The sequence below is a fragment of the Hyperoodon ampullatus genome, assembly GCF_949752795.1.
Source record: "Hyperoodon ampullatus genome assembly, chromosome: 19".
In the NCBI taxonomy this organism is placed as follows: domain Eukaryota; kingdom Metazoa; phylum Chordata; class Mammalia; order Artiodactyla; family Ziphiidae; genus Hyperoodon; species Hyperoodon ampullatus.
In genome coordinates, this window is record NC_136932.1 from 8354546 (window position 1) to 8498724 (window position 144179).

A 144179-nucleotide genomic window follows, 5' to 3' on the forward strand; every position below is an offset into this window, starting at 1 on the left:
TATAGAGTTCAGTGCAATTTTTTACATTAAAAAATCCTATAAATTAAGAAGGAAACATCAACATGACAGAAGAAAGTACACCCTTCAGACACAGGAGCTCCTCTCTGGGGAAGCACATGGGTGACTCTATGTTCCGCATAGCTTCTATTCATGATAGGATCTTCTTTTCTGGGATATGCAGATGTCTCTTCTGGGATGAGGGACACGAGGACAACAGTGCCAAATGTGTGGCTGTTTGTGTGGGAAGTGGATCGAATGACAGCCTGAGTGGCACCTGGTTCCAGGTCAGACTCCCTTTCCACTTCACCCGGGTTAAATAAGGTCACCAAGGTCAAAGACACTGATAAGGCAGGACCAGATGGAAAACCCGCCAGCCAGAGAGGAAGAAAATGTTTTAAAATTTATAGACAAGTGCAGAGGATAGAAAAGAGAGAGGAGGGGAGTATCTAAACTCAACAGTTTGGAAATGTTGCCAAAGAGGGGTGGGTAGCACTTACTGGTGTTCCCAAGCTTAGAAACACAGGAGAGGGAGGGACAAACAGAAAGGGGAAAAGGGAAAAAAATCCCTGATAGTAAACCCAAAGCAAACCTCAAATCTAAAACCACCCCTGCAAGCCAAAACTCAATTCTTTGGCTGTCAGACACTGCCCATTCCAGCTTCTACTTGCTGGTATTAATGGCTCAACACCCCAAGGGAAGATTTATGGGTCACCTTCCCTGGCCCTACCTGGGCTCCTATCCCCCAACTCATGTTCCATGGCTGGGGGGGTGCTGCAGGTCCTGACCTGAGAAGATGGGGTGAAGTAGTGGGTGAAGGTGGAGGGCAGTGGCAGCTGCTGCAGCAGGCCGGGGGGCAAGCAGGGTAGGGTAGAGGGCAGCATGTGGAACAGGGTGGAAGGTAAAGGGCCCAGGATGGATGGCTGAGGCGGGAATGATATGGATGGGATGGCTAGCTAGAAAGGTGGCAGGATGGCCAGGGATGATTGAGTGAGTGAGGTGGGACAAGGAAATGGGAGTCAGGTGGGGCTGGGGAATATGATGTACTTGGGCAAGTGGCTGGGGATGAGGGTGGGGGTGAATGCCAATGGCAGCAGCAGCTGCTGCGGCATGATGTTGTAGGATGGCATGCTGAACAGTTGTGATGGAGGTGGCAGAGGCTGTGGCCGGCTGCTGAATGTGGATGGGCTGCAAGGCTGGAGTGGCTGGGGCTAGGGCAGCTGAGGCGGGAAAGGCCTTTACTTGCTTGGCCAGAAGCTGCTGCTGGATGTGTTGCTGTGCGGCCTGCTGGAGCTTGCTGTACTTCTCCATCTCCTCGGGAGTGAAGGTGATGGGCTGGCTTTCCAGTGGGGCTAGGGAAGCATCCTCAACCCCATCAGCTGACTCAATACTAGGCTCCCCACTGGGAGGTGCATAACTGGGGAAGTGCTCAAGGTCTGACGCTATAGGCAGCAAGCTGGATTCCACAGGGCCTGGCTGACTGCCACTATCCAGGGACTCGAGGGTGTCCCCATCACTGGGGTCAGGGAGGTAGTTATGGGAGATGGATGGGTCCCCAGGATAGCAGTCAGAGTGCACTGGGGTGCCTAACGGAGCCACAGGGTGATCAGCAGTAGCTTCTTCAGACTTTGGCTCTTCTGGGGGTGGGTCTGATAAGGGGCCAGCTGTTTCCTCTGAGGAGAACTGATGTCCAAATGGGGCATCACTATTCCCTGGAGGCCCTTCTTCTGTCTCTGACTGCTCTTGCTCTTCCCCCCTTTCTAAGCCAGACTCTTCACATTTCTTGGTGTTGGGCTTTCGGGTAGCTGGGAGCTTCCCTATCAGTGGAAGGACAGGCTTATTGCCAAGAGAAGGGGGGAGCTTGGGCCCAAAATAACCTTGTGGAGGGTCCTTGAGCTTGAGCCCGGCTTTATTAGGGGTGGCCAGCACCTCCTCACTCACACTGGGTTTCCTCTCCACTTTTCTTGACTGGATCTTCTCCAGTAGCAGTTTGGCAGTGACAGAGTTCTTGTCTTCAGGGCTGCAGTCACCTTCTGACCCTCTTCCTGGGCCAGTGTTGCTGTTCTGGGAGGGTGGGCCTATCCCTTTACCATCATCTCCTCTGCCATCTTCTTTCTTCTTCTCCCCGGAACCTTCTCCCCGGCCTGATCGGAAATAGTGGGGAGACTGGGAGCGGTAGATTTTAGAGCGAATGAAGTCTCGACGACCAGAACGCCTCTCCTCAGGGCTCTCGTGACCCCACGATCCCTTCCTGGAGCCTGATCTCTGAGAAGGGCTCCGGGTGCTGCAGCTGCGGTCCCGGCTATAGCTCCGACTCCGCTGCCAGCTGTGGGCTGTGGTGCTGCGGCTTCTCCGTTTGCTCCGGCTGCGACTACAACTGCTGCTGCGGCTGCGGCCCCTGGATCTTGAGCGCTCCCTAGTATGACTCCGAGATCGGCTTCGGGACTGGCTGCAACTGAGGCTATAGTCGTCATCAGAAGATGAATATTTGTGCCGCTTGGACCGGTGCTTGGAACTGGTATAGTCTGAGTCATCAGAGTCGTGGGAGCGCTTGGAGTGCCTTCGTGATCGGTCACTATAATCACTATAGCTGTCATCAGAGTAACTGTGTTGTCTACTATAGCAGCTCTGGTCTGAAGAAGCATCTGAGCTACTTGAGTAAGAACGCCGGGAGGAACGGCGAGAGGAATGGTGCCGGCCAGACCGTGAGCGGCTACGGGAATGCTCACTGCCCGACTCTTCTTCCTCGTCTTCCTCCTCCTCCTCCTCACTGTACTGGGATGGAGACTTCTGGTGCAGCCGGCGTGATGAAGCATCATCACTATCCTCATCTCCACTACTGGGTCGACTTCGATGGCTAGATCGGCTGCTCCGTTTGCTGCTGGCTCTCTGCTGGCAGGATGAAGCTGGAGGTTCACCTCTGTGTTTCCTCCCACCATGATCTTGGGAGCTGCCGCTGCCTCCACCTTCATCCTTCCTGCCACTGCTCCCTTCTTCAGCTGGAATGGATCTCCGCTGGGAATCATCTTGGGCTCGCCGCCGTCTTCTTGGTGGTGCAGGGCTACCACTACCAGGGGGTTCTGGTTTGGGCCCCCGTTCAGAATCTGCTGGGGCTGATGACTTATTCTTCTTTCGTTTTCGCTTCTTGCGCTTCTTAGACTTCTCCCCAGACTCTGCCTTAGAGCTTTTCTCTTCTGGGTCAGGCTTGTGTTTCCGTTTGTGTTTGCTGGATTTTTTATGTTTCTTCTTCTTTTTGTGTCGGTGGGACTTCCCAGATCGTTCTTTCTTGCTAGGAAGGCTTCTCCCTGTGTCTTCTGTCTCTGACCCATGGCTACCCCCAGGCTCCTGCTTATTCAGGCCGCTACAGGCAGACCCTGAAGCAGGTGCATCTATTCTGCCTCCTGAAGAATGTTCTACATTCTCTCCCTCCTCTTTGCTTTTATTTGGCTCACTAGGATCAAGGCTTTGGAGATGGTCCTTTGAGGAGCCTCCTATATCCTTTGGTTTTTCTGTCCCTTTAGTTCTGGCATCTTTGTTCCTTGAAAGCTTGAAGTCAAAGTACAAAGGATTACAACTGTAAGAAATGGAGGGTTCTGCCTTCGTGAAAATTAATAGTTCTGATGGCCACTGGAGGGCAGTGCTTTCATCTTTGCTTAAAACTGGAAAGAAGGGACCAGTAGGATGTTTGGGTCCCTCCTGGCTTTCTTTCCCTGCTGGAGTGGCCTGAGAGATTTCTTTAGGAGGATTAGACTCACACATTTGGATCTCTGAATCCTTCTGACTCTGACTCTCTAAACTATGCTCACTTACATCCCCTCCTGAGGCCTTCTTTGTCTCAGCTTTGCTTTCAGGCTCTGAGGGCTCAGCCACACTGCTTTCCATCTGCTGTTCAGAGACTTCACCAACTGTCTTTTCTGCTCCTTGGCTTGCTGCCACCTTGATGCAGCCTTTAGGCTTGGGAGAACTACTTTTTTTGCTGTCTAGGGCATTCTTTGGGTGTGTACTATTATCACCTTCCATTTGTTCACTGGCTCTCATAAAGAGTAGGAAAGGAAAATTAGGTTTTACTTTGCAGTGTGCTGGGGGGATGTAGTGGTAATACTCTGGCTCTGTAGCCCCAGCTCCTTCTTCTCGCTTCATTCTTTTTAACTTAGATAATGTTGAGGCAAGGGACCCTCCATCCTGAGGGTCTTCATCCTCTTTTTTACCATCGAGATTACTGCTACCATCGGAGTCTCCCACCTTCTGCAGTCCTTGGTCTGTACCCTTCTCATCAGCTTTTGTTCCATCTTCAGAGGTCCCTTCCTCTGCATGGTCCTTGAAAACTGATGCTATTGATTCGAGTTTGACAGGAGCCTTCTTGGCAAAGGAAAATGACACTCCCAATTTTTGCAATGGGGTCCCCAGATTATTCTTAATGCCAAAGCTGACGCCTTGAGAGGCTAGCCCAGGAGACTGTGCCAGTCCAGTGGTATTAGTGATTTGTACTGCAGTGAAAGGGCCTCCTTTATCTGTGGAGAATTCAGATCCCAGGCCACAAGTGGCAGTGGCACTTGTGCCACTGTTTGTCGCTGATTCTTCTTTATCATCATCTCCACCTTCTTCATCTACAGCCACTGTGGTTGGTCTGAACATGGGACCACTTCCAGGTGCACTACACAATGGTTTAGAAAAATGAAAAACAAAAAAAAGAGGTTTAGGGAACATTTCATACTTCTTCTTTTTTTTTTTTTTTGGCCTCCCCACGCAGCATGTAGGATCTTAGTTCCCCAACCAGGGATCAAATCTGCACCCACTGCAGAGGAAGCATGGAGTCTTAACCACTGGACCACCAGGGAAGTCCCTCATACTTCTTATATGATACTAATCCCTATGCTTCACCATTCATCACAGGCAGATCTTAAAGACACTGAGTGGTGGTCATTCCCCAGCCCTGTGCTAACAAAAGGAACTTCCTCAGTGAGGTTAGACAAAGTCTCACACTACTAATCTACCAAGTGACATTCGCAAGGATAGCCAGTTACTGCTGTTTCTTCCTTAGCTGTCTAAAATATAAAAACTGAGGTTTACCTCTCAATTCGAATACACTATCATTACCGTCTGGTACAGCCCACCTGTCCTGTATCCATTCTCAATTCTTATTGTATCATCCTACCCATCAGTATGCTATCAAACATATGGCTGAACAACTATTCACAAAGGGTGCACAGTTCACCCTTGAATACAGGTTTGCAGGTTTGAACTGCGAGGGTCCATTTATGTACAGATTTTTTTTCAATAAATACATATCACACAATCTGCGGTTGGTTGAATCCATGGATGTGGAAGTACGGAGGGTTGACTACAAAGTTATACACAGATTTTTGACTGTGTGGATGTGTGAATGTGTGTGGGGGCTGGGGGTCACTGGCACCCCTAACCTCCACGTTGTTCAAGGATCAACTGTATTTCATACAGCTAAAAAACAAAAAAAAAAAAAACAAAACAAAAAAAACCCCTCAATTTCTTCTGTGCTTTCAAATTTCAATTTTTAAAAACGTGCCTAGGGCTTCCCTGGTGGTGCAGTGGTTGAGAGTCCGCCTGCCGATGCAGGGGACACGGGTTCGTGCGCCGGTCTGGGAAGATCCCACATGCCGCAGAGCGGCTAGGCCCGTGAGCCATGGGTGCTGAGCCTGTGCGTCCGGAGCCTGTGCTCCACAACAGGAGAGGCCACAACAGTGAGAGGCCCGTGTACCGCAAACAAACAAACAAACAACAACAACAAAAATGTGCCTATTCCCTGAGTTGAACACAGTCAGAAACCTCCACTGTGCTACACTATGATGGTTTGTGGTTAGGTTAGTATGTCTGTTATAGAAACTAAGAGCCTATGCCTATCTCCTGGCACCATGCCCAAGCATTAGCTTTGGTTTTGTGACACTTTCTGGGCATTCCATACAATGATCATAATTCTACCAAGGACCTTCTCAGCTTTGAAAACAGGAGCACGAAGGAACCTCAAAGCCAGTGTTTTAAACTCCTGTCACGTCTGAAATTTTTACAGTGTGTGGATTATACAGGTATCTCTCAAGCCAAACTGAAGAACTGAAGAGAATTATTTGGATGAAGTCTTTTTAATCTAAACCCTAGCTACTAGCTGCCCTAAACTCAGGGACCAAATATATTTGGATAATATGGTATCCCCTTTGCTATCTGAACTCTTGTTATTGCAGGATGGAACCCACAAGATATGGGTAGCAAGAGATACTCTCAGTGTCACAAAACCTATCCCCTGGCAAAGAAACCCTCAAATTGAATTTAAAAAAATTTATTTTGACCTTTTGCTTAGTCTTTGCCACGCTACTTCAATAACACTATGGGGTCATGCATTACTCCTAGGACAATGAAAGACCTGATGATGGGTCAAAACCTTCTTTTATTCTCCCAAGAGATTACTTGGTCATCTTTTAACTGTTTATTTCTAAAACAGAACTAATGCTGCACAGCGCGGCCAAAAATAAATAAATAAATAATAAAACATTCACTACTGAAGAAAAACACGTATTAGAATATGTCCCAGGGCTTCCCTGGTGGCGCAGTGGTTAAGAATCCGCCTGCCAATGCAGGGGACATGGTTCGAGCAGCCCTGGCCCGGGAAGATCCCACATGCTGCGGAACAACTAAGCCCGTGCGCCACAACTACTGAGCCTGCACTCTAGAGCCTGCAAGCCACAACTACTGAGCCCTCGTGCCACAGCTACTGAAGCCCGCGTGCCTAGAGCCCGTGCTCTGCAACAAGAGAAGCCACTGCAGTGAGAAGCCCGCACACCGAACAAAGAGTAGCCCCCACTCGCCGCAACTAGAGAAAGCCCACGCGCAGCAATGAAGACCCAATGCAGCCAAAAATAAAATAAATTTACAATAAACAAATAAAAATAAAATAAAATATGTCCAGAACTAGAAAGTCGTCTGGTATATATATTTTTAATATTTTATTTTTTAAATAAATAAATTTATTTATTTATTTTTGGCTGCATTGGGTCTTCATTGCAGTGCAAGGGCTTTCCTCTGGTTGCGGCGAGGGGGGGCTACTCTTCGTTGTGGTGCGCAGGCTTCTCACTGCGGTGGCTTCTCTTGTTGCGGAGCACAGGCTCTAGGCGGGCGGGCTTCAGTAGTTGTGGTTCATGGGCTCTAGAGCGCAGGCTCAGTAGTTGTGGCATATGGGCTTCAGTAGTTGTGGCACACGGGCTTCGTTGCTCCACGGCTTGTGGGATCCTCCTGGACCAGGGCTCGAACCTGTGTCCCCTGCATTGGCAGGAGGATTCTAAACCACTGTGCCACCAGGGAAGTCTGAGGTAGTATATATATATTTTTAAGGAGGTACCCTTGCTAGAAGTCCAAGAGGAATGTGTTTATTACATAAAGAGCTGCCAAAGAAGGAATCAGAACCAGTTTAATAGGCATTTTAACTCAACATTAGAGCTCATGGGTTAATTCTGTTTTAAAACTTACACTATATGTGTTCTTTCCCTTCCTCCTTCCTCCAAAACACAAGAGAATTAAATAAGTAAAAGGATCCAGAGACAAAAATCCAGAAAGTCTATGATCTTGGAAACTCTGGCCCCAACTTGGCTGTAAAGTTTTAAAAGCCACAATCACAGTTTCTCCTTCCACTGTAACCAGTTCCTCCTTTGTTACTGGCCAGCCATTAAAAACAAACATAGGGACGTAAGTCCTTCGGATTGAGGCACATACCTCATGAATTCTCAGATGCTCAAAGACTGGGTCCCCAAAGTCTAGTCGCTTGGAAATTCAGCCCTAGGTGGGATAAATTCCACCTAAGGCTAAACACCAGCCCCAAATTTATCATCAAGAACCATGAAGGAACATTAAAAACAACACTCAAGAAGGCAGGAATCTGCAGAGAAATAAATGGATAGAATTTCCTAGGTTTTAATGCTTAGTACTAACTCTACTCTATAGTACTTAAAAGGCAGCTACAACACTTGAATCTGTGCCCCAGTAGAATATTGTGATGTATATGCTTTTCTACATAAGAATAATACTGGAGGGGAATTCCCTGGTCTAGTGGTTAAGATTTGGCGCTTTCACTGCCGTGGCCCAGGGTTCAATCCCTGGTCAGGGAACTGACATCCCACAAGCCGTGCAGGGCAGTCAAAAAAAAAAAAAGAAAAGAAAAAAAAAGTTGGAGAATGGGAATAATAATTGTTGCATAATTTACTGATTTACTGACCATCTTCTATGTGCTAGGAACTCTTTTATAAGCACTTTGATATAACAACTTAATGACTTCTCACAACAACTACAAGAAATAAATTGTTATCATTTCATCTTACAGATAAGGAAACTGAGGCAAAGAGCTCAGATAACTAAGGTCACAAAGATCATAGGATACGGCCTCAGGAGTGCATATTCTTAATCAATATGTTATACTCCAAGTATAGATATGCTTTTAGTTTGAAAGAAGGATCTATTAAAAACTGAAGGATTATATGTCAATTATACCTCAATTTTTAAAAAAAGGATTATAATTCTTAAATCTTAAGGGTTATAATTATTGGTAGAATCCTCGGAGAGAAAATGTCCTCACCATTCAGCTTGTTTTCTTTGCTCTGCCAACTCGTGGAGCCGCCGTAGGGCTTTCTCCTGCTTCTTCTCATCTTTGCGGGATCTTGAAGAGACATTTCGAGCAAACTCTCTCTGCTTGAGATCTTTCAATCTCTGGGTAACAAAAGAAAGGAACAGGGAGTGGGTGATTTAGAATAACTTGGGGATCCTGAAAGCAAGGCTTTCAGAATATTTACCCATAATCAATGGTTATAGCGCTAGTGTAGAATACACTGTTATCCTCTCTTACGGTAATTGAAAACACAATGGCTGATTACTTTGGGTAGAGCACTTGGAGTATCTGCATTCATAATTAGGACAGTATACCATTTGCTTTATTGGGCAAAATTAAATAATTTCAGAAGCAACAAGCAACATTAGGAGAAAAGAACACTAGGAGAAAAGAAAAGGGACTATTTAATCACCTGCTCTTCCAGGATGCAAAACTAGACAAATAGAACATGAGTTAAATTGTAATAACACAAGCCAGAGAACAGAAAGGGGTTAAGCTAGTATAGAAAATTACCCAGGTGTAAGATCTTAAAAAGCAATGTACAGCTTACATGGGGAGGTTATCTGAATCATTCAGACTAATAGAAAGCATACTTTTATTTCACCATAAAAAGGTGCTATTCTTTTCATCATGAACCGTTTTCTTGCTAACTAATCAAACCAACCATCTTCCAATGCTTGCATGTTCAGAGCTCACCAGTCTGACCACTTTCATCTGGTCAGTCTGCTGAAATTAGAGAGTAATATGTGTGGCTTTTCATTCCTTCATGGCCCTGAGAGGAACATCCAGGGAATGAGATGGGAGAGTAGAGACAAGTCAAAGTATTACTTAAAATCCTGATAAAAGAATGGGTCTTTTATTCTCAGAAGCTATTATATATAATTTTCCTTAAAACAAAACAAAAACAACAATGTTATGACACACTGATGACAGACTCCAGACATATCTATCTGCAATGAAGACATAACTAAAATTATTTTCAACATACTAGATAATATAAAAGCAAACAAACCAAAACACATATATTAACCTATGCTTTTACAATAGCATTGGGAAAAGGAATCTGACCCAACATAAAGTGGACATTGCTTTGTTTGAAAGGCATGATGATGTTCAACAGACAGAGGAATTTTCTTATCTAATATTTATGAAATGTGTTTTGAATCTTTTTGAATTGGGAGGGGAAAAGGGTAGAAAGACACACACAAAAAAAGATACACAGCTAAAGACACTAGTAGAAAAACTCACTCTTGTGATCTGGGCTCCCAAATTAGAAGGATTTGCTTTCAATACATCAGCTGAAAATGTCACATCACAAAAAGAAAAAAAAGTAAAAAATAAAACAAGAATGGAAGAGAAAAAAAAATAAAGCAAGCATTACTACACAAGCTCTCTTAGTGAATGTGCAAACTATTATACTGAACAATTAGGGATAAAGCCATCAACTCTAAAAGGGTTGGGGAGAAGGGAAGCACCTATACAAAACATGTATGTGTACATACACACAGACTGACACAGTAATAATCCCTTCTAGATAAATGGAACCATCTCCATTCCTTTAGGAAAAATGGTTACAGAACTTTAGGAAAGACCACTGTGGTCTAAAAGCAGTTAGTCTTATTTTCATTTACCTTTATTTTGGGGGCGTTCAAGTAACCAAGAGATGGCAAAATTGCTTTACTGAGGCTGGCTGCTCAGAATTAAGATTTTTATAAAAATCACTTCAAGATGGAGGAGCAACTATTTTAAATAAATATGAACTCCAATTTCCTCCTTCCAAGGAGAATGGGGCAGAGAGGAAGAGCCTATCAGGACTATTGTATGATTATTTTAGGCCACAAACCTAGTTTTTTCCTGCCCCAAACACTTAACAGGCTCTCTAGCCAAGATTTAAATAGAATATGTTCTTCTCATTTCTGCTGTCTTTTCTCTAGCCACCTCATAAGCCTGGAAAATCTCTCCATGCCCAGTCATTCCCTTCCCTCTTATACTTTTAGGAGTTATTCCCCAAACTACAGGACACTGCCTAAAAGAATGAGCATTTTATCAAAGTCTGGAGTCTCCAAGCTAAGTCAATGATTTCCAATCATTCAGCAGCCACCTGGTACAAACTTGAAGTTGAAGGGATAGAACTATTTCCACATCAGCCTGAAGACACCCTATCTCAAATTCCCACCACAATATAATTAAAGGTAGGGAGGCAAGAAAATGGGATGATGTCAATAAAACAAGTTCAAATCGTGGTCCTATATAGGGTGTAGCAAACACTCCTGTATCACCTTTACAAACTTTATAGTTAAGACTGAGGTCTTAAAAATAGAATTGGGAACCCTAGAATTCTAACCCAAACCTTAAAGACAGGGCTTGGCAACTCTCCCAAACCCAAAACGTATATTTGGGGTCTCTCTCAGATAAGGGTGTTCTGATGATAAAAATGGATTCCTAACTCCAAGTCTCTCTTTTCTTCTCAGGGTCAAACTAAATTCCCCTCACAAAGTCTCTACTGATCCCTCACATAAGATAGGATTTTTCTTCTTTGTGAACTGTCTTATTAACACTTTGTTATAGCAGTGATCTAGCAATCATCATATTTAGCCTGACTATACTTATTCCTGTCTTTCAGAAGGGCAGTTTGTGTAAAATTTCAGAGTGAGAAAGACTTGGGTTCAAATCCATTAATTACTGGCCAAGTGGTTTCACCTCTCTGAGCTGCAATTTCCTCATTAGAAAAACAGGGCTATCTAGCAATAGATTTACGAGACTAAGTGTCAAAATAAATATAAGTAAAGCATTTAGTATGTCCAAACTGTTCAATACTGCCCCTTCCCCTTTATTTGGGGCAGGGACTACGGCTTATCTTTATAATCAACCCTTACAGCGCCAAGGCTACAGAACTCATCTGGTAAATGGCTGGTGAATAATTTGGCTTAAACACTGGATCCTTGATTTTTGACAAATCCTCGTTACCACCTGTAGGAAAGTTTGATATGAAATATTTTCATGTATCAATATTTACTAGGGACATATTCAAGCTAAATAATGTTTTTCCTAGTTATTACTCTCATACAGTAAGGAAGTCTTTTTTTTTTTTTTTTTTTGGCCACACTGCGTGGCATTCAGGATCTTAGTTCCCCAACCAGGGACTGAACCCAGGCACTGGCAGTGAAAACATCAAGTCCTAGCCACTGGATCATGAGGGAATTCCCGGAAGTCTCATTCCTTAGAGAACCAAAAAGCCTAAAAATTTAAACCCCTTACTCCTGAACAGAATTGGGCCAATGGCAAAAAAGATACTGACCAGAAACTTCTCAATTTCCCATCTAAAAAGTAATTTTCATAAAGGTACAAGGCCCTCAATTCAGAATCAGATTTTCCAGTTGCCTATTTTATTCCAAAAGGCTACCAAGCTTGGCTCATATGCCACTGAACACCCGTATGAAATTCTGTGTGTGACCTGTACTTTTTACTTTCCACTTAAATTCTGAAGAGGAACTCAGCTTTAGATAGCTTTTTCAAGGCAAGAATAGAGGAGCAACATAACTGACTGTCAGAGAAGAGACAGAGTTCAAGTAAGGAGACCAAAAAGTACAGATGTGTCAGCAATCCAAAAACTACTTTCAAAGGCTGAGCAAATTCCATACTGTACACACAAATTCAAGTTAGACTCCAAACTAGCACACAGTCTAATCTGAATGGATCTAATTAATCATTTAAGGTGACTCCAAAGCTACTATGTCCTTATCTCTGAAAACTATAAAGTATGCTTTCTGAAGAGTTACTAATAAATTTGCTTATTTATTAATATAAATTTAAGCCACATAACACATTTTTAGCTGAAAAATATTTGATTCAAGGGAAAGGAGACCAAACCCCATTCATAATGAAAGGGTTTGAAGATCTTGTTTTCCTGAAAAAACGAATAGCATATTTCCAAAAAAGTATACATTTGTGGCAGAGAACATAATTTCTCACTGATTTGCACTCACATGGTAGCTGGGGTTTCTATTAAATTTCCCAGAAGACCAGTAGAGCGAAGAACTTAACAAATAACCCAGCACTTGAAATACCCATCCACAGGTGGGCTAAAGACCACTTCAAATGTAAATGACATTCTAGTTCTTAAAACCAGCTAAACAGCACTGTGTTGGCAGAAAAATGTCTACTCCAGACACAAAATCCTGCTCCACTATCCATCTGCAAACAAATTAAACCAGAGAAAGGAGAATCTGGTAAATCTTACCAGGTTTTCAGTGCAGGTGATATATTTGTCCACATTATCAATAATGTGGAGTGTCAAGAGCAAGAAGTGGCACTGTGTTTGAGCTGGGAATGAATGAGACAGTTTTCCCTATCAACGAAAGATAACAAGGATCTCAGTCTAATAAAATACATTTTATATCTTTTGATGCTACTCTTCTCTCTTGAATCACAATAAAATTTGATGTTAGAAGCTTATATTTGATTGAGTATACTTTACTAGGAATAAATCTATTATCTTTCTCAAGTATTTTAAATCTATTATTGCAATTTAAAGAATAAAAACATTGTTTCCATGTGAAGGGAATTTCAGGCACCAGAAAATAGGCAGAGGGTATTTTCTATTGCCACTAAAAATCCTATGTTCTAATATTTACTCAATTCTAAAGAGAAACCTAATTCTGTCTCTTCAGGGTCAGATTATCTGTGATTTGTTTTTCTCACCAGATAGCAATCTCACTCTCCCAGAGATTGTTCTCAGTTTTCCTTTACAACTAACCCTGCAATGCACACACCATTGTCTATGGCACAAAAGAGATGTTCAATAAACATTTATCAAACTGGTTTCAGTTTTAAAATCAGTTATTGGGAAAGGGAACACATACATACTTTTATGTATTATTTGTTGGTTACGAACAGACATGGAAAATGGTGATCAAAGAAGCAGTGGTTGCTTGCAACTCAATCTGTTTTTCTGCCTAAACATGATCCAGCCCTTTCTGAACTCAACTATTCCCTTTCCATTATGTCAACAACCCCACATAACCCAAAATCCACAGCCTCTTCTTCCCACTGTTTCCTGCCTCTCTCCAATGACATAACGTTAATGAGGAACTCCTTTCCCCTCCAAAACTGGAGTAGTCATGCTGTAGTTGCTTGGCCAGGTTACCCACTTCAAGTCTCAGTGTTTGATGCCTCTGGATGAGACCAGCCAGAACATCGCCATGTGATGAGGGAGGGAAAAGACCAGTAGAGAACACAGAAAGCCTCAGCGTTAAACTACTCACAGAAAAAAGATTATAGTTGAAAGGTTAAGGAAATCCAAGTTACTGGGCATTGAGGTGTAAATTCTTCTTTTAGCACATGCATATCAGTAAGTGATGAAAATCCGTTTTATTCAGTAACAGAGAAAACCAAATGTTTGGTAACAGAGAAAACTAAACACTAATGATGATTATAGATACTGAAAAAAATCAGAGGGGAAAAAGAGAAGTATACATTCTTTTGGCTAGGTAACAGTAGTTCTAATAGTCATTTATGGCAATACCATTTGTGCCCAATTACTCTGAAACACAATGACTTAATATCATTTGGTTAATATCAAATTAATGTCATAAAATCACTCTTATATTTGCTTTATGTTCAGAAATACAGCAAAAAGCCTTAAAAGTATGTTATATTCTTTAATAGCACCAGGTGTATACTGCTTTAAGGTATTTTTCACACACCCCCCCCCCCCATGTATTCAATATATGAAGTCACCATCATCACTACCAAAATTTAAGTTTGATAATGAAGTTTTTAAAAATAATTTTATTGATATGTAATTCATAGATCATAAAATTCACCCATTTAAAGTATAAAATTTAGTGGGTTTAGCATATTCTCAGAGTTGTGCAACCATCAGCACTATCTGATTTTAGAATATTTCCATTATCCCCCAAGGAAAACGCATCCATTAGCATTCATTCCTCATTGCCCCTTTCTACCCAGTCCCTGGAAACCTGAACTATATTATCCATAGATTTGCTCATTCTAAACTTTTCATATAAATAAAATCATACAACATAAGGGTCTTTTGTGACTGGCTTCTTCCACTTAGCATAATATTTTCAAGATTCGTGCATATTGTATTTATCAGTAAGTCATTCTATTTTATTGCTGAATAACATTCCATTGTATAGCTGTACCACATTTTGTATATCTATCCATCAGTTGATGGATATTTCGGTTGTTTCCACTTTTTGGCTATGATGAATAGTGCTGCTGTGAACAATCTTGACAAGTTTTTGTGTGGACATATTTTCATTTCTCTTAAGTATGTGTTGGTCATGTGGTAGCTCTATATTTAACATTTTGAGGAACTGTCAAACTGTTTTCCAGAGGGGCTGCGCCACTTTACAACCCCACTAGCAGTGTAGGAGAGTTCCAATTTCTCCATATCTTCTCCGGCACTTACTGTGTCTTTTTCATTTTAGCCATCGGAGTAGGTGTGAAATGGTATACCACTGTGGTTTTGTGGATAACAAGTTTTAAGTATATCTACATAATCCTCTAGAGATCATATCTGGAGGCAAAGATTTGCCCTCTAGGTAAATCTGAAGGAGCATAATTCCTAAGAGTTGCTTAGGTCCAAAGCAAATGGAACAGCAGCATCCAATTCAGAGTTCTCTTTTCAGTACTGTCGCTCACAAACTTATCATTATTCCTTAAGTTGCTTTAACTTTTCAGACTACAATAGAACATGCAGCCTCATCCCAGAATCTCTGCCACAGTGCATCACTGTGATGAATGCATGTGTACAGAAGCAGAAAACCAGTTGAAAGCTACAAAACATAAATAAGGTAGAATCATTTTTATTCACTTTGGAATTGTGTGCCAAGATAAAGAACAGAGTTAGAAATACATAGTATGAGAATACAGGGTTTACCAGCAACCTTAGCTCCCAAAGGGTCTGTTTAGGGTGACCTCGGCTCAAAATGCAGACAGCTTCCCTAAACAGATGCAGAGTTTTCCAAGGTTAACTAGGTTGTGATAGCAGGGTGTAAGGAATCTATTCTCAACAAAAGCAGAGGTGGTGAGTTATAAGATTTAACAGGTGAAAAGGCTCGAATCATGCTCAGTTGTTGGAAGACTGGCCAAATGATGTCAATTCTCTTATTAGACAAAACAGTCCCAAAGAAAATGGCATACACAGTGGTACAAAATATCACTGAACCTAAAATTTTCACCTGTCTGATACAGGTTATTAAAATACAACTACAATATGCTTTAATTCTGAGATACATTCCTCTCTTCACACTTGCTTTTGCTTCTCAAAGAATAATCTCTTCAGAAGTGAACTGTGCTATTTAAGTCAACATTTATGAAGCTTTGGGATTCATAAATACTTTATGATTTTCCTAACCTATTTCACATCTTTACAATAATCAATTTATGGTTTTCTAAGTATAAACATTCTATAAGCACCCAAAATATACAGCACCTATGAAATACCTTCACTGGTATCTGATCTTAGTGATTTCACTTCTTAGAAATGTCCTTTTCTTTTTATTTTAGCCCTAGAATTATCTTTTCTCCCCTTGCCTTTTTAATTTTGTTTTTACTTCTGCGCTGCCCCCCCCACAACACCTGCACTGAATATCAAAGTTGCACTGAAAAAGGAATACAGTTACATTTCATCAGATCTGCAGTGGCTTCCCAGAGGTTCAATTGGCTTTGGTGTGCTTACTGTCCTGATGTTACATGTGCCAAGCATACAGAGGATCAAATGCATCGAGAGGCAAAAAAATCTGACCAGTCAATAGTGAAACTTCAAGTGCAAAGTAGTCCAAACTTGAATGAAGTTCATGTGAAGTCCAAAAATGATCATTCCTTCTATCACCAAAGAATTTCTCAGAAAATACTTCAATTCAGAAGTATTAGACAAAGTTTAGACAAAGTTAACTAAACCATGTAGTAGTTATAGATTCTATTCTGTACAATTCAGAATAGAGAAATCACTAATGGGTGCTACAGGCTTGATTTGTTTTAGTTCAGTCATTTATAAAGCTCAGGAAACCACTACTTTTACAGCTAAAACAGACCTTCGTATTTCTTTTTTTTAAAAATGTACTGAAGTACGGGGGTTTTCATACTGAAGCTATCTTAGCAAAAAGAAGAGGCAGGCTGAAAGCATTCTTTCCTCTGATGGAGATACTGATTCTCTGTACAAGTTGAAGGAATTTCTCAAAGCTGCTTTACAGTACCAGATTTTGATATTGGATTGGACTACCACAGATGGTTTTGAAATTGCAAAGAAGTTGTACCCAACACTAAGGAGGAATAAGAAGGCATCTTTTCAATGTGCTACTTCCCTAGTGTCAATGAGAACCTGTGGGAGCCTGTGTGGAAAAGAAGGAAAGGTACAGCCCTGGGTCACAAATTCAAATGTTTAGAGGGATTTGGTAGGTAATGTAATGAGTCTCACAGGCTGATGTAAGAGAAAGATGAGGTGGAAACCATATCTAATTGGAGAATGAGAACATGCCTTTCTAAAGAGAAGGCAACTAATCAGCTTTACCCAACTGTTATGTTGATATGCAGGCCTAATGTTCTCAGATGTTTCAATATTTCAAGATAAGCCAAAGCCTGAATGATATAATATCTCATTTTAAAAAGTTGGGAACCAACTGAAATTAAAGGAGAAAAAAACTGACACCACAAAGACCAGGCAAAATACAGCTGACCCCTGAATAACATGAGTTTGAATTGTGCAGATCCACTGATATGTGGATTTTTTTCAATAGTAAATACTATAGTACTATATGATCTGGGGTTGGTTGAATCCACAGATATGGAACCACAGATAGGGAGGAACCTCAGATATGGAGGACCAACTATAAATCATACACAGATTTTCGACTGAATGGAAGGGTTGGTACCACTAACCCCCATGTGTTCAAGGGTCAATTGTACATCTGTGGGACAATTTGTCATCTCTAGCTTATGTACTGGAGGCTAGTGAGGAGAGCCCCTTAGTGGCACAAATAAAAGAGAGTAAGACTGGAAGAATCCTGAGCGGGTAATAAGGCACCAAGAAAGCAAAAGCAAAACCAAAACACACCAGCATTAAAATAAGGCACCGACTACTGTGCTGCTACAAATTTACCTCTGGGAAAAAGAATATTCTTTGGAGTTTGAAATTTAAACCTTGCAAGGCTAAAGAAATGGTTTCCATTGTTATATCCATTAGCAGGTACGTTTTTTAAAAAGATATGCAAAATAAAGAGGCACGGAGGTAGAGATGGAAAAATGTTTAGTTTCAAAGCCAACTTTAACTTATAACTAAGCCAACAAAGGTAGAAGATGAATACTAATGTTTATTGAGCACTCAGGCATATCAGAACTAATGTATATAAAAATGAATCATACATTGGGTTACCCCTTGAGGAATGGAAGGCTTACCCTTGAAGATTTCAAAATGTATGAAATTATCACTTTTAAAGAGGATTAAACTGCTAAAAAGAGCCAAAATGTCTAATTAGGTTTTTCAACTCTGAAAATCAAGCTGGGTCTTAGTATCTGTGTATTAATGACTCTCTTCACAAAATATCTTAGAAAATTTGAGAAAAACTAGTGAATAGTGAGATGTACATAGCACCAAAGGGCAGGGGGATAAAAAAATCACCACAAATGAGGGTGACCACATAGCTCCTTTTTGAGAGATTACTTGTGCTTAATAAAGATAAGGGCATGTTCAGGATCCTGCCTACACTAGTAAGTTTACCACTAACATAATAGATTATTTCTCTGGAAAATTTTAATGGTGAAAATTTGATGAAAGATGCAAACTAGGGATTACTAATATAGGGTTGAATGTACTTACCTATTATCTCAGATTCATAATAATCCTGTGTGCCTTCCTGGAAGACAAGACAGGGTGTCTTTATGATTTTAGAGCATAAATTTGGAAAATGGTAGGTCCATTTGTATGGTAAGTTCATGTCCATCAAAGAGGAATGAAAAATAGGACCTACCTCCTCCTCTTAGGGATTATTTAGCTGTGTTGTACCAAGGTCAGTTAAAGTCTCCTTAGAAATTCTAAGGGCAGGGAAAAGTAACTATAAAAAATTCAGTACTGTGCATTTTTTTGTTTATATATTTATAGCATTCTATTTCAAGATTCTACCACTTCCATTGAGAACAGTATAAAGAAGGATGAAAAGCCTACATTTTAACCAAATAGAGAACACTACCAAAAAACAAACAAAATAACAAACTTACACCACATCTGTTCTTTGTTTAACACCTAAAATGGGCTTTTGATCAAGGTGAACAAATAAGCTTACATGCATTCATTAATCACACCAACTAAAGACTTTCTTCCCAGACCAGGGATCACAGATATATTCTATATTAATGGACACGGTAGTTCAATATAAGAAATCCTTAATTTTGTATTTTCATTTTGATGATAATCTAAAAAAGAGTAATAATAATAAATATTTGAGATCATTTAGATGAGAACATTAGAAATGTTTACAACATAACTGGGGACTTAAAATGAAATTGGTTTGTACCAAACAAAGGCCAAACAATATCACAATATCATATGTATTTGAAAGTTTTTCAGTAGTCTTAAGAGAAGAGAGTTTCTCAACCTCAGCACTACTATCAACATTTTGAGCCAGGTAATTCTTTGTTGCAAGCAGCTTTCCTGTGAATTGTAGGATGTTTAGCGGCACACTTAGTCTCTACCCACTAGGTGCCAGTATTACCATCTCCCCAGTTGTGATAATCAAAAATGTCTCCAGACATTGCCAAGTGTCCCCTGGGGGACAAAATCTCCCCAGATGGAGAATCACTGCAAAAGAGAAAAGTGATGAGAGAACAGAGGCAACACAAGGTGCACAGGAGAATAAACATGTCAAATTCAAATGAATCAGTTGTAATAATTTCTACTACTCTCAAACTGAGAGCAACATCACTAAAACATTACCATCCATCACGTTAATGCTGTCAATGCGAATTTTATTAGTTCCATATTTTTGCTCAGATTTAATTTGTAAATCTGTTTTGCTCTGATAGAATTTTTTCCCCTTAAAAAGCAAGTCTATACATGATTCAAGTTTGAATCACACTTTTCCTGGTTCATTTTTTTCTAATTGAAAGAAAGGGAAGTTAAGAAACTTCTTTCAACTAAAAATGTAACCTTTCTAATTATTCTTTTTTGGTGCCTGAAGTTTCCTCTGGAGTCTTTTCTTTTCTTTTTCTTTTTTTTTTTTTTTTGCGGTACACGGGCCTCTCACTGTTGTGGCCTCTCCCGTTGTGGAGCACGGGCTCCGGACTCGCAGGCTCAGCAGCCATGGCTCACGGGCCCAGCTGCTCCGTGGCATGTGGGATCTTCCCGGACCGGGGCACAAACCCGTGTCCCCTGCATTGGCAGGCAGACTCTCAACCACTGCACCACCAGGGAAGCCCGAGTCTTTTCATTAAAAAAAAATTTTTATTTTATATTGGAGTATAGTTGATTTATAATGTGTTAGTTTCAGGTGTACAGCAAAGTGATTTAGTTATACATATAAATATATCAATTCTTTTAATTTATCATACACAATTCTTAACTGAAGAAATTCTCAAGAGCCCAAAATGGTAGATATGTATTTAGATGCTAAATATCTTTGTTAATTCCCCAAAACAAACAAAACAAAAACAAAACCCCAAATTTGAACTACACACACACCAAAAAGCTGGAAAAGTTACTGGATAAGCAATATTCACTGTTGCATTTGTCTTTCTTGACATATGATTCTTTGAAGTAGTAAGGTAATTGCTAATATATCTTGTCCATATATATGCTCTCTAGATTTCTCTTCCTCAAATCAAGTAGAGCTGACAATATATTAAAACAATGTCCAAAGTTGTATAAAAAGTTGAAAAGCTGTCTTCAATATAACTCTATCAGTGGAAGAATCTTAAACTGGTTAGGTGTGGTTACATGTGGAAAAAGCGTAAGACCACAACCAGCTTACAAACTATTCCTGTGCCAGTAAGAGAAAACTTAGTCAAAGCTCGCCTTTTTTTTTTTTTTTTTTTTTTTTTGCGGTAAGCGGGCCTCTCACTGTTGTGGCCTCTCCTGTTGTGGAACACAGGCTCTGGACGCACAGGCCCAGCAGCCATGGCTCACGGGCCCAGCCGCTCCGCGGCATGTGGGATCCTCACGGACCGGGGCACGAACCTGTGTCCCCTGCATCGGCAGGCGGACTCTCAACCACCGCGGCACCAAGGAAGCCCCAAAGCTCACCTTTTATGTGCACTAAAATCTTATGGTTGGTTGGAAGATGAAACAAAGGTTAAAAAAATAAAAGTTGGTTCGACAGGTCCAGCTTATGAGAGCATTCCAGTAATGCTCATAAATCTTACAAATTTACAACTACAACCATTGTACCCCCAAAGACTTAGCAAGTTCTGCTAAAGTCACCTAAGATCAAATGGCTCAAAATTCTTTAATAAGTTAGAATTGTTCTATAGATGTAAAGATTCATTTCCTCCTTCTAAAATCCCCCAAAGGAATTATTGCCGCCTTCTTTATGCCAGTACTAGTTAGGAATAAGTTTCTTTTCTAAATCAGTGAAAGAAAGAAAGAAAAAAAAAGAAAGAAAAGAAAGAAAAGAAAAGAAAAGAAAAAGACCATAAAGAAGGTGTAATTCATTTTTCAGCAAGCTCTTCAACATGCAGCATCAGAATTTTCTGTTGAAGTTAAAATAGCATCTAACTTTATTTTCCTTCTCAAAATTTATCTATCCTCCAAGGTGTACCAAGTAACAAAATGACTTACTGATAGGAAATAACCAATACAGCATGAATTCTTAGATACAGAAGATGAAATGACCACAGTCTGAGATAACTGTTCAAAGTTTAACAAGTTCAGAAAGGGGGAGAAAGGGAAACAAAGCTCCCAGTGATCCTTAGTTGAAAAATACAAATTTAGAAAGCACTCAAAGCCAAAAATTTTATGCACGATTTATGAAGCTCACAATTCTTCACTCTACATACAATCTTGGAAGGATGAGGTCAATGTCAGGACTCTGTCACTGGAGAAAAGTCAAGTCAGTCAGATGACCTCAGATAAAGACAGGCAGATACAAGAAACCACAGTCAACAAGTTTTTTGGGGTACACTTACAAAGTTCAATAGTTATAACAAATAAAGTATCTTTTTCTTTGTTAGAAATTAACTGTTCCTCACCTGCTTGTGTGCATGATCATAGGAGTTGATATGGTTGTCAAATTCCTGATGTTTCTGATATTGCTTATCACAGAGTTCACAGTAAAAGTTGGCTCTGAGGTCTTCCAACGCTTTGGCAATTGCCTTCTCTTTATCAACATAATCCTGTAAGAACCACAAAATAAAACAAAATATGACTTGGTAGAGTTTTAAGTGAATGTTATAAAAAAGTAGTCTTCCCTGAAGAGGGAAAAAGGGCTTTTCATAACATTTAATGGTACCAGTTAAAGTCAGATAGAGCAGAAGTAGCAATATGGTGGGGTAATTAGCATGTGGTTATACTAACGGTTGTCTTCAAACAAAGTTCAGAGTTTAATTTTACTTTCTCTTTTGGCAGTGTGGTGGGCTAGATACTGTGGCATTCCCTACTCCTATCCCTGGCTAAAAACCCCTCAACCAACCAGACATATAAAACACAATTTTCACTGCACTGCAGGAACCACAGAGAGAAAAGTAAATCCCCGAGAAGGGCAATTGGAGAAGAAAAAACAAAACAAAATTTAAAAATCAGCTATGACCTGAAACTGAAATCAGAGCTGTGATGGGCAAGGGCTCTCCTTAGGACATGTGGGTGACACTGGAGCTTGAGGTTTGAGCAAGGTGGAGGAACTAAACTTGAGAAGCCTCACTAGTAAGGAAAAGAACCTGGAAGTAGGCTGGAAATCCCAGGATCTCTGGGTCTTGGCAGTGGGAATAAAATATATTCTCAGAAAGCATCCTCAATTTTGGTCCCAAATTTTTTCCTAGATTAGGATCAATAAAATATGAGTTACAATCAAAGATTACTACACACACAAAAGGAAATAAATCTATCACAGGCAAGAGTCACAAAAAATAAGCAATAGATTTAGTCCCCAAGAACTCAGATTTTAGAACAGAACTATAAAATGTTTAAAATATAAAATGGAATTACAAAAATTAGCAAACATAAAACACTCTAAAAAATCAAAACCAAAAAAATAGGCAGATTGCAGAAAGAACCAAATGAGATTTTTACAATTGAAAAACCTAACTGTAAAAAATAAACAAAAAAATTCACCAACTATCTAGGGGATGGGTTAAAAGACAGTCAAGATAGAGCTCAAAAAAATGTAGCAGGGTGGTGAAAACATTCTGGAATTAGATTGTAACAATGGTTGCATGACCTTGTGGAATATACTAAAAACCACTGAACTGTACACTTTAAAAGGGTGAGTTTTATGGTAAGTGAATTATATTTCTATTGATATAATGGCTGAGAATTTTTCAGAACTGATGAAAGACATGACTCCGCAGGTACAGGAAGCCCAGGTATACCACACAGGCTAAATAAAAATAAGCACCTAGAATCACTCTAGTGAAACTGAGTCCCATAACTATGGGACCAAAGACAATGAAATCATAGTACTACACAGAAAAAAATTAAGGATCACCCACAATCAGATTGACAGAAGATTCAAAAGCAACATCAAAAGATGGAAGATAGTATGCTTTGGTGTGTGAGAGAAAACATTTTCATTTGTATACCAAATGATAAAAAGAGAATTTTTTCTCCAGATGAAAAGAGAATTTACCACCTACAGATTCATTAAAAAGGAACTTCCTAAAGCAGTATTTCTGAAATCATAGATTGTGACCCACTAGTGGGTCATGACATTGATTTCATAGATTGTAACAGGCAGAAAAAAAGGAAAAAAAAAAGAAAAAGAATAGAAAAATATAGAGGATATTTCACATAATAAAGGTAAATACTGTCTTGTAAAACTTTTGTTTCAGTTGTGTTTGTGTGGTTGTAATATTAATATTACATGAGGACTTGTAATATTACTTTATATTAATGTAATATAATTAATTTAATATTAATGTTATTAGTTTAATTAATAATTATTCTTAGATACAGAAGATACAGCATGAATTCTTAGATTAATATAATCAATATAATTAATTTATCTATAATTAATATAATTATATATTAATATATACATTAATTATATAGTTAATATAATATAATTAATATAAATAAATTAACAATTAATTTAATATTAATTAATTAATGTAATATTACTTTATATTATTAATGTAATATTACTGAGGACTTGAAAGTCACTGTTTTAAGGAAAGAAAATGATGTCAGACAAAAGGTCTGAAATACTAAAAGTGGTAAGGAATGAAATTAATAAATATATAGATTAATAATCACAACAGTAACACCACCACCTAGCTTGCAGGATGGAAAAGGGTTAAAAAAGAATGCTAGCAGACACAGCCATATATAATAGGAGAGGGTGTTTGAAATTAAAGCGTTCTAGAGTCCTTCTACTGATTGAGATGTAGTTAACTTTAGACTTGGTTAAATTAATCATAATTTGTATTAGAATTCCAAGGGTTGTTATCAGAAGAATAGGAGTAGTAAAGGGGGAAAAATTAAGAAAACTTCAATTTTATAAAGGTAAGACAGACAACAAAAAACAGGAAAATAGAAAGTAAAAAGATGTAAGAAACATATTTATAAGTAATCACAAGAAATGTAAATGTATTAAAATAAAAAACTATCAGAAAAACAAATCCAACTACATGCTGATTATAAGAGATATCCCTAAAACATGAGGACTTAGAAAGTTGAAAGTTAAAGGACAGAAAAAGATATGCCAGGCAAGTTACTAACCAAAAGAAGCTGGAGTAACTATTAACGTTCAGCTTTTAGACTTTATAGCACAAAGCATTACTTGAGACTGTGGCCAGCTATGGGGTTAAACATTACAAGATTATTCTCCAAATAAGCTGCACTGCTAATTTTGAAAAGCCAACACAGATATGTTGGTTATCCACTAGTCTTAATGAGGTTTTGGCTCAAAACTGTGGGACTGACCCAAAGAAGTGGTCCAATTTGCCTCAGCAGTTCCACTTAAAAACTAGACATCAAAAGACATCTCAAAGCAAGCTGAGTATATTCATTTGCTATAAAGCAGCATAGAAGAATGAGAAGGGGAAAGGAATGATAAATGATTGCTTGCTAGCCTTCTACAGCAGGGTAGATGAGTAGCTCCTTCTAGTTAACAGACCTAAAGATAAATCTCATTTCAAAGGCACTACAATCAGCCTTTCTTTTATTCAGTTTAGCATCTTTTGGATACACTTTCAAGGCATCTCTATCATCTAACATCTCTCCACTATTTCTCACATGAGCTATTTAATTAGTATGCAAGAGAAGGCTGATGTATTTTGTGGAATGCCAGTATTGAACTCATTTGGATACATTAGTTAAAAGTGAAAAGTGAATATATAGCACATTATGATTTTTTTCCCTATTCGATCCTTCTCAATATTTTCTCTCAGCATCCTGGGCAATTTCATGTTGTCTGGCTATTAAGCAACTTGTGGATATTCTTCCTCATCAGTGCTAGTTTCCCAGAGAGAAGTCAGAAAGCTCACCTTCCCAACTTCCCTTAAAACTAGGGTGCAGACATATGGTCTACCCTCTTTTCCTGTGAAATGCACCTGCACAAGACTTTCTTTCAAAAGTGAGCAGTATAAAGAAGCAGGTGCCAGGACCTCCCTGGTGGTCCAGTGGCTAAGACTCTGTGCTCCCAATGGAGGGGGCCTGGGGTTCGATCCCTGGTCAGGGAACTAGATCTCACATGCCACGACTAAGAGTTTGCATGCCTCAACTAAAGATCCCGCATGCAGTAACAAAGATCCCACATGCTGCAGCTAAGACCCGGCTCAGCCAAATAAATAAATATTAAAAAAAAAAAAAAAAAAGCAGCAGCAGCAGGTGCCAAGTGGAATATATCTTCTAGCAACAGTGGCTGCAGAAGCATGTTTTAATTCTATTTTGGTTTTTATTTTTAATTCCATGACATTGGTTTTTTATAATGTTTATATAGATTTGGAAGATTTACTCTTCCAAAAAAGAGATCAGAAGACTGGATATTAAAAAAAAACAAACAAGGGCTTCCCTGGTGGCGCAGTGGTTGAGAGTCCGCCTGCCGATGCAGGGGACGCGGGTTCGTGCCCCGGTCTGGGGAGATCCCACATGCCGCAGTGCGTCAGGGCCCGTGAGCCATGGGCACTGAGCCTGCACGTCTGGAGCCTGTGCTCCGCAACGGGAGAGGCCACAACAGTGAGAAGCCCACGTACCGCAAAAAAAAAAAAAAAGAAAAAAGAAAAAACAAACAAAAAAAACCACATACAATCCAATTAAATATTGATTATAAGAGATTTCTTATTGCATCTCAAGTCTTTCTAAAGGAATCACATTCCTTCTTTCTTAAGTACTTTCTGTGAAATTTCTTTTAGAAGAGTCTTCTGGTGGCAAATTGATTTTTTTATCCAAAAATTTATCTATTTTTAATCTCTACTCTTTTTTTTTGCGGTACGCAGGCCTCTCACTGTTGTGGTCTCTCCCGTTGCGGAGCACAGGCTCCGGACGCGCAAGCTCAGCGGCCATGGCTCATGGGCCCAGCCGCTCCACGGCATGTGGGATCTTCCCGGACTGGGGCACGAACCCATGTCCCCTGCATCGGCAGGTGGACTCTCAACCACTGCGCTACCAGGGAAGCCCTAATCTCTACTCTTAAAGATATTTTTGCTGGGTGTACAATTCTAGGTTGATGGTTGTTTGCTCTGAGCACATTCAACATTCCATTAGATTATAACAGAATTGACACTGTATTCTGACTTCCATTTACTACAACAGTTCTTGAAAGATTGTGTATTTTTCTACAGTTTTACCAGGATGTGTCTACATGTAGACTTCTTTTTTTATCTTGCTCGAGACTCATTAGGCTTCCTGAATCTGTGAGTTGTGTCTTTCATCAAATTCTGGGATCTCCTCTTTGAACACTGCCTCTGCCCTATTCTTTTTCTTTCTTTCGTTCTGGAACTCTGTCTAGACACGTTAGAGCTTCTCATTCTTTATCATCTAACTCTTAATCTCTTCATGTATTTTCCATTTCTCTCTCTTTCTTTCTTGCCCTCCCTCTCTCCATTTTTTCCTGCATCCTGATACTTCTTCAGATGTGTTACAATTTAATATTCAACTCTGTGCAAAACGCTATTAAATCTTCCCAATGAGTTTTTATATGGTCTCTTGCCCTTTACTCATGATCTCAATCCCTTTTTATTCTTAAACATATTAAATATGCTTGTTTTACACACTGTAATCTGAGCTGACAATTCCAATATCTTAAGTCTTAAGGGGTCTGACTATGCTCTTTTTTTTCCTCCATTAACTCTAGCCCATAGTGTCTAGTTTCTCAGTTGGATTTGTGATATGACTATGATCTTCTGTTTTGGGGAGCTTTATCTAGGAGTTCTTTTTTTTTTTTTTTTTTTGGCTGCATGGCTTAGTTCCCCAACCAGGGTGTGAACCCAGGCCACGCCAGTGAAAGTGCTGAGTCCTAACCACTGGACCACCAGGGAAATCCCTATCTAGGAGTTTTTTTGAAGCCTAAGTTGTTCTAAAGAAGTTTGAATTTTCTTCTTCCCAAGGGCCTGAGACCACTTTACCATATATTTCATTTCCTCTTAAAATGTCATTATTTTATGTCCCACTAAAAAAAGAAAAAAAAAAACTTCTCAGCCATCATCTCTTGGAATCTATCCCATTTCTCTCTCCTATTGGGACTTCAGTAATACTGTATTAAACTGTCTGGATACTACCCCATTGATCTTGGATAGTCTGTTCTGTTTTTTTACTTTTTCTTTCCATTTCAGTTTGGATAATTTATATTGACTTGTCTTCAAATTTACTGATTCTATCTTCTGCTGTGTCTAGTCTGCTGATAAGCTCATGGAAAGAATTCTTCAACTCTGATACTGTGTTCTTCCTTTCTCCCTGGGTGATTTAATCCATTTCCGTGACTTCATCAATATGCTAGACATCTCCCAGTCCAATATTGCTTGCTGAGACCAACAAAAGAATGCAGAAATAAAGAGGAAAAGAAGTGGGGAAAAGGGAAAGGACAAAATGAGATGGCGGATTTTAATCCAAATATACTGGAAATGACATTACCTATATTTAGATTAAATACTCCAATTAAGAGAGACTGGGGCGGGGGGGAAAGATATTGGAAGACTAGATAAAACACCTACAAATAATCCAACTAAATGTTGATTATAAAAGCTAAAAGAAAAAGGGTGGAAAAAGACATCAGAAAATACACTAACCAAAATAAAGCTATCAAAATTGATATCAGACAAAAGAAACTTTAAGGCAAAAATATCACTTTATAATAATAGGCTCAATCTATTAACAATTATAAAGTTGTATGCAGCTTCAAAATATATAAGCAAAAAATGCCAAAGTTATAAGAAGAAATGGAAAAATCCACCATCAGTGGGAGATTAACATTCCTCTCTCAGTAACTGATAGTTCAAGCAAGCAAAAAAATTTAGTAAGAGTATAGCTGATTCAAGGAATACAATTAACAGTCTCAAACAAATAGGATATGTGTAAAACTGCAGCCAACAACTAGAGGATACATATTCTTTTCGAGTAAACACAGAGCATTTAAGGAAACTGACCACTTTAACACATTTCAAACAACTGGTATTATTTTCTGTATTACAATTAAATTAGCAGTCAGTAATACAATAATCAGGGGAAAAAAGTCACATATTTGGAAATTAAGAAACACTTTTAAATAACTAAGAAGAAATCATAATCAAGTAGAAAATATTTCAAACTGAGAGATAAAAACGACACACCTCAACTCCTAAGATGTAGCTGAAATGGTAACACTGGAGTGAAATGGGAGGGGAGGGGGAAGGGGAGGAGGAAGGAAGGGAAGGAGGGAGGCAAGGAAGGTGTAAAAACTGGAAAGGATGATGCTGAAATGTCACTATTTGCAGACAGTATGTACAAAATCCAACAAACTCTTCCGATAATAAACTCTTATCAAACACTAGTAATGGAAGGTTGCTGGATACATAAAAAACAAACTAACAGAAAACAACAATACCAGGATTTCTGGTATGAATGTGGCAACACAGGAAAACAACTTTCTTTTTCTCTTGAATACCACACAAAAGCAAAACGGTGATACGATCTGGAGAATGAAAAAATGCATAAGAGAAAAAGGCATAAGAGAAGTATGTGAAGAGAAATGAAGTAGAAGCCATTCAAGGCCAAGTGAGCAGTGAAAAAAGGCCAGCAGTAGCAGATTTCAGAAAATGACAGCAAAAACATACTTCAGGTATGATAAAGGGCTCACTTGAAGTGATACAACTACATCTCTTGCACTCATCAAGAATTTCTGAGATCTAGAAAAAGCAGAGGGAAGAACTTGGATTGGAGCAATGGGAGACATTCCTTCAAATATACAAATATCCAAATCCCTTCAAATATACAGGCCAAAAACCCAAAACCAAAACAAAAAACCCCCACCACATGCCTTGATCTGTATGTTGAAGCGGCACATTTTGTGCCAATGAAAACAGTCCCAAAAGAGTGGTCATAATCAACACTGCAGTAAAGTTATTGAATCTTAAAGGTAAAGAAAGACTCCTCTGAGCAGCTAGGTAAAACCATCAAAGGGAGAAATCAGCCCAGCCTTCAATTTCTTCAGGATTATATTCAATTCCAGGAGCCAGTGGTACAACACTACAAGATATCTAGGGAAAGAAAGTTATTAACCAAGGATTTTATAATGTACATATATTTACATATGTGATTGAATTATTTTTATAGGTTCATATAACATATGAGATTATATAATGCTTATATTATAGATAAATGTATAATATAAAATATAATCTCATATATTATATATATTTTATATATATATAAATAATTCAGGAAATATTGTTTGTACAACCCCCTTTAAAGAAGTTACTAGGAAATAAACAGCAGAAGTGATGAGGAAAAACTCAACAGAAGGACTGGAAGGCTGCTTTGAATACATTTACATGTAGAATTGAGGTTAAAAGAAGTGGGGCTACTAGGGTGTCAGATTACAATGTACACGTTATATGCCCTCACAAGAAAGAAATGGTATAACTAATATAAGATGGGGAAGGGGTAGAGATAAGTAAATGGGAATTACAATTTGCCTTTCGTTACAACTATAATAGATGTAAAAAAGAACTCCATTTAAAATGGAAAATTAAGTAATGTAAGTATTATACAACCACACTTAATTGTATGCTACATACACACTAAGTTTACTGCTATTAGGTGGTAGACGAAATGAAAGGGAGGAAAAAGAGGAAACAAGGAAACTTTCCCCTGCTTACAGTATGAAAATGATGGATACTCTCTAAAAGAAATAAAGAACAAAAGGTAATTTTATTAAGTTATAAAGGTAATTACAACAAAAATATAATCCAACCTATATCCACTTATCTATATCTATCCATCTATCTATAGCTTTATCTACCTTACACTCAGAGAAGAAAAACAGAGCACAGAGTCAGCAACATAAAAAGATAAATATGAACTAAACATATCTGTCACATAAAATATAAAAAATTAACTCAAAAAATTTTTTCATACTGTAACACAAAGCAAAACCCAACTCCATGATGATCATAAGAGGCACATTCAAAACAGGGTGATTGAGAAAGACTCAAAAGGATGGAGACATACTAAGCAATACATATACAAAAAAATGAAAGCAGGAATCAGGGTTTTTACTTTCAATCAAGGTAGAATTTACATTAAAAGCTTTAAACAAGATAAAGGTACTTATAATGTCAATGAGGTCAACTCATGGTATCTAAAAATCTTAATATCTAACTATCATAATCTAGCAGCAACATCCATAAATCAGAAATTAGAGGAGATTCAAGGGAAACACATGAACATACTAAAGTAAGGAGACTCAAATCATCTCATTACATGACAGGTCAAAGAGATAAAAAATAAACAAGGATACAGAACATCTTAAGGATATTTTAACACGGTTATGTGCCTCAAAATAGGGCGTACATCTTTTATAAAAGTACTCATAGAACACTCACCCCAAAAGACCCTACTAGGCTACAGAGGAAACCATAATAAATCCCCCAAAGAAGAAATAATATAAGCAACATATATGAACACAGTACAATGAAACTGGGAATTAACATTTTTAAAAAGGCCTTTCTACAAATCTGAAACTAGAATATCTAGGGAAAAAATGATAACGACAACATTATATATCAATATACACAGGCTACAGGTGAAGCAGTGTTTAGGAAAAACACACAGGTTTAACTACTTTAAAGCAATCAAATAATAACAAATAAAAGCCATACCCTGGATAAACTCTCATACGTGTATACCAGGAAATATATGAATCCATTTATATAAAAGTCAAAAACAGTTAAATTAAACAATACACATTTAGGGATATGAAACACATGGTAAAACCATTTTAAAAAGGAAGAGAAAATAAAAGAGTTGGTAACACTTTCTAATTCATTCCATGAGACCAGTATTACCCTGATATAAAGACATCACAAGAAAACTACAGACTAACATCTCTTATAAATATAGATGCAAAAATCCTGAACAAATTGCTAGCAAACGAAATCCAGCAGCATATTAAAAAGATTATACACCATGACCATGACCAAGTAGGATCTATCCCAGGAATGCAAAGTTGGTTCAACATATAAAAATTAAATCTATATAATATACCACATTAATGGGGATGGGGGAACCTCATGTTATTTTTTTCATAGATGCAAAAACAGCATTTGACAAAATGTAACACCCTTTCATGAGAAAAACACTCAACAAACTACAAATAGAAGGGAACTTCCTCAATCTGATAAGGGCATCTATGAAAAACCCCCAGCTAACATCATACTTGAAAGTTAAAGACTGAAAGCTTGCCCATTAAAATCAGAACAAAGATGTCTCTTCCCCTCTACGACAGAGCTATCTGCTCTTGTCATTTCTACTCAACATTATATTGGAGGTTCTAAGCAGGGAGATTAGACATGTTAAAAAAAAAAAAAAAGGCATCCAGATGGGAAAGCAGATGGGAAAAAGAAGAAGTAAAACTATCTTTTTTCATGGATGATATGGCATTATATGTAATAAACCCTAAAGAATTCACAAAAAAAAACTACTAGAGCTGCTAAATGAGTTTAGCAAAGTTGTAGGATACAAGATCAATATAAAAAAATCACAGTGACATAAAAAATGAGAATTCTTAGGATTAAATTTAACAAAAGAAACAGAGCTTAAAAAAAACATTATTGAAAGAAATAAAGAAGATGTAAATAAATGAAAAAACATCCTATGTTCATGGACTGGAAGACTTAACATTGTTAAGATGGCAATACTCCCCGAACTGATCTACAGATTCAACATAATCTTTATCAGAATCCCAGCTGACTTCTTTGTAGAAATTGAGAAGCTGATTCTAAAATTCACATAGGATTACAAGGGGACCAAGAACAGCCAAAACAATCCTGAAAATGAATAAAGTAGAAGGGCTCACACTTCTCAATTGCAACACTTGCTACAAAGCAACAGTAATCAAGACAGTGTGTTACTGCAAAGACATAAAGATCAACGGAATATACCAATAATTGAGAGAAAAAAACCCATATATCTATGGTCAACTGATTTTTGAATGGCCAAGACCATTCAATGGGGATAAAATAGTCTTTTCAACAAACAGTGCTGGGACAACTGGGTAGGCACATGCAAAAGACTGAATTTGGACCCCCTACCAAACATGACACATGAAAATTTTTTAAATAAAATAAAAATAAATAAATAAATAAATAAATAAATAAATAAATAAATAAATAAATAAATAATGGCTGTGTTGGGTCTTCGCTGCTGTGCGTGGACTTTCTCTAGTTGCGGTGAGCGGGGGCTACTCTTTGTTGCGGTGCGCGGGCTTCTCATTGTCGTGGCTTCTCTTGCTGCAGAGCACAGGCGCTAGGCGCACAGGCTTCAGTAGTTGTGGCACGCGGGCTCAGCAGTTGTGGCTTGCAGGCTCTAGAGCTCAGGCTCAGTAGTTGTGGCGCACGGGCTTAGTTGCTCTGCCACATGTGGGATCTCCCCAGACCAGGGCTCGAACCCGTGTCCCTTGCTTTGGCAGGCAGATTCTTAACCACTCTGCCAACAGGGAAGCCCACATGACATATAAAAATTAATTCAAAATATATCAATGACCTAAATGTTAAGAGCTAAAACTGTAAAACTCTTAGAAGGAAGCATAGGTGTAACTTTTCCTGGCCTTGGATTAGGCAATGGGTTCTTAAATATGACATCAAAACACCACCAACAAAAGAAGCAAAGATAAAATCGACTTCATCAAATTTTAAAACTCTGAGCACCAAAGGACATTATCAAGTGAAATGACAACAAAAAATGGAAGAAAATATTTGCAAGTCATACACCTGACAAGGGACTCATTCCAGAATTCATACAGAATTCTCATAACTCAACAATAAAAGGAGAGCCCAATTTAAAAAATGGGCAGAAGATCTGAATAGACATTTCTCCAAAGAACATAGTTAAAAGGCCAATAAGGGGCTTCCCTGGTGGCGCAGTGGTTGAGAGTCCGCCTGCCGATGCAGGGGACGCGGGTTCGTGCCCCGGTCCGGGAAGATCCCACATGCCACGGAGCAGCTAGGCCCATGAGCCATGGCCGATGAGCCTGCGCGTCCAGAGCCTGTGTTCCGCAATGGGAGAGGCCACAACAGTGAGAGGCCTGCGTACCGCAAAAAAAAAAAAGAAAAGGCCAATAAGCACATGAAAAGATGCTCAACCAAAACCACAAGAAGATACTACTACTTCACACCTACTAGGATGGCTATAATAGAAAAGACAGAAAACAGTAAGTGTTGATGACAATGTAGAGAAATTGTAACTCTCATATAGTACGAGTGAGAATACAAAATGGTGCAACCATTTGTGGAAAAGAGTCTGGCGGTTCCTTAAAAGTTAAACACTGAGTTACCATATAACTAGCAATGCCATTCCTAGGTATACACAAAAGAGAATTGAAAAATATATTCACACAAAAACTTGTACAAGATATTCAAAGCAGCATTATTCATAATAACCAAAAAGTGGAAACAACTCATATGTCCATTAACTGATGAATAATTAAACAAACTAGTATATTCATACAATGCAATATTGTTCAGCCCTAAAAAGGAGTAAAGTACTGATATATGCTATTTATATGGATGAACTTTGAAAACATTATGCTAAGTAAAAGAAGTCAGATACAATAGGCCACATATTGAATGATTTAATTTATATGAAATGTCCAGAATAGGCAAATGTATAGAGACAGAAGTGGTTGCTAGGGGAGGGAGAACAGGGGGAATGAGGAATGACTGCTAAAGGGTACAAGGTTTCTTCTTAGGGTGATGTAAATGTTCTGGAATTAGTGGTGGCAGTTGTACAACATTGTGGATATGCTAAGTCACTAAACTGTATATTATACAATGGTTAAACCAGTGAATTTTATCTCAACAACAGCAAAAATCTACCTGAAAAAATGCAAGTGAATGATAAACACAAAATCCAGGACAGTGCTTACCTCTGAGGGAGGAAGAAATGGGACGGGATCATAAAGTTATTGATAATGTTCTTCTTAAACTGAGCAGAAGACACACAAGCGTCTGTAGTTACTCTTCATATCTTACACATATTTTAAAAATATCTTATCAATATTTAACAAGATACTAAGGGTATCAAAGCAGGACTGCAATTTTTGCTTTTGTTTTTTTTTCCAGTTAAAAGCATGGTAAAGCTATTTGGCTTTAAAACTATGTACAGGGCTTCCCTGGTGGCGCAGTGGTTGGGAGTCCGCCTGCCGATGCAGGGGACGCGGGTTCATGTCCCGGTCCGGGAGGATCCCGCATGCTGCGGAGCGGCTGGGCCCGTGAGCCATGGCCGTTGAGCCTGCGCGTCCGGAGCGTGTGCTCCGCAACGGGAGAGGCCACAACAGTGAGAGGCCCACATACCGCAAAAAAAAAAAAAAAAACTATGTACAACTTTCATAAAAATGAAAATTAAAAAAAAAAGAATAGAAGGCAGCGAGTGTAGAGACTATTCTTTCAGAATTCTGGTTCTAAAGACAAGTAAAAAGAAAAGATGGCAGTTACAGAGAGTAAGAGTCAACAGAGTAAGGTTTTTTTTTGTAGTTTTAGTGGTTCTTTTCCCCCAAGAATGTGTGAGCATGTTTACTGGTGATAGGAAATGAATGAGTGCAAAGTGAGTTTGCCAAGATAGGAAAAAAGATGTAAGGTCCTTGATGATACAGAGAGGATTAGGATCCAGAATTCAGATGTAGGTAGGAATTTTCATTTGACAGATTATGAAACAAGGGAGAAATATTTAAGGATGGGAAGAGGTAGACCCAAGTTTGATGGCAGATATTACAGTAGAAGAAGGCACACCCATCTGATAGTCCAAATTTTCTTTGTTTTCTACTAGGAGTAAGGGAAGATGGAGGAAGGACAAGGGTGGCTGAGGGAAGATGAGGGCTTAAAGATCAATGTTTGAGAATGACAGTTGAAGAGACTAAGAGGGAGTTGATGCGTGAAAGGATTCCTTGGCAGTTCTGGGAGTCCAGTGAGTTGGCACTAGTCCCACACTGCACTACAGTAAAGATGTAGAAATGAAGAATGCAAATATTTCTACTGAGTGGGGATAGGTTCTTGGTGAGTAGGTATGACAAAAAAGGATTAGGAAGAAAAGAATTTGGAATCGAAGTGTTGAGACAAGTAAAAAATCAATCTGTGGTGCTCAAGAAGTATAAATTAAGGAGGGGCTAAGTTACTAAAGTCAAGGTTCCGAGGTCATGTGAAGGTGAAGAACAAATATGAAATAAAGGAGTGACATCAAGAAGGGGAGAGGGTTTCGCAAGCTGTATAATTCAAAGTTGACAAGATTTCTGAGTAAACAGTCTGATCAATAAAATGGGAGTTAAGTAATTCTTGTTGTACCTACCACAGAGTTCAAAAGTGAAATAATTTCTTGGTCGGGGGAGAAAGGGCCTCAAAATATAATGTGTAAGCTAATGAGGTTGTGAATTACTCAGCTACTTCATGTATTTATTATTTACTTGACAGTGTAACTTTTACTTGAAAAACAATAAAAATGTATTCTCTAAAATGTTTATATTTCTGATAGTATACCAAATAAACCTGGTTTTCCCCATCATTTCCAAGAATTTATTTGTTCGACTCGTATTTATTGAGTACTTATGTGCCAGGCACTATACTGGATGCAGTATACATATTGCCAGACAAATAGACAGTTTCTCTCCTCAAGGCCCTTTCTTTCCAGTACCATAGTCAGCCTATAAATAAGGCTACAAGCAAAAATTTATAATTATAAATTATATATGAGAGTATTGCAAGAGAATAAAGTAGAGGATTTATTTAAATTGGGTGGTTAGGAAAGATTTCTTGTGAAGTAATATTTAAGCTAAGACCTAAAGGATAAAAGCACACCACGTGAAAAATTTCAAAACAGTGGCATGACGATTCTATGCTTAAGGACAGTGGTTAGACAGAAAAAGAGAGCCCAGGTCCTAAGCTGAAGAACTCCAACATCTAAAGTTTAGGCAGCTCTTTTCTGTGGCACCTCGGAGGCAATCAGCCACTTCAGGATAAAGCAGAACATCTCTTTCCCGGCTACTGGCTGCCAGAAACTCATTGAAGTGAACAATGAACAAAAACTTCGTACCTTTTATGAGAAGCGTATGGCCACAGAAGTTGCTGCTGACGCTCTGGGTGAAGAATGGAAGGGTTATGTGGTCCGAATCAGTGGTGGGAACGACAAACAAGGTTTCCCCATGAAGCAGGGTGTCTTGACCCATGGCCGAGTCCGCCTGCTACTGAGTAAGGGGCATTCCTGCTACAGACCAAGGAGGACTGGAGAAAGAAAGCATAAATCTGTACGGGGTTGCATTGTGAATGCAAATCTGAGTGTTCTCAATTTGGTCATCGTAAAAAAAGGGGAGAAGGATATTCCTGACTCACTGATACTACTGTGCCTTGTCGCCAAAAGAGCTAGCAGAATCCACAAACTTTTCAATCTCTCTAAAGATGATGTCCGACAGAGTGAAATAAGTCAGAAAAAGAAAAACAAACACCGTATGCTAATACATATATATGGAATCTGAAAAACAAACAAAATAATGGTCATGAAGAACCTAAGGGCAAGACAGGAATAAAGACGCAGACCTACTAGAGAATGGACTTGAGGATACGGGGAGGGGGAAGGGTAAGCCGGGACAAAGTGAGAGAGTGGCATGGACATATATACACTACCAAATGTAAAACAGATAGCTGCTGGGAAGCAGCCGCAGAGCACAGGGTGATCAGCCCGGTGCTTTGTGACCACCTAGAGGGGTGGGATAGGGAGGGTGGGAGGGAGGGAGACGCAAGAGGGAAGAGATATGGGGATATATGTATATGTAGAACTGATTCACTTTGTTATAAAGCAGAAACTAACACACCATTGTAAAGCAATTATACTCCGATAAAGATGTTAAAAAAATAAAAAAATAAAGATGATGTCCGCCAGTATGTTGTGAGAAAGCCCCAAAACAAAGGTAAGAAACCTAGGACCAAAGCACCCAAGATTCAGCATCTTGTTACTCCATGTGTTCTGCAACACAAATGTCAGCGTATTGCTCTGAAGAAACAGCGTACTGAGAAAAATAAGGAAGAGGCTGCAGAATATGCTAAACTTCTGGCAAGAGAATAAAGAAGGCCAAAGAAAAATGCCAGGAACAGATTGCCAAGAGACGGAGGCTGTCTTCTCTGAGAGCTTCTACTTCTAAGTCTGAGTCCAATAAAAAATGAGATGTTCTAAGCATAACAAATAAATAAGAAGAGACAAAAAAATGTTCAGGCAGAAGAGAAGGCGTCAACAAAGGGATCTATACAGAAGCAGCAAGAGAGATAAGGAGGAGGAATCTAGGAAAGTATAAAATCTTCAAAAGCAAGAGAAAAGAAATTGTTTTAAAGAGAAAAGAGTGGTCAATTGTATTGAATGATGCAAAGAAGCAGGACGTGGAAGAAAATAAGAACTTTAAAAGGTCTACTGGATTTAGCAAATAAAGGTATTTTGCAGCCTTGAATAAACTGGCTCAGTGAAAAGTGCTAAAGCCAGTCTAAATGGGTTGAAGAGTGCATAAAGAAAGGGGTAGGGAAAAGAGAACAGGGAAAGAAAAAAAGGAAGAGAAGGAAGAGAGAGATTTCACCATATTGTAACTCTGGATAAAATAAAACACAAAAAATTTAATATATAGCTGAGCTCAACATGACAGGGCAATCCCTAGGCACCTAAAGATGAGGCCTCAGGACCTTGATGGTAGAAGGCCTACTAAGCTCTCCCTGCGAAATGCTCAGAGAGATGAATGGTTGTCTCCATCCTTGAAACAGGGACTAGAAAAATGGCACTACGTCATCACCTGCTATCCCCTGAACGCATCAAAAAACTCACCATCTACCAAGGTATAAATGGAAAAGGTCATGCATAGAAGGTTGGAATTTCAGACCACAGTCATTGGTGGACCTAAAGAATTTACACCTTTCATCCAAAGCAGGAACCCTTAGCTTAGGTATTAACATTTTAAAACCAGTCCATATAAAGTTCTCAGGTCTTCAGTTAAAGACTTGAGTCTCTAGCAAAAGCACATATGGAACTGCCCCATAAGAACCCCTCTAAAATCCAGGATATGAAAAACATCCAGAGAATGAGATGACAATCAAAACTGCAAACCACACAAGGAAACAAACCACTGCAAGAAAGTCAGAAGCAGCAAACTACAGAAACACTTACAAAGTACTACAGATAATAGAAGATTTGAAAGAAATTATAAAATAAGAACATTTAGAATGTTTTTTTTAAAAAGGCAGAAATAGTAACCAAAAGGCAAAAAATTTTGTTTTTGTTTAAAAAACAAAAAAATAGCAAATTTTGGGGAAAAGAATCAAAAAGATATTTTAGGAACTAAAAAAAGGCACTTAAAGAAGTAATTGATATATAATAAAACAATATTTATAAGTGTTAATTGTAGAATATAGGTGGTAGGTATATAGGTATTCACTATATAGATCTTTCAGTTTTTCTGTATGCTCAACAATTTTCATTATAAAATATCACTGAAATAAAAAATAAGTAAATACGTCAGGTGCGGTGAAAAGAGAAAATCCTCTATAGTATCTTCTAAGCTCTATGTTTTTTCCTTTTACATTTAAATCTTTAATCCACCTGCAATTGATTATTGTATGGTACGGGGTAGAAGTTCAAATTCACTATTTCCCATATGGATAACCAACTGTCTCAGAACCTTTTACTGAAAAATTCATTCTTTCCCCCACTTATCTGCAATACCATCTTTGTCTTATCAAGTGGTCAAATATGTAAGGGTCTGCAACTGGGCTCTCTTTTCTGTTCCATTGGTCTATCCTTGTGCCAATATCACATGTCTTAATTACTGTAGCTTTCTATCTTATACTTTAACCTCTGACTATTCTTGGCCCTTTATACTTCCACACAAAATTCCAAACAAAATCCTGTTGGGATTTTTATCTGATTGATTTGAATATATAGAAAAATTGGGGGAAAACAGATACCTTTACAATATTGAGTCTTCTAATTCATGATCATAAAAACATCTCATTTTTAAAATTCATTGTTCTTTAATGCCTCTAAATAATGCTTCAGAATTTTTGCCTTAAGTCTCCCGCATCTCATTAGATCTATACCCAAGTGCTTCATGTATTTTTTTTGCTATTACAGTTGGTGACATTTTTGTTATATCCATTTTGTAATATGAAAATTTAAATGTATGATTTTGTATCTAGAATCCTGCTAAACTCTGCTATTTGTGTAACTAATCTGTAAATTTTCTTGGATATCATGAACATAATCATACCTGCAAACAATAACAGTTCTGTCTCCCCTTTCATCTCTTGTATCTTTGTTTGTTTTTGCCTGTCTGCCTTACTGTGCTGCTTAAGACCTCCAGCACAATATTTAATACAAACAATGACAGATACGAACCTGTTATGTTTCCCCATCTCAAAAGGAAAGCTTTTGACTTTTCAATATTAAGTATGATGTCTCCTATATAGTTTTTGTAGGCATTCCACCTGGTTAAAAAGGTCCTTTCTTTGTCAAGTTGGAAAAGAGTTTTCATCATGAATGAATGCTGAATTTTATATAATGCTCTTGGTTTTTTTGCACCTATTGAGATGATCATATAATTTTTTCCCTTTAATCATTTAATATGGTTGACTACATGAATTGATTTTAACATTAAATCAATCTTGCATTCGTGGGATAACTTGGTCATGGTATATCCTAAATTGGTTATGGTCTTTTAAGATCTGCATCTGTGTTATACATCAATGTCATATAATTATTCTTATCATACTGTCCTTGTCAGGAGTTACCATCTAGTATCTAATTAAATGAGCTGGGAGTTTTTCTTCATTTTCAGTTCTCTGGAAGATCAGAAATTGTTGGTCAAGACTGAAGTTATTTCTTTTATGAACTGTGATAGAACTCACTATGAAATTATTTGGGCTGTATGGAAAGATTTTTCACCACAGATTCAATTTATATAATTTATATATGTTATATGATTACCAAGGTTTTCTATTCTCTTCAAGTCTATTTTAGCAAGTTATATTTTTTAGGAATTTGTCCACTTAAACCTATCTTTGCATTCAAAGCATAAAGTTACCCATACTATTTTTATCTTTTAGTGCCTGCTGCATCTGCAATGACATCCTCTTTTTTTCAATATTGACATTGGTTTTCTATGTTCTTTTCTTTCTTAATATCACAAGTATGTCAAAGAACTAACTTTTGGATTTGTTGTATGTTTGTTTTCTGTTTCATTCTTTTGTGTTCTTATCTTTTTTCTTTTCTTTGTTTTTTCTTTTTTTTTTGCGGTATGCGGGCCCCTCACTGCTGTGGCCTCTTCTGTTGCGGAGCACAGGCTCCAGACGCGCAGGCTCAGTGGCCATGGCTCACGGACCCAGCCGCTCCGCGGCATGTGAGATCTTCCCGGACTGGGGCATGAACCCACGTCCCCTGCATCAGCAGGAGGACTCTCAACCACTGCGCCACCAGGGAAGCCCTTCTGTTCTTATCTTTATCTTATCTTCATTATTTCTTTTCTTTAACCTTCTTTGGGTTTATTTTGCTATTCTTTTGCTAACTTCCCAAGAGGAACGTTTACTTCATTTATTTCCTGCCTTTTTTTTCCTAAGATAAGCATCTAAGGACATGTATTTGCTATCAAGACCTAAATAGACATTTCTCCAAAGAAGATATACAGATTGCCAACAAACACATGAAAGGGTGCTGAACATCACTAATCATTAAAGAAATGCAAATCAAAACTAAAATGAGGTATCACCTCACGCGGTCAGAACGGCCAGAGTCAAAAAATCTACAAACAATAAACGCCAGAGAGGGTGTGGAGAAAGGGGAACCCTCTTGCACTGTTGGTGGGAATGTACACTAATACAGCCACTATGAAGAACAGTATGGAGGTTCCTCAGAAAACTAAAAATGGAACTACTATACGACCCAGCAATCCCACTACTGGGCATATACCTTGAGAAAATCATAATTCAAAAAGAGCCATGTACCACAATGTTCACTGCAGCTCTATTTACAATAGCCAGGACATGGAAGCAACCTAAGTGTCCATTGACAGATGAATAGATAAAGAATACGTGGCACATATATATGATGGGACACATATATGATGGAATATTATTACTCAGCCATAAAAAGAAATGAAATTGAGTTATTTGTAGGGAGGTGGATGGACCTAGAGTCTGTCATACAGAGTGAAGTAAGTCAGAAAGAGAAAAACAAATACTGTATGCTAACACATATATATGGAATCTAAAAAAAAAAAAAAAAGGTACTGAAGAACCTAGGGGCAGGACAGGAATAAAGACGCAGATGTAGAGAATGGACTTGAGGACACGGGGAGGAGGAGGGGGAAGGGTAAGCTGGGACGAAGTGGGAGAGTGGCATGGACATATATACACTACCAGATGTAAAACAGATAGCTAGTGAGAAGCAGCCGCAATGCACAGGGAGATCAGCTCGGTGCTTTGTGTCCACCTAGAGGCGTGGGATAGGGAGGGTGGGAGGGAGACTCAAGAGGGAGGAGATATGGGGATGTAGGTATATGTATAGCTGACTCACTTTGTTATACAGCAGAAACTAACACACCATTGTAAAGCAATTACACTACAATAAAGATGTTAAAAAAAAAGAACATGTATTTGCTATCATATATCATATTGCTTTAGCTTATCTTACAAGTTTTGATGTGTAGCATTTTTATCTTTCAGTCCAAAATATTTTCCAATTACCATTGTGATTTCTTCTTTTACTGATAGGTTATATGTAAAAATGTGCTTCTTAATTTTGAAACAGAGGTTTTAAAAAATCTTTTTAAAAAATTGTTTTATGGCTTGATAACTTGATTTCAGTTCTTTGAAATCTGTTGATACTTTATGACACAGAACATGGTTAAAAATTTGTTTAAATAAATGTTTCATATATATTTGAAATTTGTTACTTTCAAAGTGATTGGGTGTATAGTTCTATATAATCATGAGGTGAAATTTGTTAAATGAGATGTTCCAGTCTTCCAAACATCCTTGCTGATTGCTTTCCTCTACTTTTATCAATTACTGAGAGGTATATTAAAATCTCCAACAACTGTGGTAGGTATAACATTGCTCCTTGTAGTTCTGTCACTTTTTGCTTTATATATTTTTTTACGGTAGAACAGATTTTTAAAAATGAATCCCTTTTCTCTCTTCTCACCTTAAGTATCATGACCAAAATCCGCTTCTATATGATAATCTTCACTAATTCTGTTTCTTATCTTCAAATTTACCTATTTTATGGTAGAGATTGGGCTTACTAAAACACCTTGAAAGGCATGTACCCTTGTCAGTCTTTTTGAAAGCTAACTTATAACATGTTCTAAGCTGCAGTTTTCTATAACTACCTGCTTAAAAAGGAAGATACTGAAGTTCTCAATTGTTTGTCATTCTTCAAACACCTCATCCATTAAAAAAGAAAAGGCTTATCAACAGGTATCAAGCTCTCAAAGGACTCACCAATTTTTACTGCTATTACTAATGTACACCAGGCACTGCGTTTTCAAACACTAATGCACTCTCCCCAACAGATAATAATACAAAATGGTTATTACTATCTCTATAGTTTTTACAGAAGCAATAAATAAGAAAGTAACAGAAACCCGAGGTCTAAGACTAATCACCACCAAAGGTCAAACGAATGTTGCTGTCAACAGATTCTTTTCACCAAAATGAATAATATCTCAGTGTGAACACCCCACATGCAAGAATGGCTTCACTTAAGTACCTTGTACTTCTGTCTCAGTTCTTCCGTGTCTTCTTTTTCTACTTCTAGGACACGGCGCCGTTCGGTAGCATCTTCGGCATAATCAAGCTTAACAAAAACAGATATAATTAGTCTTAATTCCTAAAGTACCCCCAATTAGCCATAAAAAAAGTCATTTACACAACTACAGTATTGTATGAAAATAAGAAACTTCTAACTTTTTGCTCAGCTACCTCTTGCTTTATTGTTACCCCACAGAGAAAATAGCATGCAAAATAGTTCATTAATCCTTTCATGCTGGTGGTTCCCAACAGGCACAAGTGTTGATGATAACAGACTTTACTTCAATGTTCAATGCCAAAGAATTAGGAGTAAATGGAGAAAAATATTTCAGGCAATGAAAAGAAGATATCACAGATGACAGCTGTACACAGCTCTACAGGGGCAAAGCTTCTACCACAGCAATTATTTTAAGAGTTGAGCAACACTGCCTATGGAAATGAGCACCGGGGTCTGGGTTTAAATCTGACCTTGCCTTGTGGCATAACCCTGGGGAAAACACTCAACTTCTTTATAACAGGGGCATTATTTGCCACCTACCTGCCTCAAAGGCAGCACTAAATGAGAATGTAAAATACATTTTAAAATTTCCCCTCAAAAACATTAAAACTACATCTGAATTTGGAATTAGTATCAATTTTAAATATCCCATAAAACAAGTGAACCGATGAGATCAACTTACCTCCATTTCCATGCGACCCATGCCCATGACATCATACTTGACAACGATTGGAATGGGATCTGTTCTCCCTGTAACAGGAACATATAATCAAGGTGAGATGCAAAGCTAAGTCAACAGTTCACTTTACACATTGGGTTTGGGTGGTTAGAGATCTTGCCTTGGAGTGCAGAGACCAGAAAGCTACAGTGAACCAAACACAAGCCATTCTCACAGCTTACAACCAAACCTACCTCTCCCAGTTTAAGCCCAACTAACCACCTTGGTTGACCTTCCAGTTGGGGATGATTCCAGATTACTATGGCAAAATTAAATAAGTAATGCAAAAGCACTTCTAAGCAATGGCACCAGGAAGTTTAAAATCAAAAACATTAGAAATTCCTTTTTAAAAAGACCTCCAAATAACTTTCCACCAAAAATCACTTCACTCTTACTGTCCACTGACATCTTCCCACACACACTTTTAAAACTGGTAATAAATATCTCAACTGACATGTTTAAATCGGAAGAGCACAGTTTCAAACATGATACAGGAAAATTCAATAACAGCAACTCAGCGTGTTTAATATTTTTTTGTATTCAAAAGATGCTTTACAATTAAATGAGGTGGTGAAAATAATTAAATAGAAAGCAACAGTTAGTTGCCCTTAGGAACAAAAAATAGTTTCACTTTTAAACTGGTGCTCTGAGGTCCCATTTTCCAGAGTGGATTTAACACTGGCTGTGGCAATCAGTAAGCTGTGAAAAGGACTAGTTGCGAAGAAAACTGACTTTAAACTAATTGATCTATGCTGGAGATTTTAAAAAATGTATATTTAATCCACTCATAACCAGCCAAACAAAGCAAAATGGGGCAGACAAGCACTTTACTACCACAGCTGTTTTACATCACAACTTGCGCTGTTTATTGTGATGTAAGCCCACTGAAAAGAGGACTTACCTTATCCGTTGTATACCTTTAGTGAAAAAACACAATGTTTACTTCCCTCATCATTTCACTCAGGCTGGTGTAAACAACTGTTTTTTTATTTTTGTTTTTTTGTTATACACACATATATATTATACCTTTGGGCTAAAAGTTGAGTTTTGTCAGGCTAAATCTGAGATATTACCAAAAACAAATTTGGAAAAAAAAAAAGCAATAAAAGCCATGATCATGACTAGGATTAGTCCAGGAGGAAAAAAAAAAAGAAACTGTTGGGCTTCCCTGGTGGCGCCAGTGGTTGAGAGTCCACCTGCCGATGCAGGGGACGCGGGTTCGTGTCCCGGTCCGGGAAGATCCCACATGCCGTGGAGGGGCTGGGCCCGTGAGCCATGGCCGCTGAGCCTGCGCGTCCGGAGGCTGTGCTCCGCAACGGGAGAGGCCACAACAGTGAGAGGCCCGCGTACCGCAAAAAAAAAAAAAAAAAAAAAAGAAACTGTTTCCAAAGTGACCAGCAACCACTTGTACCCAGTTGCTCTGTATTTATGGGATTAATTTGTGTTTCAAAAAGTAATGAAAAACAAATTCAGAAGTTCAATTACTTATCACCAATATCCCATTATTGCTTGTAAACAATAAGAAGGTAATTAGGAACAGTGAAAAAAATGTTTAATAAAGAACATCTCATGCAAGAAAAGAGAACAAAGTTCTGAAATACAGCCTTCTTTTAGATACTATCAAATACTGCCAGTTAAACAAAGTAAAAATGCATTATTACCTTATGCCCAATGGTATAATAAATAAGCAGTGACTGCAATCTTTAGCAAAAGGACCAAATTAAAGACAGGTTATAAAAATGACTTCCTAGGTGCAGTATCACTTTCATAACGTCTCAATCAGGGATTTACTGGTAAAAAGAAATGGTCCAATGAAAGAATTGAAAAGAAATGTCAAAGTAATTTTACTTTTTTTTGATTTGATATCTTTTTCGATTTGTCAGAATTTGCTTTGTAAGAATCAAGACAATTTTGGTATAAATTCATTACCTCTGTAAACCCCTGTTATAAACTCTGCATTAGTACTTTTGCCTTCTAAGGCAGTCAAAGTTTGTTTTAATTTATTTATAGATTGCAGTAGCAAGTGCTAGTGCCCATTATATTGTGGGGAAATCAAGTTTTTACAGTATTAGAATTTAATGTTTTAACTGATTTTTTTTTTTGGCAGTTCTAACACAAACAGATATATCCCTTCTTAACATTACCCTTTAATGAACAAGGATCAGACAAGTTGCATAAGGAAAGGAAAGGAAAATGAAAAAGACCAAGCAGAAGGATGAAGGCTACAACAGAGAAAGTAAGCCTAACATATTGGTGCACTGATGACAAAAGGAGTAATTCAGTCTGAAAATAAAAAATTACCACTGCTAAGTTTACCATCACCACAACAAGTCCAGGATCATAATGCTGTAAAAAAGAAACACCATTTGTTAGGCAGAAACCATTAGGGTAGGAAACAGGCCTTCTAGCAGGCAGACAGGATGGGGTAAAGTAACAATTGGGCTTTGTCCCTCCCCCAATTTCAGCTGGGGACACAGGAAGGACACTTTGTGCTACAGCGGTTGTTTTCATACTGGTTGGGTCAGGGTGTGAGATTTTTGTACTGCTACTTGAGAACATGAACAACCTCCTCTAAAATAATGCAGGGGGGAAGGTGAGAGAAAGTGAAAAAACTAGCTCTAGCTTCCGATCTCTCATTTAACTACTCATTCTGGTAAATCAGTACTCAGGGCCCAAGGTGGGACTTTTTCCTTAAAGAAATAACATCAAAGACAGATCAACTGGACAGTGATCATCAAGTCATTTGCTACACTAAAATAACTCTAAGAGGATTTGGGGGGTGGAGGGGTTCATCAAGACCTTACTGAAAATATATAATAAGTAAAAGGTCTGGAAAATAACCTTAGATCTTCAGTGCTTGGAAAACTTATGTGCATTTGAGTTCTGTTATGAACAAATACAACTCCTGAAGGAGCTTTCCTTAGAACTTTTGTTTCCTTTTAATGAAGTCTTCCCAAGTCCGCCAACATCTCTCTTTCTGCACACAACAAAGCCAAGCTTTGAAGAACACCAGTAACTCCAGAGAAAGTGGCATCAAAAGGGCTGTCACATTTACAATTAGTTCACTCAGAGGTAACTCACAGAAAACAAACAGTCTGGCTTTAAAAACAATCTGAAGGCAACATTATTGCCTGGGCCAAATAGTAATTTCTTTCATTAGAGGCTCCTGACCAAGGAAAAATCTCACTGGGAAAAGACACTGAACAATACATACAGGAAGAGGTTGCAGCATTAAAAAAAAGAAAAAAATCCCCTGAATTTATTCATTTGTGATCAATGATAAATCCTATCATAGAGCACATCACTGTGGAACATCTGAATAACAACCTATAGTTATGACTTTTCAAAGGGTAGGTAGCAACAGAATGTTTGCTAATATAATATTCCCTAGAAAACTCAACTTCTTTTTAAAACAAATTGAATGAAATCCAGGTTGCCTATTTCTTGGTTTCTCTTAACAGGGGCAAATATTTCTTAAAATCCATTAAAATAAGAACATTTTGTTGTTTCTTTCACTTCAAAGGAGGCAACTTCAACCAGAACACTAAATACTTTCCTTAGAGAAACTGTCCTCTTCAGCCAAAGATCTATATATAGATACTATGACTGTGATCTAGCCAACTGGACAAGGGGGGGAAAAGGAAAGAAAACACACCACCTCTAGAATGTTCCAATACCAATGTCTTCATGTGATGGGGGAAAAAATTGATATTCGTATTTTCTAAATCAAAACTGTAAATCTATATACAAATATCGAATCATTATGTTGTACACCTAAAACTAAAATAATATTGTATGTCATTCATACTTCAATTAAAAAACTTTTTTAAGGGATTCTCTGGTGGCACAGTGGTTAATACGCCTGCCAACACAGGGGACACGGGTTCGAGCCCTGGTCCGGGAAGATCCCACATGCCGCAGAGCAACCAAGCCCGTGCACCACAACTACTGAGCCTGTGCTCTAGAGCCTGCGAGCCACAACTACTGAAGCCCACGTGCCTAGAGCCTATGCTCTGCAACAAGAGAAGCCACCTCAATGAGAAGCCCGTGCACTGCAAAGAAGAGTAGCCCCCGCTCTCGACAACTAGAGAAAGCCCGCACACAGCAATGAAGACCCAACGCAGCCCCCCAAAAATCAATTAATTTAAAAAAATTTTTTAAAGAGATGAAAAAACTTTAAATGATGTTTCGTTAACCAAACAGTATTGTACATTCTATATTTTAGAAGGTAGGCTTACTTCTACAATGACAAACATGCTAAAATGTTCATATATTCATCTCTTGCTAAAATGTGATGGTATTATGACTTATCATAACTGAAGAGAGAATAAAGCTAAATACCAAAATCCACTGATTGCTTATAGCCACACTGTTTCTGAGAATAATCCCTCACATTAATCAGTTTTGATTTTGAAACACTTAAGGATATACCAATCTACAAAACTGGCCCAAAGAACTGGACTGTGAAGAAATAATTTTTTTTTTACAAACACTTTTTATTTTTTTAATTAATTGATTAATTTTTGGCTGTGTTGGATCTTCGTTTCTGCGCGAGGGCTTTCTCTAGTTGCGGCAAGCGGGGGCCGCTCTTCATCGCGGTACGCGGGTCTTTCACCGTCGCGGCCTCTCCTGCTGCGGGGCACAGGCTCCAGATGCGCAGGCTCAGTAGTTGTGGCTCACGGGCCCAGCTGCTCTGCGGCATGTGGGATCTTCCCAGACCAGGGCTCGAACCCATGTCCCCTGCATGGGCAGGCAGACTCTCAACCACTGCACCACCAGGGAAGCCCTATTTTTTAATTTTTTTAAAGATTTTTTTTGATGTGGACCATTTTTAAAGTCTTTATTGAATTTGTTACAATATTGCTTCTGTTTTATGTTTTTTGGCCGTGAGGCATGTGGGATCTTAGCTCCCCCACCAGGGATCAAACCCGCACTCTGTGCAGTGGAAGTTAAATCTTAACCACTGGACCGCCAGGGAGGGCCCACAAACACTATTTTTAAACAAACTAACTCCAGGAATACAACAACTGGGAAGAAAATATTAAAGTACAACCATAATCTGGTAATCAGCACACTTCAGAAACAGAAGACACGTGACTTCTCCACAGAAATAAATTAGAAATTAAGAAGCTTCTGAAGTGATTAAAACACTAGCTGGATATCAACAGAGGTAAGAACACCCAATTTACCTCAGCTGACCTTTCCTTTACTGAGATTCACTCAACAACACTTACTGAGTTGCTACTATATACCAAGTACTCTTGGAAGGCTTTGGGCATATGGCAGTGACTAAAACAAAGTCCTACACCCCATGAATTACCTATAATTAGGCAAAATAATCTTACCAATATAAACTTCTGGCATGGGGGGCGGCGGGAAGAACACTTGTGGAGCCAATGCATATATGGTTCAAAAAGTTTTTAAATGTCTAATGTTGTCTTTTAAAGATGTCTAAAACTGTTTTTAAAGACTGATCCCAATAAAGCAGAAGTAAATATAAATGACATCAAAAATAACATATTGTAAAGCAACTATACTTCAATAAAAATTTTTTTTAAAAAGCCATCAGAAAGTCACAAAATCTACTTCCAAAATCTACTTCAGTAGCATAAGAACACTGATTACTTTTAGCATCATTTAGATATTTTTTCCTTAGGAAACATCAAGCATATTAATTATTCCCTATAGTTTCTAAGGTTTTTTTTTTTTTAAAGGCTTCCTACTCAAAACAGAATCCAAATTCTCTAGCACTACAAAAAATAACTATATTCTTGTCACAGCCTGTTTAATGATCTACACAACAACCAGGTAATTTTGATTTTCAAACACAGGTGTTTTTTTAAGACCAAAAGATCCTTCCATCTTCCCAAAGTATCAGAGCTGCCTTCTAGGATAAAATAGTTCAATTTTAATCATATAATCTAATATATTAATAAACAGGGACAGAGAAGGGGCAAAATAAATTATAAATTAAAATAAAGTGTTAGAATCAGAATGTTAAGCCTGGAAAAGATATCTCATTCAGGGGTGACATGAGATACTCAAGCCCTCAGGAGAGGTAATAAAGGGAATGCCTGAGTTATCATAAATTAAAAAAAAAAAAAAAAGTCACCTAAAGGAAATCATACTTTCACTCCAAATTTACCTTAAATCACATCAACTCACTGAACACTGCCTGCTTCATGCTAACCATTTGGTAAGATAAAATCAATTTATTTTTTAAATGAGAAAACCAATTTAGTAAATAAATTTCAGGGTAAAATAATCTAAAATATGAGGCATAGGGGGAGAAGGCAAAACAATTTTAGGTCCTTAGTTTTTTAAAAATGGGGGAACACTTTTGTGCCCTGAGTTTTACTTATGTTTATATCCTGAATAACTGACACAGTATCTGGGACATAATTTGATATAACAAATTAAAAAGCATTTGTTGACTCAAGAGAATGAACATGTTCATAGTGGGTCTCACCTTGTTCAGGTATAAATAAATATTTAGTCATCACAGCGCTTTCTGCTTGATGCCACAAGATACTGATGATTTAACTGTCTTGTAATCAAGGAATTATTTTATCAAACAGAAGATATATGCTATATTATACAGGTCTCCATATCTCAAAAAATATATAAGCTAATATAAAGAAATAGTTGAGTTTTGCATTACTATTCATTACAACCTTGTTCAGTTTCTTTTATCTATCATCACTCATTAGCAGACAAGAAGAAGCAGGCACCAAATGTTTAAGGAGTTAGACTTAATGGTCTCTAAGGTTCACTTCAATTCTTAAGTTTGAAGAGTAGAAAATATTTTGGGGAGTTATGTAGGTAGTAGCCAGTCCTATGGTATTGTAATAATCCAACAATCCAATGCCTTCTTAGAGTTGTATCCTCTTACTATTGGTTAAGTACTTCCATTAACTACATTGAGAATTTCTTAATATTCCAGGATCACTCTATAACCCCAAAAGACCTTCCAGCTTCATTTAGATTGCTCTTCCTTTACTCTACACATCAACCCCCTCCTCAACTCATCTTTAATTATTTTCTTTCTATATTTTTCTAGGGAGTCCCTAAAAACGCTGGCTACAAAAACTCAGTTCTCCAATAAGAGAATTTCTAAACACTTGTGTGACTTTTGACAATCAGCACATGAGTCTCAGCAGCCTCTCCTGCAAAATGGAGATATTATCCTCACTTTCAGGACTGGCATGTAGATCAAAAGAAACAACAAACAGAAGACGCTTTGTAAACCCTAACGTTTCACTATAAATCACTATATAGGATGCTGTTGAACTCTTAACACTGTCATCTTCTTAAGGCCTCAGAAAATTAAAAAATCAATTTGTTCTTTCATTTCCAAAACTGGCAATAAGTACCTTAAAATTAAAGACACTCTAAGAAGCTGTGATAAATTTTAATGTTCTACTTACAATTTGGTGATAATGAAACAACCCTATTTACAGATGGAGAAAATTATTACCAAAGTATTACCCTCAAATCCTTCCCATGTTCTCATTCCATTAACAAAAGAGTGACCACTGAGTTTGAAAAGCAAGGTTATACAAATGTTAAATCCAAGCCAAAAGAATGAAGCATACTTTAGCAAGACCTTCTCCAAATTAAACATATACTACAAATCGTCTAAGAAAATTAATTAAGCCTAAGCAAAACAGAATAAATTAAAATGCTTACTATTTTACTATTCCTGTCATCTGGAGGAAGACAATAGCACCTATGTATGTGTACTGAACAGCAAGTTATTAATCCATAGTATGTCAAATTTGTAACAGATGAAGTCCACGTGGAATGTAGGAGTAAATTCAGAAAGTCAAGTACATTCAAATTACTCAAAAATCCTCCTTATTTCCTCTGAAGTCTCTGCTAAAAAACCCAGAGATCCTAGGTCATCCACAGAAATTTTCTTTTCCAGTTCTAAAGTCTACGATTCCATACAACTTTGAGGGCATTTTTGTCTCCTCTTAGCTCCTACTTATCAAATATTGGTTTAACCAGTGAAAGTTTATACTTTCAACTATTTCCACCTGATTGGACTACTCTAATTACAATGAAATCACTGTCACTCTATACTCTGTATTTCTAATTTTAAAAGTTTCTTGGGGCTTCCCTGGTGGCGCAGTGGTTGGGAGTCCGCCTGCCGATGCAGGGGACACGGGTTCGTGCCCCGGTCCGGGAGGATCCCACGTGCTGCGGAGCGGCTGGGCCCGTGAGCCGTGGCTGCTGAGCCTGCACGTCCGGAGCCTGTGCTCCGCAACGGGAGGGGCCACGGCAGTGAGAGGCCCGCGTACCACAAAAAAAAAAAAAAAAAAAAAAAAGTTTCTTGGACACTCCACTTTCTTTTTTATTTATTTATTTATTTATTTATTTATTTATTTATTTATTTACTTATTTTTGGCTGCGTTGGGTCTTCGTTGCTGCATGGGGGCTTTCTCTAGTTGTGGTGAGCGGGGGCTACTCTTCGTTGCGGTGCACGGGCTTCTCATTGTGTTGGCTTCTCTTGTTGTGGAGCATGAGCTCTAGGCACACAGGCTTCAGTAGTTGTGGCACGTGGGCTCAGTAGTTGTGGTTTGTGGGCTCTAGAGCGCAGGCTCAGTAGTAGTGGCACACGGGCTTAGTTGCTCCGTGGCATGTGGGATCTTCCCGGACCAGGGCTCGAACCCGTGTCCCCTGCATTGGCAGGCGGACTCTTAACCACTGCGCCGCCAGGGAAGTCCCGGACACTCCACTTTCTTGCCAAAGTAAGAAACCAGTTTCCACACAAACCAATTTCATTTTAATCATGCAAATTAACCTAGGGCAAGAAGTCCATAAGTAATAATGTAGGAAACAGTGTAAATCAGGCTAAGATAAGACTATACGAAAAATAAATAGCATTATACTAATTCAGACTAAAAATTACTAATATATTTTGTATGAGCAAAAGAACCAACTGTCTACCCTACTTACTACAGTCAAGGTAACATTCTTAGAAGCTTATTTTATTCATATGGTCCAAAGCAAATTATTTAGGGAGCTTGTTTAAAATATTACTTCCTGAACCCCACCCCAGACCTGCTGAGTTGTGCTGGTTGGGAATCCACATTTACCAAAAAAATAAATATATATATATATATATATATATATATTTTTTTTAATATATATATATATTTTTTTGGGTGGGCTGTGTTGGGCCTTCGTTGCTGCACGCAGGCTTTCTCTAGTTGCAGCAAGCGGGTACTACTCCTCATTGCAGTGCGCGGGCTTCTCATTTGCGGTGGCTTCTCTTGCTGCGGAGCATGGGCTCTAGGCACACAGGCTTCAGTAGTTGCAGCACATAGCCTCAGTAGTTGTGGAATGCAGACTCTAGGGCACACAAGCTCAGCAGTTGTGGCTTGCGGGCTCTAGAGCGCAGGTTCAGTAGTTATCGCACACGGGCTTCATTGCTCCACGGCATGTGGGATCTTCCCACATCAGGGATCGAACCCATGTCCCCTGCACTGGCAGGCGGATTCTTAATCACTGAGCCACCAGGGAAGTCCTAAGAATCTACATTTTTAACAAGCACCCAAGGTGATTCTGCTACACGCTAAAGCTTGAGAATCATAAGTCTAATGGAAAAAGTACTGGAGTGGAGGTCAGAAGACTTATAAACATAGCTACTATCCTCAGAAGTTTGACTATGGATAAACACTTAAGTTTCTCAATCTATTAAGTGGCATTATCTCCACTCCATGTATTAGAGAGGAAAATGAGATAGGATACAGGTATAAAACTTATATACCATCATGTTTAATTTCCCCAAACAACTCCCAAATCTTTGAAAAATTTGGGTATACTGAGGTTATAACAAGGTCACACCACTTACTGGTTGCAGAGCTTGAATTTAAACCCAGGTCAAATTTCAAATGAGGTCATAAAGTGGTAACCTGTGAATCAAATATGGGCCTTGTTCCCAAATATGGGAACATGTTTTGTTTATCTCAGATTATTTTAAACTTTGAGCCAACGTTTATCAATTAGTAAATGTCACCAAAATATCTGGATTTCTGGTTTCTTTTTTAAAAAATTCAGGTCTGGCAATACCTGAGACTATACTCTTACATGGTAACAATGAGCATGAGCTAGCTGAGTGGCAGTTATTCCTCTCTAGACATGGCACAACTCACACTACTTCCTACTGTCTCACACTCAGTGGGCTTCAATTGCGTATGTTACCACCTGGCCCCAGCAGGCATCAGAGTTTGCAATTCCTACTCCTGAGACTGTCCTTTGTTCCTTCCTTCTGAGCTCCCACAAGATTTTCTCTGTAACTCTCATTTGGTAGCTATCTACTTCACAGGTTTGGAAAGACTGAGAAAGAAAAGATTGAATTTAAAACTACTAAACCACATTTATAAATGAAAGATGATATTATTTTTTTCCCTTTTCTAAATGTACAATCCCATTACTTCAAATTTTGGTAGCCATTTTTAATAAACAATTTTTAGTTTTTTTCTTTATTAAAATATATTTCTCAGAAAACATACTTTTAACTTTGTGTTCTTATCATGTTTACATTTGGTCCTACTTTTAAATACCAGTGCTTCTTATGGAAGAATGTGGAGATTCCATGTATCAACTAACAAGTATAGTTGGGCAAATATTGATATAGTTGTTTGCTTCCTTATTCGCACAATATGAGATTTTTCACTTGTTAAATCATTCAAGAAATAAGTTGAAATTCTAAGTTAGGTTGTTCAATTCTCTATTGAACTGTACCTTTAACTTCACAATTATGATATTATACTGCATTGCATTACATTTATTTGTTACATTCGTGTCTATATTAAACATGAGCCTCTGGAGGGCAGAGGCTATATCTTATTCATTCTTCAACTCTTTTTTTTGTGTGTGGTACGCAGGCCTCTCACTGTTGTGGCCTCTCCTGTTGTGGAGCACAGGCTCCGGACACGCAGGCTCAGTGGCCATGGCTCATGGGCCCAGCCGCTCCGCGGCATGTGGGATCTTCCCGGACCAGGGCATGAACCCATGTCCCCTGCATCGGCAGGCGGGCTCTTAAAGTAAGTCTTTAAGACTTACTATAGACCTGCACATTCTAAAGATTCAATAACTGTGTGCAGAATAAAAAACATATGAAAAGCAACAGAGAATACATAAATGCCTAGCAATTATTATCATTTAGGAGTTTATAGTCTAATGAGAGTTAAGAGATACATAAACACAAATTATACAAGGTAGAATATTTAAAATGCCACAGGAGAGAAATATAAAGTATAAGAAAAAATAAATGAGGAAATTATAGTATGAGACAGAAATTACAGTATTTTTTTTTCCCCTGGAGATCAATTACCAACCATCCTTAAAAATGTGGCCAAGGTTCTTACCACTCAACCTAGCCTCAAGTTTCTAGCAAATTTATACAAATTTATATTTATCATAAACATATATGACCACTTCAAGTGTCCTAAGAAAAAATATCACATTCAAAGCTATCTCCAAGTTTTTCAGCCAGAATAACTATTGTATATTTCAATTCTGCAGTACTTTATTTCTCACCACCATCACATTTCTCCAGGAGACAGAAGTAACCCACCACACAGCACTGAAGTACATTATAGATAGCATACTGATTAAAAGCATAGGTTTTGGCAACATGATTCTACCACTTATGCTGTAAGATCCTGGGCAAAGTATTCCTTAGAATGTCAATTTCCTCATCTGTAAAGCAGGAATACCTACCGCAGAGAGGATTTAAATTAGACTATACATGTGCAAGCACTCTGTAAACACTTAATAAATGCTAGCTATTATAAAGGATTAACACTAAACCCAGTGAACAAAGGCTTGCTAGTAAGACACATGCATGAATTGACTGTACATTATGCTTCGTAGTTGACTTGTTTTATCATCCTTCATAACTATACTTTCCTTTCCAGTTCCATCGCTATCACTCTATTCTATGCCCTTATCAACTCATACCTAGACAGCTTTCTAAATGGTTTTACATCTTCATCTTCAGACATACTTTGGCTAGACCAGTATTTAACTTCTACCACCAATGTCCTCATTGCTATAATGGAAAGAACAATAGATCACAAATCAGAGAATTGGGGACTGGGTTTCAGCACTTTGGAACCCTAAACCTAAATTTCTTCATCTGTAAAATGAATTTCAGACTAAATTAGCTTTAATATTTCTTCTTGCTATAAAACTCTATACCTCTCTTCTGATCAAAAACTGCCTCTGGCTTACAAAATAAAGTTCCAAATTGGAGCAGCATTAAAGCCTTCCACATTCAGTGTGGTAGTTAGGAGCATGGGTTTTGGAGTCAGAAAGACCAAGGTTTGTATTTTGATGCTGTCGTTTACTGGTAGCTTATTCTTGAGCAATTTGCTCAACTTCTCTAAGCCACAGTTTCTTCCTCTGCAAAATGAGAATAACAATAATTATCTCATAGACTTGCTTTAAGAATTAAATGAGATATCTGTTAAGTGCCTAGGACAGAAACACTCAGTAATATTAGATTTGTGCCTATTTGAACCAACTTCCCATTACTGCCTTCTAGTTATGGTCTCCAGACTGCTCCTGGAGACCTAGAACCCTGCTTCAAACAAATAACTGTGGTTTTTTCCCACCCTCTCTTTTATACATTAAGGTTCGACATTTAAAAAATATGTAATTTGAGAGGTTCTTCTGCTTTTAAAATGTATGAAATGCACCGCCCTATGGGCATTCTCTGCTCCAGCCAGCCGGGCCTACTCTTTGCCAACCGTAATCACTGTGTATACATCAGTATCTCCTTTCTTCGGTAATACCTATTCCTCCCTCCTCAAGACTTCATTGCGAAGTCTTCCCTAGTCATTCATCCTTACAGAATTTATTCTTCAGCTTTCTTCCACTTATCTCCTAAAATAAATGGTAAACTCTTTGAGAGTAAGGGCGGTATCTTATAATGTCATGTATATTCTTTATTACGGTCTCTTGAACATAGTATTTAATAAAAGTGCAACTAATTCCATGTAATTCTTCACCAGCGATTGCCTCTTTTAAAGTAATCTACCTTGATAATGTGCAAACTGCTTCTATAACTAGTTCACTCTTTTCTTAGAAAAAAAGTACTAGAATGATAAAATAGCCTTTTATACTTACCTGTTCTAAATCTTCATTAGTAAAATTTGCTACTTCCTTTCTGGTTATTTTGCTATGAACTTAACATATATTTAATGTCTTCTGATTAAATAACATCTTAACATATAGTTAATGTCTTTTTTTTTTTTCTTTTTTTGCAGTACGCAGGCCTCTCACTGTTGTGGCCTCTCCCGCCGCGGAGCACAGGCTCCGGGCGCGCAGGTCCAGCGGAGCACAGGCTCCGGACGCGCAGGTCCAGCGGCCATGGCTCACGGGCCCAGCAGCTCCACGGCATGTGGGATCTTTCCGGACCGGGGCACGAACCCGTGTCCCCTGCATCGGCAGGCGACTCTCAACCACTGCGCCACCAGGGAAGCCCGTTAACGTCTGTCTTTAAATGTGACGATCCCTATACTGAGAAACAAGTAGCCTATATGGCATCTGAATTCACCATTTCCCCTCCTCCACTCCCCCAATCCCTTTTCCTTTCTAGTCTAGCCCTAAAACCTAGACTTCTTACTAAAGACTGACAATTCTAATTTTGTTTACTAACTGGGTGCATCTCTTTTGTTTATATTAACTAAATTCCATTAAGATAGTCAGAGGTTGTATAGAATCTGTATCTTACTAAATTTGATACATGAATTATTAAAATTATGCTTACCTTTGGCAATGTATAAAGACTGCATAGCTCATTTAAGTAGCAGGGAACAGAGGCCATTACAGCTACAGGTTCCTTCAGCTAGACCAGCAACAAGTATAACTAAGCCTTTCTGACAATCCATACTCTTTTGATTTGGGGGAACTACATGTCTGCTGTCCCCCTCAAACCTACTCTTATTTTCAGTTATCAGCTTTTTCTGAGAAGGGAAAAGATATAAATGTATTGGGTTGGCCAAAAAGTTCCTTGGGTTTTAAAGTAAAAATAAAAGGCAAATTTTTCATTTTCACCAAGAACTATATTGAACAACGTATTCACCCTTTTGTTCCACTACCTTCTGCCATTTTCCAGGCAACTTCATAATTCCATTGTCCCAAAATTTTTTTTAATTAATTATTTTTTTATTTATCTTCGGCTGCATTGGGTCTCCACCGCTGCACACGGGCTCTCTCTAGCTGTGGCGAGCACAGGGGCCACTCCTCGTTGCGGTGCACAGGCTCTAAGCTTGCGGGCTTCAGCAGTTGTGGCACGCGGCTCAGTAGCTGTGGGTCACGGGCTCCAGAGTGCAGGCTCAGTAGCCGCGGCGCACGGGCCCAGCCACTCCGCAGCACGTGGGATCTCCCCAGACCAGGGCCCGAACCCGTGTCCCCCGCACAGACAGGCGGATTCCCAACCACTGCACCACCAGGGAAGCCCTTCCCAAAACGTCTTATCTTTTTAAGCAAAGAACTGTTCCAGGTGTCTTTTACAGTTTTCCAGGGAAATCAATTTTTTTCCATTAAGAGAATTGTGTAAAGACCAAAATAAATGGAAATCCAAAGGTGCAATGTCTGGTGAATACGGCAGATGAATCAGAACTTCCCAGCCAAGCTGTAACAGTTTTTGCCTGGTCATGAAAGAAATATGCGGTCTTGTGTTATCCTGATGGAAGATTATGAGTTTTCTGTTGACCAATGCTGGACACTTTTCGTTGAGTGCTACTTTCAGTTGGTTTAACTGGGAGCAGTAGTTGCTGGAATTAATTGTGTGGTTTTGCGGAAAGAGCTCATAATACAGGACTCCCTTCCAATCCCACCATATACACAACATCACCTTCTCTGGATGAAGACCGGCCTATGGTGTGGTTCGTGGTGGTTCATTTCCCTTGCCCCACGATCTCTTCCATTCCACATTATTGTACAGTATCCACTTTTCATCGCCCGTCAGAGTTTGTTTTAAAAACAGTACATTTTCATTACGTTTCAGTGGAGAATCGCATGTGGAAATATGGTCAATAACGTTTTTTTCACTTAACTTATGTGGAACCCAAACATCAAAGCTATTAACATAACCAAGCTGCTGCAAATGATTTTCAATGCTTGATGTGGATATTTTGAGTATGTTGGCTATCTCCAGCATGGTATAATGTTGATTGTTCTCAATTAATGTCTCGATTTGATCGGTATCAACTTCAACTGGTCTACCCAACCATGGAGCATCGTCCAGTGAGAAATCTCCAGCACGAAACTTCGCAAACCACTTCTGACATGTTTGATCAGTCACAGCACCTTCTCCATACACTGCACAGATCTTTTTTTGTGTTTCAGTTGCATTTCTACTTTTCTTGAAATAATAAAGCATAATATGCCAAAAATGTTGCTTTTTCCCCATCTTCAATATTAAAATGGCTACACAAACATTCACCAATTTTGATAAGTTTTTTTTTAAATGCACGCTGATATGACAGCTGTCACAATACAATCTAACAAAACTGTTTCAAATGAGGTTAAAGACAACTAGCACTACTAGAGCCATCTTACAGAAAAAAATGAACGAACCTTCTGGCAAATCCAATAGAAACAGTGATTTCAAAGTTAGGCTTATATTGGAATGGCAGAGACTCAGTAGTTGTATGACCTTTCCAAAACGATTTCTTCAGTTATAAAATGAGCATACTAATATGTATTTCATTAAGTAGGACATGCAGAATGTTTAGATTCTAGATTTAGCACCTAATACATACTGAGTTAGGTGCTATTTCCTTTTCCCAAAGAAAAACAAATTTCAAAGGGAAACTAAGGTAGAAGGACAACTCAGCTTTTACAAAGACCCTATCCAGAAAATTTATCTATGTCACCAAAATATTAAAGGAAAGCTATTTTCTCCTCAGCCAAAGAATGACCTTTCTTAGGAAGTTAGGTTTTAAAGATCAACGTTCTAATTTAACAATAAAGTCTAAATTGTAACACCACATATTTCTATTGTATTGAATTCAAATCTAGTTTTTCTGCAGCCATAAAATGTAGTAGAAGCACTGTTGGGGCTTAGCTAATGCAGGGTTTACCCAACTATATTAACCATTTGTTCGCCAACTGAAACTAGAGTGGGAGTAGGGACACGTACATAAAACCAAAGAAACCAACTCTACTCTGCTTTGATTCTGCCTATTCTAAGTCTTTTTCAAAATAATTATTTTCCATATTTTTAATAGTAATACAAGTATATCATATCAAATTTTAAAAGAATACAGTAAAAAGCAACCCACTTTCCCTTCACAGGCTGCCTTAACAAAGATTTTTTCCTGCATAGTCAAGCAAATAAAAAATAAATATATAGGCAGACCCCACAGAATGTACCCTTTTAATATTTCACAGTGAAATGCCTCAGTTCATCTTTCTTGACACAACATTTTCCAGCCAATGGTTTCATACAGTAAAATTTTTATCTTTCAATCTCAAAAATCTAATTCAACATTTTAAGGAAAAGACAAGTGAGAAATCTGGAGATACATCCACATACAACTTGTAGGACTTTGGGAAAGCTGCTTAAGTATCAACAAAAGGTATGGACATGTTACTACATAGAAAGCAACTGTTAACAACCATAGTAATTATTTGGTAATCAGGAGGAAACGTTTAAGTATTTTATACCTTAATTTTCTAAAACAGCCAGCTATGTTTTAGAAATTGGTTAGGGGTTGGGTTGATGTGTAAGCCATTTAAAATAATGGTAAATAGGTTCCCAAGTAGGGTTTTCATACAGAAGGTCTGATTTTCAGGAACAAAATAGTGATTTTTAAGCAGGAGGTATATATCTATCTGCCCACGTATACATGTATATGATATATATCATTTAACACAAGTGGTAGTTTACTATAATACACACTATTCTGCACCTTGCTTCTTCACTTAATGTATCTTGGAAATTGTTCTATACATATTGAGTATTAAAGCTGCATGGTTTCCCTTTACCCATTTTAGTATCCTATTTCTTCAAATCTAAAATGCCATTAGGGCTCCCCTGGTGGCACAGTGGTTAAGAATCCACCTACCAGTGCAGGGGACATGGGTTCGAGCCCTGGTCTGGGAAGATCCTACATGCCGCTACGCAACTGGACTCGTGTGCCACAACTACTAAGCCTGTGCTCTAGAGCCCGTGAGCCACAACTACTGAGCCCACGCACAAAAACTACTGAAGCCCATGTGCCTAGAGCCCATGCTCCGCAACAAGAGAAACCACCGCGATGAGAAGCCTGCGCACCGCAACACAGAATAGCCCCCACTCGCCACAACTAGAGAAAGCCCGCGCGCAGCAGCGAAGACCCAATGCAGCCAAAAATAAATAAATTAATTTTAAAAATTTAAATGCCATTAACCGTAAAACAGTTTTATGTGCCACTAAGAAAGAAATTTAAAAAGCTGCCAATTGTAACTATAATGCCATTAATAAGGTGTATCTGATTTTATCTTTATTAAAATATGAAAAACTGTCTTAGAATCAAGGAAATATGGTAGACTATTTCCAATCTATCACAGTGATATAATGAATAACTTCAATCATACATTATTTTGTGCATTTCATGAATAAGTTAAAGATAGATAGATAGATAGAAACAGAATTACTGGATCTAAGGATACATGTATTTTAATCTTTAAGTAATTCAAATTGTTCTCCACAGTGGTTTTATCAGTTTATAGTCTCACTGGCTATAATGTAAGAACCTTTTCTCCAAAATCTGACCAGGCTGATCTTTTTTTTAAGCCTTTTCCAAGCCAACAAGTGAAAAATGATATCTCACAGTTTAATATGCATTATCTCTAATATGAAAAGGATTGAGAATATTTTCAAACACCTAAAGGTCATTTGCATTACTCTTCTGTAAACAGTGCTCATATCATTTCTCCCTTTCTACTTAGGTTATAAGTCTTTTACAAACTGATGATAATAAATACATAAGGAAATCTGTCCTTTGTCTGTAATGAAATATTACAGATACTTCCCCCAGTTTGTTTTTTTCTTGTTGTTCTGTTTTTTTACCTTATTTATGATGAAATACAGTCAAATTTATCCCCCCCCCTTTTTTTTTTTTGCGGTACACGGGCCTCTCACTGTTGTGGCCTCTCCTGTTGCGGAGCACAGGCTCCAGACGCGCAGGCTCAGCGGCCATGGCTCACGGGCCCAGCAGCTCCGTGGCATGTGGGATCTTCCCGGACCGGGGCACGAACCCGTGTCCCCTGCATCAGCAGGTGGACTCTCAACCACTGCACCACCAGGAAAGCCTTATCCTTTTTTTAATGTCTTCTGGGTTTGGAGTTTAACTTAGAAAAGTTTTCCTCATTCTAAGATTATTTTTAAAATAATAATTATCCCATTGTTCATCTTAATGATTTCATGATTTCATTTTTTACATTTAAATATTTTATTCATCTGGAATATATTTTTGGGTAAGGTATGACAGTGGGGATCCAACTTCTTTTTTCTGGGTTGCTATCCAGTTGTCCCAACACCACTGCTCAGTGACTGAGGCTCTTTCAGATGTTCTAACTAAGAGCTCAGAATTACTGAAACAAACACCAAAATTAGGGGCTTAGGACCCTACAACATATACAGCATTAAAAGCACAGATCTGGGAGTCAGATATCTAGTATATCATATTAAACTACTACTGTTACAAATTCTGGGAAATAGAGAGTAGCAAGACAGAGTCTTCTCTATTTATGATTTTTATTATATTTAGGTTTTTGATAAAGACCTAAAGATGGATTATCTCAAATTCAGTTAAAATATCTAAATATACACTATACATCAGAGGTGTTAATAACAAGTAGCATTTATATAGTGTTTTACAGTTTGTGTAAAGTGACTTCACTTAATTTACTTTATCCTCATAATCACTCTGTGAGAACAGAGGTAGAGATTTTAATCCCATTTATTGCTGAGAAAAATAATTCAGTTATGGCAACTTGTCCCTTAAAGTAAGTGGCAGAGCCAAACTCTAACCTAAATCTTACGTTTCCAAATGCTGCTCACACTGCCTCATACCCTACACCAAGTACTTTTAAACAAAAATAAAAGAGAATCCCTACTCTCAAGGAACTTGAAGCAATTTGTTAATTAAATATTCAATTGATCACATACTAAAAAATATAAAACATGGCCCTTGGCCTTAAAAAACCTTCAAAGGTGTACAGTAAGTTTAAAAAGCAAGACTTGGGGGACTGGAAAATAAGCCTGAAGAGCAGGAACGATGTCTTATCTACTTTGCCATGGCTTATGCTATTTACAACTGGTATAACTAGAATACGTTATTAGCTCAGTAAATGCTGGTTGTCTGTTACTGACTGAACCCTCTAGACAGCGTGAAATATGAAATAATACCACACCTCATTCATTTTTCTCAGGTGCTGAACTTTTCTTTGTGACCAAAAAAATCAGCCAAATCATCAAACGGCTTAGACAATATAACAAAGGAAGTTCAGGCACCACTTCTGGGCTACACCTACTTACCTATTTCATGGCAAAATAAAGATTCTGAGCTACATTCCATTCCATTTCAAAGCTGCCGGAAGGTTATAAAACAATTTCAAGAACCAAATCCAGCTCAACAGCCACAAAATACAACTATCATTTGCTGTTGCTTTATTCCAAATTAAACACATCCTCTGCCTCTAACAAAAAATTGTCCATAACATTTCTCATCAACAGGCCTTTTTTTTTTTTTTTTTTTTTGCGGTACACAGGCCTCTCACTGTTGTGGCCTTTCCCGTTGCGGAGCACAGGCTCCGGACACGTAGGCTCAGCGGCCATGGATCACGGGCCCAGCCGCTCCGCGGCATGTGGGATCTTCCCGGACCGGGGCACGAACCCGTGTCCCCTGCATCGGCAGGCGGACTCTCAACCACTGCGCCCAGGCCTTTCTTAATGTTGTTTCCTTCAGACATCTTGTCAACATATCTTTTCTACAGGTCTTTTGTTTTTTTAACACTAATAATCACTTACCTGTCACTCACAGAAGTTCCTATTTTTTTTAACTTTTGAAATATTTTAATAAATACTAGGGGAGAACAAAAGGTGAATAATAAGGGAAATTCAAGTACAAAATTAAACCCACTTTACAAAGTTTAATTTTCTATTGTACCACAGATAATTTTCCTTCAGAGTTGGCATGCCCTATTCTCCAACCTATCCAGTGACAAGTTATACACACTGTAGCCCCAGGAACTGGCACCCTTTGTGAAAATCTTGCATGGGTTGAAATAATTTTTAAACATTAACAAAAAAATCCTAAAAAGATCAGGTTTAAATTTAGTGGATGGTTGCATGTTAAAAATGTTAGAGCCTTAAAATCAAATAAAAGGAACTAAAGGTTGACAATAAACGACTAAATGCAAAGAACTTACAAAGCCATGAGCCTAGAAATGATTTGCAGTGACTGCTCTATACAATAGTAAGGAGGCATGATTCTCAGTGGAGCAACAGGGCTTTCTTCAGTGGTTATTTATAGAAAAGGTTTGGTACAATGAAAAAAATCAGTCATGAATTACCTCAATATACCATAAATGTGGCTATATTCTAGGTCAAATCATGTGGGTATTACAGAAAGAGCTATGTAAGAGAAACCAGCACAATGCCTGCACAATGTTTAATGTGACACTAAAAAATAAAAGAGCCATTTACAAGACAATTAAAGTCACCCCTTAATATTGGCAAAAGAATAAGGTCCCATTCTTTTTGAAGGGTAAAGACTGTACTAGCCATTCAAGGCAGATGGGCTTTTGCACAACAATGTGAATTTAGTAAACACTACTGAACTGTACACTTAAAAATGGTTAAGATGGCAATTTTATGTTATGTGGGTTTTGCCACAATTAAAAAGAAAAAAAAAAAGATGGGCTTCAAATTTCCCTGTTATTTTAAATAAATAATGGATTTATGAGTTATTGAGTGCTTATTACATGCTTATCACCATAGAGATGAAGGTGAAATATGGATAAAACCTAATTTCTCTTTTCAAGGAGCTCAAACTTTAAAGAGAACCAAATTCAAAAGTGTTCTTAAAATGAAACAATAATAATAATTTTCCATCACCCAAAAATAGGTGAGTATCCATTTACCTCACCTTTCTTAAACTCACTGTCTGTATGTCTCTCACTCTCTTTCCCTCTGCAGGTTCTAGTTGTACTTTAAAGTCTCTGATGCATACAATGAAAAATTCTAGGATTCAAACAGATTTGCTAGCCCCTATGAAATGCCCCCCAGTTCTACTCCCTTGTGTGCCTGAACAAAGAGAGTAACAATCAGCAATGCTCCTGGGAATCTCTGAAAAGGAAGAGGTTTCAAATAGTAGGGAAAGATCAAATCCAATCTTCAGACTTTATTCTGAACTATCGCCTCCATTCAATTCAACCCAACACTTAACTATGCAAACCACTGGGACTAATCCTATCAAGAAGTCATTTCTACTTTAGTCCTGATTACCCTTTCTCTCTTCTGGACTCTTACAAAATCTATGGTCTATGCCATACTAATTGCTCTCAACTGTAGAGTATTCTTTATATCGTGTGCAATAAGTTCTTGCGCCACTGGAAAACAAGTTTAATGGTGATCAAATCTTTCTATCTGTCCAAAAGAATAGGTGAATGCTTAGTAATAAATATTAATTTGAAATATATTTTTTGAGCATTTCCTTTGTGTTAGCACTGGATAGAATTTGTGGATGTAAAATATAAAAAGCAAAGGTTTTAAAGACTGAAACATCCTGCTTCATGCCCTGTCCTCTTGTGCCCCTTAATATACACATTTGAACTGATCAGACTTCCCATTCAAATTGTGGAAATTCATTTCCCAAATTCAAAGAATTAGTCAACAGTAGCGCCCCTCTCCCCAAAGATCCCTTTATACAACAAGACCCTCCATGACCAGAAGTAGAAGTGCAATGATTTCCATCATTTCTGAGGTACTGTTCACATCTGCAAAGAACAAACAGTAGCCCTCATGAATATGAGGGAGCTAAAAAGTGAATGGAGTTGGTTGGTTGGTTTCCAACTAGCAAGAACTCAGAAGCAGAAATGTTAGTATTCTGTTATCCAAATGATTAGTATAGTTAAAAGAAAAAATAAATGCAGTGGAAACTTTAAGCCATACATTTCCCAGAGACTGATCTGAACTTGAGAAACAGCCTCTCAGAGAACCCTAAGAAGCCTCTGCTTCCATCTTACGTTTCATATAGGTTAATTTTTCTCTCTACTACTACATGGATTCTGATTACAGAAAAAGAACCAGGGCAATCACCAGCTTCAGGGAGAATTTGGGAGGGCAAAAATTAAACTCTGCTGTTGAATGGTTTTCTTTATAATACTGAAGCCACGATACAACATCACTAAATAATACAAAGAAAGCACACTCCAATACTATGTACTTCATTTACTTCACCCACCCATCACCTCCACCCACCCATCACCTCCACCAAAAGAAACTTAAAAGAGGTTGAGCCACACACAGTATGTCTGATCTGAAAGTATTCGTGACACAGCAGCTTACTCTTGCAAATTATTAGCTTAATAGTGATTTAAAATACAGTCATAGGAAAAATAGACTATTCTAGGGAGTAAAAGGCAAGTGGGAAAACCCAAACACTTTTTACAGAAAGACAACAAATATACTCAGGCATAAGATCTGCCATCAGAAACATTTTCTTTTTCTTTCTTTCTTTTTTTTTTGGTATATTTAAAAAACTTACCCTGAAGAGATTTTCCCAATCCCTGGCCCAGCTTCCACCCATGTTTCTGGAGTAAGCGATGTCCAATATTATCCTGACAGACAGAACAGAGAGACAAACCAAAAATATTCCAATAATATATTCTTCCCTTCCTAGTGATATTTAAACAGGTGATGAACAAGAGATAATTCTACATATATGCATGCAAAAAGGTGCTAATAATAGGGTAAATGTGCCCAATAAAGGGGGCATTAATGTAAAAAGAAATACTGGCTAGTATTTTATATGGGAAGAACATACAGGGTAAGGGTCCTTTCTGATGGTGTGCTGGGCAACTTTTGTACATAACACTTTTAAAAGGAGAAAAAAGGGAAGGGGAAAAGGGGAAGAATACATTTATGAAGTTTAAAACTAACATTAAAAAGCATAAAATCAAGGTACTTATACAATCATATCCACCACCTAGACAGCACCACTTTATAAGTTTTTTAAAGAAAGTCTACATTGTGTTTAGTTATTCTGCTTATGTGTCAGGCTTTCATGATACAAAGTAAGTTGTAAGTGTAAGACTGCCCCACCACTAGAAATGAAAACACAATCAGAGCAAAATCCAGGCTAGACTTGATTGGTTTTTTAATATATATATATAAAAATATAAATATTTAACTAGCATGCAGCCAATATTAAACTGAAAAAAGTGAGGTTAGTAAAATAAGAAATTAAATTGATTAAACAGAAAAAAATAAAATGAGCTCAAGCACAGACTGAGTGATGCATTTCAACATGTAATCTAACAAAAATACTAAAATGTTAGAATGAAACAGGCCTAGCAGTAAGTTAACAGTAAAGAACCATTAGTGCATGTAGGGGAAAAAAACCAATATACATAATGTCTCATCTTCCTAGGAGCACAGTGGAAAAGATCTTTCAATGTAAACCACATGAAAAAGACACCAGAAACAACAATTAAATGTCAACTTTTGTGTAAGGGTTCAAGATCTTAGAAAATTCTGCAGACCTTTGTCCAATTCTTTGCTTTTTACAAATACTGCGAAGTACAGAGACAAAGCTAAAATAACCATTAACACTGTATCAGGTAAAATGATGTTACTCATTCAAAAGAAAACATTTAAAAATTTTAAACATGAAGTGTTCTGTATGCATTAAAATGTAATTTATAATATTAATTGGGTAACACCATTTGAAAATAATCTCATATTTCCTGAAATCAAATTATGAAGTCAACTAAACCAATTAGTCTCTGAATTAGAATCAAATCTCATATTAAATTGCTTTTTATCTTCCAGCTCCATATTCAACGGTAAAATGCTCTTCGGAGTTATAAAGGAAAGAAAAAAATTATTTCACTATTATATTCTCTGACAGTAAGTTACAAAAGGAAGATTAAGCCTCCCCAATGCTCTGTTTAAAAAATTAAAAAAGGTCAACTTCCTTCTATGAGTTTATGACAGGATGCCAACTGGAAAACTGGGCCGAATTTCACTGATCAGAGGAAGAAAGATCAGGATACTTAAAAAAAACCCAAAAATGTGGCAAATGATAATGAGAAGTCTGTTTCTAAAACAAAACATGCAATTGTTTTTTTTTTTTTGCGGTACGTGGGCTTCTCACCGCTGGGGCCTCTCCCGCCGCGGAGCACAGGCTCCGGACGCGCAGGCTCAGCTGCCATGGATCACGGGCCCAGCCGCTCCACGGCATGTGGGATCCTCCCGGATCGGGGCACGAACCCGTGTCCCCTGCATCGGCAGGCGGACTCTCAACCACTGCGCCACCAGGGAAGCCCCGAAACATGCAATTGTTTTAAACGTATATATACAAAATCATTACTGTGCACAGAAGGTCACTTAGAGATTATTTTTTGCTAGCAACTGAGAGAATGAGAAAATGCTACGGCTATGTGTAATCCCAGTACAGAATGCCTAACTATTTATAAATAACTTTATTGTTAAAAAAATTTTTGTAAGTCTTAATACAAGTAATGTTAGCAGAAAAGGAAGATAAAGAGGCCTTTATACTACTACTGTGGAAATAAACTTACCTGTACATAAAATCATTGTTTTACATCATTCTAACTCCTACAACTGAATTAACTATGGGAAGGACAAGGATAGCAGAATGACTCTAAGATTTTGTAGCTGATTGAAGTATTGTTTAATTTTTTAACAGACTAATTTTGTAACTATACTTGGCACAGATTTACGGTATTAAACCATGCTGACAAAAATTGTTGTCCCTTTTTTTAATTTAAGAAAACTCAATCTTTTGGCTAAGTGGAGATGAGACATTATGCTGACTGTGTTATATTATGAATGCACTAAAATAAACAGACAGATGAAGCAGTATGCTATTTCCAAAAGCAGTGCAAGTGGAGTGAAAGCATTTCCATACGAACCTGGCTTTAAAAACTGGGCTGTCAAAAGAACAGTTAAATGTAACACAAAGTAAGAAACTGTCCAATCACTAACGGTCTTTTTTTTTTTTTTTGTCTTGTTTTCAATTCACTGCTTGCAATTAATGTATTTATTAAAGAAGAGTGAAAGCATAAGTAAATTCACGAGTCAAGACCAGCTGAGAGATTCAAGAGCAGCGTGTTGTGACTGACAACAGTGAAAGGAAAAGCAAATGTTAAAGGGAGAAGGAGGAAAAAGAAAAATTTAGGGTTATACACATTAGCACCACTTTTACAAAACCACTCAAGATGGCTGTCACCTTCTCAAAAAAAACTATTGATACAAAATGGCAGTGGCATTTCTCTTCTAAAACTTTAGGTGAAAACTGTTCTTGAATTAAATCTACTTCCCCAAGTATGTACAGGGAATGAACTGTCAGGGGTTATATTAAAATTATTAACATGCCACTCTGTGTCCTTGCAGTTATAACAAACGCAACAAAAATAATAGGCATATCTCCCAGAAAGTCTTCCCCTCACCAACCTCCTAGACTAAGTGAATGACTAATACAGAAAATCTAAACCTTTCCTATCATTTCAGCCTATCTGCTTTTGGAGGAAAAAAGGCAGTTCTGTGACTCTGGAGAAACGACTAGTATTCATTATGGTCCTTTTTCTTACCAGAAAAAGAAAAAAGTTTTATAAACACTAGTCAAAACTCCAACAGGCTTAAGGATGATGGGTAACACAAGAAAGGCACACCAAAATACCTTATAACAAAGTAGAACAAAGCAGACTTGTCTAATCTGAAGTGATCAAAATGTTCATTGAACTTTCACTGTGAAAGAGCAAGGGATTCAATGGCCAGCCTGTGAAAATCATTAATCTACTCTCTCTGGTTAGGTTGCCAATTATTCCCGTGAATGTTATAACAGTAAACTGCAGTAAATAATTTGTAGCCCAAACAGGTAATCTAGACCTAACATAGGCAATGAGCACTATTTAACTTCTGAAATAGTAACAATTTACTATTTTGGTCACTATAATAGTGACTAAAAAACTTTCAGTTTTTTATTTTTAAATAAAATATATAATTTGCGATTTAGTTATAATCTCATAGAAGCAAAAATAAATAATAGATTTTATTTTTTCTTTTTTAACACAGCCTGGTTTGTGACTAACAAAGGGGCATGTACAGTGACAGGCTGTTTATAATTTAAATGCACATGGAAGAAATGCAGGGAAATACACAATTAATAAAGCAACTGAACTTTGCCCAAGGGAAGTAGGCAAAAAGCTGGTTTTCCACAAGATTCACAGAGTTCCCGCAACCTATTTGTTTTTTTGTTTCAGGCCGTGTGGCACAGCCTGTGGGATCTTAGTTCCCCGACCAGGGAATGAACCCAGGCCCTTGGCAGTGAAAGTGCAGAGTCCTAATCACTGGACCGCCAGAGAATTCCTCCCACAACCTATTTGTTAGTCTCTGTGCTTGAGACTCCAAAAATGGTGGCAGTGCGGCATTTTCTTTGGTTAGGCATGAAGTTTTTCTTAATTTTGGTTAAACTGTGAAGCTGACCTAAAAACGCAAACTTTTTTCACCTAGATTACCTAAATTGGCCTTTACATTTTTTTGTATTTCTAAACTTAAATGTAAATTAAAGTGCCATATTTTAACCCTTTGTTCCTCTGTATTATATGTGTGAAAAAGATTTTTTTTTTTTTTTTTTTTTTTTTTGCGGTACGCAGGCCTCTCACTGCTGTGGCCTCTCCCGCTGCGGAGCACAGGCTCCGGATGCGCACGCTCAGCGGCCATGGCTCACGGGCCCAGCCACTCTGCAGCATGCGGGATCCTCCCGGACCGGGGCACGAACCCGTGTCCCCTGCATCGGCAGGCGGACTCCCAACCACTGCGCCACCAGGGAAGCCCAAGAATATAATTTTTAAATGGGAACATCATTGATAGCAAGAAATGTGTATTATAAACAACTACCAATATGCTGAAAACACAATACCAGCCAAATAACAAAAACAAAAAACCAACTCATTGTTTCATCCATTCCTCGACATTTTTATTAATTAAATACCAAGTAGAAAACTTTCCCAGGAACTTTGCTCCATGAAGCTGTACACCACCAGAGTAACAATGATCATTTTGGCAACAGCACCACCAATCTGTATAATGGGAGCCTGCCAAACTACAGATTAAAATTTACTTCACCGTGTGGGGCTGATTCCACGTTTTTAATAGGGAATAGAATATCATGTCTCAAGAGAAAACTATACTACAATTATGTCAGTGACTAGATGAATACTAATTCCACACTGAATTTTCTTTTAGTTGACAGCCACATTCAATTTACACCATTTAGCTCATATTCAACAGTGACAAAAATGGCAAGTCTCTTGAGTGGATTGTAAGCTTTGCTGATTGTGTATTAAAGACTCTAAGCAAAAACCAAGTGCTACTAGGTGAACCCATGCAAACAACAAGTTGTAAAAATTCCCAAAACAAAAAAATCTATAGCTCACTACAGATGACACAATGAAGACTAGAGAGAAAAGCCATATAGTAATGCTACACCATTCAGCTCCAAGAAGCAGATTATTTATAGTGCAGTCCACATATGGTCACTGCTAAATGTCAAATCAGCAGTCTTACGGAGTTACAGTTTGGAACTAGTGGAGTCCACAGATCTAAACAGATATGCAGCAAGACAAAACCCACTTATACATATACTTCTAAATCCCTAGATATGCAAAGGAAACATCAGCAACTGGAATTTGAAAACTTAACATCAATTTTTAAAACCTGCTCGGTCAACCTGACAACTATACAGACAGAATTTTAATCAGTCAGGTAGAACAAAGGCCAACTAATGGCTGATGTGTAGTTTTACTTCCAGCTGCAACAATGACAACATATTTTATGTCTATGGTGCAGGCATTTTAACTTTTCGATAGCTTATAATCACTCTCCCATCTGATTTCTCATCTTCTTTCTATGATAAAGATCATAAAGGACCATATATCCTAAATCACATCAACCAATTCTTGGATCTATGGTAGAATCCTAGACTGGGCTATGGTTTTAGATTAAGTTTTATTTGTTTTCTAAATATTTTATCTTTAAGTATATAGAGGTCATAATTATAGCCGGGACCTAAAAATCTCATAAAGCAATAACTTAAAATATAAGTTCTAAAAGTTTTTTGTAATGAGGGTAAAATATTAATACTTTCTACGTTCCTTTAATTCAGATAATCAAGTTGTCTGGCAATTCTTTAAAAATTTTCTTAGAACAGTGTTTTATTCTTTTTTTTTCAGTGTTTTATTCTTGACCAGAAATTTCACTGAAAGATATCTGGTTGGCTGAAGTAAAGAAGGGAAAATAAAACTTTATAACAAAGATTATGAAATACTTTACAAATGCTGGATTTTGATGTGTTTTAAACATTTCCTGATTGAAACAAACACCTGTAATCATCTCAGGAACAAAGCTAAGCTTCAGAAGTTTACCAAAAGCATAATGCATTATCACATCTTTGTATCTCATTTCCCATCTTGCTGGTTCGCAACAAATTTACCCTATTACAAAACAAAAGGACCTTAATCCTATACTCACAATAACCCTTCACAAGGGCATATTCTTGGCACAAACCTGTGCAGAGACTTCCTCGGTTACCAGCTGCTGCAGATTACCTTTGTTAGAAAAAAAAATGACTAGACCTTTAGCTCCTGCAATGATCTGTAGACTCCCAAAGCTGCATATTTCCAGCCACTTTTGAGTTGCATGCTGTAGCAAAACAGTCAGCACCTCTCAATAGATATTGCTGCAGAGAAAGATTTTAATTCAGCAGAGACTCTTTCTGTGTGTTAGAAACAACGCCATTTACCCCTAAGAACAAGACAGCTCAACAAGATAGCCAGCCAGCCAGACATATAACTTATATACACTTATTTGGTGAGCATTCCTAAGGTGATAGGGCACTTGGGGGTTACTACACTATTTTGATGCCAATCATTTTAGGACTTCCTTTTAAAACTTTAAATTTATCCCCAAATTATTTGGTAACAGAAATAAAATCCCTCTCTTTTTGTCCCACTTCCATCTAACACCATGTCGGCTATGAAGCTCCTCCCCCCTACTACCTAAACTACCACATCACAAATAAAGCATATTTTAATGTGTTTCGGGAGTAAATTTTCATTGTAAGTATAACTTATTAATATACATCTCTGAACATATAATTATTCATAAAAAAATAAATATCCAGTCTGAGTACTATATACCATTTGCTATTTTTAGTGGAGAAGATAATAACCATTTAATAAATATGGCATATATCAATTCCACTCCTACTTGTTGAGATTACTCAGTCAGACTGAATTCTGATAGTGTTCTCCCTATGACATGTGCTGGAAAAATTCCTGGTCAGTGTGAGAGGAAAAAGAGCACTAGTCCCACATGCCAAAGGAATGACTTTTCCAAAAATCTTTAAATGTAGCCCTAAAAGGCGGCTTTAAAAATGTTAAATATCATTTAATTTACTGCTTTTAAAAAAACTTTTTTGAGTATAATAATAATGACTACTAGGCTGCAAACTTAGTCTAGCTAAATTTCCTGCTACTGCTGAGTCAGAGTACCCACAGAATTACAGCTTGTAGAATATTAACCAACCATGTACCTTGTAGAATATGGTACTTCGGCCTTTCTTCTGACAGCTATCTGTTCTTAAACTCTGACCCAAAGAAACATTTAAATAAAATGGAAAAATTAAATTATTTTTCAACTACAAGGTATTGACCTAGCTAGCCTACAGATTTTATTGTAAAACTCTACCTTGTGATAATTCCCAAGATGATATAAAACAAGGCAACAACTTCAGTGATTTTTAACTTAACAAAGTGGGCTTGGCATTTTATCCTTAAATCAAAACAAGACTGGGCTTTCAGCACATCAGGTGTGAATTCTCCCTCTGCAGCATTATCACATGCGTCATCAATTACTGCCATGCCTAAGTCTAGCATCATGCCAGCACATTAAGACAGAGGTACTATATGCAGTGTTCACTGGACCAGAAGAACAGAAATAAGAAGGGGAGGTGGGGGAGAAAGAAACCCTAGAGAAGAAATTAAAAAAAGGCAGACCGTGCAATACAAACCAGATCATGGCTGCTTAGCTAATATGGGCCAACTGCTGTGGAAGAAAAATGTCGAACACCCCAAGTTGTGTAAATTTCTGTAAACATCTAAACACACACACAAACACACACAACACCAACCTAATTAGGAACATAAATATATGTTGATCCTTTACTATGGTACAGTTACGAAAATAAAAGCTAAAGTTAAAATATCTGCTCTCTAAATTGCCTTATTTTCCTGAGGGAGGAGGAGAAGCTAGTGTTTCTTAAAGGGAGAAGGGGGATGTCTTGACTGCTATAGAGATTCTCTCTTTGATGATTTTTCATTCAAGTTAACCAACAACTTCCTGAAACCCTTATTAAATACGTAAACTTAAGCACAAATATTAAATACTGACAATACTGACAAGTTTAGACATTTTAACAATGGGCTGTGTAATCTGAAAATAAAGGGCTTTTCAAAATAAAAATAATGTTCAAAAGTTAAGAGTCAGGAAAATAAATCTCCTTGTTCTGTTGCTTTGCATCAATATTTAAAATTAAGTTGTGTGAAAAGATACAATCAACTTTTGACAAAAACCAGACATCTCAAGCCACAGAAACCAAAATTACCATGTTTTACAAGAGTCTGGTAAATAAAACACATTAGTCCTTAACTGTTCCTAATGGAACATTTCACACATGATTGTGTTGCCCAGGAAATGTGAAGCTTTTTAAAGGATCAAAATACATTTTACTCCTTTATTCAATTTACAAAAACACTAAACTTCAACTTGCTATCTTTAACAGGATATCAGTATGGGTCAAAAATGATATTTTTCCATCGAAATTCTAAATTGTTTCTAGATTCTTCACTGATTTCCCAACATATTAAATATTAGATTACAACCCAAACTCTACTTGATTACTGTAGGGCATGCAAGACCTCTAAACTGTACTATAAGTTATTAATAAGTTTAACTTCATTCACATCAAGTGTCACACGAACACTACCTATCTGTGACCCAAAATTAAGCACTGATCTTACCGATTCTATAGGCTTGTCAAGTGACGCTTGTTCAATTTCCAAATGTCCTTCTTCATACTGATCAAAGTGATTACCCTGAAAAAACAAGACAAGTTATTTTTTCCGAAAGCAATAAATGCCAAAATTATTAGTAAAACTAATCAAACTAGGGGTTATTTTAACTTTTCATTCTTTTTCTGTAAACAAACTATGCCACAAATTCAGACTTTCTTAAATTTATAGAAACAATCAGAAGTCTAGATCTAATAATGTGAACTCGTCTTCCTATGAGGAACATTGAAACTGCTAACTAAAACATTATCAACCATTTGGGCTCTCAACTCTTTTGTAGACTGACTATATTAGGAAGCCTGCAGACTCTTAAAAACAAAGGGCTGTATTGTGTTTTACTTTTCCTAAACAATCTTGTGCTACAGAAAATAAACCCTAACAGTAGAATGCAAATAAAATCTGTATTACAATACTGTTCAATGTTGACAACATTGCTTTTAACTAAAACTGCTAAAACAATCAACTTTAAATCATCAAGTTCTAACTCCAAAGTTTCAAGGAATTCAGAAACACAATCTCTTGACACAGTATCCCAAATATAGCTATTCCGCTAATGATCTGCCAAAAGAGGTAAGCATGCCTGTATAAATGCCATATTTGACCACAATCAAGCAAGCTGTCACTGCAACTAGAATAAGTCAAAACAGCTCAATTGAGGATAGGTGCAGACAACTAGGAAATTCTCTCTAATCCTGGTTTTCTCTGCTCCATGAGAAATGAAGAGCCCATAATTTGGCTTTAAATCAGAGTATCAATTTTCCGGTTTCCTTTGTGTTACAAAGTAGAGGGCATGAGGATTTGTGAGTTCTGAACTGACCTAAGTCAAAAGACTAAAGACTTCAGTCTAGCCTAAATTTTATTCAGGTGTGGAGTGGTATGACAACTTGAATGTTAACCTAACCAAAAATTACTTTGCTTTTTCAAAGTAAAATTGCAGTTGAAAGAATAAAGTTTAATGATAGCAAGCTCTAACATATAGTTTGCCACACCGTATCATAAACATTAGGTTACTTGTTTCCCTCACCAGAATGTGAAGTCCCTAAGGAGAAGAATGGTGGTCTTGTAGTGAAGAAAAAGTTCTGCAACTAGACAGTGGTGATAATGGTCGTACAACATTGTTAATGTATTTAATGCCACTGAACTGTGCACTTTAATATAATTAAAATGAAAATTTTTGTTATGTGTATTTTACCACATTAAAAATAATAAAACTGTGTGGTAGAGTCTATCCAAAAAAAGAAAGGAGTAATAGGACAGGAGTGGGGTTTCCAAAGACAAAAAGCTAATCTTAAAAATGGAATAGGGGGCTTCCCTGGTGGCGCAGTGGTTGAGAGTCCGCCTGCCAATGCAGGGGACACGGGTTCGTGCCCCGGTCTGGGAGGATCCCACATGCCGCGGAGCGGCTGGGCCCGTGAGCCATGGCCGCTGAGCCTGCGCGTCCGGAGCCTGTGCTCCGCAATGGGAGAGGCCACAACAGTGAGAGGCCCGCGTACCGCAAAAAAAAAAAAAAAAAAAAAAAAAAAAAAAAAAAAAAAAAAAAAAATGGAATAGGATTGGGCTTCCCTGGTGGCGCAGTGGTTGAGAGTCCGCCTGCCGATGCAGGGGACACGGGTTCGTACCCCGGTCCGGGAAGATCCCACATGCCGCGGAGCTGCTGGGCCCGTGAGCCATGGCTGCTAAGCCTGCGCGTCTGGAGCCTGTGCTCCACAACGGGAGAGGCCACAACAGTGAGAGGCCCGCGTACCGCAAAAAAAAAAAAAAAAAAATGGAATAGGATTTAAGAGTAGGTATTCCTTCCAAGAATGAGAAAAAGCAATCATCAACAAATACTAAAATGTGAAAAAATAGCTATCAATCTTGAAAGTCTGTCTTAATCTTCAATATTTTGTCCAACGATCTCTTTAAAATAACACCTGCCTCTTGGCATTTTAACTTCTATTCCAACATTTAAAAGTTTAAGTTACTTTAAAAGGTGTTAATTGCAAAGTACAGCTAAATTCCTAAATAAATATCCAGATAATTAGATTAACTCAAACCTCACAGTATTATAGAACACCAATGTCCAGCCAAATCTCATAATTCTCTTTCATTCTATAGCTTGATATGATCTAATTATAAAAGAATAATCTTGGGCTTCCTTGGTGGCGCAGTGGTTGAGAGTCCGCCTGCCAATGCAGGGGACGCCAGTTTGCGCCCCGGTCCGGGAGGATCCCACGTGCCGCGGAGCGGCTGGGCCCGTGAGACATGGCCGCTGAGCCTGCGCGTCCGGAGCCTGTGCTCCGCGGCGGGAGAGGCCACAGCAGTGAGAGGCCCGCGTACCGCAAAAAAAAAAAGAATATCTCAAACTACCAACAATAATTGGGTACTATTTTTAAAATAATTAAATCTTTAGAGTATTTAACTTAGGACAACCGTGTTTCAAATCAAAAGAGAACTGCTCCCAAATTTATCACTATCAAAAATGATATAATAAAAGCACAAACACTTAAACAGATATTATTAGTGAACTACCAAGTAATTCTACAAAAAAGAAAATGCCATCTAGGAAAACCCATTCCAGTTCATCCTTAGTACACGATAAATAACTCAAGTTTTTCCAAATAGATCATGAATCATTAGCAAAATCTTTTTTTCGGTGGCCGAACCGCACGGGATGTGGGATCTTAGTTCCCCGACCAGGGATTGAACCCGGGGTGGCAGTGAAAGCGCAAAGTCTTAAGCACTGGACCACCAGAGAATTCCCTACAAATTACTGTCCATAAATACCAGATTCTAAACACAGCTAAGTTTTCAAATCATTCTGCATCTATCTAACACAATACAAAAGAGCATTAATAATACAGTTTGAGTCCAGGAAAAGATCCATACATTTATGTTTTTTTGAAGTACAGTTGATTTACAATATTTATGATTAATTGATCGACAAAGCTTCAAAAACAGAGAAATATGTATTTTCAATATATGGTGCTAGAACTAGGTATTCATATGCAAGAAAATGAGCCTCAATCCATACCGCACACCATAATAAAAATATAACTCAAAATGTATCACAGACCTAAATGTAAAACCTAAAACTATAAAATTTCTGGAAGAAATATACAGGAGAAAATCTTGGTGACCTCAGGCGAGACAAAGATTTCTTAAGATACAACCCCAAAAGCACAATCTATAAAAGAAAAAATTGAAAACCTGGACTGGGAGAAAATATTCACAAATCTCAAAAGACCTGTATCCAAAATACATAAAGAACTCTCAAAACACAATGATAAGAAAACTCAGTTTTAAAGTAGGCAAAGATTTAAACAGACATTTCACCAAAGAATATATATAGATGGCAAGCACTCAACATCATTAATCATTAGGGGAATACAAACTAAAATCACAAGGTGATACCACTATGCACCTATTAAAATAGCTTAAAAAAAAACCCAACAATATCAAGTGCTGATGAAATTGCACAGAAACTCTCATAGATTGTTGGTGGGAGTGTAAAATGGTACAGCCACTTTAGAAAACAGTTTGGCAGTTTCTTATAAACTTAAACATACACTTACCAAATAACCCATCAATACTGTCCCTAGGTATTTACACAAGTAAAAGGAAAAACCTACGTTCACACAATACCTGCCTGTGAATGTCTGGAAACTACTTAAATGTCCCTCAACTGGGAAATGGATTTAAAAACTATGGTTCACCCATACAATGGACTATTTTTCAGCAATATAAAGGAACAAACTATTCATATAAGCAACAACATGTATGAATTTCAAACACATTATGCTAAGTGAAAGAAACCATACTGAAGAAGTTGTGTCATTCTGTTTATACAGCATGTGGAAAAAGCAAAATTAGAGAAAAGAAAACTGACTGGTGGTTGACAGGGGCTGTAGACTGACTGTGGTGGTGGCTACATTATGATACATTTTTTAAAAATATTTATTTATTTATTTATTTATCTATTTACCTATTTATTTATTTATTTTGGCTGCGCCAGGTCTTAGTTGCCACACGGGACTTCTTAGATGCGGCAATATGAACTCTTAGTTGTGGCATGCATGTAGGATCTAGTTCCCCAACCAAGGATTGAACCTGGGCCCCCTGCATTGGAAGGTGAAGTCTTACCCACTGGACCACCAGGGAAGTCCCCTATGATACATTTTGTTAAAACACAAACTATACACATTTAAAATGGGTAAATTTCACCTATAATGGAAAATAATCTGAAAAAGAATATTTATATGTATAATTGAATCACTTTGCTGTACACCTGAAACTAACAACACTGTAAATGAACTATCCTTCAATTTTTAATAAATAAATAAAATGGGTGAATTTCACTATATCTTAATTATACTTTAATTTTTTGAAAAAGGGTGGGAAAAGCCAGTATTTCTACATTTCCACCCTTAAAAAAAATATTTTTTAAGCATTAAAAAAGCTTAAATCCTATTCTGTAAACACACTATAGTGGTAGTTACTTGCATCTATACATGTGTTAAAATAAAAATCAATATTACTCTATGATAGTTTTTAAAATTAAATAAAACAAAGTAAAAAACATGCATAGACAGCTCTAGAATACATACGAGGCTGATTCTAGAGGTTAACTCAGAAACCTAAGTGTCTAAGAGACAAGAGATGAGATGGAGGCCCCGTTTTTAACTGCATGTTTTTTCTTTTGAATTTTATACTTAACTACTCTAACACTCATACCCTAATAGAAATCATAATCATTTTGTGTTTACCTCTCAATATTTAAAATGAAAGCTATATGTATTTTTGAATCAATACCACTTTAAAATAGATTTTAAAATACTTCCCCAGAAATGTATTTTAAATGGTGTTGATTCAAAAATACATATAGTTATAACACAGACGTAGAGAACAAACTTATGGATACCAAGGGGGAAGTGGGTGGTGGGAGGAACTAGGAGATTGGGACTGACGTATATACACTACTGATACTATGTATAAAGTAGACAACTGATGAGAGCCTCCTGTGTAGAGCAGGGAACTCTACTCAGTGCTCGGTGGTGACCTACATGGGAGGGAAATCTGAGAAAGAGGGGATAGGGGATTCGTATAGGTGATTCATTTTGCTGTACAGTAGAAACTAACAACATTGTAAAGCAACTATACTCCAATAAAAAATAATTTTAAAAAATGTTTAAACAATAAATAAATAAGTATAGTTATGTATTATGCTGCGTTACTTTGTGACTTTTTTCCCAGAAGGAAAAGGTAAGAGGAGGAACACTGGGAGAAGAATATCACATTTTCCACAGCTATTACAAATTTAAATTGCAGATGATATTCACCGTAACACTTCTTTTATATTTTATTTATTTATTTATTTATTTATTTTTGCGGTACACGGGCCTCTCACTGTTGTGGCCTCTCCCGTTGCGGAGCACAGGCTCCGGACGCGCAGGCTCAGCGGCCATGGCTCACGGGCCCAGCAGCTCCGCGGCATGTGGGATCTTCCCGGATCGGGGTACGAACCCGTGTCCCCTGCATCGGCAGGCGGACTCTCAACCACTGCACCACCAGGGAAGTCCTATTTTTATTACTAATTTGCTGTTTGATCTCATACAAATCATGTTATAGTTCTCATCCATTCTGCACTCATTTTTAAAATGAAGAATTTGAACTAGACACTCTTTTATGCTGTTTCTTGGTCTAAAAGTCCACGAATTTGCAGATTTAAACTGAATTAAATGTACCCTATAGGAAAAGAAAGGCTGACATTTAAAATTTGTTACTACAAAAACATAATTACCATCAATTTCCACAAAAGCAAAATGTTAACCACAAAGCCAATAATCCTTGGTGGTGAAGCATAAAACATCTTTCATCTACCACCAAAATAAACGTGATGACATGAAAATCAAGTAAAAGCTAGCAATAATCTAGGTGACCCTGGGTTTGGTATTGACTTTTTACATACTACACCAAAGGCATGATGCATGAAAGAAATAATTGATAAGTTTGGACTTTATTAAAATGTGTAACTTCTGCTCTGTGAAAGACACTGTCAAGAGAATAAGAAGACAAGGCACAAATCAGGAGAAAATATCTGCAAAAAACCCACATCTGATAAAGGGCTATTATCCAAAATATACAAAGAACTCAATAAGAAAACAACTCAATTAAAAACTGAGCAAAATATCTAAACTGATACCTCACCAAAAAAAATATACATATAGCAAATAGTATATGAAAAGGTGCTCAACATCTTATTTCGTTAGGGAATTGCAAGTTAAAATGAAATACCACTACATATTAGAATGGCTAACATCTAAGACACTGAAAACACCAAATGCTAGAAAGGATGTGGGAGCAACAGGAATTCTCATTCACTGCTGGTGGGAAAGCAAAATAATACTCTGGAAGATAGTTTGGCAGTTTCTTACAAAACTAAACATAGCCTTACCACACGATCCAGCAATTGCATTCCTTGGTATTTATCCAAATGCATTTAAAACTTGTATCAAACAAAATCCTGCACATGACAGTTATAGTAGTTTTATTCATAATTGCTATAACTTGGAAACAACCAAGATGTCGAATAGATGAACAGATTAACTGTGGTACATCCATGCAATAGAATATTATTCAGCACTAAAAAAGAAATGAACTATCAAGCCACAAAAAGACACAGAGGTATCTTGAACACATATTATTAATACTAAATGAGAGACGCCAACCTGAAAGGTTATAAACTGTTATGACTCCAAATATGTAACATTCTGGAAAAAGCAATACTATGGAAACAGTTAAAAACAAAACAAAACAAAACAAAACAGTGGTTGCCAGGGGCTTAAAGGGGAAGAAGGGATAAATAGATGGAGCATAGGAAATTTTTAGGACAGTGAAACTGTTTTGTATGATACTATAATGGTGGATACATGTCATTATACTACATTTGTTAAAACCACTGAACTACACCAAGAGTGAACCCTAATGTAAACTACAACCTTGGATGATAATCGTGTGTCAGTGCTGGTTCACCTCTTGTAACAAATGTACCACTCTGGTGGGAATTGCTGATGACAGTTGATGTGAAGGGGGGAATGGATATATGGGAACTCTGAACTTTGAGCTCAACTTTGCTGTGAATCTACAACTGCTCTAAAAAATAAAGTCTATATATTTTTTATAAGTAGCAACAAAAAAAGTTAATAACTTGAGTAAACCCATAGTCAAAATTTCTAAAGCATTTCTTCAAAACAGTATGTCCATTTAAAAACCTGACTACAGGGCGTCCCCGGTGGCGCAGTGGTTGGGAGTCCGCCTGCCAATGCAGGGGACACGGGTTTGAGCCCTGGTCCGGGAGGATTCCACATGCCACGGAGCAGCTAAGCCTATGTGCCACAGCTGCTGAGCCTGCGCTCTAGAGCCTGTGAGCCACAACTACTGAAGCGCACATGCCTACAGCCCGAGCTCCGCAGCGAGAGGCCACTGCAGTGAGAAGCCTGCGCACCGCAATGAAGAGTGGCCCCCACTCGCCGCAACTAGAGAAAGCTGCATGCAGCAACGGGGACCCAACGCAGCCAAAAATAAATAATAAATAAATAAATTTATTTAAAAAAAAAAACCTGACTACAAAATTGTTAAGTTGATAACAATGATTACCTCTAAGAAATGAAATGGAGAATGCAGCACTTTCACTTTTTACTTTGTTACAATGTAGCCTGAACTTTTAAACAATATCCACTTTCACATTTGTACTACTTGTTCTGTTTTCGTTTTGGGTTTTTTTTTTTTTTTGCTTGTTAAAAACTTTTTAATTGCTTTATTAACTTTACATTTTTCCAGGCGAATGGGTGAAACTGTACTGTTGACAGAAACTTAGATTGGGTGCCAAGGCAATCTCTAATTAGAAGCTGGTAACACCTGACACATGGAAATCACATAAGGTTCACGGCAAAGGGATCAGTAAAGGCAAGGAAAAAGAAAACAACATTGGGAATCACAGTATTAATCTCAAGGGAAATGGCAGGAGTCAAGGCATAAGGCAAAATTCATCATGATGGTCATGGTGATTAGAGGGCTCCCCTACAAGTATACAAAGACAATTCCTCAACTGCAGCTCCCCAAGTTTTCTCCTGATTTCTCTCATCCCGTCCATTAACATTTCCATCTCCACCCATCCCATCACTGACCTGTCTACTGGGTATGGCCCACTGGAAGTTACAGGCAACTCGGTGAGCCTTTCCCTGTGTACTACTTCCTGCTGGCTGGTGGCCTTCGCCCCCTCCCAAAGGGGGGTCTTCCTCTCCATTCTGCATGGGCTGCTCCATTTCTTCATTTTCCTAGGCCTATCCTTGCTGTCTCTTGCTTCTCCGATTCTCGCCACGAGTGCACTGCCACAACACTTATACCCACAGACCTGCTCCACTTTCCCTGGAGGGATGAAGGCTGCTTTGCTCTGCAGCTCCCAGTCATGTGAGGGCACCACGTCACTGCCAAGCTCACCCCCCAACTCCTGTAGCCAGTGCAGCAGGAGTGCACCCCTCTTGCCTCAAGCACACACACGGAAAACTCCCTGTATTACTGTTTTTAATAATACATTTTAATAAAAGGGGCACAATGTTCTAAAAAATTAAAGACGTTATTAGCACAAAGATTCCTTACCTGTGACAAGAGGCTACTGGACTACATGCTATATCTAGGTATAAGATTAAAGTTCTACCTACAAGTTGAGTCTAACAGAATGTCTGGGAAAAAGTATTTTACAAAAAACACCCCGTTAAGGGCATAATTTGAACAGTGCAAATCACCTTTTTTTTCTGTCCACACCACGCAGCTTGTGGGATCTTAGTTCCCCGACCAGGGATTGAACGCAGGCCACCACAATGAAAGCACTGAGTCCTAACCACTGGACAACCAGGAAATCCCACAAATCTCCTTCAAAAGACTGAAAAAATTAGGGGACAAGGGCAAGGATGTGGAAATACTGAGTCCTTACAACAGTTAAAAAATCACCTTGTATAAACAAGCCTCTTCTCTCTTTATTTACATAAAAGGACATGTTATTCTAACCCAACACGTAATATTCACTAATTTTTTGTCATTTACTAGGAAGTGTTCCGGCACAGGACACACAGATAAAGAAAGAGGGCCTGGACTTAAGGAATATGCCTTATGGAGAAGGAAATAGCTAAACAATGAATTACAATATGGTTAAATGCCATAACAGAGATGTAAATGAAGAGCTGGGGGAGCATAGACTAGGAGTATCAAGCAAGACTTCAAAGTGGAAGGGGGGCTGGATCATAGCCAGGTGCAGGTGGAGTGTGGAGACTCTTCCACTGAAAAGTATAAGGCTGGCTTTGTAGAGCACAGGATTTATTCTCTGATCTATGATTTACGCTATATGCAGCTAGTAGAGGTCTTTAAGAAAGAGAGTGGTATAGTAAGATGGGCTTTTTAAAACTGTTTATTATGATTTTTTTTTAAGGAGGTGTGAGGAGGACCAAATATACAGAAAACAAAGGGGGAGCTGGAAAAGATCAAAGACAATGGAGATTTGGAGGGAATTGCCTTGAAGACTAGATAGCTCCTTCCTCAAAGAAGAGTTAAGAAGGACTATATTTTTGTTGGGCATGAAGGTGGTCAAAGAAGATATATGAAACTCTTCCTTTTTCTTTAGCAAAGGAAGCAAGCAGTCCCTTGTTTCCCCCGAAACAGATCATTTAAAGCAAATCTTTCTTACCTATAGGAACAATGGTAAATTTTGGATCCATGCTCCTAATGAAGGCTTTTATATCAAGTAAGTCATAAATTTATCTAACAATGTCCCAAACACAAATGTACAAGTCAAACAGTTTGCTTTAAAAGATTAAATATACAATAAACATAATATATATATAGGTACTTAAGATAAATTGAAATACTTATTATTAATTACTCAAAATTAATGACAATTATAACACTAACTAATTTTGCTCAATGTCAAGAAGAATGTAAGGAGCCATGACAACTAAATGTAATGTGATATCCTGTATGGGATCCTGGAATAGAAAAAGGACATTAGGGGAATACTAAGGATATCTGAATAAAGTTAATAATAATGTATCAAGGGACTTCCCTGGCAGTCCAGTGGTTAAGACTCCACGCTTCCAATGCAGGGGGCGCGGGTTCGTTCCCTGGTCGGGGAACTAAGATCCCACATGCCTCTCTGTGCAGCCAAACGCTACTACTACTACTACTACTACTACTACTACTACTACTACTACTATATCAATATTGGCTCATTAGTACAAATATGCCATGCTAATGTAAAATGTTAACAGCAGGGGAAAATGGGCACAAAGTATATGAGGTGTTATGTGTATATATATGAACTCTGTACCATCTTAGCAATCTTTCTGTAAATCTAAAACTGTACTAAAGTAAAACGTTTATTTTTAAAAAAAAAAGTTTTGGGAAGGGTCAACACAACTCCATACATACAGACATGTACAGCTTCTTTGAGCTTTATAAAATACCTTTAGAAACCTTATCCTAAGGTTATTAGGATAAGCTCAGGAGATACTCAATACAGGATTTGGAAATCAGCTGAATTTAGGGGATTTTTTTTTTATCATCCCTATTTTACAAACAAGAGAACTGATACATAAACGGATACAGAGATTGTCACAAATTCAAAAAGGCTTCTGATTCTTAGTCCCATATTCTTCCACTGTATTCCCATACAAAGCCCAAAGATTAAAAAAAAATAACCTTGCCTCCATAATTCTGAAATAATATTCCCTATAGAAAGCAGAGTTAGTCAAAACCTAGTTACCAATATATAAAAGAGATAACTAATAAGAACCTGCCGTATAGCACAGAGAACTCTACTTAATACTCTGTAAGGGCCTATATGGGAAAAGAATCTTTAAAAAAAAAAAGTGGATATATGTATATGTATAGCTGTACACCTGAAACTAACACAACACTGTAAATCAACTATACTCCAAATAAAAATTAAAAACAAAAAACCCAGTTATCACAAGAGACACAGAAAGACTGAGGATGTGTTATACATTAGAGGAGACAAAGAATAGCTAAATGTAATCAATGTGGAATCCTGGATGGGATTCTGGAACAGAAAAAGGACATCAGTAGAAAAAGTGGTAAAATTCAAATAAGCTCTATGGTTTAGTTAATACTATTTTACCAACGTTAATTTCCTAGTTTTGATAATTATATTATGGTTATTGTACAAATACTGTAGCAGGAGAAGTTGGGTGAGTGATATGCCAAAACCCTTCATACTATTTTTGGGACCATTCCATATGTCTAAAATAAGTTTAAAATAAATTAGTTTAAAATAAAAACAAAAATCTTTTAGTTATTATTATTATTGAAAGCATATTATTATGAGAAAACAATCAAAATGCTGAAAAATGTGCTTGCATGCTACCGTTGGAAAGGTAGAATGGAGAATGCTTGTATATATTAAGTAACTCTGAAAGAACCCACATATAATTGGAAATAGTGGTTGTCTTTGAGGTTAAGTGGTTTAACTTTTCATTCTGAATCCTTTTGTCCCTTCTGAATGTCGTACTAGAAAAGCAAAATGAAGAAGAAAGGAAGGGATATAAAAAGTGATTTCAAACTCCCAGGGCACAAACTATGATAGTAGTAGCAGTGATGATGATGATGATGATGATGATGATGATGACATTTTATTTCTTGCCTCTCTCTCCCACAAAAATTTTTTTCAAGTCATTCAGATGAACTTAGTAAGATCCTTCTTTCCAAAAATAGTCAGTATGGCATCTGATTATCTGAAGACCACAACAGGGATTGAAGAGAAGTAATTTTTTCTGCTTTACCCTGCTTTCAAAACCACATTTAGATCTCTCAAATCCCGTTAGAGCTAGAATGATCATATCATACAAACCAGGGCACTCTGAGAGTAAAAGGGAGTGCTAATCGTAATTAATTAGCCAGGACAAGAAGCATAAACCAAACACTGGGCCATCCTAGTGAAAATTCACAGATCCTGTGTTAGAGCATTCTTAAAATTTGGTTTCAATGATGACTGCTTTGAACACTTATTCCATTGTCTAAATCAACTCTTCCTTTCTAAATATTACCTGCTTTCAGAATTCAAATATAGTTTTTCATTTATGCTGATCAGAAATGTAAGTTCAAAAAGATTAGACACGCACACACCAAAAAATGTGTCAAAGATTTTTAAATGCACATACATGTATACATACACCCAGCTGACTTTCCTTCAACTGCTTCTTCTCTCAAAAAAGTATCAACTTGTGGTAGGTCTAACTACAAATGGATAGAACCTGACTGACCTGCATGTCATTAAAGTACACGGTAGCTCTAGTTCCTTACAGGTCAAGGATTCTGCTTCCAAGCACAGGACAAATGTGGAAACTTCTCATTACAAATTTAGCTGTAGTGATCATTTAAATATAAATAGAGACAGGGGTTGCCCTAAATTTATCCATATAAATAATCTTGTTTTTTGCTAACCAGTGCTAATTTCGGAATCCACATAATCCCACAGCTATACCTTTTCCAGTGATTAACTATATGGTAATTAATAGGGAAAATTAGAGCTAAAGAAGTGTGGGACAATTCTTTAAGGATCACAACAAACAGCCCATAATTTCAAATAGCAAAACACAATATTTAAGACCCTAAAGAGGTGAGTCTCTTCCGTCCTCCTATGACTATTAAAATTTAATACCATTTCTTAAAAAAAAAATAATAATGAAAAATATTACTCACAGTCAAAGTCAGCAGATCCAAAGTTCTGATCTGAATAGTCAAATCAATTATTAACACAAGGATTATACAGACTGAGATTTTAAATCCTGTCTGGCTTTTCCCATCTAGACTAGGTATGAGCCAAGTTTAGAAGTTTTACCTTTGGCAGTTTATTGTACCACTCATGCTAACCCTATCTTAGCACCTGGCTTTGGCTATTTAGCTGCATACTGTAGATGTTCCTGTCTCTCTCTGCTCCAAATCTCCCCAACCAAAATTTATCTTTTGTACTGTATTTACCATTATCCCCTTAGAGATTGTCTAATGTCTCCAATTGTATATATTAATCATAGCCCTACATCACAACTCAAATAACATACTTGTTTATAATCTGGACTTTCTAAATACAAAACATATAAATGATGCTGATTCCACCTGCCATGGACCCAAAATAGTTTTGTTTAGCAGACAGAGCCATACAGAACAGCTTCATATTTCATCTATGAACAAAAACAGTCCTCCTGTCAACAATATGAGAATTATCTCTGTCTCCCTCTGCCCTACTCATTCCAAATAAACTAATTCTAGTATTACCTTAATTCAGAAAGAAAATGTCTCAGGATGAAAAACCTATCCAAAAAGAAATGGACATTCTGGGACTTCTCTGGCAGTCCAGTGGTTAGGACTCCACGCTTTCACTGCTAAGGGCCCAGGTTCTATCACTGGTTGGGGAGCTAAGATCCCACAAGCCACTTGGCCAGAAAAAAAAAAAAAAAAGAGCAAAAAAAGGACATTCTGGGGGATTATTGATGTTATTTTATTAGTATATTTAAAATTTATTTCTATTTAGAAAGTAGATAGAAACACCATTGTGGTCAATTCCTCAAAAACCCCAGTTCTTCACTACTGTTTTCTTAATGATATAGTCTGATTTCCAATGACTTCCAGTACATTACTGTAAAGCCAAAGATCTCTGAAGTCAGAGACACCAGAAATCAAATCATTACTATCTGCTAGCTGTATAACCTTGGGCAGATTACCAAACCACTCTCTGGGCTTAGGTCTGTTTCCCCAGCTGTAAATTCCAGATGATCACACTACAGTATTACTGCATAGGTTTCGAGACTTAAAGAGTTACAAAATAATGAATTATTATTTTAAGGCACTGTTGAGGCCAGTCAGTAACCCAGAAGAATAAATTCACTTATTAAACTTAACTCTATGTAATCTGGTAGGAAACATAACTGGCTAAGCCATCTCAGTAAATATCTAAGAACTTGAAAACACATTACACTGAGTCAAGGGTATAAGCATATCACACACTCGTCTAAAAATACACGTACAGGGCTTCCCTGGTGGCGCAGTGGTTGAGTCCGCCTGCCGATGCAGGGGACGCGGGTTTGTGCCCTGGTCCGGGAAGATCCCACGTGCCGCGGAGCGGCTGGGCCCGTGAGCCATGGCCGCTGAGCCTGCGCGTCCGGAGCCTGTGCTCCGCAACGGGAGAGGCCACAGCAGTGAGAGGCCCACGTAACGCAAAAATAAATAAATAAATAAATAAAAATACACGTACATCTGTTTGACATATCAAATTTTCTGGATAATTTGACTAGAACAAGAAAGGACTCGTTTCCAAAAACTCATTACACTGAAAAATTAGGAACTTTTTAAAACCCCATAGGAGAAGTCAACCTTTTTCAGAAATGCAGGCAAAGTCAGTAAACAATTTTTGAGGCATTCAAAAAGATATGGAGACAATAGTTAAAAAGTCCTCTGAGGGGCTTCCCTGGTGGCACAGTGGTTAAGAATCCACCTGCCAATGCAGGGGACAGGGGTTCGAGCCCTGGTCCAGGAAAATCCCACGTGCCTCGGAGCAACTAAGCCCATGCGCCACAACTTCTGAGCCTGCGTGGCACAACTACTGAAGCCCATGCGCAGCAACGAAGACCCACCCAATGCAGCCAAAGATAGAAAGATAGATAGAAAAAATAAATTAATTAATTTAAAAAAAAGAAGTCCTCTGAGACCCATAGCAATGCTTATTATTTTTCACCACTGGCTGGTATGGTAAATGTCTATCTATTTAGACGTTTGACAAAAATTCTGCACTAGTCCAAGGAAAAACAATGTGTATGCACAATGTGTCACACAAAAGGAAACTCACAACTAAAAGACTGCTGAAATTATATACAATATAAAATAAAGTGAGCTTGTAACTCTCCGTAAGACAACCACCACACTTGAAATATCCTTCAACTGGCTTTAGGATGTTACAGAACTAATAGTTCAACCTAGATAATCCACAGCACAGCAGGAAGTTGAGCCACCAAGTCTGGACATTCTTCTTAGACTCTATGAAGTCTTTCCTTCCTACATACATGCCTCTACTTAACCATTAATTCAAATACCTGAGCAACCTGTAGGTGCCAGACCCTGACTCAATACTAGAAAAATGAATAAAACAAGAAAGACTGCATTCAAGGAGTTCCACGTCCAGGGAGATGAGATAAATTATAAGTATTATAATAAGTATTACAAAGTATACCATAGGAGAAATAAAACAACACAGTGGTTAAAGGCTGAGACTGGTCCAAACTACTTGAAACCTACTTCCTCGACTCACTAGCTGTGTGAAGTGGGTAAGTTTTTCTTTTGTAAAATGGGGATAAAAATAAAACCCACCTTACCAGGGGATTACATGAGATAATAATGCATACCACAGTTCCTAACAGAGAGCACTCTGTACTGTTAGCTACTACTATTACTAACAAAAGTGCTGTTACTGAAATATGACCAAAGTGCTGTGGGAGCACAGAAAATGAAGCAACTAACTCTGCCTAGGGAAGACGTCAGAGACAACAGCAAATTGAGTCTTGAAGAATGAGTGGTAAGGGGACTTCCCTGGTGGGCCAGTGGATAAGACTCCCTGCTCCCAGTGCAGGGGGCCTGGGTTCAATCCCTGGTCAGGGAACTAGATCCCACACGCATGCCGCAACTAAGGAGCCTGCCTGCCGAAACTAAGACCTGATGCAACCAAATAAATAAATAAATGAATATTTTTTAAAAAAGAATAAGTAGTAGGAATTCCAGGCAAGTAAGAGCATATGCAAAAACAAAAAACAATGAAAGAGCCTAGCATGTCCAGATAATAACATAAACTACAAGATGGCAGGACAGGACAATGAGGGGGAAGAAAAGAAATACACCTGTTACAATGGCACCAGATGCTTAAGAGTCTTAGAAACCAAGTTAGTGCGTTTGTATCTTATACTTGAAACAATCAGGAAAGACAGGAAAGTTATATTTTAGGAGAAAACAAGGTTCAAAACTGAGTTTACTGTGTGGCCTCAATTTCTCAGTTTTCTCTTCCATAAAATGAAAGATACCACCACCTGGTTTGGATGGTTACTTAGATTAGATAAATATCTCCAAAATGCCTTGGCACAAGGCCTGGCATGTAAAACTACTCAAAAAATAGTAGCTGATAGTAGCATCATTAGATTCCACAGCAGTCAACTTTTCATGCCATAATGGTCATGGATAAGTTTTTGGTACCCTAATTTGACAGTACCCAGTAGAAGTACCACTCTTCTCTGCCATCTACTCTTTTACTGGAACAAATTAACAAAATGGGCTAATTTTTTAAAAATCTTCTTTTCTTATCCTTTTATGATGCTGTGCTAACAAACAGGCACTCAATAAATGTTTGGGAAATGGAATAGAATTTCTGGTAGGCCTATAAACAGAAAAAAGGCAAGCAAGAAGTCATGAAGAACCAATTAAGCTTGTAACGCTGAGATGGTTATGGGAAAAAAAAATATTTAATGATAAGCATACCAACTATTTCCTACTAGTTAGTTAACTGGTAGAAAATGTTGCTATGTATTAAAAGAAACAATGCTTTGCATAATGTAGACAATACCAACACTCATCTCCTCAAAAAGAGGCCAAACTATGTACCACAGCAGAAAGAATGCTACAAAAGAAATCAGAAGATTAAAGTTCAAAACTCAGCTCTGTACTAGGAAAATACTTAATTTATCCTCAGTTTCTTCATCTATGAAAGACTTACTACCTATACTACTTATCTTGCTGAGTTACTGGGAGAATTAGACAAGAATGTATACAAGGGCACGTATTAAATAAACCATGACAGTATGCAACTACACAATATTACCATTCTAATATCCAGGTTAGATGATTTTACAACACCCTGGTGCCTCAGTTCCCTAACTTCCTTTCCTATAATGATCTTGACCTCCATTCTACCTTAGCCATTTCACGCTCATGGTCATTACTAATAATTTCAACCCTTCCATAATCTCTACTTCAAACACTGTGCTCTCCAACCACAACCTTCTGTCCTTCCAGCTCATTCCCTCTAGTACCTCCACTCCAACAAGCCTTAAACCCCATCAGAACCTACAATCCATTGATCCAACTTTTTTCCTCTACCCTCCACCCCAAAAGTCCTCACTTATCTCTCTGCCACGCTTAAAATCACATCGCCCATTATTATCATCACTCCCTTGTATACGCCCCTCTACTCCCTTGCCCCCACTCACATTAATTTTGGTTAATGGAGACTGGTTATCACAGCTTTAACTGTTATGTAGAGCACATCTAACACAACTGTATCTAAATCAATCTTCCTATGTCTATTCCCTTGCTTAAACAACACCTTAAATAGCCAGTACATGCCTGCCTACAGCATTGAAATAAAACTTACTTTTGTATCCCCAGCTTTCACTTTTCCCCTATTCCCAATGTTTTTTTATTCATTGTCCTAAAAAAACCAATTCTGCTAGTTCCACTTCTATACTTTTACCCTATTTTCTCCAACTGAATGCCTCCCATTCTTTTCCTTTGCAAGGATGCAAACCCACCTTTCAAGACCCAGTTTAAATGCTAATTTCTTCATAAAGGCACACCTAATTATTCCATTTTAAGGGCTCTCTCTTTTCCTTAGGGTTTTGCATTTACTGACTATAATACTATTCATCTGATAATCATGCTAGTCTTGTGTGTAATAAACTTAATATTATTACTTTTGTTATCTTTCCAGCTAAAACAATAGCTCCTTGAAAAACACCACTTCTTAACCAACTCCACCACATAATCATACATACTATTCTCAGTACAATCCCTATTCAAATACTGTTTTAACAATTTTTTAAATTAGCTTATATTCTAAAAAATATTCTTGAAGTAAATAAACTCCTTTGCATCTTTTGTGCAGATGATACCCTAAAGTAGTATTAAACCAATTAAATTTTCAACCATTTTTGCCCCTCCTTTTAAAATACTCCATAATTTTACTCATAGCAACAAGAGAAGTTATTGACACTACAGCATATAATCCACAAGCATCAGCTTTAGTTTCTTCTATAGTCAAGACCTAAAGTATCAAATTAATTTCTTGATTTTTTATCAGTACTGCCTATAAAGAGGGTGAAAAATTAAGCTGTTCTTCTCTCATCAACTCTGGAAAAATACTATTACATGAACCATGAGATACGAACACCAACTTTTCCAAAAATCATTATTTAAAATGTCAGATACAAAACGTGATTGGACTTCCCTGGCAGCGCAGTGGTTAAGAATCCACCTGCCAATGCAGGGGACACGGGTTCAAGCCCTAGTCTGGGAAGATCCCACATGCCACGGAGCAACTAAGCCCGTGCACCACAACTGCTGAGCCTGCGCGCCACAACTACTGAGCCCAAGCATCACAACTACTGAAGCCCACGCGCCTAGAGCCCGTGCTCCACAACAACAGAAGCCACCACAATGAGAAGCCCGCGCACCGCAACGAAGAGTAGCCCCAGCTTGCCGAAGCTAGAGAAAGCCCCCGCGCAGCAACAAAAACCCAACACAGCCAAAAATATATAATTAAATTTATTTATTTATTTATTTATTTATTAAAGCACCATGATCAATGACTTTTCTCTACTACAACTTTAAACCTGGAGAGCTATTTTGTATTTCAGTTCTATAAAACACAGCAATAAATTGAAATTCCCTCTCGAAATCAATGTAATTGCCAAGGAGTGGCAAGGATGACAAAAAATTGGAACCTCATGAGATGAGAGTAAATGTAATATTACAAAGATAACTTTCTGGTTGCTTGACTGACACAAAACACAAGATTTATCTTACCCTAACATTGTCAGTAAAAAGAAGAATTAAGGCAAGAAACAGGAAACTCGTGGTTTTGGGTCCTAACTTTAATTTCTTACTTTCTATAGCACTTACTAAAACATTATGTGCTATTAACCTATGTACAATGCCAAACCAACTTTAGCTATACTTTTTTCCCCATACCTTCCTAAATTAGTATAAAATACTAAGTGTATGTTAAATCCCAAAGATATCATTTTGTGTAAGAATGACAACACAGTATATTCAGCCTGAGCGTATTTAATTTTTTGCACTGATTAATACAATATGCATTAAGCACATTTGGTTAGACTTCCAAGTTAAATGGACAATTCATTTTTTATAACTGGAAAATCATTACAACATCTTCTGGTATTCACTGCAATATCAAATCAATGCCTTCTTTCAGGATTTGTGGTGGTCATTTGTAATTCCTTTGGTAATTGCCATGAGTCAGCTTTCACTTAATACTAAATGGCAATGCTAATATGAAAAGAGAATGCCAGGCATACAAGCAAAAGTACCAAGTTGTTTCAGGAAGGAATTTGAATAGAATTCAAGAACTGGATGTCTACCTCAAGCTGGAATCCATTTTCATTAATAAAATATTAGAAACTTATTAAATCACAAGAACAAAAATGAAACCTCTACATGGGTTTCAAATCCATAATTCAAGATTTCATGAACTTCTGCTACAACTTTTCCAAAAATGGTAATCTTGACCACATCAAGAAAACAGACTGTCCTTTATTCATTTTATCATGTACCCAAATAGATTGAATTTATATGGAAATTATCTCAGCAATGAAGCAGCACAATCAGGAGAGCTAATTATATACGTTTTAAAAAAAAATTAAGTCACAAACTTTTGTTGTGGTTATATAACTTAAAGACCTGAGAAAATGCGATAAAAGAATCCTTCGCAGTACTTTAATGAGAATTCTGTGACGCATACAGACTAAAAGGAAGGAATACAACAGGAACACCTATTTTTCTATAATTTTGACGGCACTCAGCCTAATGATATATTTGTCTAGATCTGTTTCTTCTTGGTCTTCCATGCCTACTTTGAAAACAAATAAATAAGGGTACCATCACATGGAACGCTATGATCACACTTCTCGCCAACCCCATCCTCCCTTCAATGCAAATTATAAATGTCTCTATGATGTTATTCCTTAATATGTCCCCACGTTTTTAAGTGCCTTTTGCCTTAAATATATACCCTCTACCCTTCAAATCACCACCAGGGAGCTTTCCTCTATGCCGACCTTTCTTTGGTCACTCTTGATCCCTTGAGAATATACTAACCAATAATTTTGCATTTGCTAATAATAATCATGCCAATTCATCATCCGTATTTTGAAATTTGTACAGCCTTGGTTCCAATCCTTTCCACCTATCATAATGTATATGGGAAACGAAACAGTAATGATTTTGCATAAGTTTCAGTCTCCCAAGCAAAGCTGACAATGATTTTCATAGCTAGTGGCATCTTTCAGATGATAGGAAACACAGGAAACAGAGATTAGAACACTTGCCCATGTGTGATCTCTGGCATGCCTGCATTAGAATGCCAACTCTATTACAAAGACCCACACAGAAAATATATTAATATACTTCTATGACCTAAATATTTTAAAACTGTAAACCTCCCGACTTAATGGTCTCAATTAAGAATTATCTGAAGGTCACATCCTGGTATCATATATGAAACACAAAAAGGAATCCTACAAACATACCACATAAAACTAATACATGACTTGCTTATTGCTGTGTACCATTATGATTACTATATAGGTTATAGGAAGTTCTTGGGTAATTTTTACATTTTTATTATCACCTTTAAGATAGTTGTTTCTCTCATTATCACTCACTGATCTATTATTGTAGCTCCTTTTCATTAGAAATCTAATGCAGAATACATTCAGAACAAGAAGAAATGAGAGACTACTCTAAATCACCAGTCCTCTGCAGGTACACAAGCTGAAGAACATTTCCTAACATTCAGCTGCATCATCATTAATAGCTGCGCAACCACTAAATGCTAAGCAGTGTGTACACCTCATAGCTGTACATCACTGTACAAATAATACTTTCTTTAGTGAACTTGTAGTTCAAAGTGTTGAACACATCTATATTGTAAATTATACTATGTTATTTTCCATTAGTTTGTGTAACATTTCAATCTGTGAACAAGTATGCCTTAATCTGGTAAACGTAGACAGAAGTCATGTCTCATTCAGAAATTGAGGTCAGATTCTTAAAGGAGTAGTTAAAACTCTTAAAACATTAAAAAAATAAATACATCAGCCTAAATCACAAAGACTTCCAAAGATAAAATACCACAAAGACTTCCAAAGATAAAATACCACTTAAAAGGGGTACACAAAAGAATGTCTGAACTAAAACAAGTTAACAATATACCCTGTACGACAAGGTGTAACTTATCACTGTCACGAGCCTCCCTAGAAGCCTTGGGAGACCAACGGGAAACAGATCTGCACAAAACGGAACAGAGTAAAAACTGTAATTGTATCACCTCTCTAAAAGCTCATTTGTTCTTTGTGACCTGTAAGTTTATCCTACACATTTGATGACTCGATTACAGTTTATAAAATACATAATTGCCAGTAGAGATAATGGTCATGAGCACAGTTTCAAAAGTCAAAAAGCCAGAGTCTGAATCCAGGTTCTGCCATTTACCAGCTGCGTATACTTGGCCAAGTTATTTAATTATCTGTGCCTGAGCTGCCTCATTTGAAAATGAGAGTAAGAGTGCCTACCTCTTAGAGTTATTGTGAAGATTATGAGATAACACACATAAAGCTCATAGAATAGTACCTGTTTATTAAAATGAAGTTATCAAATGTTTTCAAACATATGTCCCTGATAATAATTACTCTTTATATTCATAAGTGCTTCAAGTGGCATACCAGTTAAGCTCCTCACTATATTATACAAGACACCTTTGTTTGAAACTTCAAGTGTTCACAAAATCTAATAGTGAAGCCACCTCTGACTCCATACTAAATTCAAGAGACAGTATTCTAACTCCCCAAAATTTGCACTTGATGGTAAACTGGCAAAGAGTGAAATTCTAAATTATCTTGCCAAATTAAAGGCAAAGAAAATGATAATCATCTACAACTTACCAGAGAAGGTGCACAGAAAAATTTCCAGTGCTAGAAAAGGATCTGTTTAAAGCAACAGGATCTATGCACTGTGTCTGGAAACCTACTTTGGATCTGTTTTCAAGTGTACTTACTAGCTTCACCTCATTTATCACTTAAAGCCTTAAAAGAAGGCCACAGTTAATTTTGAATAACCTGACCTTGAACAATGTTTCAGATATACTATATGCAGGAGCATCCTATTATGTCTTCTGTCCAATAACTAAATCAAATGACATCATTAATGAAAATCAATCTGTATTTTCCCTTTTATTAAAACATCCAGAAAACAGTACTTTTAAGTATTTTTAAATGAAGGATTTTTTTAATGTTAGCACAATAATTTACAGAAGTTTTATGATCCTGTAACTGTCTAAAAGTTTTTCATTACCAATGCCCTATTTATCCATAATGCTGGGACATCTGAATTTTAAATACCAATATTTACCTGGCTGACCCAATACAGCAGGAATTGGGTATTCCAATATAAAAGGAGTACATAAAATATATGTAGTATCTTCAAAGGACTACCAAGCAACCAAAAGCAGATCTTATATAAACGCAACTACAGCATCAGAAGAGAAAGTCATCTTACTTGAAAAAGTAGAGGCTTTCTCAGTTTTTTCAGGTGACGGCATTCATACTCTGCTCTCCAGTTTTCAAAATCTTTCAAGTCCCTGCAAATCCTGTTTGTTTGACTGCTGAAATCCTGTGGTTGACAAACATTTCCCCTCAAAACTTAGTTGTCCATATTATTTATTTTCAATTTTATTAAGTGATCCTCAAATTCTCTCCTCTGAAAAGCACTTGAGGATTTTAGTTACCAACATGTCTCCTTTAAAAACTACCAATAAATCCCACACATCTTGCAGCCTACTCATGTTTTACGGTGCTCCCTAAAACAAACAAACAAAAAACCACCTTTCCCAGGGTTCAAATGGCTAATATGAACTGACTGCTTCCAACTTCCCAGGACCTGCATTATAGCCTTAAACACCTTGAGATCCTGTATTGTGCTGCAGCTATCAGCAGGCGCATGATCACAAGGCTTTTCAACAGCCCCAGATCCTTCACTGCTGCAAAACTTCTCATAAGCGTTCTAGGCACTAGATTGTTAACAGTGTTGGCTTAACTGTTTTACCTGTTTATTTACCAACCCAAACATCTCGGGGAATTCAAAGCCTTCAAACTGCCTTCCGAAACCTATCCCGTGTATTCCCGTGTTTCTCTGAGAAAGATCTGTAGCGGGCTAATAATTTGAGTTCGGCATCCCCTGACCCAAACTGCTGTTGCCAGGATATGCGGTAGTAATGCAGTGGTTTCTTTGAGATTGAGGATGTATTTTACCCTAGAAATAGCCCACCTCTACTAAATCCCTTTTAGTACCCGAGATTGCTGCGGTAACAATGCTTAACTGGAAGGTATTCGAAACAGCCGAAAGACGTGTTGTTCTAATTTGGCCTTAATTTTTTCCTCAATAATGCTTGCCATGGCAAGGACATTTTCCCATACAACGTTTGCAAATGAAGAAAGAAAAATCAAGCTTTTGGTACTAGTCATCACCTGCTTGTAAAGTCCATTATCAGGACGCTTCTTACAAATCTCTCGGGGTAGGATTTGGGGCTAAGCTTACATCGACCATCATCCTGTAACTTACTGTTTTCCAAGCCCATTTAACGGTCTAATGACAACAGCAACATTTACGCCCGGAGAAATCTCAATGTCTGACTAACCAAGAAAGCGTCTGATAACTAAAGCCCTCTTTCTCCGGGTGAGGATATGGAAAAATAGACAATGAAAGGGATTTATCTGTTACAATGAGGAAAGAGGGGGAAGGAGTCCAAGACGAGCCGTTGTGAGCAAAATCCAGGGGTTCGGGAGTCCCGGTCTCAGCAACACTCGCCCCAAGCCCTCCCACCCCAACCCAACCGCCGTGTCCCCTGGGAGACAGCCCAGCGCCCGCAACACGCTGGGCACACCCGAGGGCAGCACAGCCCTCCTCCCACCCCCAGCAGCCAGGCTGGGGCTCCCAAACCCGCAGCCCGAACAGGCCGAGGCCGTAAACCCGGCGGCCTGAGGTAAAGAGGTAAGAGGATACGGGGTGAGAGGAGATGCGGCCTCGCCTCAAACCGGGAGGCCCCTTGAGGAATCGGAGGAGGGAGAAAAGGGAGCCGGTTCGGAAGCCGGAGCAGACCCCGGAGAGAAAGCGAGCTGGGAGCGGGGGATGAGGAGGTTCCGGCTCGGCCGGCGCCTTCCGCGGACCTCGGCGACGCCCGTGTTTACCTGAAAGTCTCGGTCCTCGTTGAAGCGGGAGAAGCGGTCCGCCATTTTGCCGCCTTCACTCCTCTCAGGACGACGCTCCCCGGTTCGCTCCTTCCCTCCCGCGACACCCGCCCCCTCGCTCCCCTCCAGTGTTCCCCGCCTCCTCCCACGCCCACCCGCGTACAGGTTAGGGAGGGAGGAAGCGAGATATGCGCGTCCCGACCCGGAGCACCACCGGCGCAGGCGCCTTTCTACCCTGGAGGCGGAACCTTCCCTCACGTCCCCGCTTCGCGCGCGACCCGGAGAGAGACCCTGGCGGTCGCGCGTGCGCACTCGCGCCAGAGGGCTGCAAACGCTTCCGGAGAGAAAGGTCACGGGAGGGCGCTGCGCTCGTAGAGCCGGATGTTTTCCACCTGCTCATTTCTCCCAGTAGGGTACCTGTTTTTGCCCTCTTGCTTGCCTGAAAACGCAGAAGCCCATCCTCTGCTTTCTTTACCAAATAGCAGCATAATGTAGTGGCTGAAAGCGCGGATTTTGGAGTCAGACTTAGTTTCGAATCCCAGGTTCACCCTGAGGATTAAACGGCGAACGAGACAGGAAAGATCCCGTCTCTGATAGGGCTTACATTCCAGTGAGGATAATCAGATAATATAATAACATAATTTAAAAAATTAACCAGTGCTACAGAAAACAAAACTGAGGGGCGGTGGTGAAAGGAACGACTTCTGAAGCGACCTTTGACCCAAGGAACAGCAAGGGGCCTGCAGCCTTGGGACAGAGAACCTTAGACCCAAAGGGCCAAAGACTGCTAATAATGTGGCATTTTCAAGCGATCATTTGAGAGAAGTACTTCCCAAGAGACCAAAGTTGATCCAAATCGACTACAGCTCTCTGGGCTTCAGTTTCCTTTTTAAAAATAAGGAAATTGATAATTTATACTGCTCCTGACCCTCACTGTCTTTTTTAAAAAACATCTTTATTGGAGTATAATTGCTTTACAATGGTGTGTTAGTTTCTGCTTTACAACAAAGTGAATCAGTTATACATATACATACGTTCCCATATCTCTTCCCTCTTGCGTCTCCCTCCCTCCCTCCCTCCCTCCCCTCACTGTCTTTGTGTGGGTTATGAATCAGATTTTTCCATCCTTTGACCTTCCTGAGCACCCCACCTAGCCCTACAGCTCCCTTAGCCAAAATACATAAAACACATAGGAGAGGTAGCAGGACTTCCCTGCTTTTGAAAAGAGTAGCTGACAGAAATCGCATGATGGAAAAAGGGCTCTTACCCTACCCTGGGAGAGTCAAATGGAATGTAATTTTTTGGAGAAAGTGTGTGTATCTTCTATTCCTTTGTTACCTTCTGCCGCACCTAACCCCCAGTCCGAGCGGAATGCGGTTCTAAGCAGTGAATAGAGCTCCCTATTTAAGTAGAGGCAGAACACACAGAATTGAAACACTGTGAAGAGACTTGAGGGTAAAGGTGGCAGGTTGAATCCCGTGAATACACATGACACATTTACCTCTTCTCCCTCTCCCAACCCCACTGAAATGACAGTAAAAAGATGAGAAGGGCATAAATTCACATGGACAAAAAGACCTGAAGAAAGGACAATAGCAGACAAGAGATGTCAACATCATTCGGAAGCTGGAGAGCATAGCTAAATGGAAATGGCTTTAGTAGAATGGAGAAAGCGAAGTCCTGGAGTAGGGAAGCCAGGAAACAAGTTGACTGATGCTAAGGTGTAATAGAAAGGCTCAAGAATTGGAACCACCAGGCACCACTGAAGGTGAAGGTGTAAATGGCGCTAAAAACAAGAGGACTGGTTACAAGGCAGTTAAGGGAGCAGTTAGACTCTAAATCCCTTTCCCACCCAGGTAACGAACTGGAGGGTTCTCCCCTGAAAAGGCTGAACCAGAGAGACTTCATATCTGTGACAACTGAAGAGGGAGATATCATGCTGAAAATGGGAAGATTTGGTAAAAGGCAACATTCTGGTCAGAGAGTCAGGCTTCTCCCAGTGAGAGACTATAGGATCTATTGACTGAAAAAAAATGCACAACCTAAAAGTTGAGAGTTACGTTTTGTTCGGCAGACATTCTGAGGACTTCAAGCCCAGGAGATAGGACTCTCAGATCCCTCTGAGGGACTGCTCTGAAGAGGCAAGGGGGGAGCCAGGATCTATAGGAATTTTTGCCACAAAGACCAGGTAGTCAGAACATCAAATATTACTGTTAATTAAAGAAAACCAGATATCTCAATTTAAGGAATTTAGCACTTATCTATATATGGGAAGATGCAAGAGTCTGGGGTCGCTGAAATCACTCCTTTGATGTGCACCTTAGCTATCTGGGGCCAGTATCCTGTGTTTTCTCATCCTGAGATTCCTCAGAGTGCCCTATTGGGGTGGCCGCAGCATGGGCATTCTGTTTCCAACCAGAGTTCCTTCAGGGCTCACCGTCAGGGAGGCTGTAATGTTATGGCTTGATGGCTGCAACATCCTTTGTTTACTGACATGGCAGGTGATATTTTTCATTCACAGATCCCGCTCTGGGAAATTGACTGGCTTAGTGGAAAAAACCCCAACACTTACCAAAAATGGGAGTGAGGGGTGGGTTCTCCTCAACATAAAGGTCTTCTTCCTGCCCAAATAGCCCACAGAGAAGTCCATCATTCAGGTAGCCCCATCACACAGAACTTCCACTCAACTCTTATGTATGAATGGATAGCCAAGGATTACCAGACATTGAAGGAAACTTGTAACAGGAGAGACAGAGACAACCCCATCCAAAACCAAAACAAGACAAAACAACAGAAAAAGGGGATTCAGAGGAGTCAGAGATAATGGAGGTAGCAAAAGAAACCTAAAAAGAATTATAATCATTATCTACGGAGACATAAGATCACATCAGGGAACAAGGGTCCACATCAGGGAGCATAGGATGCCAAAAAAGAAAAAAGAATGTTCAGAAATTAAGAAATAAGTTGGGGGCTTCCCTGGTGGCGCAGTGGTTGAGAGTCCACCTGCCGATGCAGGGGACACGTGTTCGTACCCCGGTCCAGGAAGATCCCACATGCCATGGAGCAGCTAGGCCCATGAGCCATGGCTGCTGAGCCTGCGCGTCCGGAGCCTGTGCTCCACAAAGGAAGAGGCCCGCGTACCGCAAAAAAAAAAAAAAGAAAGAAAAAGAAAGAAGTTGGAAGTTAAAATTTCTTAAGCAGAAATTAAAAATCCAATAGAAGAGCTAGAAAATAAACTTGTGGAAATTTCCCAGAAAACAGAATAAAAAGACACCCAGGTCCAAGCCACCCTCACTTTCTCCTTAATTATTGCAATAGCTACTAAACATTCTGCTTCCACCCTGACCCCCTACACCAGCAGCCCCCAACCTTTTTGGCACCAGGGACTGGTTTCGTGGAAGACAATTTTTCCGTGACCGGGGGGTGGGGGTGGGGGGCGGCGGATATGGTCCAGGCGGTAATGCGAGCGATGGGAAGCGATGGGAGCAGCAGATGAAGCTTTGCTGGCTCACCCACCACTCACATCTTGCTGTGCGGCCCTGTTCCTAACAGGCCCCGGACCGATACTGGTCTGCAGCCCCGGGGTTGGGGACCCCTGCCCTACACTGTTCAAGCTATGGTGATCCTGCTAAAAAAGGCAATCAGTTACATCAGTCCCCTGGTCCAACCTTCCAGTGGCTTTCCCTGTCATTCACAGTAAAATCCACTGACCACCACTTCACCTCTCAGACCTCAGTTTCCTCTCTGCCCTCTGCTTCCCTTCTCTCTGAAACAACTGGCCTCCTGGTTAAGCCTTGATCCCATGGGCTTGCTCCTGCCTCAGCCTGACCCATTTAGGGGCTAATGTATATACTATTCTGCCCCCATTTAGGGACTAATGTATATACTATTCTTTCTGCCTATTATTTTTTCCCAGATATCCACCGACATGGCTTGCCCCCTCATCTTTATTCAAATGTTAGTTTCTCAGTAAGATCCCTGATCACCCTATTTACAGAGCCCTGTATTCTGAACTTCCTAGCCTCTTTCCCTAATTTTACTTTTCTCTATTGTGCTTATCACTTTCTAATATGTAATGTAAACTCCATGTGAGCAGGAATTTTTCTCAGTTTTGTTCCCTTCTATATGCCCAGCATCTAGAATAATGAATGGTACATAGTAAGCATTAAATAAAGATTTGTTGAATGGATGAGATGGAAAACAGGAAAGAACAGACGCAAAAGTGTGAGGATCAATCCAACATCTGAATAGGAGGATTTCTAGGAAGAACAGGCAAAAACATGGAAGGAAGAGCATATTAAAGAAATAACATGTAAACACTTTCTGCTCTTAATGGCCTGAGTTTCCAAATTGAGAGGGCTTAGCACAATGGATGAAAAATAACTTGCTGCCATGTACAGCATTGTGAAATTTCAGGACACATGAGACAAAGAGAAGCTCCTTAAGGTTTCCAAAGAAGAAAAATAGGTTGTATATGAAGGACCAATAATTGGAATGATCTTGGTCTTCTGCAACACACCAGAGGGGAGGAGACTGAGGAACAATGCCCTGAAGATTCTAAGAGAGGATGGTTTCCAACCCAGAAATCTAAATCCAGTCAAATCATTAATCAACTATGAGGGAGAAAAATGACATTTTTGACGTGCAAGCTACCAAAAAAAATTATTTCCCATGTACTCTTTCTCTGCAAGCCACTAAAGATGTTCTACAGCAAAAAAAAAAAAAAAAAAAGGAGTAAAACAAGAAAGAGGGAGACTTGAAATCCAGAAAGCAGAGCTCTAACCTGAGAAAGAAGCAAAGAGAGTTCCCAGCGTGACAGTGTAGAGACATTCCAGGATGACAACTGTGCAGCAGACCTAAAAACACCCATTATAGATGAGAACAGTGGGACACAGGAGGACAGAGGCCCCCAGGAATGTTGTTGGCAAAAAGAAATCTGATGGAGTATACAGTTGGTTTGAAAGAGAGATTTACACTTCTTTAAAGTGTTTGATGGGAATCATCAGGATAGGAATATAGAAAACTAAGCAAATGGAAAAAAAAGGGAATTAACTTTAGGGGAAAATTGTAGGGAAAAATATAATCATACTAATCCTACTATACAACATGGTTTAACTGTGAAAATATTTACAATCACACTAATACAAAAACTGAATATTGATCCAACAAAAATGTCTTATAAAAGTATATTGTATACTCCAATAAAGATGTTTAAAAAAATAAATATATGAAGTCAAAAGTAAAAAAAGTATACTGTGAGGATGTGGGAAAGGAGAAGGAAGATAGCCTGAGAGATTTAAATCTTCCTGTTATTGAAAAACAGTCAGTTTTTTGTTTTTGTTTCTGTTTTTTTACTAGCGAAATGAGTTTATTCGGAGCAGCAAAGAATTGTAAGTCAAGCAACTACAGCAAACCCCATGCAAGTCCCATAAAGCAAAGTAAATCCTTTTATAGAGGAGAAGAGGAAGTTGGGAGGGACTGTTATAAACAAAAAGTTCACTGGAGGAAAATAGGAGTTCAAAATATAATGGCTTTTCACTGGTTGAGTTGTGACAGTCTCTCATTGGCTGTGCTGTTGCCAGGCGAGGAGAAAATCTTCCTTCTTTCTGCTGGTGGTAGCAAAGCAGTGTCACTTCCTGCCAGAGAAGAACGGTACATTTCTCCCTGTTGGGATCTGTTTTCATATCATGAATGTTCCCTGCCATATCAGTAAACAAAGGATGTTGCAGACATCAAGCCACTACAGCCACCCCCTGTGATGAGCCCTGAGGGAAGTCAGGATGGGAAAGAACAGGATACTGGCCCTAGATAGCTAAGGTGCACATCAAAGGAACGATTTCAGTGAGCCCAGACTCTTGCATCTTCCATACATAGGAAAGCGCTAAATTAATTAACTTGAGATGTCTGGGTTTTCTTTAATTAACAGTAATCTTCTGCTGTTCTGACTACCTGGTCTTTGTTGCAAAACTCCTATATATCCTGGCTCCTCCCTTACCTCTTCAAAGCAGTCCCTCAGAGCTATCTGAGAGGCTGCCTCTCAGGCTTGAAGTCCTCAGAAAGTCCACCAGATAAAACATAATTCTCAACTTTAGGTTGTGCATTTTTTTTCCGTCGACAATATGGAGTGATATGTAAGTGAGAGCTCCCCCTCTGTCCTCCCGACTCCATTTTAGTGAGGTTTCCCTTTATTAATTTTCACACATTTAATTTCAAAATCATCTAAAGAGCCGATAACACGATTATCCTCATGGGGTAGATGAAGAGGCAGGGCTCCGAAAGGTCAAGTCATTTACCCTTGGTCACACAGCTAATCAGATTCAAACATGGTCTGTTCATCCTTTCTCACTCAGAGGAAAGACAGGGACTTAAGTGTGAGACTTGGGATAGAACTAAGGCAGTGGGAGAAAAGGAGCCTATGGTATTCACAATGCCCAAAGAAAAAAAAGAAAACGCGGGGGCTCCCCTGGTGGCGCAGTGGTTGAGAGTCCGCCTGCCGATGCAGGGGACACGGGTTCGTGCCCCGGTCCGGGAGGATCCCACGTGCCGCGGAGCGGCTGGGCCCGTGAGCCGTGGCCGCTGAGCCTGCGCGTCCGGAGCCTGCGCTCCGCAACGGGAGAGGCCACGGCAGTGAGAGGCCCGCGTACCGCAAAAAAAAAAAAAAAAAAAAAAAGAAAACGCTGCTGGCCATTGGATTCCCCTGTGGTAGGTGGCCAATGCTAGACCAGCTTCCTTCACTGTTTAGGCATACTCGTTCCTTTATTCATCAAATATTTATCCTATACCTAGTCTGAAGCAACCCTGCTCTAGCTGCTGGAGATACCAAGCTGAGCACAGCAGGAAAGATCCTTCATGGTGTTTATATTCTGGCCGTGGGGAGAAGGTGGGGAGAGACAGACAATACACAAGTAAAAAATGAGATCGTTTCAGATATGGCCAGGTGCTGGGAAGAAAATAATACCCAGTGATGTGATAGAGAGGAATTGGGTGAGGCTACTTTAAATTCAGTGATAATCAGGTGACACCTCTGGTGAAGTGACATTCGAGCTGAGAGATGGCTGTTATAAACTGGGGCAGACTGTTCCAGACAGAGGCAGGGCCAGTCACACAAGGATCTGTAATCAGAAGGGCTCTATGCTTGGTTTAATGCTCTGCTGTCACATCTTGAAATTCTTAATAATTTTTTAACAAGGGCCCCATGTTTTCATTTTTCACTGGGCCCTGCATGTTATATAGCCAGTCCTGGCTAGAGGTATTGCAAGAAGTGAAAATGTTGCAGGAAGGGGGACCCAGGGCCCGAGAGTGGGCTCTTGTCCAATGCTCAGAAATGAATTGTCACATATATACACTAACATGTATAAAATAGATAACTAATGAGAACCTGCTGTACAGCACAGGGAACTCCACTAACACAACGTTGTAAAACAACTATACCCCAATAAAAAATATATATATATATAGAAATGAATTATCATTTCATTTATCATTTCTTTATCATTTCTTTATGTGTATATATATATATACAAAGAAGTGAATTATCTGAGGAGACACACATGCTGACAAAGCAAAAGACTTTACAGGGAAGGCATGCCTGGGCAGAGAGCGATAGGGTAAGGGAACCTGGGAGAACTGCTCTGCCATGTGGCTCACAGCCTCAGGTTTTATGGTAATGGGGTTAGTTTCCAGGTTGTCTCTGGCCAATCATCTTGTTTGGCCCATATTTGGTCTGACTCAGGGTCCTTCCCGGTGGCATGCGCATCTCCCAGCCAAGATGGATGCCAGCGTGAAGGAGTCTGGGAGGTTGGTAGGACAGTATTATGGACTGGCGTCTCCTCCCTCCTTTTGGCCCCTCCCAAATTCTCCTGGTTAGTTTTCGGTGGAAGCACCACGTTCCTTGTCGAAACCTCCTGTTGTGAGGCAACTCATGCAAGTGGTTATCATCATGCCTGGCCAAGGCTGGTGGTTTCGGTCAACAGTTCCCTAACAGAAAGGGAGGCAGGGACTGTCTTACCTAGGAGGACCCTGAAGTCATGGCAAGGAGCTGGAGCTTATTCCACACAGGAGGGGGGGTCTTTGACAGATCTAGAGAAGAGGAGCAATGTGACCCTACTTACGTTTCCAAGAGATCCATCATTGACTGTATGGAGTATGGATTTTAAGGGGGCAAGAATGGAAGTGGGGAGAAGATATGCTGCTACTGCAGGAAATTCCACGAGAGGTGATAGATGTTATGGCCTGGACTAAGATGGTGGCAGTAGAGGTGGAGAGAAAGCAATTTAAGGTACATGTTGAAGAAAGATTGGCAAGATAATGGATTAGGTGTTGGGGATAAGAAAAGGATGGAATCAAGAATGGCTTCCAGGTTCCCTGTGTGAGTAACCAAGTGGAATGGGGAGTTATTTGCTGAGATTAGGAGGGTTGGGTGGGTGGCGGACAAGTTTAGAGGGTATCAAGAGCTGCATTTTGGATGTACTAAGCCTGAGACATCTCTGAGAGTTTAAATGGAGATGAAAAGAAGTTGTCTATGTGGATCTTGAGTTTGGAGGAGATTCTCAAAATGTGGTCAGAATAACAGGGGAGTGCTGTTTAAAATGCAGATTATGGGGTTTCCCTGGTGGAGCAATGGTTAAGACTCTGCGCTCCCAACGCAGGGGGCCCGGGTACGATCCCTGGTCGGGGAACTAGATACCACGTGCATGCCGCAACTAAGAGTTCATATGCCACAACTAAGGAGCCTGCCTGCCACAGCTAAGACCCAGCGCAACCAAATAAATAAATACTTTTTTAAATTAATAAAATGTAGATTATGGTGCTCCCCCTGCCCAGTTCTGCTGAATCTTAATACCATCCCCACCCCCCAAAGCATGATTCTGATGACCATGAAAATGTGAGGCCAACTGCTCTAAGAGTGTTGGCTCTTAGAGAATCTCTCAAAGAGATTCTACAGGGCCAGGGGCCATAGCTTCCACCTCCCTTCTGCAGATTCTTCAGGCTGAGTGATGAACCAGTCACTTAGGGAGATTTACTGAATATTTATCCTATGGCTGACCTGTGTATTAATAATGGCCCATGACCCCCAGGAGCACCCAGACTTTGGGGGAGATGGACATGATTTAGGTACGATTCTTAAAGCCCCTGGGTCAGGCGCAGGGATAGGAAGGAGTCTGTAAGGGGCATGGTGTGGGTTCAGAGGTATGACTCAGAAGAGGTCAACTCTTTTTGATAGGGGAAGACAAAAGACATAATAAAACATGATAAATGTCTGAAATAGATTTTTTTCCTTTTTTTTTTTTTTTCGCTGTGCAGATTACCGGATCTTAGTTCCCTGACCAGGGATTGAACCCTCCCCCTCAGCAGTGAAAGTGCCAAGTCCTAACCACTGGACCACCAGGGAATTCCCATTTTTTCCTATTTTATTCTCATCAAATGTGTTTGCTTTTTCCACATATCAGTATAAATAATTTAACCTAAATATATGTGTAAACTTCCAAAAAAATTTTAAAAGCAGTCTTTAAACAAAAAATAAATTGATTTTCCCTCTCCTTCTTCCCCAACCAGGTAATCCAAATCTGCAATGCAGTTTGTATTCACTCACTTTTTTTTTTTTTTTTTTTTTGGCTGCGCCACGTGGCTTGCGGGAGATTAGTTCCCTGACCAGGGATCAAACCTGGGCCCACAGCGACAATGAAAGTGCACAGTCCTACCCACTGGACTGCCAGGGAATTCCATGTATTCAGTCTTTTTTTTTTAATGCTCATATAATTGTATACACACACGTATATACATGTACATGAAATATTTTTATTGTTGTTAGCTTTACAAAAACAGGGTCATATTATTCACATTTTTCTGCATCCTGCTTTTCTTTTTCTTTTTTTTGAACTTTATTTAATTTATTTTTTTATACAGCAGGTTCTTATTAGTCATCCATTTTATACAAATCAGTGTATAGGTGTCAATCCCAATCTCCCAATTCATCACACCACCACCACCCTTACCCCCCACTGCTTTCCCCCCTTGGCGTCCATACGTTTGTTCTCTACATCTGTGTCTCTATTTCTGCCCTGCAAACCAGTTCATCTGTACCATTTTTCTAGGTTCCACATATATGCGTTAATATACGATATTTGTTTTTCTCTTTCTGACTTACTTCACTCTGTATGACAGACTGAAGGTGGTCAGCAAGGGCAAAGTTTAAGTAGGCAAGAAACAACACTGGACAGGAAGCTGGAATTTGGTGGGGATCGCCGTAGCACGGGGCCTAAGAGGAGAGGAGACAGGGAGAGGGTTGGAGGAGAAGTTGTTGACCATATTCTGTTTTGGGCACTGTGGACTAAAAGGAGGTCCGACTTGGGGCAGTCGCATTCCGTCATGCCCTGTTCGGTCCCAGCCCCACCCGGAAGTCCGCGAGCAGCTGCCAGGGCTGCAATGAGAATGTGTGTGCTGCCACCTACCGTCGACTAGATGCAGTGCAGTCGCCTTCGAGCCTCCTCGCCCAACTCAGGGAGATCTCAGATTAGACCAGGGGGGTCCAGACCCGAAGCAACCTCTCCCAGAAGCCTCCATCTCTGCGGAAGAGGTTCGCTGGGGCCCGTAGGGATTTAATGCAGCGTGTGTGTGTGTGTGTGTGTGTGTGTGTGTGTGTGTGTAAGTTCTTAACCTCCACTCCCAGATGCCTGGTCAGACCCAGAAACTGCTTCAAACCTACTGAACCCGACTCTCCCCCATCCCCACCACACCTCCTGATCGTCAGGATTTGGAGCCACTGGTCGTGGCTATTCCTGCCTTCCCTAAGCTGATCATCTAGTGGGGGAGGTAATAAATCAATCCGTAAATTATTTGATAAGTAAATCATGCAAGAGAAGTCCCAAGGTACTGCCACTGAATGGGGACAGTCAGTTCTAGGTCTGGGGTGGGAAAGCTCAAAGGGGGCAGGAAGAGGAAGCGCTGGTGGAAGAGGTGGAAGTGGAGGCAGGCCTTGGAGAATGACTCCAATGTGAGGTAGCAGGGAAGGGAGAATATATACAAGCAGCGGGAATGAGGATCTTAAGAGCAGCCTTCTCAACACAATAATGAAATCCGGAAGCCAGTGGGATGATATCTTGAACAAGCTAAAAGAAAATAACTTCTGCCCTAGAGTTCAAGAGTGAATTTTCAAACAAAACTAGTAAAATTAAGAAAGCTTGCTACCAGCAGAACCTCACTGAAGGAAATTGTAAAGGATGCAATTCAAGCAGAAGGAGAGTGATGCCAGATGGAAAGTCTAAGATGCACAAAGGAATGAAGACTTGTACACAAATGTTCACTGCAGCATTATTCATAATAGCCTGTAAGTGGAAACAACCCAAACAGATGAATGGATAAACAGAAGTGGTACCTCTATCGATGGAATATTACTCACTCATTAAAAGGAATGAAGTGCGGACACATGTTATGATATGGATGAATCTTTAAAACATTATGTTAAATGAAAGAAGCCAGACACAAAAGGCCACATACTGTGTGATTCTGTTTATATGAAATGTCTAGAATAGGTAAATCCATAGAGACAGAAGGTAGATCAGTGGTTGCCAGTGGGTAGAGGGAAAAAGGAATGGGGGGTGACTGCTAATGAGTACAGGATTTCTTTTTGGGGTGATGAAAATATTATAAAATTATATAGTGGTGATGGTTGTACAACCTTGTGAATATATTAAAAGCCACTGAATTGTACACTTAAAATGACGAAGTATATCTCAATTAAAAAATATTTTAAAGAAGTGAAGACTAAGATATGTACATAAATCTAAATAAGCATTGATTTCATAAACAATAATAATAATGTCCTGTAAAGTTAAAGAAGAGAAATAAAATGTACAACATAAATGATAAATGAAGTTAAAATGTTCTTTGGTCCAGGAGGAAAGTAAGTAAAGGAATAAATTCACTTTAGACTTTGATGCACACTGTAGTTTTTAGGGTACAGGCCAAAACAATATGCCCTGTATATAATTATAGGATATAATTTATACAATAATCACGAAAAGAATAGAAACAAAGGCATGGAAGTGGCAATCAGGCCTGGTGTGGCCCATTGGGGATCCATCTATTCACAATAACACCTGACTGCCTGAGCCTAGCGTTACTGGATGGAGCAGACAGAGAATAGGGGAATCACAAGCAGCACCTGAAGGGTTGCCTGGTTCAGCCCACTCTCTTCACATGACCATTTCTGTCACTTATCAGGTATGTGGTGACTCATCCTAGGTTCCAGGCATGGTGCTAGGTGCTGGGGCCGCAGTGGTGCCTGGGCTCATCTTTTGTGGAACTGTAGGTCCAGGAGAGGAAGCTGGGGTTGCGAACCAGAGCTCAGCCACACAGAGACTGGTAGGTCAGACCAAGGAGCTCACCATTGATGCCAAGGGCAGTAGAAAGTCACTGAGAAGTTTTCAGGAGTGGATGACGTGATCATTCCAGCTGGAGTGCAGAATGGCTCGGGATGCAGCGTGGTGGGCGGATGTGAGAGAGTAAAGGGAGAGGACCGGATGTGAGAGAGTAAAGGGGGCAGGGTGGTGAGAAGAGGAGTCCAGGAAACTGGGAGGCAGAGGTCCAGGGACTTGCCAGGCTCCTCAGAGAGCTAGTGGCTGACCCAAGGCTGAGACTGAACCAGGGTCTCTTCACCACACTGCGTCAGAGACATGCTGACACCCACGTGGAAATACAGGCCCATGAGAACCAGACAATCTGGAGCCAGGAAGCCTGGATTTGGCATCCTCAGCCTGTGTGTGATGGTTGAACCTACCAGAGGCCAAGTTCTCCAGGGAAAGAGGATGAGGGAAAGATGGAAAGCTTGGCACACAGCTAGGCTAGCCCATGGACGTGGGACCAGCAGGGGGCTTCCAGCAGAGCTGTTAGCAGACCCCCAGCTTTACCACTGTGTGATCCCGGGCCTCTCCCTAACCTCTCTGAGCCTTAGCTTCTGTGGTGGACAGACTCTAAGATGTCCCCACCTCCTGGTGTTTATGTTCTTTTGTGATTCCCCTCCCTTGCTTGTGGGAGGAACCCTCGAGTTGCTTCTGACTTTGTAGGATCTGGCAAGGCGGATGGGATGTCCCGTGATTCTATATGGATTATATGGCTCCTTCTTGCTAGCCAGCTCACTCTAGAGATGCTCCTTGCTGGCGTGGGGAAGCAAGTGGCCCCGTGAGGCACGATGGCAAGTGTTTTGTGTCAGCTTGGCCAGGCTCTAGTACCCAGTTATTCAATCACACACTTATCTAGGTGCTGCTGTGGAGGGAATTTGTAGATGTGGTTAATATCTACAATCAGTAGACTCTAAGTATAGGAGATTATTCCTGGTAATGTGGGTGGGCCTCATCCAATCAGTCAAAAGGCCTTAAGAACAAAACTGGGGACTTCCCTGGCAGTCCAGTGGTTAAGACTCAGAGCTTCCACTGCAGGGGGCGCAGGTTCCATCCCTGGTCAGGGAAACTGCAAGCTGTGCAGTGTGGCCAAAAAAAAAAAAAAAAACCTGAAGTTTCCCTGAGGAATAAAGAAGAAATTCTGCCTTAAGACTGCAGCATAAGCTCCTGCCTGACTCTTTCCAGCCGCTGATCTGCCCTAAGGATTTCACGCTTGCCAGCCCCCACGAGGATGTAAGCCAGTTCCTTGGAATAAATATTTTTACACACACACACACACACACACACACACACACTATTGGTGCTCTTTCTCTGGAGGACACTGACTGATACATTGGGAAAGGAACTGTCCTCAACCAACAGCCAGCAGGAAGCTGGGATGGTCAGTATACCCTAGAGGAAATGAATTTTGCCAACAACCTGATGGAATCTGGAAACAGAGTCTTCTCCAATCAAACCTCCAGATGAGAACACTGTCCAGCTGATACCTTGATTGCAGCCTTGTGAGACCTTGAGCAGAGGGCCCGCCCGCTAAGCCACGCCTGGACTTCTAATACGTATTGTTTGAAGCCACGAGGTTTGTGGCAATTTGTTATGTAGCAATAGAAAACTAATACATGGGGAACTCCCTGGTGGTGCAGTGGTTAAGAATCCACCTGCCAGTGCAGGGGACACAGGTTCGAGCCCTGGTCGGGGAAGATCCCACATGCCGCGGAGCAACTAAGCCCGTATGCCACAACTACTGAGCCTGCGCTGTAGAGCCTGCAAGGCACAACTACTGAGCCTGTGTGCCACAACTACTGAAGGCCGCGTGCCTAGGGCCTGTGCTCTGCAACAAGAGAAGCCACTGCAATGAGAAGCCCGCACACCGCAACGAAGAGTAGCCCCCGTTCGCCGCAACTAGAGAAAGCCTGCACGCAGCAACGAAGACCCAACAGAGCCAAAAATAAATAAATACATTTATTATTTTTTTTAAAGTAAAGAAAAAGAAAACTAATACACTTCCCCATCTGTAAAAGGGGGGAGATGATAGTAGTCATTGGGCCATTATGGCGCTTCAATGAGATAATCCAACAGTGTGCTTGGCATGGGGTCTGGCATGTATTTAGTGCACAACAAACCAATAAACGTTAGCCCTGATTTTTTTCAAAATCAATGTGCAGTGGTCAGAGACTCAGACAGAACTAGAAAGGTCCAGATTCATGAAGCACCTGGACTTATCATATCTCACATAAGGGGGAAAGTGGTTCTGATCATTTCAGAGACTCAGTAGGTAGCGAGAGGGTTTAGCGCACACACTCTGGAGCCAGACTGCCCAGGTCAGCCTGGTCCTGAAATCTGTCAGCTGGGTCACATTAGGCAGGTGACAAAACTTTCTGTGCCTCGTCTGTAAAATAATAAAAGAATAGCACCTGGCACAAATTAGGGCTATATAAGCATTAGTGGCTATTATTACTATTATTTGCCTCTAACACATAGCCCTCCAACTCCAAAGGATTATGAGGTGAAATTAGTATAGTTCCCATGAATCTACACCAATTGAGCAAATAAAGATGATCCAATAGACAATTACACTTTAGGGGTTGCTCGTTTTACTTAAGCTTCCTATATGCTTGTCAAAGGATTCCGATTGTGCCATCTCCTCAGGAGTGTCTGGGGGATCAGGAAGGACTGTATTTGGCACAGAATTTTGTCACCCCCTCCCCTAATCTCCAGCACCTCGCACGCCCGCTGCCGCCCCAGGTTCCCAGGTCCAGCAGAGGGCGCTACGGCCTCAAAATGCAGCCGGCATACGCTTCCATCTCCCAGGAAGCCTGCAGCTAGGAAGGGAGGGTACCTGCAAGGGGGTAGGCCTGGCCCCAGTCAGACCCTTTGTCCTAACTAGTCCCTTTCACCGCGAACTCGGCAAACTTCCTGTCACCCACTGCCAGCTGGTTTTCCAAACTTCACTTTGCTCCTTGAAGCGTTTTCTCAACGCTCCAGCGCTGCAGACCGCTATTCTCTGAATCCCAGAAGCTTCATTTCAGCAGTGAATCATCCCATCCCGGTTACTGTTTCCAAATTCCATGGCAGCACAGCTGTAAACCTTGGTCTGGCCCTCGAAGGAGCCTTCTGCCAGCCACCCACAGCCTTCTCCTCTTCATCCTATTCCAACTCCTCCAGAAAAAACTCACTCACCCCACCCAGCTTACTTCTGCCTCAGCCTGCTACAGCGCAAAGACTTTTTTTTTTTTAATTCCGTCTTTCAGCTTACAATTGTTTGGGCCAAGGTTAGCCTCTTTCAGAGATGAAGACTCCAATCTTTATAGAACACCTACTACTGTGTGCCAGATGTTGTTCTACACACTTCACATAATCCTCACAAAGATCCTATGAGGTTTATTAGACCCATTTTACAGATGAGACAGTTAAGTCAGGGACATGTCTAAGATCATACAGCTAATAGCTGAGCTAGTATTCAAAGCTAGGCAATCTGTTCCAAAAACTGGGCTTCTTAAACAAGATGCTATCTGAACTTTTAGCATAGACCTGGGGATCCATCCCTGATTTCTAGAACTGCGCTATCCAATATGGTAACCACAAGCCATGTGACTACTGAGCACAAAACTAATCCAAATTGAGAGGTGCTGTGAGTGTAAAATACATACTGAATTCCAAAGACTTAGTTTGAAATACATACGTATATAATATACAGTATTAATAATTTTAATATTGATTACATGTGGAAATGATCATAATTTGGATCTATTGAGTTAAATAAAATCTATTATCAAAATTAATTTCACCTGTTTCTTTCTACTTTTTTTTCAATGTGGCTACTAGAACTTTTAAAATGGCATAGGTGGCTCACCTTTTATTTTTGTGGGAAACAAAAGAGTTCTAGGAGCTCTCACCCTGGTGGAAAGACAGACAGGCTCTCAGTTCTAAAACAAGGGAAAATGTGGTTTGTGTTCTGACAAGTGAGAACAAGGTGGTGTGAAAGGAACCAGGGACGCTTTCAGCATGGAGGCAGCTTCGCGTCAGACTTCCAAAGGTCCTGGAGAGAAGAGCGGTGGGGACAGATAAGGCCAAAACAGCAAAGCAGAGGGAACAGCAAGTCAGGCAGGCAGGCTGAGGCATCTAGGGCTCCCGGGATAAATAGTGGGTGCCAAGGCCAGAAGACCCCAGACTGCCGGGGGCTTTGACTGTGAGGCCAAAGGCTCTTGACAGGACAGAGCTCCAGACACTGAAATTTGGGGAAGGCGTGGGGGGGCTGGGGAAATTGTCAGCACAAGGCTCCAGCAGGGGTGGGAGGAAGGGAGAGAGGGTGGGGCAGTGAGTGGCAGGCCTCGCCTCCTCCTTCCTCCGGCCCAACTTTCTCTCCCCTGCCCAGATCCTCCCGCCTCCTGCTCCTGGAGGGGAGTGCGGTGAACAGACTCCTTGGAGGAGCTTCGCTGTGGGAGGATGGCTCTTGAGGAGCATTTCCTGCCTTTGGCTCACAACTGCTTCCTGCCCAGAGCTCCAAGCACTTGACCCCCATTAAATCCCTTCCTCCCAGGGGAGGTGGGTGGCCATGAGGGCCTCATGGGTTTCAGCAGGTCCAGAGACCCCAGCACTTCAGCAGCTGAAGGAGGCAGGATCCCAAGTGTCCAGAGGCCCAACCTCCCCAGGCCCCTCCGAGGACCTGGAATCTAGGCCTCGCACTGAAACTCCCCGAGGACAGCTTTTGGAGGAGCCGACCCTGCCTCCCTCCCCTGGGGTGAAGATCTCACTTTGCTTCCTTTTGGCCCCCTTTGGGCCCCTCAGCTCTGGGTGGGAACTCACATCCCTTCTTCATTTATGGGGCACTTTTTCTTCCCAAACAGAGGATCAGGGTTTGTAAAGGGAAAGGAGGGGTATATGCAAATTCCACAGGAAATAATGCTAAGTGATTCCTTCCCTAGAACTACCTGGGGCCTCGATTTGCAGTTTCTTCCCTGGTTCTGATGTGAGGCTCCAAGGATGCGAGTTTTGAGAGTCCATTGAAGGTTGATAAAGAGGCCAGACCTTTCCTTCCTACTTCCCAAGCCTAAACCATGCCCTGCCCCGACATTGGCATGGGTAGTATAATATCAATACTTAACAAACAGGGAGAGGAACACCCAAAACAGCCGAGCTCATCTCAGCTCAACCATGAACCCCCTGCTCTGCTTCCAAGTCACCCCTGTCCCATTCCCTTCGTAAATCCTGACGACCCCAAGGGGATGCCCCCCAGTACCAACCCGCAATCCCCAACTCTTCCAAAAAAGCTGTGAGGTGGGTGGGCTGAGATGACCCCAGGGGAGCCTTAGTCCCTTTATCTTGTCACGTCCCTCGATGGCCAGCCGAACCATGGTGCTGGACATCTCGTTCCACCGCCCACATACCCTTTAAAGCCAGGGCCGAATTCCCTTAGAGGATGGGATCTTCTCTTTCAGGGATGTTCAGTCTCGGTCCATGCGGAAGGGAAGGCCGGGTGGGTGCTGGGTGGGACTAGCCGTAGTGTGCAGACTCCCTGCCGGCTCCGGAGCCCCCACTCTACCGAGGACGCCCCCTGGTGGCGACAGAAAAAACCTACCAGAGACTTGGACGCAAGGGAGGAGAGGACCGTGGAGGAAACTACTAAAGGAGTAAAGGGGGGACTTCCCTGGCGGTCCAGGGGTTAAGACTCCGCGCTCCCACTGCAGGAAGAGCAGGTTCGATCCCTGGTCGGGGAAGTAAGATCTCGCATGCCGCACAGCGCGGCCAAAAAACTAAAAAAGTTAAATAAAGGAGCAAAGGAGTACTCTCCCACTCCCCTTCCCTCACTCGTACCCCCAATCCACTCTCCGTGGGGACCAGACGCCAAGGAGTGGGTTTGTGTGAGCCTAAAAGGGGCTCTGGGATTCCATCTCGTCTTTTTCATTTTCCAAGTGTCAGCACCCTACCACTGCCTGAATTAGTGCTCTTGGCCCCCAGCCCGACACTGAGGCCCGCTGAATGAAGGAGGAACCCAAATTGCAGCATCTCGGGGGCAGGCCAGCCAGGGGAGAAGAAGCGACCGTCCGATTTCCGAGACAGAACCTCCCCTCCCTCATCACCCGGTGCCACCCTCCCGCTCACCTTCTTTCCCTTCCCCAGATCTCTTTCTAAAAACTTCCTTCCATCTCTCCCATCCTACTGATCCAAAAGCTAAGCCTGATTTGGAGACGGGGTGACAAGTGGGAAGAGAGGAGGGAAGGGGCGGTGCAGCGTAAGTTGAGGAGGGGGTCCCCTCCATCCCCGCCTGGGCCCCAGATTCACATCCCCACCCCACCCCCACCCAAGCCGCCCCTGGTTTGGCACCTCTGGGTGCTTCCTTCTTTGGAGAACTCCGAGGAAGTCAACCGATTAGCGGGGAGAGCTGGGGGTTGGGCAGGGAGGAGGGGAGGGGTGGGGAGGGAGGGGAGAGGAGGGGGAAGGGGAACCCTGGCTGGGAGGCTGGGTTTGGGAGGTAAGGGGGCTCGTCCCTCTCAGCCCCGTGGGTTGCAAAGAATTGCTAATTGCAACTAAACGAGGCCTCGGTTTGGGGGAAGGGGCAGTGTCCCGGCTGTCAGGGGCTACCGCCTCTTTGAGTGCCCGGGTAAGGACAGGCCAGCCTGCTCTTCTCATGTAAAGCAGCTTTTTGTCCGGGGGAGCCAGGGCTGGGGCCAGGGGCTGGGGAAGGGGCCCAAGCCGTTAGCAAGCTTCTTGTTCCCCAGAAAGGGAGAAGGGTGCCGAGGCTTCCTTGGAATGAGGACACCCCCCTCCTCCTCCACTCTCAAGACTTTTACGGTGGGGCTTAATGGGGTGCTGCCTAGCGGGAGGGGGGTGGGCCTGGGATTCCAGCACCCCCCTTGCAGGGCTGTGGGAAAAATCTGAGCACAAAGAAGGGGGCTGGCCCAGCTGAGTCCAGAGACAGGGCAGCTCTGATCCAGGGATGCCCTGAGCTTGAAATACGCATCGCTGGAGCCCCTTCTCCCCCAGAGAATGGCCCCAGTGGCCACGTGTACCTTATCTGACTTCGTCATTCACTTTGCCAACCCTCCAACCCTTTTGCACTATGGGGAATGGGTCTTGAGGATCCAAGCCTGCTTCCTGCCTGAGCCCAACTGGGAAGGAGAAGGAATCAAACCTCTAGAGAAATCCTCTAAACATAGGAACATAGGCATAATGCTTCCAGACCCTGGGACCATATAACCTCTAAAGACCCAAGAGTCTTGCCTTCTAATTCTGATGCCCCATTTTATGAGCTTCTATAAGCTTGGACAAGAAATTACATAACTTAATTGAGCCTCAGTTTTCTCATCTATAAAATGGGGGCAATAATACCATGCTCTTAAAGTCCTCGTGAAGATATAAAGAGATGCAAAGCACCCATGTGGCAGTCCCCGGTTCCCTTCCCTTCCTGGGAACATCCATCCTTTTACACACACACACACACACACACACACACACACACGTACACACTCCAGGGATAATGATGTCTTGGTACCTCATATTTGAATTTTCCAGAATGCATGTGTCAGCTCTTGAAATACACTAAGTGGAACAGATTTTTTTCTCCTTATTTGATTGGTGATGAAACCAAATTCAGAGGGACAGTCAGATCTCCTGACTCCTCCGCCACTGCTCATCCCACTCCACAGTGTGGCCTCAGAGATGTCATCTCACAGATTAGAAAACAGAGCTGAGGGCCAGTGTGAAACCAGCGCTGATGGCACAGTCCAGGCACCAGCCAGGTTTCTCAGTTATACGACTTTTCTTGGTGGTCACCTGGGCTCTTCCCCTAAATCGGTGCTTGTGTGGAAACTTTAGGACCATGTGGGTCCCCTTCTGTTCCATATTAGGGTCCCTGAGAAGCAGAGGGTTATGGGTAGGAAGGGTTGTCTGCTCCCCTCCCACCCTGGGAGCCTCTGAGAGGACACCTTCCCTCTGGGAGGTAGAGGGGAGACACAGGGAGAAATAAGGGGGTCATTCAGCTCTTCCTCTTCTCCCTTTACCTGCGAGAAGTTGGCTAGTTCACCCAGGGGTGTCTCCTTCCTTCCTTGCCCCCTCTATTTTAGGGACGCCATGGTATCTCCTCAACCCTGGCTGGGCCCGCATCCTCCCAGCCTCTTGTCCAGGTGGAGCGTGCTAACCCCCGCCTGCCAGACACCCAGGGGCTCCTGATCCCAGAGGGCCTTCGGCCAAGGGGCTCTGGCTTTGGGCCAGGGCCTTTCTCACTGCCTGGCTCCCTCCCCACAGGGCCCTAATCCATCTCACCCAGCAGGAAGCCCTTAAGCTGCCTTTTCAGCGGCCTTCCCCAGCCCGCTGTGGGCTCTGTGCCTTTCTATACCACCCTTGGCAGGAGCTGTGTTCTACAAGCTGGAGAGAGCGGCCCCTGCAAAGAGGTCATCGTGCCTAAGGCAGCTTCCAGCTCCAGCAGCCTGTCCTCTCTGGTCACCTCCCCAGGGTTTCCCCCTCTAATGCCCTGCCTGGGCATCCGTGGACACTGACAGCCCTGGCTAACTCACATCAAAGCCCCAGGCTGGATCCAGGTGCGGGAAGGGGGAGAGGGATTCCAAGGGGACAGCGGGCAGGAGGCCAGGGGCTGGGGAAGTGTGGCAGGCGGGAGGGGGCCTCTCTGGCACTGTGCCTTTGGTCCTTTTGGCTGTTCTCTCCATTTTTCCTCTGATTCCAGCCCCTGCCCCCAACTCCTCAGAGCTCATTTACAGCCTTCTCAGACTCAGTTGTACAGCCCAGACTGAGATCCAGGAGCGCCTGGCTCCTGGAGAGGTTACAAAACAAGATGCTCCCTGGCCCACCACGACTGAGTGTTCAGATACATAGAGAGAGGGGCCAAGCGGAGGGGGAGAGAAGGCTGGGGGTGGGGGGGGGGGTAGACTGGATTCTTTCTCTCCTCCTGGATTATATTTGGGTGACTGCTTGTACTCCTGGGGTGGAGACCTTACAGCTGAGGACAGGCTTGATTTCAAAACCCCAATCTCATGGTCCCTGCGAGTATACTCTTACCAGTTCTGATTTGGGGTCTGGAAAATATGGTTCTTGTACGGCCTAGTCCCTACCCTGCCCTCAATCCTTTCCTCCCCTCCCTCTCGAGGGAAAAAGTCCCCCCACTGAGGCCCCTTCTCCGGAGCTGTAGCCCAAACCCCATCCCTGCCTCTCAGCCAGTCTCCAGCTCCAGGAAGCCAGCCTTTAGCTGGCTTGGAGCGGTTAGAGGAGAGTTGGGGGTGCCTCTGGGAGGTCTGTTTGTAGTTCAGATTCTTTTCATTCCAGGCTCAGCAGGCTCTCTCTAAGGGAAGCGCCTGGGATGGGGGGGTGGATCCTTGGGGCACCAGCTGCAGGGAAGGAAGGCTTCCCGGAGAGAGGAGGGAAGTGTGTTTTCTCCTCCCAGTGACCCCCATCCTCTAGGTAGGACCTGCCTCTCCCAGTTCTATCCTTGGTGCCCACCTCCCCAGTAGCCGCCTCAACCTTAAGGCCCTTCCCAGAAAACGGAGATATATGCAGAGGCCTCAGCTGAAGTCCCCGATCTCTTTCTTTGCTTCCTAATGAGTCAGCTTCTCTCCTTTTGGGATGCTTAGAATGTTGGAAGGAGTGGAGGAGGGTGTCAAGACGCCTGGAGAGTGACTGGGTCAGCCCCAGCTTCAAAGAAGCCTTGTCACCCTGTCCCCCAAACTGAAGTCTCTTGTAGATGATTGATTGATTGATTGATTGTTTGATGGCTGCATTGGGTCTTCGTTGCTGCACGCGGGCTTCTCACTGCGGTGGCTTCTTTTGTTGTGGAGCGCGGGCTCTAGGCACGAGGGCTTCAGTAGTTGTGGTGCGTGGGCTTTGTTGCTCCGCGACATGTGGGATCTTCCCGGACCAGGGATCTAACCTGTGTCCCCTGCATTTGCAGGCGGATTCTTAACCACTGCCCCACCAGGGAAGTCCTCCCTTGTAGATTTTGACTTTAACTCAACATTAACGTATTCGTCGGTCTATGCTGCCAGCTCTCACGCCATAGAATTCCTCAAAGGTTAATCGGAGTGACGCAGCCATGGAGCAAAGCCTCCTGAACTCCTCCGGTCTTAGAAGTCTAACACCTGTTCCAGTTTCCCTGGAAAACCTCCTCTCCAGCTGCCTCTACCTGACCTAGAGAGAGGAGGAAATATAAATCCTAACGACTTGTACTGAGTGTCCACTAAGTGAAGTTGCTGCTCACTTACCCCTTCATCTGAGCCTCCCAACCCTCAGAGAGAGAAGGTTAATATCTCATCTTATAGATGAAGAGACTGAGCTTCCGAAAGCATGAGTGACCTGTCCTGGGGAATGTAGCAAGGAAGTGGAGCGGAGATTCAAACTTCCTCCGCTGTGCAGGTCAGTGCTCGGCCCCAGTGTCCCTTCCCAAAGCAACTGTCCCTACAAATCCATTTTCTTTTTTCTTTTTTTTGGTCTGCACCCTGTGGTTTGCAGGATCTTAGTTCCCCAACCAGGGATCAAACCCATTTCCCCTGCAATGGAAGCACAGAATCCCAACCACTGGACCTCCAGGGAATTCCCCAAATCCATTTTCTCATCAATCCTCAATTCAAAGGGAATAAGACAGATTTTATTGTACCCATTCTGCAGATAGAGAAACTGATACTCAGAAGCAAAGTGATTCACAGAAAGTCAGAGAGCTAGTAAGTAGGTCAGCAGTGGCCTATCAAGGCCATGACCTGAGCACTTAGATCTCCTGGGTCCACTTCATGGGTTCTCATTATTATGTCAAATTTGTTGTTTCCTTTACTTCTTCTAAGATGAGACACCAGAACATATTTGCAATTAAATATGGCTTCAAGGAACTGGATAATCTTGTCAAAACTGGAGACTGAAATGGCCTCCAGACCCAGAAATGGCTTGCTCATTTCTCTTCCTCAGAGCTTAGCTTCTCCCTTCCTGAAGTGTGGGTTCCAGAAAGGGGCAAAGTGGTCAGGGTAAGGGAGTTGGGCTGGGCGTCCAGGGCAAGATGCTTGAATCTCTAGATTACTAAACCCAAGGAGTTCTTCAGGCTCTGTCCTACTTATAGTGGGCATTGATTCACTTAACAAATATTTACTGAACACCTACAATATACCACCCATTATAAGCACTAGGGCATGTACAAAAACTAAGACACGGCCTCTGCCCTCAAGAGATGATCTTGTTGAGAGTGGAGGGTAGTTACACATACATAAATAACACATACCAAATGCTAAATGCCATAAGATATGCACAAACCCAGAGAAAGGAGTGTGGGAATAGTTATCAGGGAAGCAACAGAGAAGAGGCCTTAAAAGATTTACAATGGTGGAAGGACACTTTAGAAAAGGCCCATTGGAGCAAGGACGTGTATCGTGAAAGTACCAAGTGTTCTGCTCTGTCTAGTTCATGGGTAAAGTGAGGATTCGGTGCAAGAAACGCACCATTCTAGATGCTTTATGCAGAAGGGTATTTAATACAGGTGATATGGACTGAATTGTGTCCCCGTGAAATTCACATGGCTAAGCCCTAATCTCCAATGTGAATATATTTGGAGAGAGGGCTTTTAGGAGGTAATTAAGGTTAAATGAGATCATAAAGGTGGAGTCCTAATCCAATAGGATTGGTGGCTTTATAAGAAGAGGGAAAGAGATTTTTCTCTCTTCTGCAAGTACACACCAAGGAAAGGCCATGTGAGCACACAGCAAGACAGTCATCTGCAAGCCAGGAAGAGAGTCCTCACCAAAACCCAACTGTGCTGGCACCCTGATCTTGGACTTCCAGCCTTCAGAATCGAGACAATAAATTCCTGTCGTTTAAACCACTTGCTCTATGGTATTTTCTTATGGCAGCCAAAGCAGACTAAGACAACAAGGAATTAGAGCTTGCAAAATTGTTAGATGGACTGGAGGAGCAGACCTTCTGATGTAGCCATAGAAATGAGCCTCCGATAGGAGCTGTCACTTCTGCAAAATCACGTAGGGAGAACCACGAGGCTGCCACTGGAACTTAGGTCACAGATGCAACCCCATAGCCTCCTGGCCCCATAGGCATCAGTGCCAGGCTGCTACTGTTGTCACAGAGACTGAACTGGGTGCTGCTGCCAGAAAAGCCCCATCTCCAGGACCTTGCCTGCAAGCAGAAATAGCCAGAGGAGCAAGAACATGGCCTCATCTCCCTTCCAACCTTCCAAGTCTCGAATGAATGCATTTTGCATCCAGAACTCTAGCCGCAAGGGAGGCTGAGAGATGAGGTTTTTGGCTTTTCAAACTCTGCAGTGCAGGAAGGTACCTAGAAGGAGGTGAGAATGGATGCTGAGGGCCAGTCCATCTTGTCCACCACAATAGGGCAAGTGCAGTAGAAGTTAATGCTGGAAAGACACATCGGGGTTAGATTTGGAAAGGCGGTTGAATGGGTTTGGAGTCGGGGACAGAGCAAGACTGGGCGGCTGCCAAGATTAACCAGGGCTCTGAAAGCTAATTGAGTGGTCTGGAAAGCAGAGAGCTGGGGCATGGGCTTACGAATCACTTGGGGGGAATTCCCCGGCGGTCCAGTGGTCAGAACCCAGCACTCTCACTGCCGAGGGCCGGGGTTCAATCCCTGGTCGGGGAACTAAAATCCCACCATCACTTGGGGTTTATAAATTCCCGTCATTTGGAGGACCCAGGAATCTGTATTTCTAATAGGCAGATCCTGCCCTGGTACCCCTTCTCCCATGATTCTGAGACATGTGGACTCTAGGCTTTCAGAAACATTGTCCTGGGGCAGGAGCTCGGATGGGTCAGCCCCACATAGTGCTGTGAGCTCTGAAAAGGTTTGATTGTGGGAGGCACATGCTGAATTAGCCTCTTCTCCTTCCTGAGAGTTAGTCCTGAAGGTTGGATGCTTGAACCCTGAAAAATACCAGTGATGTGAGGGTGCAGGGGAAGGGGGCTCTGCCGAAAACCCAGAAGCCCAGGAATCTATCTAACCCCCACCCCTTGGGGATTCCCTGGCGGTCCAGTGGTTAGGACTCCGCGCTTCCACTGCCGGGGCCTGGGTTTGACCCCTGGTCGGGGAGCTAAGATCCCACAAGCCATGTGGCACAGCCAAAAAAAAAAAAAAAACCCACACTCCCCCACCCCACCGAGGAGGACTAGGTGGTCAGTCAAAGAGCTGCACAAGCATCTCCTGGGATTGTGACTCACTTTGTTCTCTATTCCCACCTTGGCCCTGGGGTCCAGGACTCTTGGGACCCTATTTCTGTTGCAGAGGCTCCGTTAGAGAGCACCTTACACCTCGAGGAGTTTAAGGATCTGACAGAGGAGAGGCAAGGTGAAACAGAAACAAAACGGGATGGGAGAGAAAGGGAGCAGGCAGGTGGCACTGCCCTCCAGAATGGCCTTGAGTCTCCACTGGAGCCCAGTGGTGTCCACGGCCCACACTGAATTTCAACACAAAATAATCCGCTCAAATAGATTTTCCTTTTCTTTCTCAGTCATTTTCTTTTTCTGGTTCTTACTCTCCACCCCCCGTCCCCAACCTCCCAGTTCTGAGGGAAAGGCCACAGACAGATGAAGCAGCCCTGGCCTCCTCCTGTCGGCACCCCCAGCCCAGCCCCACATCTCTGGGGAGGGGGTCCAGTCAAGCCAGAGAGGACCGGGTCTAGAGGGCCAGGCTGCCTGGACGGAGGGGCTTTCCTCCTTCCCAGGGTTCCCCTCCCATACCCAGCTCCCTTAGAAGCATCTGCAGCCTCACTGAGCCAGGGTCCCTGGGGCCTTGCTCCTCTGGGCTTCTTCTGCCAGGACAAGAACAGGCTTTCAGGCTCGGGGAGGGAGTCAGGCCCCCTCACGCCCCAGTTATCACCGCAAAGCAAAGTCCAGGGAAGGCGGGGGAGTGGGCAGGGCTGGGTTGGGGGGTGCCGGTTGGAGAGCCAGGTCCTTGCTGGTAAATCAAAGCTGGTTTCCCAGATGGAGCTGCAGCCGCTTTGATTTCTCGAGTTGCCCCCCTCCCCCTCTACCTCCTCTCACCCCCGGCTCCAGGGTTTCAATTCCTCCCTGAAAAGCAGTGGGGCCTCCTTTCAAACCAGCCCAGCTCCTCCAACTCCCAACAACAGCTTAAGTTACAGGAAAGAGAAAGGGGAGGGGGTGAGGTGGCCCAGCCTGGAGGAAAAGGAGAGAAGTTCTGGGAGGAGGGAAGGGGACAAGGGAGAGTGGAAAGAAAAAGGGAAGAAAGAAAGAGGGGGGGAAAAGGGCAAGTTAGGAGATGGGGTGCAGCCCCAGGAAAGGAAGTGTGTGTTCTGCTGGATCAGGTGGGGAGCCCCAACCCGGACGCAAACTTGTCTTGGCTCTCCTTCCCTCGTGAGCACCCCCATCCCTATCTCGCCCAGGACCCCTCCACATCTACAAGTCTACGGTTCAGGCTCCCCCATTCCTCTCCTCTTGGCATTAGGTTCTAGAAGTTTCCAAGAGACAAACTATCTGACTCACTCATTCCCAGGGATGCTGATTTCCTGGGCCAAGAAGGCAATCACCCCCAAGAACCTCACTAACCAAACTCAGCACTGATTTTTTCAGCTTTGTTTTCCCCAGTCTGCTCTGAGAAGCCCACACCTTGCTTTTGCTCGGCCTAGGCCTGGGCTAATGAAAATGCTTAATTAATAGATCATCTGTTATATCTGTTTAATCCTTTTGTGGCCCATTTTGCCATCCAGAGACCTTGGGAAAGGGTGCTGACAACGTCTGTACTCTGCCAATTCCCTACTCCCTCTGTCCCCAGAGCTTGTCCCTGGAACTTGAGCGGAGGAGGGTGAAGTGCAGTGAATGGGACTTACAAATTGGGGCTCCAGGAGTCCTCGACTTCCTGATTATTCTGTGCCTGAAGGGCTGGTTTCCTGAGAACTAAATGGAGGATGGAGTTCAGGGAGAGGGAGTTTGGTATCTCACCTGAAGGTGGATTCCAGGCTCAGGAAGAGAGGAGGAAAAGGAAGCTTCTCGAACAGCAGAGGGATACCTTGTGGGTTGGGAATGGGGGTAACCAACTAGAGTCTCTGAAGACTCAAACCTGTTTTCCACCTAGCGTCCAGAACCTACCCCATTGATAGTAGAGTACTTTTGCTCAATCAAACCTTTGAGGATTCAAGGTATCTGAAATCACAGTCTCATCCTCAGTCCTCCCCTTCCTGAACAGATACACACACCCCTGCCCTTTAGGGTGGAGGAACCTCAGCGTTTCTGGAGGAAAGAATACTGACCCGGGATTGAGGAAACAAAGAGGGGGCCTGTAACTGCTAGGGAGGATGATTCCTCTGAAAGGAGGGGGTTTTAATGCGAAAGAAGCAAGGAGACAGGGACGCATACAATTACCAGGACTCTTCTTTGCAAAATGAAACGTCAGAGGGAATTCCCTGGCAGTCCAGTGGTTAGGATGCTGAGGGCCCTGGTTCAATCCCTCGTTGGGGAACTAAGATCCCACAAGCCGTGCGGTACCGTAAGAGTGGGGAGTGCCGGGTAGAGACCCCCAAGTTTCCTTAGTTGGGAGAAGTTCCCTGCGCTCTCAGAGCATACCTGTCGTGTGTTGGCTGTTGTTGACTGGCTATAATACACAAGCCTTTCACCTTGTCCAGGTGGCATCCAGCAAGGGCTGTTGCGATGATCCCAATGTATTCTTTTCACATCTGGCCCAAAGGTAAAATCCATAGACTTTAAAAAAATTAATTAATTTGCCTGCATTGGTTCTTAGTTGCGGCACGTGGGATCCTCGTAGAGGCTCTTGGGCTTCTCTTAGTTGCAGCGCCTGGGCTTTCTAGTTCTCGCGCACATTCGGTTGCCCTGGGCGTGTGGGATCTTAGTTCTCCTACAGGGGATCGAACCCATGGCCCCTGCATTGGAAGATGGATTCTTAACCACTGGACCACCAGGGAAGTCCCAATAGATGTTTTTATGATCCCCTCATGCAGATGAGGCAGCTGAAGCTAAGGGAGGAAAATGACTTGCCTGAGACCACTCAATAGGCATAGGTGGAGCGAAGCCTGCAGCCCCAAGGCATTCTGAGCCCCAGACCAGGTTTCCTTCCTCTCCACCAGCTATTTGCTCTGCTTTCTGGTAGGGTTGAGACTTCTGCTCCAACAGACCATCCCACGGAATGGAGTGGGTGACTTTTTTTTTTTTTAATATTTATTTATTTATTTGGTTGCACCGGACCTTAGTTGCCACACGCGGGATCTTCGTTGCCACATGCGGGTTCTTCGTTGTGGCATGCGGGTTCTTTAGTTGTGGTATGCGGGATCTAGTTCCCTGACCAGGGATCCATCCGCCTGCATTGGGAGTGTGGATTCTTAGCCACTGGACCACCAGGGAAGTCCCTGGGTGGCATCTTTACAGTGGGCTCTCAACAGTTATCCCAGATATCAGATTTGTAAGCCAAGAGATAATTGACAGTAGTGTCCCAGGATTTGGGGCAGAAGTGGCAGTGCACTGGGCACTGGGAACACTTGGGTTCCCAGTCAGTAGCAGAAGCCCCAAACCAACCGGAAATATTCCTCAGGAAGGAACAGTAGCCAGGTTCTCCGCAGACCATCACCCGCTAGGCTGTAAGCTCCCTGAAGCTGCAGCCTAGGTCTCTGCAGACTTTGTCGGCTTTGCATATAGTAGATGTTCAATAATTTGTTGGATTAAAACAATAGCTATTATTTACCAAGCTTTTAGCCTAGCATCAGGTCAAGCGAGTGCCATAATCTATCTCATTTAATTCTCACAACTGAGACAAGGTAAATAAAAATTCTGACTTGAGGGCTTCCCTGGTGGCGCAGTGGTTGAGAGTCCGCCTGCCGATGCAGGGGACACGGCTTCGTGCCCCGGTCCGGGAAGATCCCACATGCCGCGGAGCGGCTGAGCCCGTGAGCCATGGCCGCTGAGCCTGCGCGTCCGGAGCCTGTGCTCCGCAATGGGAGAGGCCACAACCGTGAGAGGCCCGCGTACCGGAAAAAAAAAAAAAAAAAAAAAATTCTGACTTGAGACTCTCAAGATCCAGGAAAAACAAGTCTGAGACATTCTCCTAGAATCTTTCCTGGCCTTACCGCTCCTTCTCAGTGTTCCTCCTCCACAGTTCATGGTCCTGAAATATTGACATCCCCGAAACTTTAGTCTTCTCACCCAATCCCCTTTCACTCGGTGATCTTAGCCATCCCCTTTCCCTAGGTGATCTTAGCCAATCTCATGGCTTCAACCACAGGCTAAAGGTACCAGATCTAAATCTACCCAGAGTTCCTTCCTGGCCCTGTGTTAGAATAGCTAACCGTTTTCTGGACATCTTCTCTTGGACATACTATAGGCTTGACCTGGCTTGACTGTGCTCATTATCCGCCTGTCCCTGCATTTCCTAGCCTGGTTAATGACATCAGGGCATCTAGATCGGAAAACTTGGTTGGCCTCCTCCCTTACTCTCTCTTCTCTACACTGCCTTGGCTCAGTTCACGCCCTCAGCATCTCTTGCCTGGTCTGTTGCAATCTATTCCTAACTGGTATCTCTGACTCAGCTGACTCAAGTCATGATCCTCCTAACTGTCCAAATGCACCATCTAAAACTTAAGTGTGGAGACTTCCCTGGCAGTCCAGTGGTTAAGACTCTGCCTTTCCAATGCAGGGGGCACGGGTTCGATCTCTGGTCGGGGAGCTAAGATCCCACATGCCGTCCCACATGCCTCATGGCGCGACCAAAAATTTAATAATGAAAAATAAAAAAATATATAAAAGTTAAGTGTGACCATTTCACTTCCCTAAACAGTCCAGTGCATCTCCACCTCCAGGAGTCCAGATTATGTGCACAGTATCTCAGGTCCCTACTTATTTAAAACCTCCTCTGCCGGGACGTCCCTGGTGGTCCAGTGGTTAAGAATCCGCCTTCCAATGCGGGGGACGAGGGTTCGATCCCTGGTCGGGGAACTAAGATCCCACATGCTGCGGGGCTACTAAGCCCAAGCACCACAACTACTGAGCCCACAGGCTCTGCAGCCCGCGTGCCACAGCTATAGAGAAGCCTGTGCGCCGCAGCGAAGAGCCCTCACGCTGCAACAACGATCCCGCGTGTCGCAACTAAGACCCGACGCAGCCAAATAAATAAATAATCAATCAATTAATTAAAATAATAATAATAATAAAAATAAAACCTCCTCTGCCATCACTCTCCTAGATGTTCACGGGGCTCTAACAGGACCAAAGTGCTTGTATACTTGTGCCCCCTGCTCCTTCCATCCATTTCACTGCACTACACCCTTGCACATGGTGTTCTCTCTGTCTGGAAAACCTATCCCTGCCTTGAGATTGTAAGTTCATATATTTTTTTAAATTTATTTATTTATTTATAGCTGCATTGGGTATTCATTGCGGTGCACGGTCTTTCTCTAGTTGCGGCGAGTGGGGCCTACTCTTCGTTGTGGTGCGCAGGCTTCTCATTGCGGTGGCTTCTCCTGTTGCGGAGCACGGGCTCTAGGCGCGCAGGCTTCAGTAGTTGTGGCTTGTGGGCTTAGTTGCTCCGTGGCATGTGGGATCTTCCCGGACCAGGGCTCGAACCTGTGTCCCCTGCATTGGCAGGTGGATTCTTAACCACTGCACCACCAGGGAAAGCCCCTAAGTTCACATTTGTATACCTAGCACCTTACACATGGTCTGCAAGGCCCTGCAGGTGTCACACCTGCTGGCCTCTCTTTACCTCATCCTATTTTACTCCTCAGTCCAACCTCAGAGGCCTCCTCTGCCCTCTCCAACTCAATCAAATCCTCTCCCCAATTATGCTTTCATAGCACCATGGACTTTCCCTTCGTAGCACTCAATCCTGTGGCAATTTAACATCCATTAAAGTGACTATGTGGGCTTCCCTGGTGGCGCAGTAGTTGAGAGTCCGCCTGCCGGTGCAGGGGACACGGGTTCGTGCCCCGGTCTGGGAGGATCCCACATGCCGCGGAGCGGCTGGGCCTGTGAGCCATGGCCGCTGAGCCTGTGCGTCCAGAGCCTGTGCTCCACAACGGGAGAGGCCACAACAGTGAGAGGTCCGCGTACTGCAAAAAAAAAAAAAAAAAAAAAGTGACTACGTGATGACTGTGAATCTCTCCCACTATAATATAAGCTCCACAGGAATAGGGGTTGGGTCTGATGGTCAATATATATTTGTTAAGTGTGTAAAAGCACACAGTTTTTATAGACATTAGGGGCTGTGTGGTGTAGGAGACAGAACACAGCTTTAAGATTCAAGCAGGCCTGGGTTTAAATCTCAGCTCTGCCATTTACTACGTGACCTTGAGAAAGTTGCCAAATCTCATCAAGGTCAGATTCTTCATCCATAAACACAATGCAATACCTACTTTGTAGGCATACACATAATGTATGCACAGTGCTTAGTAAGTGTTCGATAAACCTTAGTAATTACAATTACTAGGTATCCATTTCAGGTAAAAATGCTAGATAAATGTAAGATCTTCATAGAATCACTTTTCTTCTGGGATACCGTAAAGTTGTAAAGGGCAGGGATGCTGCCATTTTTCTCTGTTTTGTCCACAGCACCTACCACAGTGGTCTAAAATCAGAAGACTCAATAAAAATGTGTTGCAGAATGAAAGGTTGACTGAGTGAATGAAAGGATGTCTTTTATTTCTTTTTTCCAGCTTCAGCTCCCCCTTTGCCTTGGGGGTGGCTGGGGAAGGGATAGCTGTCACTTGTCACTCAAGCCTGGCCCAAGGGTAGGAAAACAGGTTTGTCGTGGAAGGAAATTGAAGATGCTGCATTTCTATTGGAGATTTACTCTCAATTTCCTATCGGACTGTGAGAGCTTCCTGAGTAGAGTGGAGGAACCTGTCTTACTCATTTTTTGTTTTCACCGCTCAGCTCAGAGGCTTGGTGGTACCAGCTTTAGAGATGACCTGGAGGTAGAGTAGGAGAGGAGATTTGAAGAAGCAGCACCTTGGGCTTAGTTTGGGTCCCACAGAGCAGGACAGCACAATTTTCCCATCCCTAGACTGCTCTGGGGTGAAGGTGGACTTGTGGGTGGAATGGAAATAAAATGGAGAGCTAAGGCATAGCCCCCTGATTTTGAAGGGAATCTTTCTGCCTAAAGTAGTGAAAAGTCGACCTCTCCAGGAAGTGATAAGGAGAATTTTCCTGTTGTAAAGAACCTGAAAATCTGTATTTCATTCAATCAAGAAAAAACAAAATTGAATCCTATCAAACCTGGATCCATTGTTTTTATCCATGACTTAGAATTTTCTTTCCTTCTTCCTATTCTCTTCTTCTTTTTTTCTCTTAGGTTTCTCTTTTTGTTGTTGTTTGTTTTTTTGTTTTCTTTTTTTTTTTTTTTTTTTTTTTGCATTACGTGGGCTTCTCACTGCTGTGGCCTCTCCCGTTGCGGAGCACAGGCTCTGGACATGCAGGCCCAGCAGCCATGGCTCACGGGCCTAGCCGCTCTGCGGCATGTGGGATCTTCCCAGACCGGGGCACGAACCCGTGTCCCCTGCATCGGCAGGCGGACTCTCAACCACTGCGCCACCAGGGAAGCCCTGTTTTCTTTTTAAAGCAGTTCTTTTCTAGATTGGATCAGGAAACAGCTCGCCAGGCTGGGAGGATTTGGCCCAGACAGAGAAGCAAAGGGGTTTTCTAAACTCAATTTTCTTTCTTCTTTTTACGTGTCCCCCCTTCCCTCTGAGAGACAATAAAAATAATTGATCCATCATCCAGTACCAGGCCCAGGAGATTTACATGCAAATTCCCCCTCTCCTCCCCAGAACCCCCTCTCAAACTTAAAATCCAAGAAGGGAGAAAACAGAAGAAAACCTTTCTAAGCTAGCCGGAACCCTGCTGGCCACCGCCATCCACCCCCAGCCAGGTAAGTGTGGGTGTGTGTGTGGGGGGGTTAATCCACACAACCCCCCAGCCTCCTCCCTCGCCACACACACCACCCGTTTCTGGTGTGGAATCACTTAAGATTTGGGTAAAACTCCCCTCTCTCCTAGGAGACCAAATCTGGAAGCTTTTAGGGGGCGGGGGCAGAGGTGGAGAGAGAGGAGGAAAATTCCCCCAAACGTCCTAAAAGAGTCATCTCTTCAGCTCAAAACTCCTCGTCATCCCCCACTCCCCACCATTAACCTCCGATTAAGACCTCCTCGTTATGGCAACTAAACTTTACTTTGCATGATTAAGATTTGCCTCGGAAGAAAGGGGAGGGAGAAGCCGCAGCTCTAGGCCATTCTCCTTCACCTCACCCCCTCCCACCCCCGCCCCAACCCTCCAGCTCAGGGCCTCTGAGTTCCTGAGTTTTCTCACTTTGAGGTGCCACCGAACACAAAGAACCATAATGGGCTCCTTTGTGCTCGCTACGGGGCAATTACGCCCCGGAGTCCAGGCCCCTTTAAGAGCCTCTTAAAGAGACAGGCTCTCGTTTTCCAGAGGGTTATTTAAGGGTGTATGAGGGGGAGGAGCGAGGCAAACTCCTAGGGGTCTACATATAGGGCGACAGGAAATTTTGTCTGGATTCCATGGGAAGGAGCTGAGAGAAAAGTCTTTGTAAACTGATAGTTTTTAAAAAATCTCTCCCTTAAACAATTTTTTCTCAAACTTATATATTTTTTTTACTTGATCTGAAAAATTGGACTGGAATAGGTGGGGTTCGAGGAGCAGGGGCGGAGGCAAGGATTTAAAGAGACCCTACCCCGGAGAGCGCCGTGGCCCCCCGGAAGAAGAGTGATCCAGGGTTGAGTGACTCGGGTCCGCCGCAGTTCGGGGAACGTGTGTCTCCGGATCTCGCCGCCGCGACTCCAGAGAAATCCCGTGCTGGGCAAAAAGCCCTTAATATAATAATAGCTTGTCTCTTTAAAAAGCAAAAGGAGGGGGGGGCGAAAGTTTTGTTGGCATCTGGTTTCTGATCTCATTATGTTGTGGTTGACCAATCCAGCCCTCGGGGCTGATCCTCGGGTTTAAATCTCATTGGCCGAGAGAACATTTTGGGATGGTGCTTAGAGCTCGACGGGGCGGTTTCAAGGATCCCTTTTTTGGGGGGCTGAGGAGAGGGCGGGGCCGCCGGCGGGGGCCCCCTTGAAACCGACTAATTGGGATCGGAGAGGCCGAGGTGAGGGCTGGAGGAAGGCACAAAGGAGTCGCTGGGCGGAGAAGGGAGGGGAGAGGCGAGAGGAGGAGGACGAGGAGGAGAGAGGGCAAGCAGCGCGCGGTGTCTCCGGCGGCTCAGTCCGACCTCGGCGAGCCAGCGGGCGGGTGCGCCGCCCCCCTCCCCCGCCCGGCCTCCCCAACTCGGCAGCCGCGAGCAAAGTTTGCAAAGAGACGCGGGAGGCGGCGGCCGCGGCGAGGCGGCGGCGGGGAAGGCGCGCGGTCTCGGGGCTGGGGGCGGGGGCGGGGGGGCGTCCGGGAGCCGGGTGGGGGGCGGCGGCCAGCATGCGGCCCCGCAGCGCCCTGCCCCGCCTGCTGCTTCCGCTGCTGCTGCTGCCTGCTGCGGGGCCAGCCCAGTTCCACGGGGAGAAGGGCATCTCCATCCCGGACCACGGCTTCTGCCAGCCCATCTCCATCCCGTTGTGCACGGACATCGCCTACAACCAGACCATCATGCCCAACCTTCTGGGCCATACGAACCAGGAGGACGCAGGACTGGAGGTGCACCAGTTCTACCCACTGGTGAAGGTGCAGTGCTCGCCCGAACTGCGCTTCTTCCTCTGCTCCATGTATGCACCCGTGTGCACTGTGCTGGAGCAGGCCATCCCGCCGTGCCGCTCGATCTGTGAGCGCGCGCGCCAGGGCTGCGAGGCGCTCATGAACAAGTTCGGTTTCCAGTGGCCGGAGCGCCTTCGCTGCGAGCACTTCCCCCGCCACGGCGCGGAGCAGATCTGCGTGGGCCAGAACCACTCGGAGGATGGCGCGCCCGCGTTGCTCACCACCGCGCCGCCGCCGGGCCTGCAGCCGGGTGCGGGGGGCACCCCGGGCGGCCCGGGTGGCGGCGGCTCGCCCCCGCGCTATGCCACGCTGGAGCACCCGTTCCACTGTCCGCGCGTCCTCAAGGTGCCGTCCTATCTCAGCTACAAGTTTCTGGGCGAGCGCGACTGCGCGGCTCCGTGCGAGCCGGCGCGGCCCGACGGCTCCATGTTCTTCTCCCAGGAAGAGACGCGCTTTGCGCGACTCTGGATCCTCACCTGGTCCGTGTTGTGCTGCGCCTCCACCTTTTTCACCGTCACCACGTACCTGGTGGACATGCAGCGCTTCCGCTACCCGGAGCGGCCCATCATCTTTCTGTCAGGCTGCTACACTATGGTGTCGGTGGCCTACATCGCGGGCTTCGTGCTCCAGGAGCGCGTGGTGTGTAACGAGCGCTTCTCCGAGGACGGCTACCGTACGGTGGTGCAGGGCACCAAGAAGGAGGGCTGCACCATCCTCTTCATGATGCTCTACTTCTTCAGCATGGCCAGTTCCATCTGGTGGGTCATCCTGTCGCTCACCTGGTTCCTGGCGGCGGGCATGAAGTGGGGCCACGAGGCCATCGAGGCCAACTCGCAGTACTTCCACCTGGCCGCATGGGCCGTGCCCGCCGTCAAGACCATCACAATCCTGGCCATGGGCCAGATTGACGGCGACCTGCTGAGCGGCGTGTGCTTCGTGGGCCTCAACAGCCTGGACCCGCTGCGGGGCTTCGTGCTGGCGCCGCTCTTCGTGTACCTGTTCATAGGCACGTCCTTCCTCCTGGCCGGTTTCGTGTCACTCTTCCGCATCCGTACCATCATGAAGCACGACGGCACCAAGACGGAGAAGCTGGAGCGGCTCATGGTGCGCATCGGCGTCTTCTCGGTGCTGTACACGGTGCCCGCCACCATCGTCATCGCCTGCTATTTCTACGAGCAGGCCTTCCGAGAGCACTGGGAGCGCTCGTGGGTGAGCCAGCACTGCAAGAGCCTGGCCATCCCGTGCCCGGCGCACTACACGCCGCGCATGTCACCCGACTTCACCGTCTACATGATCAAATACCTCATGACGCTCATCGTGGGCATCACGTCGGGCTTCTGGATCTGGTCCGGCAAGACGCTGCACTCGTGGAGGAAGTTCTACACCCGTCTCACCAACAGCCGGCACGGCGAGACCACCGTGTGAGCCGGAGCTCCGGCGCCGAGTCCCCAGCCGGGCCGGCACCTCGCGCTCCGCCCCCAGGGAGGGGGGGGGCGCTCCTACAGACTCCTTATTTTATTTTTTTAAATAAAGAACAATCGAAACCATTTCCTTTTTAGGTCGCTTTTTAAAGAGAACTCTGCCCAACACCCCCACCAGGTTTGTAATTAAAACTGTAAATAGTTTCTGTAAATTTAATTATATATTTTCTATTTAAAAGAAAAAAGGAAAAAAAAAAAAGTGGGGGGAGCAGTGAGGGGCGCCAGGCCTGAGGAATGGGGAAGAGGGGGAGTTGGGGGGCTTCTCCTTTCTTCAGTCCCCTTTCAAACACCACCCCCTACTTCGGTTCCAGTATTTTGGTGATTTGACAGGGCTGGGCCTGCTGGAAGAGGCTATGGGTAGTTGGGAGTTACATTCAGGTTCTAAAGCCAAATTTGTGAGCCGTCTCCCTGACGCTGGGTCTGTGGAAGCAGTTGGATACTTTTGATCAAGACTTGGATTCGTTTTGATTTCCCTTTCCCCCTTTCTCACTTGTCCTGTCTGCTTCACTCGATCTTTGGAAACTTCCCAAAGGAGATGAAGACGTGGAAAGAAAAAAAAAAAAACAAACCCCGAACCGAAGGGTGGGGAGAGGGCGGAGATCGTGTGAAGAACGGCCTCCACCCCTACCCTCCGGGCCCACCCCCCTGCTGGCAGGAAGATCTTTCTTCTCTGACTCTTCTTCTTTTCAACTCGCTTCCCCGAGCGCTTGGAGGGGCCGAAAGTGTTTTGCGATGTGTGTTTTGAAACAACCCAACCTCCCCACCCCACTACGTTGAGTACCGATCCTGACCGCCTCCATTTTCAGGGGGAGCATCATCAGCTCGCAGATGCTGGGCTCTGGAGATCACCTTTCATCTCCTTTCCCCTGCTGTCTGCTCCTCGCCTGCTCTCCCCCCCACCCCCAACTGACTGTCTCCTCTGGCATTCAGGTTAGCAGTTTGTGCGCTGTGTGTGGGGTTTTGTTGTTGTTGGGGTTTTTTGGTTTTGTTTTTCAAAAGGCAATAAAATGCGTTGGGTTGGAGGGAGGGAACGGATGGATGGGCTGGTGGGATTTTTAGTTTTCCTTTGACAAAAGACCGGTTTCTTTTCAAACTTGTCCAGAAGGGGGAAGGGGGGAAAAAACGTGGGTATCTTTGCTTTGGAAGAAGGCTCTGGGCAGGCTCTTTGTGACTGTGGGGGTGGGGTTGAGTGTTCACATGACATTCTATATCACAAGATTGATAGAATGTTTATAACATGTTTCTTTTTTTTTTTTTTTTTTTTTTTTTTTTTTTTTTTTTTTTTGCGGTACGCGGGCCTCTCACCGCTGTGGCCTCTCCCATTGCGGAGCACAGGCTCCGGACGCGCAGGCCCAGCGGCCATGGCTCACGGGCCCAGCCGCTCCGCGGCACGTGGGATCCTCCCAGACCGGGGCACAAACCCGTGTCCCCTGCATCGGCAGGCGGACTCTCAACCACTGCGCCACCAGGGAAGCCCTAACATGTTTCTTATCTTCCCCCTAACTCCCACAAATAAAAGTCAAGACTTCTCTTAAAGTATCTTTCACGCTGGTGTGAGAATTGCAGTTTCCAATACACATCATCTCCCTCAACTATTTGGAGTATTTTAGAATTTTAATTACCATGGATCGATTTGAAGACCAAGGGATGGGGTGAAACAAGTTTGCCCCATAACTCAACTTTTCAGCATCTCCCGTTTCTTGATAATAGTGCAAATTAAAGCTAATAATCATAATAATAAAGTGCATTTAATTATCTTCTAGAGATCTAGCCCTTTAATTGTACTTAACGGGGTTGTAACATTTTATTAGTTTAACCAAACCACACCTCCTCCTTCCATCTCCCCCTGACCTAGTTGGTTGGGGGTGGGGTGGAGAAGAGGTTCCCTGCCCCGACCTTGCTTTTTTAGCCAAACCGTGGTAGGAAAAATGGTGCCTTAACACCCTTTGTTAGCAGGCTTTGGGATAAGGGAGAAAGTAAGTTAGAACCCCTACTTCGAAGTGTTTGCGTGTGTTAGTTTATGTTGGGGGAGGGGATCTGGAAATGTTTGGTGGTAATTGAACACGTATGTGGGGCTTTGTTGGGAATTGAGTGAGGCCTGGGGATTTCAGCAGAGTCCCCTTCCCCAAATGTATAACCCTCCCCCAGATGATTTGCACCAGTGGCCAACAGTATAAGTTAAAACTAGCCTTTTCTCAAATGATGGTATGTGTGAAGTCCCAACAGGAGATTCCCTCACCTATCAAAGAAGCAGGCCAGGGAGGGGGCACTGCCCTGTAGCTCCATTTGTTGCAAGATTCTAAAGGAACCCCACAAGGGCTACAGGAAAGAGTTAAATTACAAACAAATTGTGAGCGTCTTTCCTGGAAAGAATGGCCAAAGCTTGCGAAAGGGGAGATGGGGAGGTGGGGGGAGGTTTCCAGTGGCTGGGATGGAGCCCAGTGGGAAGAGGAGTGCTTGTCTCTGCTGAAGATTTGGGAAGAGCCTCCCCTGCCTCTCAGCCCCCAGATCCCAGTTCTGTGTGCTTTGGGTACATTTTGTCAGTGGACCGTCATGCTGATGGCAGGAGGAGATGGTAGACTAGCAACAGTACCTTTTTCTTCCCGGAGTGGGGTGGGTGGGTGGGGATTTTGGTAAAGATCCTTCTCAACCCTCCTCCCTCAAAGTCGCCAGCGGAGGGGAAAAGGGCCTGAGAACACTGAAAAAATAGGTTCTGTGGCTGGGGAGAGGACAGACAATAAAATAATTGCCTCTCTAGGAAAGGATACATCTAGATGCCCTTCCCTTCTCTAAAGGGCTGAGTTACCTCACAGAAAGTATGGGGAACTTTCTCTCTGGCTACTCGCATTGCTCTAATGAAACAACTCTTAGACGGAGGGTGTGGAGGATTTAGGGGACAAAGTGCCCTGGAGCGGAGCCCCATAAGTGAGACACTTGAGCTCACTGCCACCCCTGGAGAGGGGTCTGTCTCCGCTCCCTTGTTGGGAAAACCCAGTTAAACACATGGGCTTGGAGGTGTACTTTCACAGATTTCTAGGTCACCCTTTAGATAGGACACAGTTTACCCCTTGTAAGTGGGTTGGTCCCTCGGTCTGGAAGAGGGAGGCTTTGTCCGGTGAAGGGTCAAGGGCCCAGTAAGAAAGCCCTTCCGCTGAGGCCCCCAGGCCCGGGGCAGCTGTTAGGCCACAGCTGCTTTCTACCTGCCCTCCCAGTCATACCCCCTCCCACAAAGGAGCAGCAGTGCTTGGTCTCTAGGAGCAGGGCATCTCTCCTCCAGACTCCCCTGCCGCATGGCTCAGACATTTGCTTCCCCCCAACCCCACCCCAGACGCCCCTCCCGAAGATGCTTCCACTGCTGACAAACTGTTTGTCCTTTGAAGTGCCCCAGAAAAGAACACTAAGGTTTTCTAAGACGAAATTCTTCTGGACATCCCCAAAGAGTGAGGATCAGTGGGATCTGGACTTCCAGATCTTTCCAAAAAGCTCTCCAGGAGGGTGTTGGGATCCCTGATCTGGGCTAGATTCTGGAAGTGGGGAGATGCTGTCCCAGGGGGCCATGGGGCACATGTCTGGGGCAGCAGAGCTCAAGCTCCTGCCATTTCTGAGGCTTCACCCCTTTGATAATCCCACTGCTCACTGTAGTAGGGTCCCTTCCTTCTCCAGACATAGTCTCCTCACCTCAAAATGCATCTTAAACTTCTGGGGCCACTGACTCCTCTGAGAACCTGAAATATCTTTGGACATCCTCCTGGGAAAAAAATGGCCAGACCCCGGAACACAATTTTGTATGTAACTTGAGGGGGGTTAGGCACTGTCTAGCTGCACACCCCTCCCCCACACCATCCCCAAGCTGGTTTTTCAGTCCCTGGTTTAGACATTATCTAGTCTTCATCTGTGGGTAGCTCCACTTCTCCATGCGGCAACCTTTACCCTCTCAGACTCCAGTAGCCCCCAGCCTGTAATTCCCTCTGCTGTGGAAAGGAGGGTCAGGAGGGAAAACCATCGGACCTACAAAACCAGGAACACCCTCAAACTAGGTTATTCACTAGATCCTGTCTCTCTTGCAGGTATCAAGATGCAGCAGAGTGGAATGAATGTTAATACTTTCATAGTCGAGGGAAAAAAGAAGAAAGAGACAGACCGTGTGTGGGGAGTTACGGGCATTGGCATGACACAGTGCAGCTGTGAGTCTTTGGGGACGTCTCCTAACCTCTGAGCCTCAGTCCTCATCTATAAAAGGTGATAGTACCTGTCTGCAAGGTTGTTGTGAAGATTAGATCAGATGATGCACGTACAGAACCAACACATAGTAGAAGCTCAATAAATTGTAGCACTCTTCCAATTACTTAGGATAAATTCCTAAAAATAGAGTCACTGGATCAAAGGATGTACATTTCTTGAGGACTTTTGGACTTACTGTTACTGGTAGTTTTAACAAAGCAGAATGATTTCCTGTGCTCCTACGTTTTCTCCCTGACTCGGGGTACCAGCTCACAATCTAGAGGATCCCCGAGGTGGTGGTGGGCAGTGTTTTTCTCCCTTTCTCTCCTCTGATTAGGACAGAAATGTCTTACCCGCCTGAGTGAGCAGGGCACACACTCTCTCGCTGGCCGGCTTTGAAGCTGGCTAATTAGGGCTAGGGCTGTCACAGCTGGCTTCCCCTGCGCCTCTCCCTCCCCCTGCGCCTCTCCCTCCCCCTGCTCTGCCCCATCCCCAGTCTCATAGCCTGAGAGCGCCTCCCCAGCTGCCTTGCCTTCTACTGCCGGCTTGCGGCTCTTCCCAGCCAGCTGGGAAGGCCCTGGGATTTCAGGCCTGGAAGGGCCAAGGTGAAAGCAGCCGAGAAAGGACAAGATAGGACCTGGGACATGGAACAAGCTCATAGACCATTGATTGGGTTTACAGAGGACTGCCTGTAGCCCCGGCCCCCTCCTTATTGCTCATGAAGTCTGGAGAGGAGCCGGCCTGGGCTGGGGGCTGAGCCCTGGGCCCTTTGTTTGAAAGCCAAGCTTTCTGAAGGTTCCAGCCTCCCAACTTGGCCCTTATAATTAGCCCCAATCAGAGTGTTTATGTCGGGGCCTCGTGCAGAACTCAGAGCCCCATGATTTCATTCCCAACTTGGAGTGGGGGGAAGAGCCGGGAGGGGAGGAAAAGGGATTTGTGTGGGGATGAGCAAAAAAAGGGAGGTTGAGGGTAGGAGCTGATGAGAGGGAGACCTGGGGTGAAGGGTAGAGGAGAAGGTCCTGGAGAGAGGAGGACCACCACCCTCCATTTGGCCATTGCAGGGGTCAGGACCCCTCCCAGGGTAGCTGGCGCCCTAGCTTCCTGACCCTGGGCCAGGCCTGCACGCCTCTGGGCAGGCTCTGTGGGTGGGTGGGCTTGTGCCAGTCGGAAATGGTTTGGATGTAATTAACCCGGCTAATCACCAGCCTCAGCCTGGTGGGAGGGGAGGGTACAGCCCAGAGCCTTGGCTCCCCCAGGAAGCTCTGGTCTCCCTATTCTCCTTCCTCTGACTGGGGCCTGGGGTGTGCCAGCCTCTTCGGCTCCTGGGGATGGTGGAGTCAGAGGGTGGGCAGGGAAGGAATGTAGGAAGGAAGGTGCTTAATTCTGATCTCTGGCCTCACCCAGCATGTGACTGACAGGAGGGAGTGTACCTGAGGTGGCCACAGTGGTGGTGGTTGGAGACTGGGGGGTGACAGCAGGAATCCTGGACACGAGGGAGAGAGGATGCCCAGCCACTGCTCCAGGTGGCACTGGGTGTGTCCCAGAATCAATTAGCATCTCCTTCCAGGTCTAGGCCTCCCAGGGAACTCTGGCATGGGATATGCCTTGGAGGGAATTAAGCGTACTGGGTTTAGTGTCCTGTGGGTGGGGAGAAGGCAGAGTATGGGGTCTGAGCTTCTAACTCCCCTGCTTAAAATACTGTGAAGCCTGCAAGGAATGTCCCAGCTCCCGCCCTCACTCCGCACATACAGCTTTCCACGACGTGGATCTGGCTCCTATGTCTCCAGTCTCACCTCCCATCATTCTTCCCTACACTCTCACGTGCCAGCCTCCAGAACCCTTATGTTCTCAGACCAACCATGCTCTGTGACTTTGCACATACTGTTCCTGTGGTGCAAATGCCCTTCCCTTCCCCTCACCTGGATATGAACTCCTAGCATCTCAGAACTTACCTGAGGTCAGGTGGCCCTTCCGCAGAGAGCCATATCCCAGGCCAATCCTGTCCCCACACTGTGTTCTCACCTGTCACAGCATATCACATTACGGTTATTCATCTCCTTTCTTTTTTTTTTTTTGCGGTATGCGGGCCTCTCACTGTTGTGGCCTCTCCCGTTGCGGAGCACAGGCTCCGGACGCACAGGCTCAGCGGCCATGGCTCACGGGCCCAGCCGCTCCGCGGCATGTGGAATCTTCCCAGACTGGGGCACGAACCCACGTCCCCTGCATCGGCAGGCGGACTCTCAACTACTGCGCCACCAGGGAAGCCCTCATCTCCTTTCTTGACTGTGACCTCCTTGAGGGGGAGTCTGTGTTTGGTCTTTTATCTCCTTATCCCTGAGCCTAGTAATATGCCTGGCACATAGTGGGTGCCCAAGATCACAGGTTCTGGAGCCAGACTACCTGGGCCTGAATCCTGCCTCAGCTCCTTGCTAGCTATTGATCCTGGGCAAGTTAATCAACCTCTCTGTGTATTACCTGTAAATGGGGATAGTGATTATACTTACCTTGCAAGACTGGTTTGAGAATTAAACAAACGAATTCAAGTAGAATGTTTAAAAGGTGCCTGGCACCTAGTAAGTGCTTAATAAATGCTAGTTAAGCTTATTCATTCATGTGTTGGCTCCATAGATGTGTATTTAGTGCTTACCACGAGTCAGGCACTTGCTGAGTTCTAGAGATGCACAAATTCAGTCCCTGCCCATATGTAGCCTGCCATCTAGTTTCTTGAATCAGTGAATGGATAAGTATTAAGTGTAGTACTTGTGAGTTTGGTTGTTATATGTTTTGTCAAGCAAGCTCACAATTTAACTGTTTGAGAATGTGTCCAGGCTCAAATATGGGATCATGGTCTACTTGGATTGTGTAAAACAAGCAATGCAATTGGGGACAATCCCTGATAAAGTTGACAAATGTAATCTTGGTGTTTGGAGAACATGGGAAAGCTTGCACAGGACAGAGGGTCCTGGAAGCCTCCTGCTCAATCTTCACTGCTAATGAGAATGTTTTAAAAAATACTTTTTCTACAAGGCAGAATAATTACTCTCATAGAAATATACAATGAACACATCAAAATTTTCATTTAACTCATTAGTTAGTGAAGGTAAGACATTCAAAGTAGAATCCAAGGAACAGAACATATCTAGGCCACTAAGAAATAAATTTGCTTAATGCAAAACTGGGCAGTTTCCACTGGACAACAATCAATTGCATCTCCACCAGACACAATTTACATGGACAAAAATCATTTCCATTACTATCAGTTGTCTGAGTTGTAAAATAACTGAAGAGAATAAAACTCAGAGATAATCTTCAAGGACATACAGTAATATTTTTGACCATTTCAAAGTCTTTTAGTTTTCTTCGATAAGAAGTTCTGAACTCACATACCTGAAGATGACAAGTGCCACTCACCCCTTCCGATCAAAGAGATTTAGTGCCGGTAGGGAGCCCAGTTCCATCCAGAGAGAGCTGGAAATCTTCCAGCTATCCCCAGCCTGGCACAGCCTTTGTCCACCTTTTCTTCCCCACCTTTATCTCTCTGGCTCTTCTCTCTCCCTAACCCTAACCCCACCACTCACAACCCCTCTAATTGTGCAGCCAATCCATTCATCCCTCTATGTAGTAACCATCATTTATTGAACACTTTCTATATGCTAGACACTGCTAAGCTCAATACATTCATAATAGCATTTAATGTTCAAAAGAACTATGAAATGAGTGCTATCTTTA

At 41.6% G+C, this 144179-nt stretch overlaps 2 protein-coding genes and 2 pseudogenes across 5 annotated transcripts; 2 read left to right on the forward strand and 2 right to left on the reverse strand.

Annotated features, from left to right (window-relative positions):
- Window positions 1-747: 747 nt before the first annotated feature.
- Window positions 748-99807, reverse strand: GPATCH8 (G-patch domain containing 8; the record flags this gene model as incomplete). Of its 2 annotated transcripts, XM_079724593.1 has the most annotated exons (8): window positions 748-4651; window positions 8588-8718; window positions 21824-21967; window positions 43203-43289; window positions 43924-43991; window positions 66741-66813; window positions 75301-75375; window positions 99690-99807. In XM_079724593.1, 8 exons carry the CDS (start codon window positions 99732-99734, stop codon window positions 748-750), a joined length of 4527 nt encoding a protein of 1508 aa, XP_079580719.1. The 2 variants fall into 2 exon arrangements, with proteins under 2 accessions (XP_079580719.1, XP_079580720.1); XM_079724594.1 differs by lacking the exon at window positions 75301-75375 and having other exon boundaries at window positions 99690-99734.
- LOC307067373 (small ribosomal subunit protein eS6-like) lies at window positions 23093-37624 on the forward strand (annotated as a pseudogene). The gene is made up of 3 exons: window positions 23093-23137; window positions 36379-36877; window positions 37330-37624. The product of its transcript is annotated as a small ribosomal subunit protein eS6-like (transcript).
- On the reverse strand, window positions 83357-83660 carry LOC307068389 (protein BEX3-like; annotated as a pseudogene). The gene has a single exon. The product of its transcript is annotated as a protein BEX3-like (transcript).
- Window positions 99808-134475: 34668 nt separating the features above from the next.
- On the forward strand, window positions 134476-136173 carry FZD2 (frizzled class receptor 2; the record flags this gene model as incomplete). Its single annotated transcript, XM_079726382.1, has 1 exon — window positions 134476-136173. One exon carries the CDS (start codon window positions 134476-134478, stop codon window positions 136171-136173), a length of 1698 nt encoding a protein of 565 aa, XP_079582508.1.
- Between the last annotated feature and the right edge of the window lie 8006 nt (window positions 136174-144179).